At 49.8% G+C, this 144,179-nt stretch overlaps 1 protein-coding gene across 1 annotated transcript; it reads left to right on the top strand.

Moving 5' to 3' along the window:
* The first annotated feature begins 14,702 nt into the window (after positions 1 to 14,702).
* fam110d (family with sequence similarity 110 member D) lies at positions 14,703 to 109,380 on the top strand. The gene is made up of 2 exons (XM_072501052.1): positions 14,703 to 14,856; positions 96,843 to 109,380. The coding sequence occupies exon 2, from the start codon at positions 97,132 to 97,134 to the stop codon at positions 98,245 to 98,247; it is 1,116 nt and encodes a 371-aa protein (XP_072357153.1). The 5' UTR covers positions 14,703 to 14,856; positions 96,843 to 97,131; the 3' UTR covers positions 98,248 to 109,380.
* The last annotated feature ends 34,799 nt before the right edge of the window (positions 109,381 to 144,179 follow it).

Genomic DNA, 144,179 nt, shown 5'->3' on the forward strand with positions numbered 1-144,179 from the left:
CGGGGTGGAGGTTGGGGGGGGTCCGTGCCGGGGAGGGGGATGGGGGGTCCGTGCCGGGGAGGGGGATGCGAGGGCAAGTGAGTTGGTCCACCTGGCCAGGTGCCAGCCTCCAACAGTTGGACCCATGCGGTCCATGCCACCTGGCTGGGGGGAAGGAGGGGATATGGGCAATGATGACATGTCGTCGTTCCCCTCCCCCCCACCAGGCCGTCATGTTTTCAGATCATCCAGCGATGTTGGCCGCCATGGCGGCAGCCGCTCATGTCTATGTTGCCCTGGATGAGGAGGAGGAGGAGCGTGCCAGAGAGGCGGCGCAGGCTGCCGCAGAGGGACAGGCGGCAGCCGCCCAGGCTGGAGGGACACCTGACCGACAGGACGAGGAGGGGGGGGAGGACGTCGCGGCCCCACGGCAACGGAGGCACCCGAGGGCGCCCCGTGTGTACCGGCCCCGGCAGTCATACCAGGACCTCACGGACCGGGAATGCAGGTGGAGACTCCGGATGAGGCGGGAAACCGTGGCACACATCTGCCACCTGCTGGCACACCTGTCACCGCGTGGCACTGGCGGGGGACACCCTCTCCCCGTGTCCGTCAAGGTTACGGTGGCCCTGAACTTTTATGCAACGGGGTCATTCCAGGCACCGAGTGGGGACCTGTCCGGCATATCGCAGACATCGGTGCATCGGTGCATCCGGGCAGTGACAGATGCCCTATATGCCATGGCGCACCGCTACATCCGCTTCCCCGTGGACCGGGCCAGCCAAGATGCCCGGGCCGTGGGCTTCTCTGCCGTGGCCGGGTTCCCCATGGTCCAGGGCGCGATCGATGGGATGCACGTCGCCGTGCGGCCACCTGCAGATAACAGGGCCGTGATCACCAATAGGAAGGGGACCTATTCGATGAACATACAGGTGGTCTGCGACCACCGCATGATGATCCTGAACGTCTGCGCCCGTTACCCAGGCAGTGTACACGACTCATACGTGTTGTCGCGGTCATCCATCCCCGGCATGTACGAGGGACGCCATCCCCGGCTGAGGGGCTGGTTGCTGGGCGACAGGGGCTACCCATTGCGATCGTGGCCGATGACGCCTATACGGAGGCCACGCAATGAGGCGGAGAACCGCTACAATGATGCCCATGTAGCGACAAAGGGAGTGATAGAGAGGTGCTTTGGCGTGCTGAAGATGTGTTTCAGGTGCCTGGACCTCTCTGGGGGCGCCCTCCAGTATCGGTCAGATAGGGTCGGCCGCATCATTGTGGTGTGCTGCGTCCTGCACAACATAGCCCAGCAGAGGGGCGATGTGCCGCAGGCAGAGGAGGGCGGAGTGGAGGAGCAGCAGGAAGAGGCGCAGTCCTCCCCAGATGAGGGGGATGGGGGTAATGGTCAGGGCAGACGGGGTAGACACAGGCGGGTGGCTGTCCACCGTTACCGGCTGGCCCAGCGGGAACGGGACAGACTGATAGCCGCCCGCTTCACTGACTAGATGGGCATGGGAATCGGGTAGTATGGCCACAGACCGCACACCATGGCAACAGCCGACCATCCACACCCCCACCCATCCACCCACCCAGCACCCTCACCCCCCTCCCAACCCCACCCACCCCACCCGCATGCACACCACCACCCCCCCCCATTGCCGCTCCACCTGCGGCACAACGGGCCGGGCTCACACAGTTGCGGGTGGACACGTGTCTATTGCAGGCCATGGAGGATGATGACAACCCGCCCTGCGGTGAGCTCCTGGCTCTATATAGTTGGACTATGTCTGACCCATGGCCACAGTACCACCATCCACCCGGACCATCCCTGCATGCGGCTGTGACACTGCAGCGCACGGTCCCGTCCTCTGCCCGGGGGATGTTGATGGCGGACCAGGGGGAAGGGGGCAGACTCACCTGGGGCTGAGGTAAGACCACCCCTCACACACACACTTGCGCTCAACGTACATGACACCCCCGCACGCTTTGGACAGAGCACAAAGGCAGCTTCTGTAGGTGTAACATTGACTTTAAAAACCAAAGGAGTTCTTGCACGTACCCTAGCCCCTAAAACTCATCTGTGCCCTGCACCCGTGCCAACTTACTCAGTGTCTAATTGTTTGGCCTTACGGGCCCTTTGACTACGTCTACGTGGTTCCCCAGACGGTACAGCAGAACTGGAGGTGGACTCCTGTGATTCCTGCCCTCTGACACTGGATCCCTTTGGCGGCCGTTTCCTGGGGCATCCTGGCCTAGATGGGCCAGGCTGCGGCCCAGGCGACTGGGATGGCGAGCTGCCAGCCTGTCCTGCCCATTGCCCACCCGATGCACCTGGGACGAAAGGGGGGGAGTCCGAGGTGTCGCGGTGTACCGGGACCTACCCTACAGGGGGAGCCGGGACGGACCACACCACCTGCTCCTGCCTCGGGGTGCCCGATGGCCCCCAGGCCTCTACATGGGTGGGGGATGCGAACGGACTGGCCATCCGACGCCCCCCCGACATCTGGCGCTGCCAGTCCTGGAGGCCCATGCTGGTATCGACAGGGGTCTGCAGGTTTGCAGCCATGGAGCACAGGGGGTTGGCAAACCCTGTCTGTGACAGTGCGACGCCGGCTCGCACATGGCCACTGGCACCGATGCCCTCAGCGATGGCCTGCAGAGACTGGGCCATGGCCTGCTGAGACTGGGCCATGGCCTGCAGAGACTGGGCTATGGCGTTGAGCGCCTCTGCCATCTGGCGCTGGCACTGGCTCATGGCCTCCTGTGAGATGGCAGCCATTTCCTGGGCCACAGACGCCGCCTGCACGGAAAGCCCCAGGCCTCGCAAACCGTTCCCCATGTCTGACACCGTCGCACCCATTGCCTCCACCGCGGACGCCACCCATGCGGTGTCAGCTTGGGTGGCACGCATGACCGGCACCACTCCCAGCTCCTGGATGCGGGTGGACTCCTCCACCTGCGACTGCAGCCGCCGCAAGCCGCCCGTCACCCTCTTCGCTCGACTCCGGGTCGGTGGTTGCATCGGATCTATGTGTGGGTGTGGTAACTCCAGGAACCCGGGATCCATCTGGGCGGCAGATGTTCGCTTGGGCTGGGCTGCCCTCCGACCGCCCGGCCCCTCTGCTGCTCCTACCTCCACCTGCTGTACCGGGACGGCTGTGTTGTGCGCACCAGTGAGTGTACCAGACGCCTCATCACTAAAGTGCCCAACCGAGGTGAGTGTTTCTGCGATGGTGGAGGGTGTTGGTGACAGCAGTGGCGTTGTGTCGTGCTCTTCGTCCCACTCTGAGTCCATGGCACTTTGGGGTGGGGGTTCGTCTCCACCCATCCACTCTGAGTCACTGTCCGGTATTTCGTCTTCCTGGTTAGTGCTGTCCCGGGTAGGGGTGTCCTGGGCAGTGCTGTCCCGGGTAGTGGTGTCCCGGGTAGTGGTGTCCCGGGTAGTGGTGTCCTGGGTAGTGGTGTCCTGGGTGGTGGTGTCCTGGGTAGTGGTGTCCTGGCTCGGATGTGACGGGGGCCTGTGGCTGCCCCCCTCGTCGCTGGGTGGTCGCTCCCGCACGTGACGGGCGTGTCGTCTCCCTGTTGCTCCAGGTCTCTCCGTCTCCCGTGGCCTCCGAGGGGCATCCTGCGGGCGTCGCATGCTGGAGGGTGCGGGTCTCTCCATCTCCCGTGGTGTGCGAGGGGCATCCTGCGGGCGTCGCATGCTGGAGGGTGCGGGTCTCTCCGTCTCCCGTGGTGTGCGAGGGGCATCCTGCGGGCGTCGCATGCTGGAGGGTGCGGGTCTCTCCGTCTCCCGTGGTGTGCGAGGGGCATCCTGCGGGCGTCGCATGCTGGAGGGTTTGTGTCTCTCCGTCTCCCGTGGCCTCCGAGGGGCATCCTGCGGGCGGTCTGCATCTGCGGGGATGGGTGCCTGGACGTTTGGTCCTGCGATACACAATGAAGCATGCATGGTTAGACATCAGGCAGTGATCAGGTGATATTGGGGAGGGGGATATAGGGGAGGGGGGATATGGGGACGGGCTGTCGGTGGCTCACTTGCTACTACGCCCCCGACCTCTGCATCAGCAACCTCCCGGTCGTCAGGTCCGCCAGCCAGTTCCAGGGCCCTTTCCTCGTGTTCGGTCAGTGGCCTCTCATCAGCGGGGCCTCCTCCAGTCCTCACATGCTCCCTATTGTTGTGTGCACGCTTATCCTGTGGGGGGGGGGGGGGGTGGGGGGGTGGCAGGGGTAAAAGGCAACACTGTTAGGCAGGTATATGAATGCACGCCATCGGTTGCGCGTGCATTGCAGAGGTTAAGGTTAGGGCTGGATTCACTTGGGGATATGGGGGAGGGGGGGATATGGGGGAGGGGGGATATGGGGGAGGGGGGATATGGGGGAGTGGGGATATGGGGGATATGGGGGAGGGGGATATGGGGGAGGGGGATATGGGGGAGGGGGGATATGGGGGAGGGGGATATGGGGGAGGGGGGGATATGGGGAGGGGGATATGGGGGAGGGAGGATATGGGGGATGAGGGGGGATATGGGGGATGAGGGGGGATATGGGGGAGGGGGGATATGGGGGAGGGGGGATATGGGGGAGGGGCGATATGGGGGATATGGGGGAAGGGGGGGATTATGGGGGATATGGGGAGGGGGGATATGGGGGAGGGGGGGATATGGGGGAGGGGGGGATATGGGGAGGCTCACCCTGCCTGCTCTGACGAGGTCGTTCACCTTCTTGTGGCACTGGGTGCCTGTCCGTGGTGTCAGGGCCGCAGCGGTGACGGCCTCTGCCACTTCCCTCCACAGACGCCGGCTGTGGCGTGGGGCAACTCTGCGGCCGTGCCTGGGGTACAGGGCGTCCCTCCTCTGCTCCACCGCGTCCAGGAGCGCCTCCACATCGCGTGACTCGAACCTCGGGGCTGAGCGGCGGCCAGCCATCCAGTCGAGTGTTGCGGTCGGGTGTTCCGGTCGGGTGGGGGGGAGCAGCGCGGCCTTATGAGCCGTCACGCCGTGTGGCGCGTATGACACTGCACGGCGTGAACCATTTTGGGCCGGAGACTTTCGACCCATTTTTCCGACGTGACGCAAGTCGGATTTGCGCCGTTTCTTGCGCCGATCGGCGGACTTTCCGCCGATAACGGAGAATTTCGCCCATGATATCGGGAGGTCAAGAGAGGCACTATAGAAATGCATCTTTTGGTGTACCTATACTAATTGGAGTTTAGAAAGATGAGAGGTAATCTTAGTGAAATCTTAGAGGGGGCTGGACAAGTTAGATGCTGAGGGGATATTTCCTCTCATGAGGGAATCGAAAACAAGGGGACACAGTTTAAAATAAGGAGTCCTCCATTTAAGAGGGATGGGGAGGAATTTATTTTCTTAAAGAGCTGTTAGCCAATGGAATTCTCTTCCACAGTAGTGGGGGCTGGGTCACTGAATATATACAGGGCTGAGTTCAAGAGATTTTTGATCGACCTGGGAGTCAAGGGACAGACAAAGTGGCATTAAGGCCGCCGCAATCAGATCAGCTATGATCTTATCGATTAGTGGAAGCTCAATAGGCTTATGATGTTATGGTGGTTAAATCTCTGGTACGAGACTTTAATGCACAACATTCTGGCCCAGAGGCAAGAGGACTGCACACTGAACCATATTTGTTTGTTATTTATTCTTTCATGGGATGTGTCCATGGCTGGCAACACCAGCATTTGTTGCCCATCTCTAATTGCCCTCGAGCTCCGTGGCATTTTAAGAGTTTTAAGAGTCTACCACATTGCTGTGGGGGTCTGGAGGCACATGTAGGTCAGACCAGGTAAGGTAAGATTTCCTTCCCTAAAGGACATTAGTGAACCAGATGTTTTTTTACGACAATCGGCAATGATTTCAAAGTCATCATTAGATTTTTAATTCCAGAGCTTTTATTGAATTCAAATTTCACCATGTGCCATGGTGGGATTTGAACCCGGGTCCCCAGAGTATTGGGCAGCACGGTAGCATTGTGGATAGCACAATTGCTTCACAGCTCCAGGGTCCCAGGTTCGATTCCCGGCTTGGGTCACTGTCTGTGCGGAGTCTGCACATCCTCCCTGTGTGTGCGTGGGTTTCCTCCGGGTGCTCCGGTTTCCTCCCACAGTCCAAAGATGTGCAGGTTAGGTGGATTGGCCATGCTAAATTGCCCTTAGTGTCCAAAATTACCCTTAGTGTTGGGTGGGGTTGCTGGGTTATGGGGATAGGGTGGAGGTGTTGACCTTGGGTGGGTGCTCTTTCCAGGAGCCAGTGCGGACTCGATGGGCCGAATGGCCTCCTTCTGCACTGTAAATTCTATGATAATTCTATGATTACCCTGGGTGTCGGGATTACTAGTCCAGTGACAATACCACTACGCCACTGCCTCCACTGTAATGACGCCTAAGAGCTAAGAGGGGAATTAGAAATATTTTTTTAAGAAAAATTATTATCATTATTGAAAAATTTGTGGAAGAGATGTAAATATTTATTTGAAATACAGACCAGGCTGATGCAGCCAAAGGGTCAGGAACAATTTCTATTAATAAATGACCTGCCCACTTCTTGAAAACAGGTCAGTTCCTCTCAGAAAATGGCCATATATAACCTTATCCTCAAGTCAGGTCATAAATCTTTCCTATCTGTTGACCCTCGACTGGTCTACCCCATCAATATGACACAGACCCCCTTGACACAGGAAATGTCTCGAGGCTTGGACTGAAGTACAGATCGTATCAATCAGTTTAGTCTTCGGTCTCTGCAGGGTCTGGATCCTGTTATAGGTGAAGAGGTCCATCAACAGATGGGTTGCAATTGGAGAAGTGGAAAGGTCACTTGCAGAAACAACCAATAATTCTTTTTTGAGATCTACAGCAGCAGAAATCCATTACATGAAATTCAACTTATTTTTTTTTTACAAGAACATAAATGATCTTTGTCTGTTGCTTGAATTTTAACAGAATATATCTTTTAAAAGGTTTGTTTCCAACTTCCCGCAATGAATTTTAATCTGAGCAAGTTAATGCTGGGAAGGCAGTCAGTGACTACATCAGGACAGTTGCTCTGTCAATATATCTCAGCACCAATCAATGAGATATTTTTCCATGTCCCACATATCACCTTTCTCATTGAGATTAATAGGATGGCATTGAACCAGGAGACAGCTTTGTACTGTGTGTGGACACACTCACTAGGAAACAGGACAAAAATACTCAAAATGTATCCAATTAGATCAGTTGCAACCACTGAACAAAGTTTGCACTTTGGGCTTCATTCAGTTTCAGTTCCAAGGTGTGAATGATTAATGCTCCAGCCCTCTCCATTCCCTTGAGAATATGCATCTTTAAAGATTAGTGCATCAGTGTTTGATTTAGGATTGGCCTCACAAGTGGAGAGAGACAAATCATTCACACTATTGACTATGACATCTTTTATTCATAGCACTTGTAACAGGGGTCTTTGACCAGAAGGGAAATAATCCTGATGAGCAATTTTATGGCTGGAATCTCAGTTTATTATTTTGTCTTCCCCAGTGTTCCTTGTAACCTCCTAGTTGGTTCTCACTGACACATTTTTTGCTGTCTCCCTGTTACAAATTAATGTCCAGCGCACAAAGAGTTTGGTGCAAATGATTGATTATTAACTGCCGAGGGAGTTGCAGTTTGTTTGGAGCTGATAATTCCCCCGGTGCACAGTAGGTAGGGTATTTCCAACAAGCCTCAAATAATACTGGCTCCACCAGTTCAATTTCTAATTTGAACACAGGAAGCTGAGGACAAGGAGGCCACTTAAACAAGAAGTGATAAAGGATAATTGATCTGCATGTGTCAATGGTGGCTTTAGCTTGAACAACGTACAGATTAAGGTCTGGCTCACGTACATCACTCCTGCCCTCCAATCAAAAGAAGTGCTAAATGTGAAAGCTGTTACTTCGTATTTGGAGAGCAGAACCATAGATCTTGCTGTCACCAATCTTTGAATAAGCGGTGAAAATCACCCGGCACTATTTGAGGAGGAGCAGGGGACTTTCCCCCAGTGCCCTGGCAATTTGTCCCTCAGCATCCGGGAATATCTACGTCAACATAAAGTGAGGACAGAATTAGAATTAATTCTGAAGCCTACTGCATCGAATAGTCAGCCAGCACTCATTGCACAATCTCACACTTGAGGAAAATACTGGAGGATGTTAACTCCCAATGGTACCCATTTCCTGGGGCAAAGTATATGGTCTGGAGAAGGAAGGGTCGATTTTGCTACTGCCCCATCCACAGCTCAGCTTTATCATATCTTTTCAGAGGGATTCTTAAACCACACAATCTAGGGCCAGAAGGAACATTGTTATGTGACCTCACCGACACTTCATCCTTCATAATTCCTCCACATCTAGCCTCGTGAGCACCCCCAATTTTAGTCACTCCATATTGGTGGCCATGCCTTCAGCTGTCTAGCCCCCTATGCTCTGGAATTCCCTGCTCTGCTTCTCTCTCAATCTTTTTGTAAAAATTTTAAATTTTTAAATAAATTTAGAGTAACCGATTCATTTTTCCCAATTAAGGGGGCAATTTAGCGTGTTCAATCCACCTACCTTGCACATCTTTGGGTTGTGGTGGCGAAACCCACGCAAACACGGGGAGAATGTGCAAACTCCACACGGACAGTGTCCCAGAGCCTGGGACCTCGCCGCCGTGAGACTGCAGTGCTACCACTGTGCCACCGTGCTGCCCTTCTCTCAATCTTGAAGTCACTCATTAAAACTCTGTTTTCACAAACCTTTTGACCACCTTTGCTCATTATGTGGCTTGATGTCAATTGTTTGATAATGATCCTGTGAAACATCTTACCATGTTTTAACTGTGTTAAAGCAAGTTGCTTGATGCCTACATGTGGACCTGATGGGATCAGTTTCTGGGCTCAAAACAACTTTACACCATCACAATTAATGTCCACATTATAATCGATGATTGCGAGTTGTGACATCGGACCAGCTGAACGGTAGCTTTGTGCTTGAAGGTTAAAATAAAGGTTCCCAGGGAGTCCATCAAATGGTTTAACATGAAATGGACTGTTCCTAGTTGAAATGTGAGTTCAATCCTCCAGTGATGAGCAACAATTTTCAGGCTTATTAAAGTGTGTAATGTGTAGCAGATGTGAGCTGGTAGAAGTGAAGAGAGAGAAAATGAAAGAGAGAGAGGGAATTTAAAAAACATACATTAATTCAGGCCTCAATGGAAGGCACGTTTACAAAAAAATGCTTTCTCCCCATCTCAGTTTTGCATTAAGCGAGTATAGTAGCTTTCACTGTCTTTCTCTATTGTTGTCTGCTCACCTTTTATTTAGAATCATAGAGTCCTGAGTGCAGAAGGAGGCTATTCGGCCCATCGACTGCACCGACCCTTCGAGAGAGCACTCGATCTAGATACCGCCCTATTCATGCACATCTTTGGACTGTGGTAGGAAACCGGAGTACCCGGAGGAAGCCCACGCAGACACAGGGAGAACGTGCAAACTCCGCACAGTCACCCAAGGTCGGAATCGAACCCGGGTCCCTGGCACTGTGAGACAGCAAATACTAACCACTGTGTCACTGTGCCATCCAGAAAGATAAAATTAATTCCATTTGTAACATCCTTTGGCAATCTACCTAACTTTTCTCTAAATTAAAGTTTCATGTATATCCATCATCTTGCAGGGGTCACGTCACAAAGTGTTGAAAGAATAATTTTTAAAAATAATGACAACCCATCATTTCCTGATGGTTTGATTATGACCCTTTCTATCAGGCCTGGAGCTTGGGATTTACAAACATCATCAGTCAACCTAGAGCAATTTGCATCAGTCATTAGCCTCCGATTGACTTGAGTGATCACCCAGTTAGATGGCTTCCTCAAAGGTTGCACGTGAATCGTAGACTTGAAGCCAAGTTAGCAGCTAACCTTTGCAATGATGCTACAAAACCCATGAGCAATGCTTTGGGAGACGTACAAATGAGGAAAGGACACCATCTAAGGTTGTTCAGCCATACTGAACCTAAGGGCTGGAAACTGGGTAAAATCCTCTCATGCTGTATGTGTGACATGTAATGGATCTTGTGAGTGGCATGCGCTATTGGAAGATGAAAGCAAATTACTGCAGATGCTCGAATCTGAAACAAAAACAGAAAATATTGGACAAATACTGGAGAGAAAGGGAAGCTAGGGCGGGATTCTCCGCCGGCGGGAGTCTCCGTTTTACCGGCGCCCGGGGGTTTCCCGACGGCGTGGGGCTGCCCCACAATGGGAAACCCCATTGACCGGCCGGTGTAACGGAGCATCCCGCCGGCGGGTCGGGGCAGAAATGTGGCGGGGCGGGATGGAGAATTTCGCTCCTAATGTTTCTCGTCTGGGTGACTCTTTGTCAAAGCCAGAGAGAACTAGAAATGGGGTCAGATTTATACTGTAGTGAGGGGGGGCGAGGAGCAGTGGGGCTGGATAGGGGGCTGGCGCTAGGTGGAGATTGACAAAGATGTCAAGGACAGAAGAGAAAAGAGTGATTAAGGCTAAGAAGGGTGCTGATAGCGGCACATAAAGAGATTAGAATGTGTGAATGAACTATTGGATGAAACTGATTTGGTTGCATCTTACGTAATACTAATTTTGAACGGTCGTGTAATGTACTTTATAAATTGTATGAAGAAAGTATCTTTTTGGGGAAAAAAACAGATTTAGTTCTCATTGTACTGGCAATATCTACTACCTCTCAGGTAATCCCGTGACACTCCTTTGAGGAGCAAGTAATTCTCCCCACTGTTCACACCAGTGCTTATCCCTCAACTAACATCCCTAAAACAAATGGGGTGGAATTCTCTGATAATGGGGCTATGTCCCCCCGCCCGCAAGAAAACTGGCGCAAATCACTCTGGACATACCTGAAGAAAGTCCAGAGTGATTCTCTGTTTTGCAAGGGGCTAGCAGGGCCCCGGAGTGCTCCTCGCAGCTCTGGCTGCCGACACGGGGCCCTGTACATCCGGCCGGAGGTCCGCGCATGCGCACGGCGGGCCTGCGGTTTCAGCCCCACCCAGCATGGCGGACCCAAACCGCGGACAGGCCCCGAGAATATAGGCCCCCCCCCCCCCGTGATCGCACGCGCTCGCCAGTCGGTAGCCCCCGTTCGCGAGCCTGGCCGTCCTGGAGGAGGCCCCTCCCGGTGACGGATCCCCCGCCCCCATCAGGGCGGCCACGGACTGAGTTTGCAGCTGCCACTCCAGGTGCCCGCCGGGTGGATCCATGAGTGAACCACGGCGGCCGGAACCCGGCCAGTTGCTGGTGGAGAATCAGCGCGAGGGCCTCTTTCAATGGCCCCCGACCGGCACTGCGTCGACCACGCGTGCGCGATTGGCGGCGATTCTCGAGAGGCATCGGACCCGATCATGGGTCTGACGCCCAATCCTCCGCCCCGACGCCGAGCGTGATTGTGGCGCGGAGGCTCGGTGAATCCCGGCCATGATCTGGTTATTATCATAATGCTGTTTGTGGGAACTTGCAGTACGCAGATTGGCCACTGCAATTCCTACATTGCAACACTTTGAAAAGTACTTCACTGGCTGTAAAAGAGTTTGAGGCCAAATGGAAGTGGTGAAAGGCACTAAATAAATGCAAGTTTTACTGCCTTCTTTCTTTCATAATTACTCCTGGCTCTTATTCTGCCAAAGATGTCCCAGCTCATGTCTCGCAATGTGCAGTTGGTGGAAAAGTCTCTGTCTGTCTGCCCCTGGATTGTTCCTGATATACAGAGAAAGCACAGTGCAAGCACATTATTTGACTCGTCGAGGGCAGAATGAACAGCTGGGCTCTTCAATACAAAGCGCAGAGAGAGGGTTCCTTGCAGCACCGATCACAGAGTCCGAACTCCAGTAGCCACTCAATTTAATCCACAGAATCGTACAGCAAAGAAGGAGGCCATTCAGCCCACTGTGCCTGTGACAGCCCTCTGAAAAAGCAACCAAATATACCCACTCCCTCGCACTTTCCCCCTAGCCTTGCCAACATTCCCTTTTCAACTATTTATCCAATTCCCTATTGAAAGTTACTATTCGATCTGCTTCCAGCGGCCTGTCAACCAGTGGATTCCAGATCAACTTGCATTTATTTGGAACCTTTAATGTTGTAAAACATCCCTAGACGCTTCACAGGAGCATTAGAAAAGTTTAATACCGATTAAGCCACATGAGATTTTAAACCAGATGACCAAAAGCTTGGTGAAAAAGGTAGGTTTTAAGAAGCATCTTCATGGAGGAAAGAGTTGGATAGAAGTGGAGAGGTTTTGGGGTGGAATTCCACAGATTAGAGCATTGACGCCGAATGGTCACCAGTGGTGAAATGGTGAATATCCGGGACACACGAGAGGTCAGACTTGGAGGAGCACAGCGATCTCAAAGGGCTGTATTGAATAATTTTCCCTCGTCTACTCTCAGGTTCTTGTGTCAATTACTGTAAATCTGTGTCCTCTGGTTACCAGGCTTCCTGCCTGTGGATACAGTTTCTCACAATTAACTGTATCAATATCCCTTCATGATTTTGAAAGCATCCATTAAAATTATGGTTTAATCTCCTCTGTTTAAGGAGATTAATCCCAACTTTCCAGTACCTTTATGGAACTGAATCCCTGGTACCATTTTTTTTATTCACCTCTTCATGAAATTCCACCATCTCAATACTGATTCTATAGTGTGGTACCCAGAATGAGACACAATGGGCGCGATTTAACTACAAAAAAAAGAGTCTGTTCTGGGCGGAAAGCGAGGGGTCGTTCCCGGCACTTGTAGCGTTGGAAACAACCCCGCTATCTAACAGCACTCTGTGGGTCTTTTCAGCCTCTGGCTGGGAACACCCCACCGAGGCCGCACTTAGCTGCATTTCCGGCACTGTGTGCAGAGAGAGATCGGGGCGCCACCAATCTCTCGACCACCGCTACATGGCCCCAGACTCCCCCAATATCCCAGCTCACCTGTTGGGGGGGTCTTCGAGCCCTCTTGCCCCCACCACATACAGGCAGGACACCCCCAGGCCTGATGTCTGCACGGTCAAAATGCCAGCCTAGCACCTTGGCACTGCCAGCCTGGCACCCTGGCACTGCCCCTACCAGCTTGCCAGTGCCATTTGGGCACTCTGGAAGTGCCAGGCTGGCACCTGGGTGGCAGTGCCAGGGTGCCCATGTGGCACCGCCAGTGGGGCAGGCTGGCATGTCAATGTGCCCCAGTGGCACCAGCAGTGACAGGGTGCCAGCCTGGCCAGAGGCTGACCACCCAGGGGCTTCCAATCGCCTGGGAGACCCCTCCCCCAAAGTGCCGGTACACCTGGATCTCCCGGTTGTGGGGACCAGTACTAATTGCCGCCAGGCTGAGTTCTCTTCAGCGAGGCCGGTAGATGCCGGGTGGCCGATCGATCCAGTAAAGGCAGATTTAAGTGGGCTGTGGGCAGGATCCAGAAGACTATTGGGAATCCGGAGGGATGCCTCTTCCGGGATCTACCAGCCGCATCCTGACCTGATTCCTGAGCAGGACGTGGCAGGTAGATCGCACTCAATATTCCAGCTGAGGCCTAGCCAGTGATTGAATAGATGTTCACGTGAGGTGATATAAAATAAGTAGTGTGGCTCACATCTCAAAGCAATCCCATGTCAACATTTGACACAATGAGAATTTATGCCCACTACCCAAATCTCTATTTATAATATCCAGCAAATCATACTTTTCCACCTGCAGAAATTCAGAAGTGTCTTACCAAGGTCAGCCAACAGGAGGAGTGCTGCACACACTTCTCAACACAAGGCAGGAGTCGAGTCGCAGCCTTTAGCATTGTATCTACATTAGAACACAGCTTCTTAAAAGAAAGTCCTTGCATTTCTGTTGCGCCACTATGACTTCAGAAGTCCCAAAGCCAACAAAGTCCCACCAACAAAGTACTTTTTTTGAAGTATCGGCACTGTTGTAATGTAGGAAACAGAACAGCCAATTTGCACACAGAAAGCTCCCACAAGCAGCAATATGGAATGACTGTTTTAGTGATGAGGGGTAAATATTAGCCAAGACACTGAAGAGAACTGCCCTGCTCTTAAATATATTTGTGGAGGTTTACTTACATGGCCTATTAATTCCAGATTCCTACCATTGGTCACACGACATGCCAATCGTCTCAGAGTCCCGCCTCTCCACGGTCAATTAAAAATCAAACAATCTTCTCCCCGTGTCTGCGTTTCACCCCCACAACCCAAAGATGTGCAGGTTAGGTGGATTGGCTATGCTAAATTGCCCCTTAATTGGAAAAAAATAATTGGGTACTCTAAATTTCAAAACAAAATCAAACAATCTTCATTGCACCCTAATTGAATGATTCTCCCATGTCCCAAATTTTTTATGGCTGATAAACAAGAGAGAATGAAAATAAACACAATTTATTTAACATTTTTTTTCTCCCTGGGTTTTGCTGGCAGGGAATCGTGGATATTAATGTTTAATTCCTGGAGACCCGAGGGCAGACCTGGAGGGTTGGCAAGGCTAACACTGTGAGATGGTATCCACTCGTCACAGAACAGGAGGAGTTTCAAGCCAACTCTTTCTCTATGGCATCAGGTTTGTAGCCACCCCTCTGAAGAATTAGTAAGTGGAGCATTCCTGTTGGTGGGAGGGGGGGCAGTGGTGGTAGGCGGGGAAGGAAGGGTGAAGCTGGTGGTTCAGTCCTAATTCTGCAATGACACAGCCAACAGTTAGTTCATAGCAGTGCTTGTCTCTGGAGTGTATCCTGCAGGAGTGCCTTTAACACAATGTTGACCAGAGAGGCGGCACCGAGAGGAAGCTTTCTGCTGGAAATTCCCAGTGATGGTCACAGTCACAGCCTGTTTTGTGGTGGTCAGTGTGTCATTTCATTTCAAATTACTAGTAATATGACCATAATGCGAGGCTTGAATGTGAGATTGCCTGCGTTCAATTACACGTGTGTTGTTCACTTAACCAGCTCACTTTGTGTAAAACTCTGCTTACCAGGTGACTGGTCTTTTATGATGTCTTGCGTGTCGTGTAGCTGTTGTGTTAAACAGGCTAAGTGCTTCACCATATGTCTGGGTGTATCCACAATAAATGAATCCGGTTCCTTTGGGCAGCTACTGTTTAACTTTATGCTGCTGCTGCTCCACAGGTTTCAAATATATCAGGATAAAGATAACAGCAAAAGTTCAATAAATATTTAATTGTGTAATTGTAGTTCGACAGGATCCTGTTAATCCTACAGGGAAAATTCTTGACTCTAGGATGCTTTCCCTCCTGACTATTCCAGCTGGATGCGAAAGAAAGACTTACATGAGTAAAGCAGGATGTTCCTAAGTGCCAAAAAGCTGGGAAGTACTTTTTGAAAGTTGCGAAGCACAAAGCATAGCAGTCAATTTACACACAGCAAACTTCCACAAACAGCAGTTTGACAATAACCAGATACCTGTTTAGTGGTTGGTTACGGTATAAATATTGGTCAGGCAATAAATAGGGAAAATTCCCCTGCTCATCGATGTAACGCCATGGGATAGCTTATGTCCATCTGAGACAGGCGACGAGGCCTTCGCTTAATGTCTTATCCAAAAGACGACACCTCCGATGGTGCAGCACTCCCTCGGTACTGCACTGGGAAGAGTCAGCCTGAATTATATGCTCAAGTCTCTGGAGTGGGACTGGCAGCAAAAGCCTCATGATTTGGAAGCAAGAGGGCTTGCTAGACACTTCCTGCGTTTTTGTCCCTTCTCTCTTGGAGGATCCGTCACCTACAAACAGGGGCCGGGATTCTCTCTTCTGGGGACTAAGTCCCCACGGCGGCGGGAAAACAGGCGCCAACCACTCCAGCGTCACCAGCCCCCGAAAGTGCGGAATTCTCCGCATTTACGGGGGCTAGGTGGCCGCCGGAGGGGTTGGCGGCGCTCCAGCTGCCGCCAAAGGGACGGCGGCAGTTTGCGCATGCGCCGAAATGCCGGCGTGATTCCGCGCATGCGCAGACCGGCCGGCGTATTTTGGCGCATGCGCGGGGGGTTCTCTTCTCCGCGCCGGCCATGGCGGAGTCCTACAGGGGCCGGCGCGGAAGAAAGAAGTGCCTCCACAGAACAAGCCCGCCCGATGATCGGTGGGCCCCGACCGCGGGCCAGGCCACCGTGGGGGCCCCCCCCGGGGTCCGATCTCCCCTCGCCCACCCGAGGACCGCCCACACATACTTACCTGCCAGGTCCCGCCGCTGCATGAGTTGAGTGATTCACGCTGGCGGGACTGGCCAGAAATCAATGGCCGCTCAGTCCATTGGGGCCCGGAGAATCGCCGGGGGCGGGGCGCTGCCAATGGCTCCCAACCGACGTGGCGGGAATCTTGCACCCGCCCGAAAAACGGCGCTGGAGAATATGGCAGCCGGCGGCGGGGCGGGATTCGCTCCGCCACCCCCCCCCCCCGGGATTCTCCGACCCGGCAGGAGGTCGGAGAATCACGCCTCACTGGTGCCTCATATAATTGACCCTTCATCGCGTAGGCAGTGAGACTGCTCGGCTATTCGACTGTGTGGTGCATTACAACTGACGGCTACACTTTTCAGCTGTGCTCAGCCGAGGGCCTCTAGGAGCAGGAACCATGGGCGGGATTCTTCGGAAACCGGCGGGGTGGGCAACTCCGGCGTGAAGGAGTGGCGGGAACCACTCCGGCGTCAGGCCGCCCCGAGGGGCTAGGCCGGCGGCGGAGTGGTTTGTGCCGTGCCGGCCAGCGCGGAAGGGGCTCCGGCAGCCAGCGAGAGTTGCCGCATGCACGGGAGCACCAGCATGAGCTGGCGTAATCCCAGTGCATGCGCAGGGGGGTTCATCTCCACGCCGGCCATTATGGGCCATTACACCAGCCAGCGTGGAGGAATAGAGTGCCCCCACGGCACAGGCCCGCCCACGGATCGGTGGGCTCCGATCACGGGCCAGGCCACCATGGGGGCACCCCCCGGGGCCAGAACACCCCCGCGCCCCCCCCGAGGACCCCGAAGGCCGCTCGCGGAACCAGGTCCCGCCGGCAAATACCTGTCGTAACATACGCCGGCGGGACCCACCAAAAACGGGCGGCCACTCGGCCCATCGCGGGCCGGAGAATCGCCGGGGGGGGCCGATGCTCGCGGCCACCGCCCGGTGCAGCGCGATTCCCGCCCCCGCCAAATCCCCGGCGACGGAGAATTCGGCAGCCGGCGGGGGCAGGATTCACGCCGCCCCCCCCGGCGATTCTCCGACCCGTCTCATTGTATTTTTGTGACCCCTCTCTATAATCTACATGGTACAGAAGTCAGTTGGAACCTATCTACCAGATGCTGTATTGACAACCCGGCATGTTTTGGAGGAACAGGCGACGTTGGAACGATAACCTCCAAAGCTATGCTCAACTACTTTGTCTTATATTTTGGTCTATTGCAGCCGAATCATAGCGATCGATTGTTTTGATTGGTCATTAAAGTGGTTATCAGGTGATTACCAGGACAGTAGAAGTGATGGTCCTGGACCTTTTGATTCGAGCCATTCCTATATTCTTGTATCAGGTAGCTCCTTGTGGACAGGGGTTCCCTTCAGGGACATTCCAGTTCTGTTCAGTAGAGCACGCATCATGCTTTATATAATCTGGAGACTTTTGATTCAAGACTCCAGTTTGTGGGTAGAAGATTAATAAGAAATGAAAATGGGGTTTAAAAAAATGTTTAGTTGCACATTCTCCCCGTGTTTGCGTGGGTTTCGCCCCCACAACCCAAAGATATGCAGGGTAGGTGGATTGGCCATGCTAAATTGCCCCTTAATTGGAAAAAATGAATTGGGTACTCTAAATTTAAAAAAAAAATGTTTAGACTAACTTCAAGCTTCTCAGTTTCAGACCTTCCTCTCTCAGTAATACATATACTAAGAGCACTGTTTCTTTCCTAATAGCACTCTGGGTGTACCTACACCACATGGACAGCTGCAATTTATGAATTGGCAGCTCACCTTCTCAAGGGAAATTATGGATGGGAAATAAATGCTGCCCCAGCCAATGATGTCCACATCCCCAGAGCTAATAAATACTTTTAAGAATTGGTAATTATCCCTCTGGGATCTCTGTGCTCTTCCAATTCTGGCATTTTGAGCATCCCTGAGTTTAATTACTTTGCCGTTGGCAGCTGTGCCTTCGGTTGGCTAGACCCTTAGCACTGGGATCCTCACCCTAAACCGCTCTGTCCCTCTCTCCTCCTTCTCAAATAACACTAACTCATTGCCCATGCTTTGGTCCTAACATGCGCTCATGGGGTTCGGTGTCAAGCTTTGTCTGTTAAAGCTCACGTGAAGCAGCTTAGGAGATGCACTGGAGGCCAGAATTGGAGGAGTGCTGAGATGCGGGAACATTATAGGACAAGAGTAGATTACAGACGGAGGGAGGGGACAGTCATTGGTGGGATTTGCAAACTAGTGCGAGAATTGTAAAATTGAGACAATGCCAGTCTGGATGTCTACGCCGGTCAGTGAACTGCTGCGAGTCTGGATGAAAGTCTGGCTTTACCATGTTTACACATTCAGTGCATTGGTTGCAGACATAGCGCATGCAGCTCAGCCATGCACTGTTTCTTCAAATAGACACAATTATGACTTAAAGTCTCGAGCTGCAAACCTTCCCATGCTTCAGTGGGAAGAGGGTAGCACATGAAAAGGTGCACATCGGCAAGAAAAGTTCAGTTAACCACCAGCGCATTTCCTCTCCTACTCTGCAACCACTATCCCAATCTGTATTGGGTTATCTGTGCGGTAACACGAGTGTTTGCTGCTGGCGGTAATTTGCCTCTCAAGGTTCCATGGAGACCTGCAAAAGGGAAGGGACGGGGGTAGGTGGATGGCAGAGGCATTAGCCCCTCAGAGGGCTGCCTTAATGACAGAGCCTGAGTGCGATTTGGGCACCACGGGGGCGATTCTCCGAGTCCCGCGCCGGGCTGGAGAATCGCCGCAACCGCGCCACGACGCCGACGCGCGATTCTCCGAGATGCCATTTGCGCCGGCGCATTTGACGCTGCCGCAGGCCACTGGAATCGGCGGGGCTGCCGATTCTCCAGCCCAAATGGGCTGAGCGGCCGCGTGGATACGACAGAGTCCCGCCTGCGCCGTTCACCCCTGGTCTATGCCGGCGGGAACGCTGCGTGAAGGGTCGGGGGGCGGCCTGTACAATAATAACTATTAACTTCTGGCTGTGGTTCGTACTTCACCAGTTAACCTGTGGACCCAGCCCTATCACTATCTTAGTGAGGCACTCAGCACGTGGTGTAGGTCTGAGTGGCACGCTGTGAGCTCTGTGCTCTGAGCTATCTCCTGGTAGAATGAGCAGGAACTGTGGTGTTCCCTGTTTTATAGTGTGTGTGCTCTCACTGGTGATTGGCTGTGATGTTGTGTGTGTGTTGGTTGGTCCATCTACCTGTCCATCAGTGTGTGTGTGATTGCACCATGATATGGTAATATGGATATCATGACACCCTCCACCACTAGTAGGACATGAGCAGCAAGGACATGGGAACACCACCACCTCCAAATTCCCTCTAAACCGCACACTGTCCTTTTTTTTATTACTTTATCAGAGTTACAAAGCCAGAGCTCAGAGTGTGGACTCCTTGCCTGCTCCAAAAACCATTTCAAATTCAAATTGAATTCAATTCATGGTCCCCACAAGAGAGACATACCAGATCCAGGCATTACACCTGACCTCACGCTCATCTTAGCCAAAAGGCCAAGAAGCGATGACCGCACACTATCCTGATTTTGAACTATAACATGTTCCTTCATCACCATCAGGTCAAAACCCTCATACGTAACAGCATTCATAGAACCCCACACAGCAGAAGGTGGCTTTTCAGCCCATTGAGCCTGCACTGGCCCCGAAAGAGAGCACCTTACTTAAGCACACGTCTCTACCCTATCCCTGAAACCCAGTAAGGCTACCTAATCTTTTGGACACCAAGTGGCAATTGATCACAGCCAATCCACCTAACCTGCACATCTTTATACTGTGGGAGGAAACCGGAGCACCCGGAGGAAGCCCACGCAGACATGGGGGAAAAGTGCAAACTCCACACAGACAGTCATCCGAGGCCGGAATTGAACCCTGGTTCCTGTTGCTGTCAGTCAGCAATGCTAACCACTGTGCCACTGTGCCGCCCGATTGTGGGTGTACCTACACTACGCAGACTGTAGCGAATCAAGAATGTCTTCTCGAGGGCAATTCATGATGGGCAACAAATGCCTGTTTTGCCAGTGATTTCCATATCTGAGAATGAATTTTAAAAAGTAAAACGTAGTATGCAGCAAGTCATTTAATTTGTTCCATTATTTTTGCCTGGCTCTGTATTTGCTTAAAAGCTACTAATCTCTTATGATCTTCCAGTTCTGATGCAATATGATCGACCTGAAATGTTAACCCTTGTTTCACCCTCTACAACTGTTACCTGGCCTTTTTTTTAATACACTCTCCAGATGTGTGTATCATTGGTCTGTCCTAGCCCGCGATGACCTTGAGAAGGTGGCAGTGAGTCAGCTTCCTGAACCACTGCGATCCGTTTGGTGAAGGCACACCCACTGTGCTGTTAGGTAGGGAGCGACCTGCTGTACTCGGTTCAGCTTGCCAGCATCGGCAGGGTTTTACCTGGTGTTTTTATCTGTTAACCAGCTGTGTTTATTGGGGAAAGTTCTGTAAAGTGTCTCACCTGAATATCTCTGCTCTTACACCAGCACGTCCAATCGAAAGGTTATGGGAAATACTGTAAAACTTGGGTGTGCCATGGGATTGTGTCAAATGCTGTTTTTAAAACTACATAGTGTTAACGTTGATTAATGTTAGCAAGATCAGTTTATTTTGAAACAAAAGAAAATTAATTCCTAATGAAACGTTAGACAGAGGCTGGGATTGTTTTCATTGGAACAGAGGAGACTGAGGTGTACAAATTTGACTGAGGTGTACAAGGTTGTTGAGGGATCTGGATAGAGTGGATGGAAAGGACCTATTTCCCTTAGCAGAGAGGTCAGTGACTGGGTGGCATAATGCGCTTGGTAGAAGGATTAAAGTTAGATAAAGAAAACTTTTTCACCCAGAGGATGGTCTGGAACTCACTGCTTGAAAGGATAGGAGAGGCAGAATGCCTCAATTCCTTTAAAAGATGTCTGGATATGCACCTGAAGTCCTGTAACCTCCAGGGCTACAGTCCAAGTGCCAGAAAATGGGATTAGGCTAGGAAATGTTTTTGGACCGACAAAGGCACAATGGGCAGTGTGGCCTCCTTCTGGTCCATTCAATTTTCTACATTTAAAGGATGCTTGTGCAGGGATGTGGGGAGAAGGCACGGGAGTGGCAAAAGGTGAATTGCTCCTTAAGAGAGCCAGCATCAACATGATGGGCTGAGTGGCCTTCTGTACTTTTACGATTCTATGAAAGTTACATCAAGGGCCCGATCTAACCATTTTTTTCTTTCTTTTTATAAATTTAGAGTATCCAATAATTTTTTTTCCAATTAAGTGGCAATTTAGTGTGGCCAACCCACCTACCCTGCACATCTTTTAGTTGTAGGGGTGAGACCCACACAGAATCGGGGAGAATGTTCAAACTCCACAAGGACATTGACCCGGGGCCGGGATCAAATCTTTCACAATCTCAGGATGTCCCAAAACATTTTGTGGCCAATAAAAGTGCAGTAACCATTGTAATTTGGAGAAATGTGGTGGCCAGTTTGTGTACAGCAACATCCCACAGACAGTAATGGGATAATGATGGGGCAATCCATGTTATCTGCTAGTTGAGGGATTAAATATTAAGCAGGACACTCGGGAGCATCCCCATGTTCTTCTTTGAAATAGATTTTTCACATCCACTTGATAGGGCCGACTAGACCTCCATCCAAAGCCTCATCCAAAATACCTTCGACTGTGTAGCATTCCCTCAGGAAACTTACGCAATCAGCGGAGAAAGGTGCAGACTCCACACAGACAGTGACTCAAGGCTGGAATTGAACCCGAGTCCCTGACGCTGTGAGGCAGCAGTGCTAATCACCATGCCACCGTGCAGCCCATTAGCCTCATAGAAATCAGTCCGTGGAAGTGTGACACTCTCAAATGCTGAAGGCTAAGAACTTTTAATTGTTGGGGCTGACACAATTATTACGGCAGTTTGGATATTTTTGAAGGGCTTTGGTGCATTGTGTGGGAGCAAGGCTGCAGTTTCTGTCTTCAGATCTATAGAATAAAATCTCTGTTTCTCAAAAGAAAACAAAATGCACTGTCATCCCCGTAAAGGCATCTAGCCAACAAGTCATAACTGAGTCTGGTTGATGGGTGGGAGTGTCATGCACAGTATGGTTCGGGAAGGTCACAAGTGGTCATATTCAGAAGATAAACACAGAGTAGACCGATTGAAAGGAGAAAGGCTCAATTTCTTTTCTTTGTGACTAGATAACTCTTCAGTTCTAAATATTTGCTAAGGCCGGCAGGCAGGGCCTCAGTTTAATATCACATCTGAAAGATGGTCCCTCCAACAATACAGCACTCCATCGCACTAAAGGCAGAGAGGTAAGATATAGCCTAATACAGCCGATCACTACCATGGTTGTTACTGCCTGTTCAGCTGGGCCCACTCTATCCAATGGGGTTTGTGCTTGCAGGTAAGTAGCAATTAAGAATACCAGGGAAGGTCTAGTGGGGTTGGTTCCATTGGTGAGCCCAAATATTTTAAAGCTCAACTTTAAAAAAAAAATTTTTATTAAGGCATTTATAATTTTAACAATTTTAACAACAAGATATCAAAAGAACAAAACGAACAACACACACCCAGCCAACATGGCTTACATAAACAACTCCCCAATCCTAATTTCCCACTAACCTTTCCCCACCTTACTCAACCCCCCATGCCTCCCCTTTTTTAACCCCTCTCCCGCCCCCAACTGCTGACAGCTTAATTTTTCCCAAAGAAGTCGATAAACGGCTGCCGCCTCCAGGCAAACCCTAACATCGATCCCCTCAGGGTGAACTTAACCTTCTCGAGCCAGAGAAACCCAGCCATGTCACTGACCACATCCCCGACTTTGGGGGCTCCGAGTCCCTCTATGCCAATAAATTCCGCCTTCGGGCTACCAGGGAGGCAAAGGCCAAGACATTGGCCTTTCTTTCCCCCTGGACTCCCGGGTCTCTGACACACCAAAAATCACCACCTCTGGAACCCGGAACCACACTTACCTTCAGTACCTCCGACATAACGTCAGCAAACCCCTGCCAAAATCCCTTAGGTTTCGGACATGCCCAAAACATATGAGCATGATTCGCAGGCCCACCCATACACCGCTCACACCTATCCTCCACCCCTTCAAAGAACCTGCTCATCCGGGCGACAGACTGATGCGCCCTGTGGACCACCTTAAATTGTATCAGGCTAAGCCTGGCACATGACGAGGACGCATTGACTCTCCTCAGGGTGTCCCCCCACAACCCAGCCTCCAGCTCCCCAACCAGCTCTTCCTCCCATTTAAGGTTCAACTAATTAAACTAAATCAGAGGGTGGCTTGGTGATGCACTGCTGCCTCACAGTGCCGAGGGCCCGGATTCGATCCCAGCCCCGGGTCATTGTCCGTGTTCTCCCTGTGTCTGCATGGGTCTCACCTCCACAAGCCAACGATGTGCAGGGTAGGTGAATTGGCCGTGTTAAATTGCCCCTTAATGCCGAGGTCCCAGGTTTGATCCCGGCTCTGGGTCACTGTCCGTGTGGAGTTTGCACATTCTCCCCGTGTTTGCATGGGTTTCGCCCCCACAACACAAAGATGTACAGGGTAGATGGATTGAACACGCAAAATTGCCCCTTAATTGGAAAAAAATTAATTGGATACTTTAAATTTATTTTTAAACAATCAACAAACTGAGGGACAAAATACTGCCCTTAATAAAAACAAAGAGTAAACTAAACCTAAAATCATCAAACCAAAAGGTGATTAAAAGGGTCATTAAAGCAACCTAAACCTTCGGGTGCCCACTGGGCATGGAAGTCCATTGGTGAGTCCAAGCTGGAGGTATCCGAACATTGAGAACTGACTTAATTCCCAATTTCCATTGTCAAACCTGTCAGCACCAAGGTCTATTACTTTCACACCTGTAACATGGTCTCTCTCCAACTCTGCCGCAGATCATCTGCTGGTGAAGCTCTCATCATCTCCTGACTCAGAAATTCCAATACTCTCCTGGCTGGTCTCCACCTTGTACCTTCTATAAACTTGAGTTCATCCAAAACTCTGCTGCCCACTTCCTATCTTGGACTAACACCCATTCACCCATCACCCCTGTGCTCGCTGATTCCAGTCAGGCTCCAACCTGACAATGCCACTGTTTTTAAAATTCCTTTTCTTGTTTATCAAATCCCTCCATTGTCTTATCTACCCTATCTCTGCATCCTCGGATCCCGTCCCTGGGTCACTGTCCGTGTGGAGTTTGCACATTCTCCCCGTGTCTGCCTGAGTTTCACCCCCACAACCCAAAGATGTGCAGATTAGGTGGATTGGCCACGCTAAATTGCCCCTTAATTGGAAAAAAATAGTTGGGTACTGTAAATTTATAAAATAAATCTCTGCATCCTCTTCCAGCCCCACAGCTTTCCAAGGCCCTTGTGCTTCTCTAGGTTTGTTCTCTTGTGCATCTCCAATTTTTAATTGCTCCACCATTATAGACTATAGAATCCCAACAGTGCAGAAGGGGGCCATTCGCCCATTGGATCTGCACCAACCCTCCGACAGAACACTTCACCCAGGCCCACTCCCCCATCCTATCCCTGTAACCCCATCTAATCTTTGAACACTAATGGGCAATTTAGCATGGCCAATCCACCTAACCTGAATACCTTTGGACTGTGGGAGGAAACCAGAGCACCCGGAGGAAACCCAAGCAGACACGGGGAGTAAGTGCAAACTCCACACAGTCACCAAAGGTCGGAATCAAACCCAGGTCCTCGCACTGTGAGGCAGCAGTGCTAACTGCTGTGCCACCGATCCGCTGTGCTTTCAGCTCCCCAGGTCCTTAGCTTGAGGATTCTTTCTCTAATCCTGTCCAATTCTCTACTTGAATCTCATCCTCAAAATCTACTTATTTGTACCAAGAGTTTGATCACCTGTCCTAATATTTGCTTATTTGACTGGTGTCAATTTTTGTCTTCATTGTATGTCAGCCGTTATTCAGTTGGTAGCACTCCTGCGCCTGAGTTGCAAAGTTCTGCATTCATTTGCCACTCCGGACCTTGAGCACTGAGGGAGTGCTGCACTGTTGAAAGTGCTGCCTTTCAGATGTGATTTAAACTAAGACCCTGCCTGCCCACTCTGATGGACATAAAATAACACGTTGGACTATTTTGAAGAGAAGGTAGCTTGACCAATATTTACCCCTCAATCAATATCACACAAACAGATTATCTCATCATGATTGCATTGATGTTTGTGAGACCTTGCTGGGCACAAACTGCTGCTTTGAGTCCTATATTATAGCACACATCAAAAAGTACTTTCTTGGGCGATAAGTGCTTTGAGATGTCTAGTGGTTGAAAAAAGTTATATAAGTGCAAATCTTTCTTTTTTTTCTTAATTTATGCTCCTGTGAAGCACTTTGATTACTTTAAAGATGGCATATAAATGCAAGCTGTTATACCAAAACAAGAACCTCAGTTAAAGTCCGCATAAACAAGAATTTGCTGTAAACATTTATTGTTCAGGGTGGGGCGGCACACTGACATAGTGGGGTGGCATGGTGGCACAGTGGTTAGCACTGCTGCCTCACAGCTCCAGGGTCCCGGCTTCAATTCCGGCCTCGGGTGACTGTGTGGAGTTTGCACATTCTCCCCGTGTCTGCGTGGGTTTCCTCCGGGTGCTCCGGTTTCCTCCCACAATCCAAAGATGTGCAGGTTAGGTGGATTGGCCAAGCTAAATTGCCCCTTAGTTTCCAGAAGGTTAGGTGGGGTTACTGGGATTACAGGGATAGGGTGGAGACGTGGGCTTCAGTAAGGTGCTCATTCCAAGGGCCGGTACAGACTTGATCGGCTGAATGGCCTCCTTCTGCACTGCAAATTCTATGATTCTATGGTTTTCAAAAGTACAAAATATAAACAAGTCCCACGAATAAAAAGAGAAACTGTGAATGCTGGAAAACTGAAATAAAGTGTCACTTGGACAAAGCACCTGAGAGAGAAAAGACACGTTTACATTTTCACTGGCAATGCTGCCGAAAACTATCTCCAGTCAGCCAACTTTTCTCTTTCTAATACTGACTGAGCTGGTGGATACTTTACTGGCTTTTAGTTCCTTTTTGTAAAATAAATTGAGAGTACCCAATTATTTTTTTTTTTCAATTAAGAGGCAATTTAGCTTGACCAATCCACCTAGCCTGCACATCTTTTGGGTTGTGGGGGTGAAACGCACGCAGACACGGGGAGAATGTGCAAACTCTACACAGACGGTGACCCACGGCCGGAACTCAAACCTGGGTCCTCAGCACCGTGGTCAGCAGTGCTAGCCACTGTGTCAAGTGCCGGCCCGGCTTTTGGTTCCGACACGTAGCATCACCGAAACAGATTTCATGATCATCAGCATATTACTGCTTGTGGGATCTTGCTGTGCATCAACTGGCTAACTGTTTTCTACACTTGAGCAGTGGCTACGCTTCAAATAATTTAACTGGCTGTAGATACTTTGGTCATGAAATATGTTATAAAATGTAAGTCTTTCTTTTTTTGCTTGATCTTTCACTCGCTCTCTTGCTTCTGCTCGCCCTCTTAGTTTAGCTCGCTCGCTCTCTCTTTTGCCCTCTCTCTCTCCCTCTCTTGCACTGTTCTGTGTGCTCTCTCTTGTGTGCCCTTCATTTGACTCTTGCAGTTTTGCTCTCCCCTGTCTCTCTCGCTCTCTCTCTCTCTCGCTCTCTCGCTCTCTCTCTCTCTCGCTCTCTCTCTCTCTCGCTCTCTCGCTCTCTCGCTCTCTCTCTCTCTCGCTCTCTCGCTCTCTCTCTCTCTCGCTCTCTCTCTCTCTCGCTCTCTCTCTCTCTCGCTCTCTCGCTCTCTCGCTCTTTTGTAAAACTCCTCACAACTTGCAGAATTTAAACAAAAATGTAAAGTGCCCAATTCTTTTTTTTCCAATTAAGGGGCAATTTAGCGTGACCAATCTACCTAGCCTACATATCTTTAGGTTCTGGCGCTGAGACCCACGCAGACACGGGGAGGATGTGCAAACTCCACACGGACAGTGACCCAGGACCGGGTTTGAACCCGAGTCCTCGGTGCCGTGAGGTAGCAGTGCTAACCACTGTGCCACCGTGCTGCCCCCTAACTTGCAGAGTTCTTGAAAACCCTTTTAATTCTGTCTTTGCCGGGTACTCAGTTCTTCCAATTTTATCCCTCCCTTTGCACTCTGCTCCTGCTCCAGCTCAGGCTTTCGCCCATCTTTGCTCCTTATCCTTGCACTTTACTGACCATCTAATGAAATCCAGGTGCCTGTGTGAAGCTGACTGCCGGAGCTGACATCTGTCAGCACTTGAGAAGCCCAGAGATGTTGTTGTCCCTTCCAGATTGGGTGGTATTGATATCCAGGGCTGTACAGGCCCCTGTGTTTCCAACTCTGAACAGTACACTCCCCAGGCTTCATCATTGAACTGCCTCCAAATGCCTCAACCAATCAAACAATTACGGTTCCACATTAAATATCTTTATAACTAATAGTCCAGGAAAATGAGAAACCCTTTGAACACACCAATGATATTTTTCATGGGTGTTGCTTGCAGCAGTGTCCAGGGAATTGAGTTCAATTCCTGGAGGCTCCAGGCCAATCAGGAAGAGTTGGCAACCCGAACTGCCTCAGCAACCTGTGGTTCTTTCTTTGTGAATAGTATATAACAGCTCGCTGCTCCTAAACAATGAGAGGCTCCCGACAGGGACCGCCGTCTTAATAAAGCACAGTGATATTTGATTTTAAAGCTTATTAACCGGCGTAAATCAAACCAGGTCCGTACCGGCGGGACCTGGCTCTGCGGGCGGCCTGCAGAGTCCTCAGGGGGGGGGGGCACGGGGGGTTCTGGCCCCATTGGGTGCCCCCATGGTGACCTGGCCCACGATCAGGGCCCACCGAACCGTGGACGGGCCTGTGCCGTGGGGCACTCTTTCCCTCCGCGCCGGCTGCTGCCAACCAATCCAGCGCGGATAAGAAGCCCCTGTGTATGCGCTGGGATGACGCCAGCACACGCTGGTGCTCCCGCGCTTGTGCCAACTCGCGCCGGCCGGTGGAGGCCCTTCGGCATCAGTTGGCGCGGTGCCAAGCTCTTCCATGCTGGTTGGCGCGAACCCCGCCGCTGCCAGCCTAGTCCCTGAAGGTGCTGAGGATTCCGCACCTTCCGGGCGGCCTGTCGCCAGAGTGGTTCACACCACTCCTCGGCGCCGGTATGGCCCGCCCTGCCGGGTAGAGGAGAATCCCGCCCCTGATCTCTTGGGCATCTCTAACTTCCTCACCATTAGTGGCTGTGCCTTCAGCTGCCTAGGTCTAAATTCTGGAATTTCCTCCCTGAACCTCTTAGCCTTCTACCCCTTTCTCTTCCTTTAAAATTCTCCTTTATGGGCAGCACAGTGGCGTAGTGGTTAGCACTGCTGCCTCACAGCGCTGAGGTCCCAGGTTCGATCCCGGCTCTGGGTCACTGTCTGTGTGGAGTTTGCACATTCTCCCTCTGCTTGCGTGGGTCTCACCCCCCGAACCCAAAGATGTGCAGAGTAGGTGAATTGGCCACGCTAAATTGCCCCTTAATTGGAAAGAATTAACAGGCCACTCTAAATTTATAAAAAAATAATAAAATGCTCCATTACACCAATGTTTAAAGAAGGCTTTGGATTCTGAGACCTCTTTACGCAGTGAGTTGTTACGATATAGAATGCACTGCCTAAAAGGATGATGGAAAAGATTAAATCGTGACTCATCAAAAGGCAATTGGATAAATATTTGGATTGGAAATGTTTGCCGTGTTCGGAGGAAAGAGCTGGGGTGTGGGACAAATTGGATAGGTAAAGAGCCAGCACAGTTGAATGGCCTCCTTCCATGCACTCTCATTCTATAATTCTATGTGGCTCAGTGTCACATTTTGTCTGATGACCACACCGGTGACATGCCTTGGAGTATTTTACTGCACTAAATGGGCTATCTAAATGCAAGTTAATTTTTTTCATGCAAATCTGTGGATGCAAAACAGTTCCACCCACACAAACCTGCTGCTTGTGTTGGCACCAATAATTTATTTATTTTCCTTTCATGGGATGTGTCCGTCGCTGGCAAGGCCAGCATTTGTTGCCCATCTCTAATTGCCCTGGAACTCAGTGACTTGCTGGGACATTTCAGAGGCCAGTTCAGACTCAACCACATTGCTGTGGATCTGGAGTCACCCATAGGCCAGACCAGGTAAGGATGACAGATTCCCTTCCCTCAAAGACATCAATGAATCATTTGGGGTTTTATAATAATTGATGATAGTTGTCATGGTCACCATTACTGAGTCATGCTTCATATTCCAGCATTGTTAATTGAATTCAAATTCTACCTGGGTCACTGTCCGTGTGGAGTTTGCACATTCTCCCCACGTTTGCGTGGGTTTCGCCCCCATAACCTAAAGCTGTGCAGGGTAGGTGGATTGGCCACGCTAAATTGCCCCTTGCTTGGTAAAAATGAATTGGATACTCTAACTTTAAAAAAAAAAATTCTACCTGCAGCAGAGCTGAGGATTGAAGCCTTGTTGCCCGACCATTCGCCTGGATTACTTCAGTTGGCTAGATGGCTAGCATGTAGTTCAGAGAGGTTTTCTGGCTCTTTCAGAGGGCAGTTCAGAGTCAACCACATTGTTCTGGTCTGGAGTCACATGTGGGAAAGATTGGGTAATGATAGCAGATTTCTATCTCTAAAGACATTGGTGAACCAGATGGGCTTTTATGACAATCAATGATAATTTTGTGGTCATCATTACTGAGGCATGATCCAACGGCCAAGCTGCACCCAAAACGCAGCTCGCCGTAGTGTAGTGTGACCGTTGAAAGCCGGGAGACCCCACCATCATGATCGACCTGGCTCGCAACGCCTCAATGCGATCTCCCGCGACGTTGCGATGTCAATCCCACCCACAATGGCGGGATCTCCTTTTGGCAAATCTGCACATTGAAGCAAGGCAGTAAGCCTCCCTCTAATGTGCAGATTCCCGAGGTCCCTGAGGCTTTGGGATTCAACCCCTTCGCATCAGAGACCTTGGGTGAGCGCCATTCGGCACTGGTCCCCACAAACCGGGACTAAACAAAACTGCACTCATCAGGGTCTCGCAGGGGATGGAAGGCCCCCAGCTGCATGTCTTTTGGACAGGATGGTGCCCTGGCATGGCTGGTGCCACCTGGGCACCTTGGCAGTGCCATCTGGGCACCCTGGTAGTGCCACCTGGGCCCAGGTGATACTGCCAGCTGGCATGGACACTGTCAGGGTGCCAGGTTTAGACTACCAAGGTGCCAAGCTGGCATTTTATGTGCACATGTGATCTGGCAGGAGGGTGGGGCGGGGGTTCCCGGCATTGGTGTTGGGTGGGCGTGTGGGGGGCTGGGATGCTCCCATATTGCATTTGGGCTGGGGGGGGAGATCGGGGATTGTTTCAGGGGTCTCGGAGATCGGGGCACCATTTACAAATGGTGTCCTGATCCCTTATCAATGGAGTTCCGGCGAGTGGAGCTCCCCACTCTACAAAACGGAACTATGTGTGGTTTCGTCTGCGAATTACCCATTCAGGCCTCTTATTCAACGTGAATCACATTGACTAGCCATGCGTTTCTTGCCACTGTGGGCGCCAGGATACGCGCACGAGGGAACTTTGTTCCCTTTTGGGAGAATCGGGCGCTAGTTTTCAATTCCAGATTTGTTTGGTCATTCTCTAAATTACAGCAGGAAATGGCTCGTGGTGAAGTTTTCGCTGCTCCACGTTACTTGGGATTTATCTGGTACAAAACAAGGCTCCCTTCACCCCCTTAGACACAGATGTTTTCTGAAGTTTGCGTTAAGAGCACAAAAAGTCAGCAGCTGCAGATTCCAGAGCAGATTTTCAATGTGGGGATTTCCTCACTAAAGCTCTTTAACCTGCGTCGCACATTTATAACAGATTATTTTTAGCAGAAGAGGGTAAAACAGCTCAAGCAGAAAATATTGGAAAGGAACAACAGGTGGCTCAGTCAGTACATGTAAAGAAAATGGCAGACCATCCTTAAAATCCCAGAGGTAAATTTTTGCCCTCCTGAGAGGACAGGCAGGGCTTCCTTTTAACGTCATATCCAAAGGGTGGCACAGAAACTTGGAATAATACAGCACATTTCCCATTTGGCCTCTGCTGTCTTTTTGAAAGAACAATGATATCAGAGCAGGAGTAGAATACGCTGCCCCCATGTTCAGTACGATCATGACTAATCTTCCGCCTCAACTCTACTTTCCCACCCATTGCCTAAATCCCTAATCTCTGCTTCCCATCCATTAAGTAATCCATCCATGTTAAAAATATTACCCCCAAAGCAGCGATCTGGGTTAGTGACATGGGGCGAGATTCTCCTACCCCCCGCCGGGTCGGAGAATCGCCGGGGGCTGGCGTGAATCCCGCCCCCGCCGGTTGCCGAATTCTCCGGCACCGGATATTCGGCGGGGGTGGGAATCGCGCCGCACCGGTTGGCGTCCCCCCACCCCCCCGTCGATTCTCCGGCCCGGATGGGCCGACGTCCCGCTGCTAAAATGCCTGTCCCGCCGGCGTAGATTAAACCACCTACCTTACCGGCGGGACAAGGCGGCGCGGGCGGGCTCCGGGGTCCTGGGGGGGGGCGCGGGGCGATCTGGCCCCAGGGGGTGCCCCCACGGTGGCCTGGCCCGCGATCGGGGCCCACCGATCCGTGGGCGGGCCTGTGCCGTGGGGGCACTCCTTTCCTTCCGCCTTCGCCACGGTCTCCACCGTGGCGGAGGCGGAAGAGACTCCCTCCACTGCGCATGCGCGGGAATGCCGTCAGCGGCCGCTAATGCTCCCGCGCATGCGCCGCCCGGAGATGTCATTTCCACACCAGCTGGCAGGGCACCAAAGGCCTTTTCCGCCAGCTGGCGGGGCGGAAATTCGTCCGGCGTGGGCCTAGCCCTTTAAGGTTGGGGCTCGGCCCCCCAAGATGCGGAGCATTCCGCACCTTTGGGGCGGCGCGATGCCCGACTGATTTGCGCCGTTTTGGGCGCCAGTCGGCGGACATCGCGCCGATACCGGAGAATTTCGCCCCATGGTGTGGTTTAAACTAAAATTCACCCTTAGAGGGTCAATGCTAGGGTTCGTTCGGAGGTAGTAGCCGTTTGCCGACTTCTTTGGAGAAACCTAACTGTCAGCAGAGGTGGGGGGGGGGGGGGGTGGTGGGGCGGAGTTAGATTATTGTTTAGAGGAGGTGGGACTTGTTAGGGAGAGAGACGGGTTGTTTATACTTGTATTTGTACTGTATACCATTATTATTATAAAATTATAAATGCTGAAATAAAATATTTTACAACACAAAATGTTACCCCCAACTCCACGCACCCTTATCTTGCATATTAATCTTTTATGTGGCACCTCAAGAGCCTTTTGGAAATCCAAGTACACTACACCTACATTCCTAAATTCTTGCTCCCCTTTATCTACCTAGTTACATCCTCAAAAAGCTCGAGTGAATTTGTCAAATCCCAAAGTAGTCTCAGCAATGGTAACAACAAAATAATCATTGATTGTCGTAAAAACCCATCTGATTCACCAATGTCCTTTTGAGGAGGAAATCTGGGGGCTGGATTCTCAGATTTGGAGACTATGTCCCCACGCCGGCGTGGGAACGGTGGCGTTTTGGAAAACTGCCGCAAAATTGCCACCGATTCACCGTTTTGCTGAGGGCTAGCAGGGAGGCAATGTAGAGCATCCGGATCTAGCTGCCAATACAGCCTGGAGAATTGCCAGGTCTGTGGCCACGCATGTGCACAGCGGCAGCCTGCAACGGCTGCGCCATGCTTCATGGCAATGCCACTTGTGGATCCGGCCCGCAAAATAGTTCCCCCCCCTTCAGCCGGCCCACGCGCAGAGTACGCCGCTTTTCAGCGGGTGGAGCATCGCAAAAGCGTTACTGCCCCGATTTCGGCGTCATTGGGGATTCTCCACCCCGTTGCCAAACGCGATTTTGGCGTCTGGGATCGGAGAATCCAACCCGTGGTATCCTCACCCAGCCTGGCTTACATTAGACCAAAATCTGTTTATCCCAGCCTTAAATACTTGAATGATTTTCAAAAAAAATAAGTTTAGAGCACCCAATTATTTATTTTCCAATTAAGGGGCAATTTTAGAGTGGCCAGTTCCCCTACCCTGCACATAAGAACATAAGAACATAAGAACTAGGAGCAGGAGTAGGCCATCTGGCCCCTCGAGCCGGCTCCACCATTCAATGAACTCATGGCTGATCTTTTGTGGACTCAGCTCCACTTTCCCGCCCGAACACCATAACCCTTAATCCCTTTATTCTTCAAAAAACGATCTATCTTTATCTTAAAAACATTTACTGAAGGAGCCTCAACTGCTTCACTGGGCAAGGAATTCCATAGATTCACAACCCTTTGGGTGAAGACGTTCCTCCTAAACTCAATCCTAAATCTACTTCCCCTTATTTTGAGGCTATGCCCCCTAGTTCTGCTTTCACCCGCCAGAGGAAACAACCTGCCCGCATCTATCCTATCTATTCCCTTCATAATTTTATATGTTTCTATAAGATCCCTCCTCATCCTTCTAAATTCCAACGAGTACAGTCCCAGTCTACTCAACCTCTCCTCATAATCCAACCCCATCAGCTCTGGGATTAACCTAGTGAATCTCCACTGAACACAATACTCCAGGTGTGGCCTCACTAACACCTTATACAATTGCAGCATTACCTCCCTAGTCTTAAACTCCATCCCTCTAGCAATGAAGGACAAAATTCCATTTGGGTGAAACCCACGCAGACACGGGGAGAATGTGCAAACTCCACACGGACAGTGGTCCAGGGCCTGGGTTCAAACCCGGGTCCTCAGCGCTTCAATATTTTCATGATGCAGCATTCATAACCCTCTGGGGTAGAGAATTCCAAAGGTTTACAACCTTTTGAGTGGAGAACTTGAAAATGAAAATTTTGAAAATGAAAATCGCTTATTGTCACGAGTAGGCTTCAATGAAGTTACCATCTCAGTTTTAAATGATCGATCCTTGTCCTGAGCCTAAATCCTCGTGTTTTAGATGCAGCCAGTGGAGACAACCTCTCAGTGTCTTAACCTATCAAGCTCTTTCAGAAACTTGTATGTTTCAATGAGGTTACCTCTCATTCTTGTAAACCCATCGAGTATAGTCCCAATTTACTCAGCCTCTCAGCATAGGACAAGCCTCTCATTCCGGGAATCAGTCTAGTTAACCTTCACTCTCCTGCCTCCAATGCAAATATATCCTTCCTTGAATATGGAGACGAAACGGCACAAGAGCATTCCAGGAATGGTCTCACCAAAATCCTGTACAATTGAAGCAAGACTTCCTTATTCCTGTACCCCAATATCTCTGCGATGGAGACTTCCGGTTGAGGCGATGCGGAGCTAAGCCGCACGTTTCGGCAGCTCCCGTGATTACGGACTTTCGGGCTCTCCAGAGGAGCCCCAACGGGAATCTTTTGAAGACGTCCCGTGTGGGAAGGTGAGAGCAAGGTCCCCCTTCACTTTATATGGAACGGACAAGAAGTGGAACGGCTAAAAAAGCGGCGTTGGAGCAGCGAGGGAAGCGAGGGAAGAAAACAAGATGGCGGCGGACGGAGATAAAGTGGAGTGCGGGCCGGAGCTGCAAGAGTTTATCAAGCGCTGTTTTGAGGAGCTGCGGAAAGAGATGCTGGCGCCTATGCTGTCGGCGATCGAAGGATTAGGGATGACCCAGAAGGCCCACGAGGTAAAGATCCAGGAGGTGCAGAAAAAAGTCGATAAGAACGAGGATGAGATCTTGGGCCTGGCGGTGAAGTTGGAGAGGCACGAGGCGCTGCACAAAAGGTGGGCGGAAAGATTCGAAGACCTGGAGAACAGGTCGAGGAGAAAGAATCTTCGGATCCTGGGTCTCCCTGAAGGAGTGGAGGGGGCCGATGCCGGGGCGTATGCGAGCACGATGCTCGAGTCGCTGATGGGTGCGGAGGCCCCTCCGAGGCCTCTGGAGCTGGATGGGGCACATCGGGATCTGGCGAGGAGGCCCAAAGCCAACGAGCCACCAAGGGCGATGGTGGTGAGGTTTCACCATTTCACGGACAGAGAGAGGGTCTTGAGATGGGCCAAGAAAGTGCGGAGCAGCAGCTGGGAGAACGCGGTGATCCGAATCTACCCGGACTGGAGCACGGAGGTGGCAAAGAAGAGAGCGGATTTCAACCGGGCCAAGGCGGTGCTGCATCGGAAGGGAGTGAGATTCGGAATGCTGCAGCCAGCGCGATTGTGGGTCACATTCCAGGATCAACATCACTACTTTGAAACGCCTGAGGAGGCTTGGACCTTTATCCAAACTGAAAAGTTGGACTCAAACTGAGGGTTTGTGGTGGTGGGGGGGATGTTGGATGTTTGTTGTACACAGGGTTTTAATCACGCGCAGGAAATGTTCCACGGGTTGGGTGGTGGATGGGGATGGGGAAAGGGATCGGGTGAGAAGACTGTGCGAGAAGGTGGGCGCCGGTGCTGGAGGGAGGGGAGGCTCGTGGGATGGGAGAAATGAGATAAGGCCGCGACAGGAGCTGCGCCAGAGGGGGCGGGGCAGGCTCAGGAAAGCGCAGGCTTTTTCCCGCACTAGGGAAGGACGGCGGGGGTGGGGGGAGTGGAGGAGCGCACACGGATTGTTGGGGAGGGGAGATTCCCACACGGGGGGGGTCAATGGGACGGCGGGGGAAGCCGGGGTCAGCAGGAATCAGCTGACTTACGGGAGTGTTATGGGGGAGCAAAAGAGCTAGACTCGGGTCTAGCAGGGGGGGGGGGGGGCGGAAATAGGGTTGCTGCTGCAATGGCCGAGGGGGAATTGGACACAGAAGAGGTGGTCGGGGCGGGGGTCCCCCATCTGGGGGACTGGAGGGTGAGGGCGGTGCGGGCATGGGACTGGCCTAGAAAAGGTGATGGCTAGTCAGCGGGGGGGGGGGGGGGGGGGGCCCAATCCGGCTGATAACGTGGAATGTGAGGGGCCTGAATGGGCCGGTTAATAGGGCCCGAGTGTTCACGCACTTAAAGGGACTGAAGACAGACGTGGTCATGCTCCAGATGGGGGGAGTGGATCCGTGGAGGTTTGCCAGGCCGCAGGCCAGGGAATTTTCTTTTTTCTCCCACGTGCACAAAGCCTACTCCCGGATAGATTTTTTTGTTCTGGGCAGGGCGCTGATCCTGAAAGTGGAGGGAACGGAGTATTTGGCCATAGCCATTTCAGATCATGCCCCGCACTGGGTAGAACTGGAGTTGGGAGAGGAGAGGGACCAACGCCCGCTGTGGCGGCTGGATGTGGGACTGCTGGCAGATGAGGAGGTGTGCGAGAGGGTGAGGGGGTGCATCGAAAGGTACTTGGAGGCCAACGACAACGGGGAGGTGCAGGTGGGGGTAGTATGGGAGGCGCTGAAGGCGGTGGTCAGGGGAGAGTTAATCTCCAACAGGGCTCATAGGGAGAAGAGAGAGGGCAGGGAAAGGGAGAGGTTAGTGGGGGAGATTTTAAGAGTGGACAGGAGATACGCAGAGGCCCCTGAAGAGGGACTACTTAGGGAAAGACAAAATCTCCAGACGGAGTTCTACCTGTTGACCACAGGGAAGGCAGAGGCACAGTGGAGGAAAGCGCAGAGGGCGACGTATGAGTATGGGGAGAAGGCGTGTCGGATGCTGGCGCACCATCTCCGTCAGAGGATGGCAGCGAGGGAGATAGGTGGAGTCAAGGATGGAAGGGGAGCTACGGTGCGGAGTGTGATGAAAGTAAACGAGGCATTCAAGGCCTTCTATGAGGAGCTGTACAGATCCCAGCCCCCAGCGGGGGAAGAGGGGATGCGACAATTCTTGGACCAACTGAGGTTCCCGAGGGTGGAGGAGCAGGAGGTGGCTGGTTTGGGGGCACCAATTGGGTTGGAGGAGCTGATTAAAGGTCTGGGGAGTATGCAGGCAGGGAAGGCCACGGGACCGGATGGGTTCCCGGTTGAGTTCTATCGGAAGTACGTAGACCTGTTAGCCCTGTTGCTGGTGAGGACTTTTAATGAGGCAAGGGAGGGAGGGACCCTGCCCCCGACAATGTCTGAGGCGATGATCTCTTTGATCCTGAAGCGGGCTAAGGACCCACTGCAATGTGGGTCGTACCGGCCGATCTCACTCCTCAACGTGGATGCTAAGTTGCTGGCAAAAGTGCTGGCTACGAGGATCGAGGACTGTGTCCCGGGGGTAATTCACGAGGACCAGATGGGATTTGTAAAGGGCAGGCAGCTAAACACCAATGTGGAGCAGCTCCTAAACGTGATAATGATGCCACTGGTGGAGGGAGAGGCGCAGATAGTGGCGGCTATGGACGCGGAGAAGGCCTTTGACCGAGTAGAGTGGGAGTACCTCTGGGAAGTGCTGCGGAGGTTTGGGTTCAGGGGAGGGCTTATTAGCTGGGTTAAGCTCCTATATAGAGCCCCGGTGGCGAGTGTGGTTACGAATCGGCGGAGGTCGGAGTATTTCCGGCTGTATCGAGGGGCGAGGCAGGGGTGTCCCCTGTCCCCCCTGTTGTTTGCATTAGCAATTGAACCCTTGGCCATGTCATTAAGGGAGTCTAGGAAATGGAGGGGGGTGGTCCGAGGGGAAGAGGAGCATCGAGTGTCGCTTTACGCAGACGACCTGTTGTTGTATGTGGCGGATCCAGTGGCGGGGATGGTGGAGGTCATGCAGACTCTAAGGGAGTTTGGGGATTTTTTGGGCTTTTAGCTCAATGCAGGGAAGAGTGAGCTCTTTGTAGTACAGTCAGGAGACCAGGAAAGGGGGATAGACGATCTACCGTTGAGGAGGGCGGAAAGGAGCTTTCGGTACTTGGGGATCCAAATAGCTAGGAGTTGGGGGGCCCTACATAAACTGAATTTGACGAGGCTGGTGGAGCAGATGGAGGAGGACTTCAAACGATGGGACATGTTGCCGCTCTCCATAGCGGGTAGAATGCAGTCGGTCAAAATGGTTGTCCTCCCGAGGTTTCTTTTTGTGTTCCAGTGCCTTCCAATCGTGATCACCAAGGCCTTTTTTAAAAGGGTAGGCAGGAGCATTATGGGGTTTGTGTGGGCGAATAAGACCCCGAGGGTAAGGAGGGGGTTTCTGGAGCGCAGTAGGGACAGAGGAGGGTTGGCGTTGCCGAATCTGGGAGGCTACCACTGGGCAGCCAGTGTGGCGATGATCCGTAAGTGGGTGATGGAGGGAGAGGGGGCGGCATGGAAGAGGTTGGAGATGGTGTCCTGCAAAGGAACGAGCCTGGTGGCGCTGGTGACGGCACCGCTGCCGCTCTCGCCGACAAGGTACACCACGAGTCCGGTGGTGGCGGCAACGCTAAAGATCTGGGGGCAGTGGAGACGACACAGGGGTGCGATGGGAGCCTCGGTGTGGTCCCCGATCAGGGGTAACCATCGGTTTGTCCCAGGAAGGATGGACGGGGGGTTTCAGAGCTGGTATCGGGCAGGGATTAGAAGAATGGGGGACCTGTTCATTGATGGGACATTTGCGAGCCTAGGGGCACTGGCGGAGAAGTTTGGGCTACCCCCGGGAAATGCTTTCAGGTACATGCAAGTGAGGGCGTTTGTGAGGTGACAGGTGAGGGAATTCCCGTTGCTCCCGGCACAGGAGATTCAAGATAGGGTGATTTTGGGTGTATGGGTCGGAGAGGGCAAGGTGTCGGCAATATACCAGGAGATGAAAGAAGAGGGGGAGGCTTTGGTAGAGGACCTGAAGGGTAAATGGGAGGAGGAGTTGGTGGAGGAGATTGAGTAGGGGCTATGGGCTGATGCCGTAAGTAGGGTTAATTCCTCTTCTTCGTGTGCCAGGCTTAGCCTGATACAATTTAAGGTGGTTCATAGAGCGCATATGACGGGGGCGAGGCTGAGTAGGTTCTTTGGGGTGGAGGACAGATGTGGGAGGTGCTCAGGACGTCTGGCAAACCATGTCCATATGTTTTGGTCATGCCCGGCACTGGAGGGGTTCTGGAGGGGAGTGGCGGGAACAGTATCGAAGGTGGTGAAAGTCCGGGTCAAGCCAAGCTGGGGGCTAGCACTATTTGGAGTAGTGGACGAGCCGGGAGTGCAGGAGGCGAAAGAGGCCGGCATTCTGGCCTTTGCGTCCCTTGTAGCCCGGCGAAGGATCTTGCTAATTCATAGAATTTACAGTGCAGAAGGAGGCCATTCGGCCCATCGAGTCTGCACCGGCTCTTGGAAAGAGCACCCTACCCAAGGTCAACACCACCACCCTATCCCCATAACCCAGTAACCCCACCCAACACTAAGGGCAATTTTGGACACTAAGGGCAATTTATCATGGCCAATCCACCTAACCTGCACATCTTTGGACTGTGGGAGGAAACCGGAGCACCCGGAGGAAACCCATGCACACACGGGGAGGATGTGCAGACTCCGCACAGACAGTGACCCAAGCTGGAATCGAACCTGGGACCCTGGAGCTGTGAAGCAATTGTGCTATCCACAAGGCTACCATGCTGCCCTAAATGTGCCCTAATGTGGAAGGAGGAGAAACCCCCCAGCGTGGAGGCCTGGATAAATGATATGGCAGGGTTTATCAAGTTGGAGAGGATAAAGTTTGCATTGAAAGGGTCTGCGCAGGGGTTCTGCAGGCGGTGGCAACCATTCCTAGACTATCTCGCGGAGCGTTACATGAAGGTCGGTCAGCAGCAGCAGCAACCCAGGGGGGGAGGGGGGGGCGGGGGGGTGGGGGGGATATCTTTCGTGGGAGGCGAGGGAGGGAGGGGAAAGGGGGGTTTATTTGGGGGGCATTCGAGCAAGAAAATACATGAATGAACCGGAAAACTGACATGTACGGGAGGAATCCAATGTACAAAGCTCTGTATCATATCGATTTACCATGTTCATGTCTTGCTATGTGAGCTTTCTTTCTTTTTGTTACGGGGGGGGGTTTGTTTGTAAGGGTGAAAAATGTTGTTAAAAAATTCTTAATAAATATATATTTTTAAAAAATATATCTCTGCGATAAAAAAACAATTTAGCATTTGCCTTAGTAATTACTTGCTGTACCTACATGCTGACTTTGGCATTCAATTGCACCCATGAGTCTCTGAACATCAACTTTTGCAAGTTTCACGCCTTTTAAAAAATATTCTGCTTTTCTGTTCTCACTAACAAAGTGCATAACTTCACACTTCGCACATTGTACTCCTTCTGCCACCTTGTTGCCCACTCTCTTAACCCGTCTTTATCTCTTTACAGCCTCTTTGTGTCTTCCTCAAATGTTGCATGACAATCTAGTTTTATATCACCAGCAAACTTGGGATGCATTGCTCTCTGCCTCTTTGTCTAGGTTATTAATATAGATTGTAACTGCCGTGTTATGTTCTCTGGGATAACACCTGCTGCAACTGGATGCAGCTTTAACCAAAAGATACTCCAGACCTTGAAGTTAGTTCAATCTGATTTATTGAACCAGTAGCACCGTTAGCACAGTTCTCTATGAGTTCGACTCTCTGCTAACCTAAGTGTGGTTACTCTGTCTGACTGAACCAGACTAGCTCTTAGCCACGTGCTGGAGGTGTGATATTGCAAATACACCCTGACTCACTCTGTAGATGTTCATCAGTGGAAAGAGGTGGAATGTGAGTGCCTCGTGCCTTTTTTCGTGAGATACCACTCCTGAGTGTCCTGCCTGCTCATTGGTCATGTCCTGTTCTCTGTGGTCATAGGCAGCCTGTCTGTGCCTATCTGTATATCATTACATTATCTGCATGTCTGCATATCAAGACATCTCCCCTTCTTTTGTTATGTTTTGTTGGCATATGGGAACGTACTTACATGTGGTGGCATATATTAACATATTTACAAGCGGTGGCATATGTGAATGTATTTACATGTGAAGACAGCTGTCTAATGTGAGAAAACAGAACATAGCAAACAAAACAAATGTTCATAAGTCCAGTCTCTGGGGCTTGCGTCTGATCCTTGTCGACCGCCGGAGACGTGGTGGTGGGGACGACGGCGCCTTGACAGGCGGGACAAAAGTCTTACTGGTGGTGCAGACCTGCACAAGGCTGCATAGTGTCCAGGCTTCCCGCAGTTTAAACATCACCTGCCTCTTGCAGGGCAGTGTTCCTTTACGTGGGCGTTGCCGCAGTTCCAGCACGTCATGACGTCGGTGTCCTGATGTTCCACGCGTCGTCGCACATGCGCAGTGCAGGTGTCGGCTGTTTCGTTATCCCGTTCGCATCGCGCATGCGTGGCGCCCGGGAAAAGTGCGCAAAATGGCCACTTTCATCAATGCTGAGGCGCTGCATCCGGGAGATGGCCTGCACAGTCTCTGTCGCATGGGAGGCAACTTTCTCATTTACAGCCGATTTGTACTGGCATAGCGATTTTTGGCGTGCTCATGCACTGTGCATGTTTCAGTCACGACTGGCAGGGTCATATGCTTGATTTTCAGTAGCTGCTCTCTGAGAGGATCAGAATGAACTCCAAAAACGATTTGGTCTCTGATCATGGAGTCAGCAATATCACCAAAGTTGCAGGACAGCGCTAGCAGGCGGAGTTTAGTTAAGAAGGAGTTGAAAGATTCATCTTTACCTTGCAATCACTGCTTGAATATGTAGCGCTCGGAGATTTCACTGGTGTCCACTTCACAGTGACTGTCAAACTTGTCCAGGTTGGTCTGAAACTTTGTCTTGTCCTGGCCTTCGGTGAAGTGAAAAGAGTTGAAGAGTTTGATGGCTTGATCACCCGCTGTTGAGAGGAGAAGCGCGATCTTCCTTGCATCAGCCGCACCCACGAGGTCTGAAGCTTCGATGTACAGCAGAAACATTTGCATGAAGGTCCGTCAGTTGGCACTGAGATTGCCAGAGGTCCTGAGCTGGTGAGGAGCCTAATTCTTCTCCATGGTGCCGGGATACATTCGCTGGTCGTCACGGAATGGACTGAGGTAAACCACCTAGATTAAGCAGTCTCCTGGTAGCATGTTGTGTTATGTACTCTGGGATAACACAGGCTGCAACTGGATGCAGCTTTAACCAAAAGATACTCCAGACCTTGAAGTTAGTTCAGTCTGATTTATTGAACCAGTAGCACAGTTAGCACAGTTCTCTATGAGTTTGACTCTCTGCTAACCTAAGTGTGGTTACTCTGTCTGACTGAACCAGACTAGCTCTTAGCCATGTGCTGGAGGTGTGATACTGTATATACACCCTGACTCACTCTGTAGATGTTCTCAGTGGAAAGAGGCGGAGTGTGAGTGCCTCGTGCCTTTTATAGTGAGATACCACCCCTGAGTGTCCTGCCTGCTCATTGGTCATGTCCTGTTCTCTGTGTTCATTAGCTACTTGTCTGTGCCTGTCTGTATATCATTATCTGCGTGTCTGCATATCATGCCTGTAACTAGCTGAAGCCCCAGCATTGACCCTTGCGACTCTCCAGTAGTTACAGTTTGCCAACTTGAAAATGTTCAGTTTATCCCTACATCCGCAGTAATTTGCTTTTATCCCTGATCTCTGTACATTAACCAATCCATCCTTGTTAAAAATATTACCCCCAACTCCTTGCAACCTTATCTAATATTAAGATTTTATGTGGCACCTCGAGACCCTTTTGGAAATCCAAGTATATACCTACCTAGTTACATCCTCAAAAAAACTAATGAAGTTGTCAGAGACGATTTTCGTTTTGTAAAAGCGCATTGACTCTGTTTGGGAAACAGCCCCACTGTCTCTGCTCTTTCCCCAGGACCCTGTGTTTTTTTCCATCCAGAGTTTACCCAATTCTTAACTGAATATTACAATTCAATCTGCATTGACCACCTGGCAGTGCATTCCTGAACACAATAATTCGCTGAGTTTAAAAAAAAGTCTCCTTATGTCACCTCTGGTTATTTTCTAATCACCTTAAACATGTGCCCTTTGGTTACTGATCCTTCTGCCATTGGTAACAGTTTCCCCTTAGTTACTCTGTAAAAATCTATTCACTCCCTCAATGATGCACAGGGATCTTGATTATATGTCCAAACCTTTAAGTGGGATTTGAACCCACAACTTGCTGCAGCAGGAAGGACTGCTTGTCTGCATGTGCCTGCACCGCTAAACAACATCCAGTTGACATGAAAACAAAAATAATGCTGCACACTGGGTCTCTTAGCACCTGTGCAAAATAACAGACCTGATTCCGAATGGGCGCCTTAACTAGTCGCGTCAACTATTTCTCTCCACTGATGCTGCCTGACCAGCTCGGTATTTCCAATTTCCAGTAGCCGCAATGTTTACATTTTGCTGACTGTGATTATTGAGCATTGTCCTCCTTTCCTCTTCCCCTCGGTATTTCCAGCTGTTGTTTGCCAATTGTTGTCCCAACTGGTTCACAATGGTGTAAAGTGCTTAAAACTGGTCCATTACATCATCAACAGAGCTCACTGGAGAGAGTCTCTGTTCACAGTGTGAGATGGAGACAGAGAAGTGCTGGCTAAAACAGTCACTTCACAGAGATTTTTAATGTTCTGAAAATAACCTTTCATTTGGCTTGACTGTGTGTTTCTAGCATTTACAGTTATTTGTTACTTTCCTTAATGCTCTCCTGGCTGACCCCCACCCCTCCATGTCCCTCAATAATAATAATCACTTATTGTCACAAGTAGGCTTCAATTAAGTTACTGTGAAAAGCCCCTAGTCACCACATTCCAGCACCTGTTCAGGGAGGCTGGTATGGGAATTGAACCCACACTGCTGGCTGTGTTCTGCATTACAAGCCAGCGATTTAGCCCACTGTACTAAACTTGAGCTTATGCAAAACTCTGCTGCCCAACTCTCAAGTCCTCTTCACCCAACATTCTTGTAATAATAATCGTCATTGTCACAAGTAAGCTTACATTAACATTGCAATGAAGTTATTATGAAAAGCCATCAGTTAGAAAATTCACCTGAGAAGCACGTCTTTCGGGACGCATGGGAGGAAACCGGAGCACCCGGAAAAAACCCACACCGGCACAGGGAGAACATGCAGACTCCGCGCAGACAATAACTCAAGCCAGGAATCAAACCTGGAACCCTGGTGCTGTGAATCAACAGTGCTAACCACTGTGCTACCGTGCTCCCGCTCTGGTCAGACCTCGATTTTTTTAATCCTCTGAATCGTCAGATCCCTTTATGGTCACAACCCTGCCTACCTGATCCAGTGCTGTAACCCACTGAGATTTGTGCTCTCAGTTCTGGCTGCATGTGCCCTGCTCCAAACTGGTGGCGATTCTTTCAGTGCCGAAGCCCTGAACTCTGGATTCCCCTCGATCTTTTAGGTTACTTCTTAAACCTACTGCTGACATTTTGATTTCCTGCCCTAATACATTAGAGAGGTGTTGGTGGTCACAGAGTACCTGATAACCCTGGTGTGAGAAGCCGCAAACCAGTGAAATGCAGCATCAGATTGCGTAAACATGTCTTAATTTAATAAAAGGCTTCTCGGCCTTTTGGTCTATCAGATCAGGTGTAATGCCTGTCCTTTTCAGCTCAGATTTAGTATGTGTCTCTTATGGGGACCATGAATTGGATTTAATTTGAATTTGAATTAGTTTTTGGAGCAAGCAAGGAGATGGATTAAGGACTCGCCCTGTCCACTCTACGCATTGGCTTTGTAACTTTAAGAAAGGAATAATGGGCGGGATTCTCCGACCCTCCTCACTGGAATCGCGCCCGGCGTGGGGGCAGAGAATAGCCGTTCACACCGGCAATCCAGCGAGACGATGTTTCTGCGATTCTCCGCGGACCCGCCAGTCACGCGGTCAACCTGGCACCAGTTGGGGGCCGTTGAAAGCGGCCCTTGCAGTGATTCTTCGCGCACGACGGGCCAAGTGTCCGCTGAGTTCCGCCGAGTCCCACTGGCGTGGTTCACATGTGGTCCCACCTGGTGGGACCTCAGCGTTCTGGCTGCGGGGGCTGTCCTGGCGGGGTGCGGGGGATCCGACTCGGTGGGGGCCTCCACGGTGGCCAGGCCCACGAACGCGGGCTACCGATCGGCGGACGCGCTCATTCCGGGGTGGGGCGTCCGCCATGTTGCGCGGGGCCGGCGCGGTGACGGCGATCGTGCGCATGCGCAGACCCGCGCCGACCGTGCAGGGTCACCTTTCGACTCCGGAGCAGCGTGCAGCTCTCTGGTGCCGTCCGAGCCCCCTGAACAGCGGTGAGTTGCTGGGCCAAGAGGCCCATTGACGCCGTCAAACACCACTCCGGTGTTCACGCCGGCGTCAACACCTGGCCGGGTTTCAGAGAATCCCGGCCAACATTTTTTTTAATGTCTTAATTCCACCTGCAGTTTGCTCTCTTCCCTGGGATGAAACTGCTTCTTGCTGAGGTACACTTCCACAGGTACTGGTTTCCTCTTGGTACTTTACCCAGAACTATCTCAGTTGTGGCTCTGTGAACAACAGTCTCATCTGACTCAGAGGTTTGTTGGTGTTCAGACATAAGCACAAAATCTTTATTTAGCACCCTTCACAATTACAGGAAGTCCCAAACAGTTTCACAGTCAGTGAAGTACTTTTGAAGCATAGGAAATGTGGCTGCCAATTTACTCACAATTAAACAAATCACCCAGGTCAGCTGTTTTAGTGATGTTGTTTGACTGATAAATATTGGCCAGGACACAGGGGAGAACTCCCTTCCGGTGCAGTTGGATCTTTTACATCCACCTGAGAGGGTATTTGGGGCCTCAGTTTTAACGTCTCGTCCAAAAGGAGGTGTCGTGTTGGGTGTTCCGATATACAAACGAACCAACACGGTTGTAGATGGTACAACTCTGTTTTATTATTCTGTACAATAATAACTATTAACTTCTGGCTGTGGTTCGTACTTTACCAGTTAACCTGTGGACCCAGCCCTAGCACGATCTTAGTGAGGCACTCAGCACATGGTGTATGGCTGAGTGGCACGCTGTGAGCTCTGTGCTCTGAGCTATCTCCTGGTGGAATGAGCGGGAACTGTGGTGTTCCCTGTTTTATAGTGCGTGTGCTCTCACTGGTGACTGGCTGTGATGTTGCGTGTGTGTTGATTGGTCCGTCGACCTGTCCATCAGTGTGTGTCTGTGATTGCACCATGATATGTTAATATGGATATCATGACATCCCCCCTTTTCACAAGGATATGTGCCTACATGGTAATAAATATTGGTGTGTAGTGAGTGCGGCTGAGTATGTGTGTGCAATATTTACAACATGAGGCTAAACTATATACATAGGAAGGTGTCAGGTGCAACATAGCAACGAGGTTGTATCACAAACAAAACAAGTGCAATCATCAAACATCGAAAGAGAACTCCTGGAACAACAAAAAAAGAAACACGTTAACATTGTTGCACAACAATTCAGTGAGTCCAATGTGCAAACAGGCCCATAAGTCCAGCCTAGTAGGTGGGCGACGAATTCGGGATGACCGCCTCAAGGGTGGGTCAGGATCCACCGGCTGAGGAATGGGCCTGGCCACGGGCGATAGAGGAATATGCAGAGTGGCAGGAAGCTCCACGAAGTCGACATCAGGGACAACAGGAGGGCGTGGCACCGGTGCATGATCATGTAGCGAGCGCGGAAGCAGCCGAAGGGCCCGCCGATTACACCGGCGAATGGAGCCATCAGGCATGCGAACCAGGAATGAGCGGGGAGCCATGCGATGGACAACCTCGGCAGTTGCCGACCAGCCACCCTCTGGTAGGTGTATGCGGACGTTGTCTCCAGGCGCCAGGGCAGGAAGATCAGTTGCCCGAGTGTCATGTGCCACCTTTTGCTGAACACGCTGCTGTCACATCCTTTGCAGAACTGGAGCATGGTCGGGTTTAGGAACATGAATGGATGGCACAGTGGTCCTGAGGGTGCGACCCATCAACAGCTGGACTGGTGAGAGGCCTGTGGACAGTGGGGCCGAGCGATAGGCCAGCAGGGCTAAACAGAAATCAGATCCGGCATCAGCAGCCTTGCAGAGGAGCCACTTCACGATATGGACTCCCTTTTCCGCCTTGCCATTCGACTGGGGATGCAGAGGGCTGTACGTCCCGTGTGTGAAGCCATATGAAGCAGCAAAAGAAGACCATTCTTGGCTCGCAATACAGGGCCCGTTGTCAGACATGACGGTAAGCGGAATGCCATGGCGAGCGAAGGTTTCTTTACATGCTCTGATGACAGCTGATGATGTCAAGTCGTGCAGGCGTATGACGTCCGGATAATTGGAAAAATAGTCAATTATGATGACGTAGTCCCTGCCGAGCGCATGAAAGAGGTCCACACCCACCTTCGCCCAGGGGGACGATACAAACTCATGGGACTGAAGTGTCTCAGGGGGTTGCGCCGGCTGAAACCTTAGGCAGGTGGGGCAGTTGAGCACCATGTTGGCGATGTCGTCGCTGATGCCCAGCCAGTACACAGCTTCTCGGGCCCTCCGCCTGCACTTTTCAACCCCGAGATGGCCTTCGTGCAATTGTTCGAGGACAAGCCGGTGCATGCTGTGTGGGATCACAATCCGGTCCAACTTTAGGAGGACACCATCAATGACGGCCAAATTGTCCCGGACATTGTAGAATTGTGGGCACTGCCCCTTGAGCCACCCTTCCGTCATGTGGCGCATCACACGTTGTAGAAGGGGGTCAGCCGCAGTCTCACGGCGAATGTGGGCCAGACTTGCATCACTAGCTGGCAGATTGGCCGATGTGAAGGCTACATGTGCGTCGACCTGACAGACGAACCCCCCCAATTCGGGCGATGTGCTCACTGCTCTGGACAGGGCATCCGAGATGTTGAGGTCCTTTCCCGGGGTGTAGACAAGTTGGAAGTCGTACCTCCGGAGCTTGAACAGAATGTGCTGGAGGCGAGGGGTCATCTCATTGAGGTCCTTTTGTATGATGGCGACCAGGGGGCGATGGTCGGTCTCCACGGTGAACTGAGGAAGACCATACACATAGTCGTGGAATTTATCTATGCCGGTTAACAAACCCAGGCGAGGCATAGGCAACCGGGGCCCATGATGCAGTGTCGTCCCATTGCAGGAGTACTGCCCCAATGCCGGACTGGCTGGCATCAGTCGAGATCTTTGTGATTTGAGTAGTGTCGAAGAACGCCAATACTGGGGCGGTGGTGAGCTTGATCTTGAGCTCCTCCCATTCCTTCTGGTGTGCGGGCAGCCACTGGAACTCCGTAGTCTTCTTTACCAGGTGGCGAAGAGCCGTTGTGTGGTAGGCAAGGTTGGGAATAAACCTCCCAGGAAGTTGACCATCCCGAGAATGCGTAGCACTGCCTTCTTGTCTGCCGGCTGCGGCATGGCTGTAATAGCTGTCACTTTCTCTGCATCCGGCCGCACCCCTGACCGGGATATGTGGTCCCCCAGAAACTTTAGCTCAGTTTGGCCAAAAGAACACTTGGCTCGGTTGAGGCGCAGGCCGTACTCTCGTATCCGAGCAAAGATGCGCTGGAGACGACTGATGTGCTCCTGTGGTGTGGTGGACCAGATGATGACGTCGTCAACATAGACGCGCACCCCTTCGATGCCCTCCATCATCTGTTCCATGATTCGATGAAACACCTCGGATGCCGAGATGATGCCAAACAGCAACCTATTGCAGCAGTATCTGCCAAAGGGAGTTTTGAACGTGCACAGCTCCCTGCTGGACTGATCCAGCTGAATCTGCCAAAAACCCTTTGAGGCATCAAGCTTGGTAAAAATTTTAGCCCGGGCCATTTCGCTCGTGATTTCTTCCCGTTTGGGTATGGGGTAGTGTTCCCTCATGATGCTATTGTTCAGGTCTTTCAGGTCGATGCAGATCCGGAGCTCACCAGAGGGCTTTTTTACGCACACCATGGAGCTGACCCATGGAGTAGGCTCTGTGACCCGGGAAAGCACTCCTTGGTCCTGCAGATCCTGCAGCTGCTGCTTGAGGTGGTCCTTGAGTGGTGCTGGGACTCTACGAGGTGCGTGAATGACCGGGGTGGCGTCCGGCGATACACTAAGCGTCAAGAACCACAAAGACATGTGAGACTTTAACCAAGGCTTTAATACATTACATAGGCAGCTTACCCGACACAGACGACCCCAGACAAAATGGGTCAGGTCTCAGAAGCGGGGTCTTATACCTAACTCCCGGGGGAGTGGCCAAGCGGAGCTCTCCGTGGCCAGGTCAGGTTACATACAGGTGACCAAACCTCTACAGAGCTACAGTACAATACACAGTACAATACACAGGATTACAGGGCCACGTTACACACAACTGTTATATAACTATGTACAATGCTAGGGAAGTACAGTGGTGTATCACCACACCCGGTTTGAGCCGTATTCTGTAAGTGTAGGGCAGTGTGCCCATGCCCTCGAAAACCTCCTGGTTGTGGGCGAGGAGCGAGTGGAGCTGTGCCCTAAAGTCTGCATCCGGCAAATCGGACGTGCCTTCTGGAGACAGAGTGTGTACCCGCTGAACGAGGTGGAGGATCTTGCACGCCTGTGCGCCCAGCAGGGAGTCCTTCGAGGATCCAACTATCTCAAAAGACAGTGTGGCTGTGTATTAATTGTGTGCAACCTCGAGCTGGCAGGACCCCATGGCCGGGATAACATTACCGTTGTAATCGACCAACTGACAGTGGGATGGCCGAATCGGTGGTTTGACCTTCAAGGTGTGGAAGGCTGACCATGCAATGAGATTGGCGGAGGCACCAGTGTCTAAGCGGAATGTGATTGGTGATCGGTTGACCGTTAGGGTGGCACACCATTCATCGCCCGGATTAACGCTGTGCACTGGCATCGGCTGGTGGGTCCTTCTTGGGGACATCCGATTTCTGTCTATTACCGCAACACGGAAGGGTTCCCGGTCGTCGGTATCACCGGTCTGTACGTCGTCAGGGTATGACTCGGTGTATGGGGGCTGAATGGCCTGCACGTCCCTGCGAGGCTGGCGGAATTGGGGAGCGTTGGCAGGTTGAGCTGCTCGACAGCAGGCAGCGTAGTGGCCCATCTTGCCACAGCGGAGACATTGTCGTGTTTTGGCTGGACATTGCCGCTTTAAGTGTGCGGATCCACAGTTGCCGCACGTCATGATGTCATGGCGTTCGTTGCGCCACCACGCATGCACGGTTTGGTCCTGCGTAGAGCGCGCTTGCGCGTCATGTCCCTCTGTGTCGACGTCCCCTCTTTTGGCACGTAAAAGCGCGGGAGGCCTCGGAATGCGCGCGAAATGGCCGCCCTCATCCGGCCGTGGGCCGGGAGGAACTCGATCGACTGGACCCGCTTGGCCTCGTAGGACCCCTGCCGTGCCGATTCGATCGCCTGGAATTGGGAGTACCGGCTGGTCGCGTTTTGGTGGAGGACACAGTTTTCGATGGCGGTGGCTAGAGTGAGGCGCTTTATTTTGAGGAGTTGCTGGCGTAGGGTGTCCGAGGTGACCATAAAAACTATCTGGTCCCGAATCATGGAATCGGAGGTGACCTCATAGCCGCAGGACTGCACGAGGATACGGAGGTGTGTCAAAAAAGATTGAAAAGGCTCATCCTTACCCTGCAGGCGCTGCTGGAAGAGGTACCTCTCGAAGCTCTCATTCACTTCTACGCTGAAGTGTTGCTCAAATTTTAGAAGGACCGTCTTGTACTTCGTCTTGTCCTCGCCTTCCGTGAATGCCAGGGAATTGTAGATGTGGATGGCGTGTTGCCCCGCCGTGGAGAGGAGGAGGGCGATCTTCCTGGTGTCCGATGCATTCTCCCTGTCTGTGGCTTCTAAGAAGAGCTGGAAGCGCTGTTTAAACAGCTTCCAGTTGATGCCGAGATTTCCAGCAATTTGGAGCGGCTGCATCGGGCTGATGGTGTCCATGGCGCAGGATGGCGGATCTCTGAAGAGGTGCAGGTAGGTCTCACAGTTGCTGGCGAGTTTCCAATCCTGGTATCATGTCGTGTTGGGTGTTCCGATATACAAACGAACCAACACGGTTGTAGATAGTACAACTCTGTTGTATTATTCTGTACAATAACAACTGTTAACTTCTGGCTGTTGTTCGTACTTCACCAGCTAACCTGTGGACCCAGCCCTAGCACTATCTTAGAGAGGCACTCAGCACATGGTGTATGTCTGAGTGGCGCGCTGTGAGCTCGGTGCTCTGAGCTATCTCCTGGTGGAATGAGCGGGAACTGTGGTGTTCCCTGTTTTATAGTGCATGTGCTCTCACTGGTGATTGGCTGTGATGTTGTGTGTGTGTTGATTGGTCCGTCTACCTATCCATCAGTGTGTGTGTGATTGCACCATGATATGTTAATATGGATATCATGACAGGAGGCATCTCTCAGAGCGCACAACTCCCTCAGTATTGTGCTAGGTGTGTCAGCCTCAGGGCAGCACGGTGGCGCAGTGGTTAGCGTTGCTGCCTCACGGCGCTGAGGTCCCAGGTTCAATCCCGGCTCTGGGTCACTGTCCGTGTGGAGTTTGCACATTCTCCGCGTGTTTGCGTGGGTGTCACCCCCACAATCCAAAGATGTACAGGGTAGGTGAGTTGGCCATGCTAAATTGCCCCTTAAGTGGAAAAAAAATGAATTGTGTACTCTAAATTTAAAAAACAGGTGTGTCAGCCTTGACTAAGCACCCACGGCTATTCAATGGGCTTTTTCTAGCTACCTAAAACCAACCTGTTGGGAGCTTGGGAGCTGCATAACACTCCTTGTGAAATAGAATGTACTTTTTTTTGTCTCGGGTTCTTCATCTAGGTAAAGTGGTCACACCAGTGTAGGACCAGTCACAGCTAGGTGATATGTACAAGATAGGTTCCATGCAGATTAACAGTCAGAGAGAAAATGCCAGCTCAGACTCACTGCTCTTTTGTGACAATTCACCATTGCTCCCGGTCAGTTTATACACTTTGACACCTTGCCCACAGATGAGAGAAGTGTCTCCCCAGATGATTGTATCTAGATGCTCCCGTAGAGCACCTTGGCATAGATCAAAGGCTTTAGGCCCAGTCTGTGGAGTTGTTTGGTAGTTTTGAGAAGGGTTAGGATGATTGATTGGTTGTCGTGTTCTTTGATGGACAGCCCGGTAGTTATGGAGTTTCCAATTACAGATTAGATTGGGCGGTGTACGTAATTCAAAAGGAGTTTACATCAGTCCTGACCTGCATCAGGGAGCTGTGCTTTTTGAAGTTTTATGTGAACCAGCTGAGGAGCTTGCCAGATTGAAGTTACAAGTCAACTTCTGTTTAAGGTCTCTGCTGGGAGAGGAAGCTATTGAACTCCCTTTATTATTTTTTGCATATCAAGGGTCGAGGAGTACTACTCTGTGATATGCTTTATGACATTCATTCATCCACCATTTGCTGTGTGAGCAAAACCACTTGTTAATCAGTCGAGTAATTGTGTACATTTACAGAGTGTGCTGGTAACACTCAGCAAGTCAAGCAGCATCTGAGAAAACGTGAACTGCTAGCCACTGTCATGATATTTAGATCAGCATATCATGGTGCAATCACACACACACTGATGGACAGGTAGTTGGACCAACCAACACACACACAACATCGCAGCCAATCACCAGTGAGAGCACACGCACTATAAAAACAGGGGACACTACAGGTCCCGCTCATTCCAGCAGCAGCCAGCTCAGGCACCGAGCTCAGAGCCTGCCACTCAGACATTCACCATGTGCTGAGTGCCTCACCCAGATAGTGATAGGACAGGGTTCACAGATTAGCTGGTAATGCACGTACCCAAGTTAGCAGTGTGCTGTTACATTTAACCAGTTAATAAAATTGAGTTACACCATCTCCAGCCGTGTTGGATCATTTGTACATCAGAACACCCAACACGATAGCCGCGTTGCGCTCGAGCGAGAATGCAATGCAGCCGGTAGATCCCAGGAAAGGCCTCCCGTGGGCTTCCCAGCAACCATTACACCTGACGGAATATACCCATGTCCCGCAGGGCATTAGAATCGGACTTCCGCACAAAGAGGGCGTGACCTAAAGCTGCCCGCTTAAATATGGTTTAAACCTACTTAAGTGAGCTCAGCCAGGATCCACTGGCCTCCCAGCGAAGCTGCAGCCAGGTGCCGTTTAGTACTGGTCCACACAAATGTGGACCAAGTGGAATGGCACCCGGGGGGGGGGGTCTCCCAGGCCATTGGAGGCCCCTGGGTGGTCAGGGTTAATTTGGGGTGTCTCCCTGGCCCTCTCCCCTGGAACGTGGGCACCTTGGCACTGTCCTGCTGTCACCTTGGCGCTGCCACCCTGGCCCTGCCAAGATGCCCAGGTGGCATTGCCAAGCTGACAGGAGCACCTTCAGGGTGTCAGGGTAGCAGTGCAAGAATGCCAGGTATAAGGGCAGCAGGGTGGCGCAAGTGGTTGGCACGGTTGCCTCACGGCACCGAGGTCCCAGGTCCCAGGCTCTGCGTCACTGTCCATGTGGAGTTTGCACATTCTCCCCGTGTTTGCGTGGATTTCGCTCCCACAATCCAAAAGTTGTGCAGGATAGGTGGATTGACCACGCTAAATTGCCCCTTAATTGGAAGTAAATAAAAATTGGATACTCTAAACTTTAAAAAAAAGAATGCCCAGGTACCATGGCGGCACTGCCAAGGGTCATGGCATGCCATAAAAGGAGGGAGGAGGGGGATTTTGAAGGGTGGATGGTACAGGGCAGGTAAGTAGGGGAGGTTGGGGGGTGATGGGTATGGTCCTAGAGAGAGGGTGCGGTAGGGGGTGTGGTGGGGCCTGAAGAGGTGGGGCCCCCAGGGACCCCATGGCAGGGTGTTCTCAGTGGGAGGGGTGTGGGGTAGTGCCCATGTCTGTGGGGGTGACATTGCCCATGTGTGGGGGGCGTGGGGGACCCAGAAACTCACTTGGAGATCGGGGCACCCTTTCAAAATAGCAGGCCGATCTCTGAGCTCAGTTCACCAGTGTGAAGAGAAAAAAATGTTTTAATTGCAAGTACTTAATTCTTTTTTTTCCCAATTAAGGTGTAATTTAGCATGGCCAATCCACCTACCCTGCACATCTTTGGGTTTGTGGGGTGAGACTCACACAAACACGGGGAGAATGTGCAAACTCCACACGGACAGTGATCTGGGGCCGGGATCAAACACGGGACCTCAGCGCCGTGAGGATCAGGGGTTATGGGGAGAAGGCAGAAGAATGGGGATGAGAAAATATCAACCATGATTGAATGGCGGAGCAGACTCAATGGGTCGAGTGGCCTAATTTTGCTCCTATGTCTTATGGCAGCAGTGCTAACCCCTGCGTCACTGTGCCGCCCCACCAAAAAAAGATTTTAAATGTGGGTTAAACTAGTGAAAAACTCCCCAGGACCCCAAAAAATGACTAATGGCGCGATTTAACTAAATGGGAACAAAGTCCCATAGCGAGCATGTTTAGCGCCGTGATTCCTGGCGCCGAGGCCTCACATAGAACCATCTTTACAATGAGGAGCTCCACTTGCCGGAACTCCTCAGTGTAGTGAGAGATCACAGGCCTCCCACACACACACTCCCCCAAAACCTACACAGGGCACCCTGGTGCAATCGCACCCATACACAAAATGTCAGCTAGACACCTTGTCAGTGCCAACCTGGCAGTGCCACTCAGGCATCTTGGCAGTGCCAGGTGCCACCCTGCTCAAAGGGCACACACCTGGAGGCCTCTTATCCCCACTTGTGGAGTTTTTTTTTGTTTTATTCAAAAAATATACTTTATTCATAAAATTTATCATAAGCATTACAGAGCATTTCTTGACTGTACATTTCCATCAGAGTTACACATTGCCTTGACTTTCTTCCATTCGATTCAATTTTGATAATATTATACACATATCACTCTTTACATTACAATTCCTTCTTAAATATTTACATTGTCATGTTTGTTTTATACATTGGAGTGTTGGTGGCCCAGACCGAGGGGGGTTTACACTGTTACCCACCCCTCGGTGTACATTTGCTGGAAAGACCTTACACAGTGGTCTTTCCCCATTGCGCCTTGGCGGCATCTGCCCCAAGCTTGAGTGCGTCCCTCAGCATGTAGTCCTGGACCTTGGAATGTGCCAGTCTACAACACCCGGTCGAGGACAATTCTTTGCACTTGTGGAGGCCACTATTGAACAGCCCTCACCCAAGGTCTCTGAGGTGACAGAAGGTTATCCCATGCATCAGGTAACTCAGGAATCTGCACATTAATGTGAGACTAGTCTATCTTTAATATGCAGATTTGCTAAAAAGTGATCCCGCCACAATGGGCAGGATTTACATCATTGAATCACAGAATCTGAAAATTTACAGTGCAGAAGGAGGCCATTCGGCCCATCAAGTCTGCAGCGGCCCTTGGAAAGAGCACCCTACTTAAGCCCACACCTCCACCCTATCCCTGTAACCCAGTAACCCCACTTAACCTTTTGGACACTACGGGGCAATTTAGCATGGCCAATCCACCTAACCTGCACATCTGCACAAAAACAAACCTGTTGGACTTTAACCTGGTGTTGTTAAGACTTCTTACTGTGCACACCTTTGGAACGTGGGAGGAAACCGGAGCACCCGGAGGAGAAAGTGCAAACTCCACACAGACAGTCACCCGAGGCCAGAATCGAACCCGGGACCCTGGAGCGGTGAGGCAGCAGTGCTAACCACTGTGCCACCGTGCCGCCCATAACACATCGTAACGTCGCGTAAGATTGCAATAGATCTCGCGAGGTGTTGCGAGCCAGTTGGATCCCAGGAGCAGGGTCTCCCGGCTTCTCATGGCCACACTGCGCTGCGGCGAGCTGCTTTTTGGGCGCTGCTTGGCCATTAAATCACACCAAGTGTCGTTTGATAGAGGTGGGGAACTCGCCGGCAGATATGACGGGAAACTCCCCGCAAATGAACTTCAAAATTTTTCCATTAAATTCCACCCATTTTTTCTTTCTTTCTCCCACTCTTACTCCTTTCCTCACTCACTGCTTCTTTTTCTTTCTCCCTCTCTTGCTCTTCCTCTAGCTCCCATTCTTGCTCTGTTTCCCTCACTATTGTTCTCTCTCCCTCCCCAACTGTGTGTCTGTCCCGCTTGTACTCCCTCTCTCCTTTGCTCACTCAAGCTTCTCTTTTACTTTCTCCTTCGCCCACTGACACTTTATTTTTCTTCCCTACTGCTTCCCTCCCCTACTCCTTCCCTTTCACTCACTCACATCTGTTCCTCTCTCTCCGTCTCTTCCTGTCTGCCTCTCTCTCTCTCTCTCGCTACCATCACTCCCTTTTCTCACTCGCTTCATTTTTCTACTTCTTGCCCCTCAATTTACTTTCTCTGTGTCCTTCATGCACCTACTCTGTATTTCTCTGTCTCTCTCCTATCCTCCTCTCATTTCCTCTGCTGTTCTCTTCTTGTTCATGAATACCCTCCCCTTCCCGCTCCTGTTTGAGTAATGCAGCCTGAGGACAGCTTGCCGTAATGGAGAGCAGCCACTGTTTGATGTGTAGGGGGCAGATCCCAGGAGCCTCAGTGCCGGCCCCTCATTCCTTGAAACTAATGACTTTATTCTGGCCGATTATGAGCTGCGGATAAATCCTGGACCTCCTGACCAAGCATGAGAGAGAGGCAGACAGCAGAGCAAACATGTGTTCACCTGATGTTTGAACTGCGGGGTATTATACGGCCACTCTCACAATTTGAAAGGCAAATTTCCCATGCATTTGCCATGTTTCTTTAGTGTGGTTTTCAGAAGTTGTAAGCTTTCGAGTCATCGAAACCAAACTTGACACTGACGGCAAATGAGAGCAGTTTTACTCATAGGAGATCTGTTGTCACTTTCCTGTTTTCCACATTCGGTCCTTTCCAGGTGTTCTGAGCTCTGTGATTGAAAACAATGCAATGTCTTGCATTGATATACACATTTAATGTATGATAAGGCATCTCTAGCGGCGGCATGTGGTGCAGTGGTTAGCACTGGGACTGCGGTGCTGGGGACCCGGATTCGAATCCCGGTCCTGGGTCACTGTCCGTGTGGAGTTTGCACATTCTCCCCGTGTCTGTGTAGGTTTCACCCCCACAACCCAAAGATGTGCAGGTTAGATAGATTGGACAAGGTAAATTGCCCCTTAATTGGAAAAAAAAAATAATTGGGTACTCTAAATTTAAAAAAAGGCTAAGGCATCCCAAGGTGCTTCACAGAATCAATACTTGACAGCGAGCCAAAGAACATTAGGAAGGACAACTGAAAATTTAGACAGAGAAGTGGCCTTTAAAGAACATCTTAAAGGAGGAATGTAGAGAGGTTCAGGGAGCGGATTCCAGCTGAATATAAGGGGGGCGATTCTCCGAGCCCCATGCTGGGCCAGAGAATCGCCACGACGCCGGCGCGTGATTCTCCAAGGTGCAGAGAATTTGCGCTGCCGCGTTTGACGCGGCGCCAGTTGTGGGCCGCTGGAATCGGCGGGGCCGCTGGAATCGGCGGGGCCGCTGGAATCGGCGGGGCCGCCGATTCTCCGGCCCAGATGTTCCGAGCAGCCGCGTGGATACAACAGAGTCCCACCGGTGCCGTTCACCCCTGGTCGCTGCCGGCGGGAACTCTGCGCAAAGGGTCGGGGGAGGGTGCGGAGGGGGGCTCCGTCCCCCTGGGGGGGCCTCCGATGGGTCTGGCCTGCAATCGGGGCCCATCGATTGGCAGGCCGGCCTCTACCCCCCGGGCCTACTTACCTGCGCGGCCGGCCCCTGAACACCGACGCCATGTTGAGTCGGGGCCGACGCACGTAAGAAGTCCCCCACACATGCGCATGCGCGGGTTGGCAAGGGAGGCTTCATGACGGCGCGAACACTTGGGCTCCATTTGGGAGAATCGCCCCCAAGGAAAGAGGAGCCCATTCGGCCCCTTCTGTATGGTTCACCATTTAATTGGGCCATGCCTGACCTGTACCGCAACTCTATTTACCCACACCCCATGTCTCCTTGATGCCCTTACCCAACCAAAACCTGACCAGTTGTCCCTCTGCACCCACAGCTTGCACATTCAAATCCCACACCAGGGACTAACTGCACCACCATGTAAGTCCAGTTCTCGGAGTGCGACACTGTCAGTCTTTCAGATGAAACATTAAGACTGAGGTCCAGGCTGCTCTCTTATGGGGTTGGAAAATATCTTGTGCATAATTTTGAAGAAAAGCAGGAGAATTCTCCATGGTGTCTTGAAACATATTTATCCCCCAACCAAACATCACTAAAACAGCTCATCTTCTTAAATACTTGAAGGAGAAGACATGGAGGGATATGGCTAAAAGAACTGGGGAGTGAGGCTTGTAGGATGTGTTCTTCAAAAGAGCCAGGCCAGACTCATAGAACTTAGAACATAGAATATTACAGCGCAGTACAGGCCCTTCGGCCCTCGATGTTGCGCCGACCTGTGAAACCACTATAAAGCCCATCTACACTATCCCCTTATCGTCCATATGTCTATCCAATGACCATTTGAATGTCCTTAGTGTTGGCGAGTCCACTACTGTTGCAGGCAGGGCATTCCACGCCCTTACTACTCTCTGAGTAAAGAACCTACCTCTGACATCTGTCCTATATCTATCTCCCCTCAATTTAAAGCTATGTCCCATCGTGCTAGACATCACCATCTAAGGAAAAAGGCTCTCACTGCCCACCCTATTCAATCCTCTGATCATCTTGTATGCCTCAATTAAGTCACCACTTAAACCTTCTTCTCTCCAACGAAAACAGCCTCAAGTCCCTCAGCCTTTCCTCATAAGGTCTTCCCTCCATACCAGGTAACATGGTAAATTTCCTCTGCACCCTTCCCAATGCTTCCACATCCTACCTATAATGCGGCGACCAGAATTGCACGTAATACTCCAAATGCAGCTGCACCAGAGTTTTGTACAGCTGCAACATGACCTCATGGCTCCGAAACTCAATCCCTCTTCCAATAAAAGCTAACGCACCGTACGCCTTCTTAACAACCATCTCAACCTGGGTGGCAACTTTCAGAGATCTATGTACATGGACACCGAGATCTCTCTGCTCATCCACATGCCAAGAATCTTACCATTAGCCCAGTACTCTTGTCTTCCTGTTATTCCTTCCAAAATGAATCACCTCACACTTTTCTGCATTAAACTCCATTTGCCACCTCTCAGCCCAGCGCTGCAGCTTATCTATGTCCCTCTGTAACTTGTAACATCCTTCCGCACTGTCCACAACTCCACCGACTTTAGTGTCATCTGCAAATTTACTCACCCATCCTTCTACGCCCTCCTCCAGGTCATTTCTAAAAATGACAAACAGCAGTGGCCCCAAAACAGATCCTTGTGATGCACCACTAGTAACTGGACTCCAGTCTGAACATTTCCCATCAACCACCCCCCTTTTTGCCTTCTTCCAGCTAGCCAATTTCTGATCCAAACTGCTAAATCACCCTGAATCCCATGCCACCGTATTTTCTGCAGTAGCCTACCATGGGGAACCTTATCAAACGCTTTACTGAAATCCATATACACCACATCAACTGCTTTACCCTCATCCACCTGTTTGGTCACTTTCTCAAAGAACTCAATAAGGTTTGTGAGGCACGACCTACCCTTCACAAAACCGTGTTGATTATCTCTAATCAAATTTTTCCTTTCCAGATGATTATACATCCTATCTCTTCTAAACCTTTCCAAGGTTTTGCCCACAACAGAAGTAAGGCTCACTGGTCTATAGTTACCGGGGTTGACTCTACTCCCCTTCTTGAACAAGGGGACAACATTTGCTATCCTCCAGTCTTCTGGCACTATTCCTGTTGACAAAGATGACTTAAAGATCACAGCCAAAGGCTCAGCAATCTCCTCCCTAGCTTCCCAGAGAATCCTAGGATAAATCTCATCCGGCCTAGGGGACTTATCTATTTCCACACTTTCCAGAATTGCTAACACCTCCTCCTTATGAACCTCAAGCCCTTCTAGTCTAGTAGCCTGAATCTCAGTATTCTCCTCGACAACATTGTCTTTTTCCTGTGTGAATACTGACGGAAAATATTCATTTAGCACCTCTCCTATCCCCTCGGACTCCCCGCACAACTTCCCACTACTGTCCTTGACTGGCTCTACTCTTACCCGAGTTATTCTTTTATTCCTGACATATCTATAGAAAGCTTTAGAGTTATCCTTGATCCTACCTGCCAAAGACTTCTCATGTCCCCTCCTGGCTCTTCTTAGCTCTCTCGTTAGGTCCTTCCTAGCTAACTTGTAACTCTCGAGCGCCCTAACTGAACCTTTATGTCTCATCTTTACATAAGCCTCCTTCTTCCTCTTGACAAGTGTTTTGACTGCTTTAGTAAACCACGGTTCCCTTGCTCGACCACTTCCTCCCTGCCTGACAGGTACATACTTATCAAGGACACGCAGTAGCTGTTCCTTGAACAAGCTCCACATTTCCATTGTGCCCATCCCCTACAGTTTTTCTCTCCATCCGATGCATTCTACGTCTTGCCTCATCGCATCATAATTGGCTTTCCCCCAGATATAACTCTTGCCCTGCGGTATATACCTATCCCTTTCCATCACTAAAGTAAATGTAATCGAATTGTGGTCACGATCCCAAAGTGCTCACCTACCTCCAAATCTAACACCTGTCCTGGTTCATCACCCAGTACCAAATCCAAAATGGCCTCGCTTCTCGTTGGCCAATCTACATACTGTGTCAGGAAACCCTCCTGCACACATTGGACAAAAATGGACCCATCTAAAGTACTCGAACTATAGCGTTTCCAGTCAATATTTGGAAAGTTAAAGTCCCCCATAACAACTACCCTGTTGCTTTTGCTCCTATCCAGAATCATCTTTGCAATCCTTTCCTCTACATCTTTGGAACTTTTCGGAGGCCTACAGAAAACCCCTAACAGGGTGACCTCTCATTTCCTGTTTCTAACCTCAGCCCATACTACCTCAGTAGACGAGTCCTCACAAACGTCCACCGTAATACTGTCCTTGACTAACAATGCCACCCCTCCCCCTCTTTTACCACCTTCCCTGAGCTTACTGAAATATTTAAACCCCGGCCCCTGCAACAACCATTCCTGTCCCTGCTCTATCCATGTCTCCGAAATGGCCACAACATCGAAGTCCCAGGTACCAACCCATGCCGCAAGTTCACCCACCTTATTCCGGATGCTCCTGGCATTGAAGAATACATGCTTTAAACCACCTTCCTGCCTGCCGGTTCACTGCTGCAACTTTGAAACCTTACTCATGACCTCACTACTCTCAACCTCCTGTATGCTGGAGCTACAATTCAGGTACCCAAGCCCCTGCTGAACTAGTTTAAACCCTCCCGAAGAGCATTAGCAAATTTCCCCCCCCCAGGATATTGGTACCCCTCTGGTCCAGGTTTAGACCATCCCGTTTGTAGAGATCCAACTGACCCCAGAATGAGCTTCAATTATCCAGAAATCTGAAACCCTCCCTCCTGCACCATCCCTGTAGCCACATGTTCAACTCCTCTCTCTCCCTATTCCTCGTCTCGCTAGCATGTGGCACGGGTAACAACCCAGAGATAATAACTCTGTTTGTCCTAGATCTACGTTTCCACCCTAGCTCCCTGACTCTATGGGACGAATGACCTCCTTCGGATCTGTGCTGTACTACACTATGGTTCTATGAACACTGACATTTCCTGGTGGGATGTTGGAGAGCAAGGCCAATCCAGACGCAAGAAGTGGAAGGCCAAGAGGTGACCTGATACAATTCTTTGTATTTATAAAGGGGTTCATAGGATAAACAAATTGCAGATGCTCCTACCAAAACCAGGAACCATCAATCTGAGATACGCAGCAACAAATCCAATCAGGAACTCAGGAGGAACATCTTTACCGAGAGCGTGGCGAAAATGTGGAATTTAATATCACGAGGCAGTGATTAAGATGAATAGTATAGATACATTTAATGGTAAATCAGATAAGCATTTCAGGTAGAATGGATAGAAGGATATGTTGGTGTGATAAATAAAATAGGGTGACAGGAGATTGTGTTGAGCATAAATGGCCAGTTCAGGTGCTTTACTATTAATATATATGTAGGTGGTGGTTGTTCTTGTTTCTGTGGTGTCGATCTATGTAAAAACATACCCTGGTGATGCTTTGTATGTGGCAGCCTTTAAATTCTGCCCCTTTGCTCGCACCACTGACGACTTAGTGTGGTCGAATTGAATCTTTGGGAAGGCTTGTGACAGTGAAGTGTTTAATAGATGACTTTAAAATGTCTGTACAGAACAGGAAGGCCTCAGGTTTCATACCCGCTCTGTGATAATTCGGCTGGGACATTGACAGGGCAACTTTGAGTTCCACCAAGTTAAGGATTGCCAACCACCCACCTTGCACCGTCTGTAAACTTGAGCATGTTCAAACCTCTGCTGCAGGTATCATAACACGCACCAAATTGAATCAATCATATAACACCATGCTCGCTGGCTTACATTAGCTCCTGGAAATGCCACAATTTTAAGATTCTCACCTGTGTTCAAATTCCTTCCTAGCCTTCGCCCTCTCTATTGCTGTAAGCTCCTCCAGCCCCACCCTTTGTATGATTTGCTCGACTCCATTTCTGGCCTCTTGATTCCTCTTAATTCTAGCCTCTCGATCACAGTATGGCGGCACAGTTGTTAGCACGCCTTTGATTCTGACCCTGGGTCACTGTCTGTGTGGAGTTTGCACTTTCCCCCTGTGTTTGCGTGGGTTTCCTTTGGGTACTCCGGTTTCCTCCCACAGTCCAAAAATGTGTAGGTTAGGTGGATTGGCCATTATCAATGTGCAGGGTTATGGGAATAGGGAGGGGGAGTGGGCCTAGGGTCTGGATTTGGATTTGTTTTTTTTTTAGAAAATATTTTATTGAGGCATTTATAATTTTAACACTTTTAAGCAGAAAAATCAAACAAGACAAAAAATCCACAATAACATAGCCACCCCCCCAAACACTGACCCCAACCAACATGGTCCATATAAACACTCCGCCTTACGGCCCTCCCTTCATTGGTTTTCCTACCCTTATTCATCACTTCCATGCCTCCCCACTTTTCCCCCCCACCCTCCCATTCCCTCCCACCTTTGCTGACAGACTAATTTTCTTTAAAGAAGTCATTGAACGGCTGCCACCTCCGAGCGGACCCCTGCAACAAACCCCTTAAGGCAAATTTGTTTTTCTCCAACCCGAGAAACCCCGCCATGTCGCTAACCCCCCCCCCACCCGACTTCGCCCCCCCCCCCCCCCCCTCCGCCCCCGGGCTCTCGGATCTTCCGACACTCTGAATATCGTAACCTCTGGACTCGGAGTCACACTCCCTTGCAGGACCTCAGACATGACGTCCGCAAATCCCTGCCAAAAGCCCCTCAACCTCGGACACACCCAGAACATGTGCACACGATTTGCAGGACATCCCCCAAAGTGTCCACATCTGTCCCCCAAAACACCTGCTCATCTGGGCCACAGTCATATGAGCCCTGTGGACCACCTTGAATTGGATCAGGCTGAGCCTGGCACACGACGAGGATGCTTTCACTCTCCGCAGGGCCTCCTCCCATAGAACAACCTCCAACTCCCCTCCCAACTTTTCTTGCCACTTCCTCTTCACCTCCCCAATGGAACGCCTTCCCACTCCATCAGCTCTTTATGTACGTCTGAGACCTCCCCCTCCCCAACTGCTGTTCTTGACATCACCTTGTTCTGTAGCCCCCTTTGTGGGAGGTGTGGAAAGCTCAAGATTTGCCTCCGAACAAAATCCCGTACCTGCAGGTACTGGAACCCCTTAACACCCGGCAAACTCAAACTCATCCTCCAGCTCCTCCAAACTTGGGAAGCCCTCCTCAATAAAAAGATCTCCAAATCTCTCGATCCCTGCCTGCTGCCACCTCCTAAAACTTCCATCCAGCCTCCCCGGAGCGAACCGATGGTTGTCACAGATCGGGGCCCACGCTGACGCCCCCTCCAACCCCGTGTGCTGCTTCCATTGTCCCCACATCCTCAGGACTGCCGCTACCACCGGGCTTGTGGAGTACCGAGCGGGCGAGAATGGCAGAAGAGCTGTCAACAAAGTCCTCAGGTTCGTGCCCTTACAAGATGCCGCCTCCACCCACTCCCACACCGAACCCTCCCCCACTACCCACCTCCTAACCATCGATATAGTAGCCACCCAGTAGTAATTGATAAAGTTAGGAAGAACCAGCCCCCCCTCGCCATGCCCCGCCCCAGCAGAACCTTCCTCACCTGCGGGGTTTTTCCGGCCCAAATAAAACCCGAGATCGCCACATTCACCTTCCTGAAAAACACCTTGGGATAAAAATTGGGAGACACTGAAATACAAACAGCAATCTCGGGAGGACTGTCATTTTCACAGTCTGTATCATCCCCGCCAGTGACAGTGGGAGCACGTCTCACCTTCGGAAGTCTCCTTTCATCTGTTCTATTAGTCTATCCAAATTCAATTTGTGAAGTTGACCCCATTCCTGAGCCACTTGAATACCCAGGTACCTAAAGCTCCCTCCCAACACCTTGAACGGCATCTCCCGCAAACTCTTCTCCTGCCCCCTGCCTGGATCAAAAAAACCTCGCTTTTGCCCATATTCAATTTATAACCTGAGAAGCAACCAAATTCCTCCAGTATCCCCATAATCCCTCCAATCCCCCCCAGCGGGTCTGCTATATATAGGAGCAAATCATCCGCATAAAGCAAGAACCTAAGTGGCAGTCTCTACAATCTGCGCGATGGCCCGATGCCGGCGTCAACAACGGCGCGAACCACTACGGCGTTGGGCCGTCTGGAAGTAGCGGAATTCTCCGCACTTCCGGGAGCTAGGTGGATGCCAGAGGGGTTGCCGCCGCGCCAGCCAACGCTGAAGGGACTGCGTGAGTCCGCGCATGCGCCAAAGGGCAGGCGTGATCCCGCGCATGCGTGGAACCGCCGGCGTATTCTGGCGCATGCGCAGGGGGGTGTCTTATCCGTGCCGGCCATGGCGGAGCTCTACAGGTTCCAGCGCGGAAGGAAGAAGTGCCCCCACGGCACAGGCCCGCCTGCAGATCGGTGGGCCCCAATCACGGGTCAGGCCACCGTGAGGGTCCCCCCTGGGGTCGGATCCCCCCGCGGACCGCACCAGCTGACTTACCTGGCAGGTCCCGCTGTGTGGGACCATGTCTAATCCATGCTGGCGGGACTGGCCAGAAACCGATGGCCGCTCGGCCCATCGGGGCCTGGAGAATTGTCTGGGGGGGCCGCTGTCAATGGCCCCTGACCGGCGTGGCGTGAACCCCACCCTGCCAGAAAACCGGCACCGGAGAATACGGCAGCCGGCACCGGGATGGGATTCGCACCGCCCTCCAGGGATTCTCCGACCCGGCAGGGGGTCGGGGAAACCCACCCCCTGTGTTCCACTCCCCCTCGCACTATCCCTTGCCAAATGTTTGATGCTTGCAGCGCCATTGCCAAATACTCTATGGCCAGGGCAAACAGTAGTGGGCAGAGTGGACACCCCTGCCTCGGACCCCGATGCAAGCTAAAATACTCCGACCTCACCCGATTCGTCCTTACACTTGCCACTGGTGCCCGATAGAGCAACCGCACCCAATCCACAAATCCCTGCCCGAACCCAAACCATCCCAGAACCTCCCACAAATATTTCCACTCCACCCGGTCAAAGGCCTTCTCTGCATCCATGGCCACCATCACCTCGACCTCATGCCCCTCCATCGGCATCATTATTACATTTAAGAGCCGCCTAACATTGGTTGCCAGGTGCCGCCTCTTAACAAACCCCGTCTGATCCTCCCCTATCACCCCTGGGATGCAGTCCTCGATCCATGTGGCCAGGATCTTTGCCAGCTGTTTAGCATTCACATTTAATAAGGTCTACATGTCCCACAGCTTTCCGGATCTTTGTCCCGTTTCAAGATGAGAGAAATCGATGGCTATGATAACGTCGGAGGGAGCATTCCCAAATCCTTTGACTCATCCCCCCCCCCCCCACCCCCAAATTGTCTCATCCCCTCCTCCCCGGCTGGGCGGTTCCGATTTATACAGCTTACTATAAAAATCTTGAAACACACCATTCACCCCGCTGGGACCAAAACCACCTTCCCACCTGCGTCCCTCACTTTCCCAATCTCTCTTGCCACCTCCTGCTTCCTCAACTGATGCGCCAGCATCCTGCTAGCTTTTTCCCCGTATTCATAGACCGCACCCCTTACCCTCCTCAGCTGCCCCACGGCCTTACCTGTGGACAGGAGCCCAAATTCCAGCTGCAGTCTCTTGCATTCTTTCAAAGGCCCATCCTCCGGAGTCTCCGCATACCTCCTGTCCACCTGTTAAGATTTCTCCTACCAAACCGTTCTGACTCCACCCGCTCTGCCTTCCCCTTGTGCGCCCGAATAGAAATAATTTCCCCTCTACTAATTTCCTTCAGTGTCACCCAGACCACCCCCGCCGACACCTCACCCGTATCATTGATCTTTACATATCCCCGGATGGCCTCCCTCACCCACTCACACACCTACTCCGCTAATAGCCACACATCCCACCTCCAATGCGGGCACTGGGCCTTTCCTTTACTCACTTGCAAGTCCACCCAGTGCGGGGCGTGGTCTGACACCACTATTGCTGAATATTCAGCATCTAACACTTCTGCGAGCAGCGTTTTGTCCATCACAAAGAAGTCTTTCTGGGAATACACCTTATGCACATGGGAGCAGAAAGAAAATTCCTTACTCCTCGGCCTCCCAAATCTCCACGGATCAACCACCCCAGGTGCTCCATAAACCCCCCGAGCTCCTTCGTCATAGCTGATACCTTCCCAAACCTATAACTCGACTGGTCCAACCTTGGATCAAGAACCGTGTTGAAATCTCCCCCCGTAATCAGTCAATGAGAATCTAGGTCTGGAATCTTCCCCAGCACCCGTCTCATAAATTCCATGTCATCCCAGTTCGGGGCATATATATTCACCAACACCATGGGCATTCCCTCCAATTTCCCACTAACCATAACATATCTCCCCCCCGGGTCCGCCTCTATATTCCCCACCTCGAACGCCACCCGCTTATTCACCAAAATCGCCGCCCCCTTCCTTTTAAAGTCTAACCCCAAATGAAACACTTGCCCAACCCATCCCTTCCTCAGCCTAATCTGATCCCCCACCTTCAAATGTGTCTTCTGCAGCATGGCTACATCCGCCTTCAGTTGCCTCAAGTGCGCGAACACACGGGCCCTTTTGACTGGCCCATTCAGTCCCCGAACGTTCCACCTGACCAGCCTGGTCGGGGGGCACCCTGCCCTGATCGCCCATAGGCTCTCCTAGGCTGTTTTTCGGCCCATGCCCCGCACCTCCCTTGGCCCGCCCTTGGGCGTCCACCGTCATCAACCATACTGCCCCCCCCCCCCCGGCTAGGTACCCCAACTCTCCCACCCCCTCCACTCCTCCCCAACTGACCTTCAGCTCACCCGCCACTGCTTCCGTGAACCAGCCTGCCCAGCAAGCCTGGCAGCCCTTGCCCCGGTGCCTAGCATCCTACCCCCGCTGATTCCCCTTCCCCCCCGTTCAAACAACCATGCAAACAATCAAAGGAAGAAAGAAAAGAAACAAACAACGCCTCCCCAAGCCTGAACACAGGAACCAACCCCCCAATCCCTTAACAAAGAACGATAAACAACCCTGAAGCAGAAAAAGAGAGACAAGTCCTCCTTCTCCTGCCAGTCCATTGTCTCTCAGGAACTCCACTACCTCTTCCGACGAGCCAAAATACAGCTCCCGGCCCCCACATGTCACCCGTAGGCGAGCCAGATACAGTAGTCCAAACTTTACGCCCTTCCTGTATAGGGCCGCCTTGACCTTGCTGAAGCTCGCCCTCCTCTTAGCCAGCTATGCACCCAGGTCCTGGTATACACGGATCTCGCCACCTTCCCAGGCGCAACGCCTCGTCTGCCTGGCCCACCTCATGATACGCTCCTTGGCGAGGAACCGATGCAATTGCACCACCATCGCCCTTGGCCGCTCTTCCCCCTGGGCCTTGCGCATAGCACCCTGTGGGTTCAATCCACCTCCAATGGTTGGTCAAATGCACCTTCCCCAAGAAGCTTCTCAAGCATCTTCCCCACGTATGCACCAACATCAGCTCCTTCGCACCCCTCCGGCAGACCCACGATCCGAATGTTCTGTCATGCTTGACCGGTTCTCCAGATCCTCCACCTTCTCCTGCAGTCATTTCTGCTGGTCCCTCATCAGTCCCATCTCCGCTACCATCGAGGCGAACTGATTTTCATGCTCCCCTGCAAGCTCCTCCAACTTCTGGATCGCCAGCCCCTGGGCTGCCAGTCGCGTCTCAACGCAGTCAACCACCGCCTTGACTGAGTCCACCGCCCGGGCCAGGTCCTCCAAACTTTCCTTCCGTTGTTGGATGAGCTTCTCGTTCAAGAAGCTCACCAGCTGCTCCGTCGACCACTGAGCCGGTAGGGCTGACCCCTGCCCTTCCATCATCTCTGCGTGCGTTGCCTGCACCACACCCGCTCCAACCAACTGATTTCCTCTTTTTCGAGTACTTCTGGTCAGCAGCTCCACAAACTAGGGGGTCAATCTCCTCTGCTCACACTCTTACACCTTTTTCCTTCACAATTCCAACTGCAAACCGGGGCAAAGGCCACAAAAAGACCACCACGAGTGGGAGCTACCACATGTGCGATAACTCACTCCATGGCCGCCACCGGAAGTGATTTGGATTTGTTTATTGTCACGTGTACGGAGGTACAGTGAAAAGTATTGTTCTGCATACAGTCCAGACAGGTCATTCCATACATGAAAAAACATAAGGCATACATAAATACACAATGGGCTGGATTCTCCATTATTGGGACTATGTCCCCACGCTGGCGTCAAAACGGTAGAATTTTACACCAGAAACACTGGGATCAAAGGACACGAATTCCCAGCCCTGCAGGGTCTAGCAGGGACCCGAAGTGGATCTTGCAGCTTTTGCTGCAGATACGGGCACCCGCACTTCCGGGCAGGAGGCCGCACATGCGGCCACGCTGTGCTCCATGGCGGACTTGGACCGTGGAGCTAAACCCAAACAATTTGATTACCCAATCGGCCGCACGCCCGACCCTCAAACCCCGTACAAGCATTCCCCGGCCGCCTATAAGGCCCATCTGGCCTCCGATTGGCCCGCCCCCCAACCAGGGCTACCGCGGTCTGAGTCCACAGCCACCATGCGAGTATCGCGACCGGGTGGAGCACATTGGTTCCACACCGTCAGGACTTCGGCCGTTCAGGGGCGGAGAATGGTTGAACGGGCCTCTGGCAATGGCCCCATGTAGGTCCCAGGCGGCGCAAATACGCCGCTTTTTGGGGCCCGCAGAATTAGTGAACCGGCGCTGGTCCCGATTTCTTGCGGGACCATGGATTCTCCGCCCCCGCGTCGGCCGCAATTTTGGCGCGAGGGTGCGGAGAATCCAGCCCAATGTAAATACAGGCATCGGGTGAAGCATACAGGAGTGCAGTACTACTCAGTAGAGAAGATGTGTGAAGAGATCAGATCAGTCCATAAGAGGGTCATTCAGGAGTCTGGTAACAGCGGGTAAGAAGTTGCTTTTGAATCTGTTATGCATGTTCTCAGATATTTGTATCTCCTGCCCGATGGAAGAAGTTGGAAGAGTGAATAGGCTGGTAGGAGGGGTCTTTGATTACGCTGCCCACTTTGCCAAGGCAGCAGGAGGTGTAGACAGTCTTTTTTTATAAATTTAGAGTACCCAATTAATTTTTCCAATTAAGGGCCAATTTAGTGTGGTCAATCCACCTACCCTGCACTTCTTTGGGTTATGGGGGTGAAACCCGCACAGACATGGGGAGAATGTGCAAACTCCACACGGACAGTGACCCAGAGCCGGGATTGAAAAAGGGACCTCGGCGCCATGAGGCAGCAGTGTTAACCTCTGTGCCACCGTGCTGCCCGGGTGAAGACAGATCAATAGATGGGAGGCGAGTTCGCGTGATGGACGGTGGAGTGCTCTTTCAGAGGGCCGGCATATACTCAATGGGCTGAATGGCCTCTTTCTGCACTATAGGGATTCTATGGATTCTAATATTTTTCATCCCACATTGGCCTTCTGCTGCCTGGGCCCAAATCTCTGGAATGACCTTTCTATACCTCACTGCTGTCTCCACCTGCCAATACTCCTTACCTCTTTGACCAAGCTTTTGGTTACCTGTTCCAACATATCTTTCTTTGGCTTAGTGTTGAATTTTTTTTGTCTGATTATAGTCCTGCGAACCTGGAGATGTTCAGCTATGTCAAAGGTGCTATATAAATACAAGGCGATTGTTGTTGTCTTATGAGTTGCCATGGAAACACAGAAAGGAACTAGTCATAAAAGGAGCATGGATTGGATGGAAGGTTACACTGACCCATGCATCCTGTCCCTGACAATGCGAGTTTGTTGACATTACCTTCTTCTCCCAGTGTGAATTCTCACCTCGAGAGAAGGGAATGAATATTTTAAAGTTCATTGTCTTTATGCACAGCGCCTTGAGGGAAGCAGGAAGGGGAGGAGACGCTCTCACTTTGTATTTGTGCCATGTGTGGAAAAATGGTGAATGCGTTCTTTAAAAAATGATTCAACTGGAGGAAATGTTCTCCCCGGGAATGGAAAATTCAGGAACCAATCTTTGCTTCTAGTTTTGAGAGGCTGTTTCCACAAAAAGCAGTCCACTGCACCTATTCAATGCTGATTATGGGATGTGTGACTTCAGGTAAATAGGAGCAGATTATACAGTAAGATTCCCACCACTCTGCGAGACTATTAATAGATTGAAAGGTTATGGACATCTGGCGGTGATGACGGCTTTTGAAAAGCCCCTGTGGTTGGGGGGGTGGGAGCGCCTATAAAACATTGCACCAGTCTCTCCAACAGGCTAATTAGAGAGGAACCACAACAGATTGCCTCAAGGTCATCGTAAACTGCAGCTCCCTCCGAAAGGTACTGGAAGAAAATGAAGATCTTTCTATCGCCCGCCCATCCTTTCCTTTTTGTCTGATCACTGAGTGGCCTTACTGACTCTGGAGTTGTTCGGAAGTCTGTAGGAGTTTGAAATTGTTCTCATCACCGTCCTGCCAATTAAACCATGATGTGGAGATGCCGGCGTTGGACTGGGGTGAGCACAGTAAGAAGTGTTACAACACCAGGTTAAAGTCCAACAAACCTGAAACAAACCTGTTGGACTTTAACCTGGTATTGTCAGACTTCTTACTGCCAATTAAGCCCAAGGGAAAAATCATGAAACAGTTTTGAAAAAACGTAAGCTTTTACTTTGAAAATGATTGGACATGGGGGTGGGGGGGGGGGGGGGGGGGGGGTAATCATCCAGTCACAGATAATAACAAGCCTACCCGCACTCTGAATCCCTGTGGGAAGGCAGAGCACCTGTCATTGTGGGCAGGACATCTGACAGGGGGGGGGGGTTCCTCTGATGAAACCACTAGTAATGCGCCCCACCAGAGTAGGCAACCATGAAGGCCTCCTACTCATTTGTTTGGAGCCACTTGCACGAGAGGATCAAGAAGCAAACGTTGGATTAGAGTTGCCCACGCGCTTGTGTTGCGGGGTAATGTCTGAGTATTGTTTTTGCTTCCCAGACTTCTTCAGCAAGATGGAGGCAATGAAAAACTTGGGAGACTGTGTCATAAAAAAGGAAAAATCCAGAGAAATGAAGACGGAAGAAATTGTTTTTCTAAAGAGAAGAGAAGAGCGAAACAGGGAACAGAAAAGAGAAATAACTTGCATTTCTATCTGCTTCTCCGAACCTCGGCTCATCTCAAAGTCAATGACGTACCCTGTTTGAATTGTAGTCACTGTGACTGTAGGAAATATGGCTGCCAATTTTATGCAGCAACGTCCCAGAGCATTGTGACATTGATGAGATAACCTGTTTTAGTGATGTTGGTTGAAGAATAAACCTCGATCCATAAGCTTTGCTCACACTCAGGATTGAAAGGGGAAGGGAGGAATTTTCAATATTTAATCGATCCCCCATCCCTCCCCTCGATAAACTTCAAATCACCTGAAACCTTACAGCCCATATACTATGCAGCACCATGACCCACTCACCTGTCACTCAAGGGGAGATGGTGGCATTGTGGTAATGCTGTTGGACTAGTAATCCAGAGGGTTGAAATCCCACCATAGCAACTGGTGGAATTTGAAATCAGTTAATAAATCTGGAATGTGAAGCTAGTCTCAGTGACCATGGAACCATCATATTTTGTCACAAAACTCACGATTCGCTTCAGTCCTTCAGGGAAGGAAATCTGCCATCCTTACCTGGTCGACAAGTGACTCCAGACCAACAGTAAGGTGGTTGATTCTTTAACTGTCCTCCGAAATGGCCTGGCAAGCCATTCAGTTCAAGGGCAGTGAGGAATGGGCAACAAATGCTGACCTTGCTAGTAATGCCCACATATCATGAAAGCCAATCCACCTACCCTGCACATCTTTTGGGTTGTGGGGGTGAGACCCACGCAAACACGGGGCGAATGTGCAAACTCCACAAAGACAGTGTCCCGGAACCGGGATCGAACCCGGATCCTCAGCGCCGTAGGCAGCAGTGATAACCACTGCGCCACCGTGCCGCCTATCACAAGCATTATCAAACAAATTTCGAAACTAAGCCACATGAGATTTTGGGTCACCGAATCCAATGCGGACCTACTGCCCGATATTGACACCGAGGATCCGAAGACACCTTTTCGAATCGGTCTCATTAGAAAAACAGGGTGTCCCCGAAGCAAAGAATCCAGCCTCTATCGGTATATAGCATCGATCCAGACGATGAGTGGTGTGCCACCCTTACAGTCAACCGGTCCCAAATACGATTCCGCCTGGACACTGGTGCCTCCAAAGCCTTTGTGTCAAACCAGCCATCCTTCCATCAGCCTGCCAGCTATTGGATTATAATGGCAATGCCATTGCTGCCAGCGGCTCATGCCAACTTGAAGTCACGCACAAGTCACGCAAAGCCATCCTTCCCTTTGAAATCGTGGGCTCCTCGAAAGCCTCCCTGCTTGGTGCGCAGGCATGCAAGCTGTTGAACCTAGTTCAGAGAGTTCACTCTCTCTCTCCTGCTGACACATCTGCCTTTCAGGACACCGACTTCAGGACGCAGCTCGATGCCATTATCAACCAGCACCACAACGTCTTCGAGGGCATGGGCACGCTCCCGTACACCTACAAGATTTTATTAAAACCGAATGCCACGCCTGTGGTGCACGCACCTCGCAGGGTCCCAGCACCCCTTAAGGACCGCCTCAAGCAGCAGCTGCAGGACCTCCAGAACCAAGGAGTGATTTAAAAGTCACAGAACCGACCGACTGGGTCAGTTCCATGGTATGTGTAAAAAAAGCCTTCCGGCGAATTGAGAATTTGCATTGATCCCAAGGATCTAAATAGCAATATCATGAGGGAGAATTATCCAATTCCCAAGCGCGAAGAGCTCACATGTGAGATGGCTCGCGCCAAGCTCTTCACCAAATGCGACACCTCAAAAGGATTCTGACAAATCCAGCTCGATAATTCCAGCAGGAAACTTTGCACATTTAATACCCCCTTTGGCAGATATTGTTACAACAGGATGCCATTCGGGATCATATCTGCATCAGAAGTGTTCCATAGGATTAGGAACAAATGATGGAAGGCATTGAAGGTGTTCGCGTCTATGTCGATGACATAATCATTTGGTCCACCACCCTGCAGCAGCATGTTAGTCGCCTCCAGTGCGTATTCAGACGTATACATGAGCATGGTCTCCGCTTCAACAGGGCCAAATGCTCTTTTGGTCAGACCGAACTCAAGTTCCTCGTGGACCACATCTCCCAATTGGGTATGCAGCCGGATGCGGACAAGGTAGCTGCCATCACAGCTATGAAAACACCAGAGGACAAGAAGGCGGTCCTCCGATTTCTGGGCATGGTCAATTTTTCAGGGAAATTTATCCCTAACCTCGCCTCTCATACCATGGCTCTCAGGAACCTGGTCAGGAAGACGACAGACTTCCAATGGCTCCCTGCCCACGAGCGCGAATGGAGAGAACTCAAAGCAAAACTGACCACGGCCCCGGTCTTAGCTTTCTTTGATCCAGCAAAGGAGACCAAAATTTTGACCGATGCCAGTCAATCCGGCATTGGGGCAGTGCTCCTTCAACGTGATGAGGCCTCATCATGGACCCCCGTTGCATATGCGTCACGTGCGATGACCCCCACGGAGCAGCGCTACACGCAGATAGAAAAGGAGTGCCTGGGCCTTCTGACAGGTGTGGTTAAATTTCATGATTATGTCTACGGACTTCCTCAATTCACCGTCGAGACCAACCATCACCCGCTGGTCAATATAATACAGAAAGACTTGAACGATATGACGCCTCGCCTCCAGCGTATTTTTCTCAAGTTCCGGCGTTATGACTTCCAGCTGGTATACACCCCAGGCAAAGACCTCATCATTGCTGATGCTCTCTCCAGGTCAGTCAACACTCCATGTGACCCAGCGGCATTTGTCTGCCAGGTTGACGCCCATGTGGCATTCGCGGCCTCCAATCTACCTGCCTCGGATGAACGCCTCGTCCAAATTCGCCGCGAAATGCCGGCTGACCCCTTGCTACAGCGTGTCATGCGCCACCTAACGGACGGGTGGCTCAAGGGCCAATGCCCTCAGTTCTATAATATCAGAGATGATCTGGCGGTAGTAGATCCGCATACAAAATGATTATGGGGCTGGATAGGGTGGACAGTGAGAGCCTTCTCCCGCGGATGGAAATGGCTGGCACGAGGGGACATAACTTTAAACTGAGGGGTAATAGATATAGGACAGAGGTCAGAGGTAGGTTCTTTACGCAAAGAGTAGTGAGGCCGTGGAATGCCCTACCTGCTACAGTAGTGAACTCGCCAACATTGAGGGCATTTAAAAGTTTATTGGATAAACATATGGATGATAATGGTATAGTGTAGGTTAGATGGCTTTTGTTTCGGTGCAACATCGTGGGCCGAAGGGCCTGTACTGCGCTGTATTGTTCTATGTTCTATGTTCTAGACGGGGTTCTTCTAAAACTGGACCGCATTGTCATCCCACATAGCATGCGTCAACTTGTCCTGGAACAACTACATGAGGGCCATCTTGGCGTGGAAAAGTGCCGCCGACGGGCCAGAGAGGCATTGTACTGGCCCGGCATTAATGAGGACATAGCCAACACAGTGCTCTTGTCAGCGCTTCCAGCCGGCCCAACCACGTGAGACCCTGCAGCCCCATGAGTTGGTCACGTCACCATGGACCAAGGTGGGCATCGACCTGTTCCATGCGCTGGGTAGAGACTATGTCCTGATTGTGGACTACTTTTTGAATTACCCGGAGGTGATACGGTTGCACGACATCACCTCGTCTGCCGTCTTTCGTGCATGTAAAGAAACATTTGCTCGACACGCATCCCGCTCACGGTGATGTCGGACAATGGCCCCTGCTTCGCCAGCCAGAAATGGTCCAACTTTGCCAGGCGGTACAATTTTGCCCATGTGACATCCAGTCCCCTGTACCCCCAATCCAACGGCAAAGCGGAGAAGGGAGTATATATAGTCAAACGGCTCCTATGCAAGGCTGCCGATGCTGGGTCCGATTTCCACCTTGCCTTGCTGGCCTAGCGCTCCGCCCCACTGTCCACTGTCCCGCCGACTAGCCATGGCCCCTCCTCGGCCAGCCACGCGCCCGCACCCCACACCCGGCCCGTTCCCCACAACGGCACCCCCCCATCTCGACATCCCCCCCCCACTCGCTCTAGCTCCTCCTTAACCTTAGCAACAGCAACTCGACCCCCCCCCCCGGCTAGGACCCATCCTAGCTGGTTTACTCCCCCATTGCACTTCCGCAAGTCAGCTGACCCCTGCTGACCCCGGCCATAATGAAAGTATGTTCAACAGTTTCTAACTTAATAAAATAGTGTTGCACTATTTTAAGTGTTGGTGGCCTGCATGTGTTCCACAGATCCAGAACACCCAACACATCAACACAGACTATTGTAAATATGTAAATAAATTAATCTTTGTTAACAACAGTTTCCGTAGGAGTGAGTTCTGCCGATCCACTGCTTCTTTGCACTGGGGCAGCGTTTCGGAGGAGTGCCAACACCTGGTGACTCCTAATTGTGATTGGCCACGCCCATCCCCTTGATGAAACAGCTGGGGTATGAGATAGCGGGAGGGACGGCTTGGGTGGGCTCCAGATGATCAGAGGCTCCATGAGCATTCAAAGGACACAGGCAGCACTTAGTCGAGTGAACAGCCAGGAGACTGTAAGGAGCACAAAAGGGGTACATTTAAAAGACAGACTGAATGGGTGGCGCAGTGGTTAGCAGTGCTGCCTCACAGCACGGAGGATCCGGGTTTGATCCCCGCAGCGGGTCACTGTCCGTGTGGAGTTTGCACAGTCTCCCCGTGTCTGCTTGGATCTCACCCCCACAACCCAAGGATGTGCGGGGTAGCTGGATTGGCCACGCTAAATTGCCCTTTAATTGTAAAAAAAATAATTGGGTACTCTAAATTTATAAAAAGTATATGAATAAAAGACAGACTGCAGCAATGGCGGTCTGAACCAGGCCATCCCAGTCCTGAGGGGGACACCCCAACTCCACGGACTTGGCATCAAGTTGTTCCCCGCTGCTGCCCCTGGCCCAGGCAGCCCCCCACTAGCAATCTTCACGGGTTTTTCAGTGTTTTTTTTAGCCTTCTACTCCCCCTCTGCAGCCATGGCTCCTTGTCAATACTTGCACTAATTCCAGCCTAAGAGGGGTAGAGCATGCAGAAGGGTGGGGCATACTGTGTCCAAGCCACTAGTGTTACTGAAATCAATGCAAATCTCGGTTTTGCATGGATCTGCGACGCACCAACATCGATACCGCCGCCAGCGAGGGACCAGAGTATGATTTCGGAATTGGCACCGGATGCAAACCTCGATTTTTGGATTACCTGCGATTCCCCGCCCGATCATGATTCACGTTTCCGGCATCGCAAAGTAGAGAATTCAGCCCTCTGTCTTCTTGATGAGATTTGAATGGTCATCCAATCTGCACCCCCAGATTGAAATAATAATAATGAAAATAATCTTCATTAGTGCCACAAGTAGGCATACATTAACACGGCAATGAAGTTACGGTGAAAATCCCCCAGTTGCCACACTCCGGCGCCTGTTCGGGTACACAGAGGGAGAATTCAGAATGTCCAATTCACCTAACAAGCACGTCTTTCGGGACTTGTGAGAGGAAACCCACACAGACACGGGGAGAACGTACGGACTCCGCACAGACAGTGACCCAAGTTGGGAATCAAACCTGGAACCCTGGTGCTGTGAAACAGCAGTGCTAACCACTGTGCTACCGTGCCGCCCATACTGATCCCAAGGCGTTATTTGGAAGAAAGTGGGGAGTTCTTCCCTGCTGTGTCCTGGCCAGGGAAGCAACATTACTTTTTTTTAAAACAGCTGGTCCACTTGTTAGAACATTGTTGTTTGTGGAACATTGCTGAGCACAAATTGGCTGTCATGTTCCCTATAATACGGGCAGCACGGTGGCCTCGTTGTGAGCACAGCTGCCTCACGGCGCTGAAGTCCCAGGTTCGATCCCGGCTCTGGGTCACTGTCCGTGTGGAGTTTGAACATTGTCTGCGTGGGTTTCGCCCCCACAACCCAACAATGTGCAGAGTAGGTGGATTGGCCACGCTAAATTGCCCCTTAATTGGAAAAAATAATTGGGTAATCTAAAAAAAATGTTTTAATGTTCCCAAAATACAATGATTTAACAAAAAAATTTAAAGTGCCCAATCCACCTACCCTGCACATCTTTGGGTTGTGGGGTGAGACCCACGCAGACACGGGGACAATGTGCAAACTCCACACGGACAGTGACCTGAGCCGGGATCGAACCCAGGTCCTCAGCAGCGGACGGACCTGAGTTCGATCCCGGCACCGGGTCACTGTTCGTGTGGAATTTGCACATTATCCCCATGTCTGCGTGGGTCTCACCCCCACAACCTAATATTGCAATGATGGCTACACTTCAGAAGTGCATCATTGGCTAAAAAACGCTTTGAGACATTCAAGATTTTGAAAGGCACTATATAAATGAAGTCTTTCTGTGTTTTTTTTAACCTCTGGGTATATTGCGCTGTGGTAAACCAGTGATTGTGAGTTAGGTTTAACCAAGACTTTCCCCTGGTATTATGTTCTGGTATAATAACATGTCAGTCAGGCCAGGATAACTGGGTGGACAGTTTGCAGGCATGACACACCGCTCTCTCTGGGCTGCTCCTAATGTATTCATGATTTATGTTTCGGTCTTTGAAAATGCCCTGGGTTATAAATTTGGAATGGAAAGTACAACTTACTGCACATGTTGTTCACTTTGCAGTTCCAGTTGATTACAGGCTCCCCACGTGGCCTTGTGGATAATGGCACCGCCCAGTGTTACAATAAGTCATGGAAATCAGGCAAGGCCCAGATTCAATCAATGGTTTGAAAGAAAGATTTACCTTTACATAGCACTTTTCACAACTACCAGACATCTCAAAGCACTTATATTTACAGCCATTGAGGTATTTTCCAAGTGCACTGTTGTAATGTAGGAAACAGGGCATCCAATTTCACCCAGCAAACTCTCACAAACAGCAATGTGATAAATGACCAGACAACAGTAGATCACACAGCATTCTCTAACAGTAGATCACACCACACTCTCTAACAGTAGATCACACCACACTCTCTAACAGATCAGTGCCACTCTTTAACAGATTTTCACACAGCACTGTCTAACAGTAGATCATGCGCCACTCTCTAACAGTAGATTGTGTGCCACTCTCTAACAGTTTTTCACACAGCACTGTCTAACAGTAGATCACACTGCATTCTCTAATAGTAGATCACATCACACTCTCTAACAGTAGATCACGTGCCACTCTTTGATAGTTTTTCACACAGCACTGTCTAACAGTAGATCACACGCCACTCTCTAGGTTCGACATTGTCAGCTTCAATTTTTATGTTCATGTCCTCGAGTGGGACTTGAACAGGAAAGCTTATGATTCCAAGAGGCGAGTACGACCAATGGAGCCATAGTTGACACTGCATGCTGCTAGCTAATCTCAATTTTCTGCAGTTGGTTTAATCACTAGCCCTGTGTTAGTGACAGGGAGCGAGGGTGGAAAATTGACCCAATTCCTGTTCCCAATTCTGTTATGTCTGTGGAGAGGACTGGGGGCATGACAATCCCTATGATTGGTCAGTTTGTCAATCCTCCCTAACTTGACTCAGGATGCGGAGCAAACACTTGGGCAAAGTGTTGAAGGGAAAATGGACAGCAAATTATATGGAGTGCTTCAACACAAAATAACTTGCATTAATGTAGCACCTTTTTAACATTGTAAAACAACCAAAGGCACTTCATAGAAGTGACTTCAAATCAAACCTGACACCAAGCCACATAAGGGCTTATGAGGACAGGTGACTAAAAGTTTGGTCAATGTGATATGTTTTTGAGGATCTGTTTTAATGTCTGAAAGAGTTTAAGAATTGAATTCTAGAGCTGAGGCCCTTAGCAGCTGCACAGCCACCAATTGTGAGGTGAATAGAGTGTGGGGTACAGAGGAAACCAGAGTTGGTGGAGCACTCCTGCAATCAAATTGTTTGAGGCATTTTTTAAAAATTCCTTTTCATTTTCTTTGAAGATTTTTATCATAAACATTTTGGAGATGTGGGAAGAGGCTGTATACCCAATAGCCAAGAATGATCCAATTGAGTAAGAGTCTATCCATTTGCTGGTTGCCTGTGGAAAGCAGGGCACTGCGAGAATAGATATACATAGTGACCAATGGCATGAGTATGGGGTTGGAGGCGGAATGACATGCGATGAAACCTCCTGGGACACCTCCAAGTCGGGTTGCTAACCCGAGTAGAGTTGCAAATGTGGTAATGAAACTGTCTGACGGTTTGTTCAGTCAGGTGAAGGGCCAAGACCCAGAATGCAGCACATACACCTTCACACATGTTTTGTTTCAGCTTTGTCTACTTTATTACATTTATGGTGTTTCCACCTCTGTTCATACAACTCTTACCCTAAATCATCTTTGCAAAGTTACCATTATTTTCCAGCTTCCATTTTTGAGATTTTTCAGTCAAGTGTCTCTTTTTTTTTGTTCACAAATTGCAGTCTTTAATCCTTGAAACGCGGATATCGTAAATCAGAACTTGAAATGCACCGAAGGATCTCATTGAGGTGTGATTTCAAGCAGTTTTTATTGGGGGCTGTAAAAGGCAGTGAACAGCTGGGGTCAATGAATCTCCCTTTTCCCGAGTCCTTTGGTCGCATGGGGTCACCAAGTCTGATTATTCCCTGGCCATTTGGCAATGTGGATGACAGGCCATTGAAAATGTGATTGAAAATCTTTACAGAAGTCTGTGGTTTTCAGCCAATGAAACTGAGGTCAAAGAGTCAGAGTCGATGAATAGCTGATTACTATTGCTAACACCACAAGCATTTAATTAGTCAAGAAAATGACAACTAGTAGAGAACTTGTACCAGAAAAGTCCTATACATTTAAATGTTTTGTTCATGACACTAGATATGCAGTTCCACAATTTGCATTTGTATAGTAAACAATCCTATGGTGTGGGATTATCAGACATAATTTGATCCCGAGTCAGATGAGGAAATATTAGGACATGGTTCAGGAGCTTGGTCAGAAATATAGATTTCAGAGCTTGTCGTGACTGAAGAGCGAGAGATGGAAAGAGTGAAGGAGGGAAATCCAGAGATTAGGATCATGGCAGCTGAGGACATGGTTAATGTTGGAGTGATGGGAGACTGGGATGTGTAAGAGATCAGGATTGGGGGAACACAGTGATCTCGTAGAGTTGTATGGTAGGAGAAAGTTACAATTATAGGGAGGGCCAAAGTCTTGGGATTTACCTCTGTTTTTTTAAAATAGGAGGAGCTTGATATTGGAAAAAAACTAAGAACATTTAGTCACACAGACCAGGGGAAGTCAGGTACAAACCATGGGCAGTGATAAACAAATTGATCTCAGCCTCGTTGGGATTGTTCTCCGATCCCTAGTTTAGGGAAAGGGCATGTGTTGATGATGGGTAAAGAGAAATTCAGTCTGCTTTGAGGCCCTCTACATCCAGATAGCGTGTTCACTCAATTCGAAGATCCATCTGATTCCACTGACAGACACTGCCTTCAGGAGAAGGGAAGAAAATTGAGAGGAAAATGGCTCTAGCGCAAAGTGTCAAACAAGCCATGTCAAATGAGAAGGTAACTCCAGGAGTACCAACTTCAAAATATCCAGGTGTAGACTTTTGAGTTCTGAAGTTCAAGAATGGTATATGCTCCCAGTTTCTCCACATCCATAGAGAGAAAATAAATATATTCTACTCGATTCCTGTGGGATTACAGTTGGTTTAAGCTTCTCGGGCCAAAGTGAATCTACATTTAGGAACTTCAATAGGGATGTGAGGCTCCTTAAGCGGATGCAGAGATTTCCCAACAGGTTCCAGGAATTAGGGAACTTGGCTTCAAAGCTATGTTGATGGAACTGAGGTTGGGACTGGAGGCTGAAGGAGGTTGGATAGAGCTGTACAAGATTATGAACAGTACAGATAAGGTATATAAAGAAAATTTATTCCTATTAGTTTATCGTACAAGGACCCTCCGACACAGATTTAAGACTTTGGGCAAAAGATGCAGAGGAATGTGAAGAATTTATTTTCTCTGTAGTGAGTGTTAATGACGTGGAATTCATTACCAATGAGGGTGGTGAAAACAGAAATGGTCAATGATTTTAACGGATAAGTACTTAAGTGAAAAAAATACTTGTAGAGCCATGGATATCAAATGGGAAAATGGATTACTCCAAAAGAGCCAGCATGGACTCAATGGGCTGAATGGCCTCCTTCTGTGTTGCATTGACCCCATGACATAAATGTTCATCGATCTAGGAGCTTTTCGGATCGTATGATGACCACATCTTTATAATTTTCAATCCCTCGTTGTGTTTTCTTGGATGTAAAACGCCTTTCAGTTGTGATTGACTTTTTGTAAGAGAATTTCAGTTGCCAGGTCACTGTTCTCTGTACTATTGTGTTTCAATGCTGCCTCATCACTACAGTAAGTGCTTGAGGGTGCAGGAAAGCATAAACCTGTTGTGTGCTACAAGTCAGTGATGCATCAAGAGGCTGAGGTGATGTCAAACCACCCGGGTAGCTTTATCAAAGTCATCTTGACCCCGAGGTCTTATTCTGCAGAACACCCTGTAACTTGTACTGTATTCTGAATAGGAAAACAGAATTAATTATTATTTTGCTGATTTCTGCTGAAGGCACTGACTCTGTGGTTTATGCATTGGGCACACTCTGTTACTTGAGAAACAGAAAATAGGAGCAGGAGGACCCCATTCGACCCTTCGGGCCTATTCCACCATTCACTATGATCATGGCTGATCATCCAACTCAACAGCCTGTTCCTGCCTTCCCCATATCCTTTGCTCCCTTTTGCCCCAAGAGCATTATGTCATTTCTTCTTCAAAACATACACTGCGGGATTCTCCGTCGGCAGGATCCTCTGCCCCGCTGGCAGCCCACCCACGCCCACGCGTTTCCTGGTGGCGTGGGGTGGCCCACAATGGAAAACTCCCTTGGCCAGCTGTGGGAACAGAGAATCCCGCTGCCCCACTGGAAAACGGGGCTGGCAGGAAGGCGAATCCCACCCAGAATTTTTTGCCCTCAGCTACTTTCTGTGGTAGCGAATTCCACAGACTGACCACTCTCTGGGAGAAGCAATTTCTCCTTATCTCAGTCCTAAATGTATCCTCAGACTGTGACCCCTGTCTCTGGACTCCCCCAATATCGGGGACATCCTTCCCGCATCTACACTGTCTCGTCCTGTTAGAATTTTAGAGGTTTCTATGAGATCCCCCTCATTCTTCTGAACTTTATCGAATCTAATCCTAATTGACTCAATCTGTCTTCATATGTCAGTCCTGTAATTCCAGGAATCAGTTTGGTAAACCTTCACTGCACTCCCTCTATAGTAAGAACAACCTTATTCAGACAAGGAGACCTAAACTGCACACAATATTCCAGGAGTGGACTCACTAAGGCCCTGTAATACTGCAGCAAGCCATCCCTGCTCCTGTGCTTGAATCCTCACGCTATGAAGGCCAACATACCATTTGCCTTCTTTACTGCCTGCTGTGCCTGCATGCTTACCTTCAGTGCCTGGTATACAAGGGCACACAGGTCTTGTTGCACATTCCCTTCTCTCAAACTATCGCCATTTAGATAATAATCTGCCTTCCTGCTTTTGCTACCAAAGTGGATAATCTCACATTTATTCATATTATACTGCATCTGTCACTCATTCAACTTGTCCAAATCACACTGGAGCATTTCTGCATCCTCCTCACAGCTCACCTTCCCACCCAGCTTTGTGCTGAAAGAGGGTTTAATGGTTTTCAAGGCTGCAGAGGGAAGACCTGCCACATGACCAGGTCCCGAGAAAGACCCCAAGTCTGCCTGACTCCCACCTCAGCTGAAGAACCCCGCACGGCACCCTGGAGATAAATGTAGAGGGGGTACTCACCCCCTCATCCCTTTGCTCAACCGCTGTGTCCCTGGTGCCCACTTTTAGGGGCTAGTAGTGATTTGCACATGGGTGATCGCTCGCTGCAGCGGGTGGGGGGAGGGAAGGGGTGGGGGCGGGGGTAGGGGGCGTGCATTGTACACCGGGAGGCATTCAACTTTAATCTCACTAATAAGATTAAAATGAATGCAAATGAGTTGTGATCAGATTCTTGCCCATTTTTCCAGCTGGAGCGGGCTGGGGGAATGGGAAACTAATTTGTGCCCGGCACAAATCCCTTTTCAGGGCTCTCCTACAATTCTCCGGACATAGGATGATTTGTGCCAGGCGGAATGTGGCCGAGAGTCGCCCCATTGAGTATTTAATATTTTGCTAGTGCCACAAATTAATGGCTAGAAGTGATCCAGTTCCCCCGTTTTCATTCCCCTTCCTCCTCCAATGGAATTCAAAACTTAATGCGTGATATTTTCCTATTGCAAATAGGAAAAACTTCAGATGCACGTTTGGAGAAAACACAGAAGGAAGATGCGTTCCTGTTGCGTTTTTCATGACTTCAGACCATCCCAAGTACTTTGCTTTGGTTCTTTTTGAAATGCAGTCACTGTTGTAATGTAAGCAATCAATCTGCACTCTGCACAAATAGTAATGTGATAATGATCAGGAGATCTAGTTTAGTAATGTTGGTTGAGAGATAAATATTGACCCAGAATACCAGGGAGATCTCCCCTATTCTCAAAATATCGTGATGTGGAGATGCCGGCGTTGGACTGGGGTGAGCACAGTATGAAGTCTTACAACACCAGGTTATAGTCCAACAGGTTTGTTTCGAGTCACGAGCTTTCGGAGCGCTGCTCCTTCCTCAGGTGAGGCAATTCCTCACCTGAGGAAGGACCTTCAAAATATCGGTGGTGGGATCTTTATATCCACATGAGAGGGTGAGTTCTTATCTGAAAGGTGGTGGACAACTGGTGTGGCACACCCCTGCCATCAGCAGGATTCTCCATCCTGGGGTTTCCCATTGTGGACAGCCCCATGCCGTCGGGAAATCCCCGGGTGTGGGTGCGCTGCCAGCGCAACGGAGAAACCTGCCAGCAGAGAATCTAGCCCGGTACCTCTGACAAAGGAATTTCCCGGATCTCTTCTATCAAATTGCCTTGGGTTTTGACTTGAATCCCCACCATACTGAATATTTTAAAGATTGGAAATGAAAAAAAAAAATTAAATGAAACCAGATTGTCTTGGAAATGTGGAGAAAAAGTCTGTCAGCAGGCCTATGAGTCAGAAAGGTGTCTGCTGAAGCCCCTTCCAGAGACCACAGCCTATAGTGTAGACTAGCACTCCATCGGAAAGCTATGTCCTAGAGCCTGCTCAGGTAACATGGGCTAAACGATCTTGTACTGTGTGGTATGATTCTCTGATACCCTACCTTCACCTTCCTTCCCTCTGAAATCATAGGACAAAGCAACACGGAAGGAGGCCATTCAAGCCATCATACCTGTGTCAGCTCTTTGAAAGAACTCTCCAAACAGTCCCACTTCGATGCTGTTTTCCCCATAGTCCTGTTGAGTATATATCCTGTTCTGATTCAGATGTTATTACTCAGTCTGCATCTGAAAATGAAATGAAAATCGCGTATTGTCACACGTAGGCTTCAAATGAAGTTACTGTGAAAAGCCCCTAGTCGCCACATTCCGGCACCTGTTCAGGGAGGGTGGTCCGGGAATTGAATCGTGCTGCTGGCCTGCCTTGGTCTGCTTTCAAAGCCAGCGATTTAGCCCTGTGCTAAACCAGCCCCACCACCCTTTCAGGCAGTGCAAACAGTACATTGGCTGGAATTCTCCAGCCGTTGAGATTCTCTGTTCCCGCCAGCAGTTCACCTCCGTCTGCGGGTTTCCCAGTGGTGTGGGGTGGCTTCAATGGAAAATCCCATTGACAAGAGGCGGGAGTAGAGAGTCCCGCTGCCTGTGAATGGCGCACCGTCGAGAAACACTTGGCTGGGGGACCGGATAATCCTGCACATTGTTTTTTAACCTCCCTGCTGCTGGTTCTTTTCCCAATTACCTTAAATCTGTGTCCTTTGGGGCAGCACGGTGGCACAGTGGTTAGCATTGCTGCCTCATGGTGCTGAGGTCCCAGGTTCGATCCTGGCTCTGGATCACTGTCCGTGTGGAGTTTGCACATTCTCCCCGTGTTTGCGTGAGTTTTGCCCCCACACCCAAAGATGTGCAGGGTAGGTGGATTGGCCACGCTAAATTGCCCCTTAATTGGAAAAAATTAATTGGGCACTCTAAATTTAAAAAAAAAATCTGTGTCCTCTTTTTTCTGGCCCTTCTGCCTGTGGAAAGTGTTTCCCCTTATTTTCACTGTACTCTTCATTGTTTTGACACAGCTCTATCAAATCTTCCCTCAACCTTCGGTGCTCGAGGTGAAGAAATAGGATGGGCGGACGCTCATAATCCAATTGAGCTGAATGATCCGTTTCTGTTCTGCTTATGCAATGTAGCTATATGTAAAGCATCAAAACTCTAATTAAAACTTATCCTCTGCTTTGATCTTTGTTCTGCCTTGCCCACATGGAGGGTGGAGTACAAAAAAATTAGGCTGCGCCTGTATATGTCTGTCACTATAAAAAGCAAGAGAAAATACTAAGATAGCACTAGCTGAAAGTGATTGTGGTCTAAAAGCCTGTGGTTTCATACTCTATAAACTGTTTCATTGTGACGTGCTGTTTTCAACAGACTTCCATTTAAAGTGAAACATCTCAGAGACAAAGATTAACAGGACAGGAAAAGAGAAGATGCTGGTCAGCAAACGTATGAGCTTAAATTTTGGTCTGAAGGCACAGCCAAAACAAATAAAGCAAAATGGAGGTGGCACAGATGGGAATTTGATTCAGAGCTTCATGTGACACCAGTGTCATATGGTGGAGGGTTGTCGGACTGGAGGAGGTTAGAGAAATAGAGAGGGGTGAGGTTGTGAAAGGGGTTCGCAAGCAAGGATAAGAAGTTTAAAATTGAGGCTCCGTCAGACAGTGAGCCATTCTACGTTGGCAAGGGGTGATAGAATGGATGGGATTGACCCGGGTTAGGATGTGAACAGTACAGTGTTGGATGTGCTCAAGTTTATAAGTTTGCTGTTCTTCATTGACTGGCAGCCTCATGAGGGAGACTTACATTTATGTCCGAGAATTGCTTTGCCCCTCAGCAGTGCACGATGCTGGTAATTCCCAGCACCTCCCTCAATGCAGAAGGAGGGTAGGCAGGACATCATTGCCGTCAAGGCTGCAGTTGTGGCGCAGTCCAGGCAATGGCTCACATTGTTGAAGAGTGTCTGCTAAGGCAGTCTCATAGAACGCCATCCAACCACAGACAAGCCATTACTTGGCTCTGTGACTATAAACATGCTAAATAAATAAAATTAATTGCCATGGTGACATAGTAATTCTAACATTCATTGTGATAGTGAAAGCTTTTGATTAAAACTGCAATTGTCTCAATAGTAAAATGTCATAAAAACATAGAAAATAGGAGCAGGAGTAGACAATTGGGCCCATCGAGACTGCTCTGCCATTCAATGTGGCCATCGTTGATCTTCAATCTCAACCCCATACTCCCGCTCTCTCCCCATATCCCTCAAACCCTTTAGTATCTAGAAATCTAACTATTTCTTTTTAAAATATGTTCAATGACTTGGCCTCCACAGCCTTATGTGGTAGAAGATTCCAGAGGTTCACAGTCTGTTCTCCTCATCTCAGTCCTAAATGGCTTACCGTGTATCTTGAGACTGTGTCCCTTTGTTCTAGACTCCCCCCACCACCCCCACCCCTGTAGCCAGTTAAAATGGCTAACTCCCGATTTAAATTGGCTAACTCCCGATTTAAAATGGCGAACGGCAAAGGCTGATGGGAAAGTCAGCCAACAGGACACAAATGAGCAGCTGCAGGTTGAGTGTGTATTTACCTCTGGAAAGGCCAGACAAGATCGATACCAGCAACCATCAGCATAACAAAACACCAGCCATCTGCATATTAATGAGCAATCCCCGGGAACAATGAGCAACATTTAGACACATAAAGCCAAACCAGACTCTTTGGCACCAGCAGAAGCCTACACAAAGGGAGGTGAACGACCACCTCAAGACCGCCCATCGATCAGGGAACCGCTCCAGCATTGGAGAAAATCGAACCAAGCGATTGGGACAAAGTCCAATCACTTGGAACCAGGTACAGGGTCCGCCCCGAAAGGCGGGAAGCCCCTGGGGACTATAAGAATTAAGCCCCAAGTTCAAATCGTTCTCCTTGACCGGGTCACTCAGCAACGCGAACCAACCCTTGACAGTGACCGGTTCAGCTGCCGCCGATATCCAGTAAGTATTACTTCAACGCTCGCTGCGAGATAGGTGCTCCTAGCTACCAATCTGTACCAACTTCGAACCCCGCAGGCTCAGAACCCGAATGAAAGGCCATTCGTTTCCCTGACCTGGTGGGCCAGTTCCACGTTAAGTATTGGCCTGTTAGCTGTAGAAGTAGCTTAGATGTAGAATTTGTACATGAGTAGTGATTACTGTGTATAATAAATGTGCTTTGATTTAAATCTTACTAAGCGGTGTATCGGATTATTGATCATTACTCGGACTTGAACCACGTGGCGGTATAAAGATACCTGGCGACTCAAGAGCAAAGGTGATAAAACAGAGCAATTAAACTAAGGCAAAAGTTAGCAACACCCCCAGCCAGAGGAAGCATCATCCCTGCATCCAGTCTGCACAGCCCTGTCAGAATTGTATACATTTCAAGTAGATCCCTCTCATTCTCCAGTGTTTTTCTGTTGCGGACGTCCCACCAATGTCTATGGCACTTTGCGTGGCATGTCCGTACCGCCCCATGGAACCCACAGTGCGGAAGATCCTGTTGGCAGGAAGGACTGCAAAATCCTGCCCAAGGGATGTTTGCTTTAGAAGTAAGTTCAAAAGCCAGGAAGTTGTACATAAATCATTGGTTCTAGGCTCCGCCGGTAGTATTGTGTACAACTATGGACAACACATATTACAAAGGATGTCAAGAACTTGGAGAGGTTGCAGGGGAGATTTACTAGAATAGTCCCATGAGATGATGGAGTTCAGTTATATCGCGAGATTAGAGGAGCAGGGATTGTTCTCTTTTGAATGAGAAGGTTCGGGGTAGACAAAAACAGAAAATGCTGGAAAAACTCAGCAGTTCTGGCGGTAACTCTGGAGAGAAGAAGCAGAGATAACAGGCGCGAATGAATGATCTGTTGCACCCGGTGTGCTGGGCGAGATCCAGATCTGATTATTTAAATGAGATAACGGCTAATTTCAAAACCCAGATGCTGGATTTACTCGGCGCCCGGGACTCAGTGGGCGTGCCTGTGAGACCTCGTCAGGGCATCATTTAGCCCTGGTCTAGACCAACGTGGGTAACGGCACCTGGAGGGGGGTCTTCCAGGCCATTGGGACTCCTGTGCGGTCGGGTACAGGGCAGGGTAGTACCCTGGCACCTAGACATCTTGGCACTGCTAGGATTCCAGACAGACAGTGCCAGGCTGTCCAGGTGCCAGGTTGCACTGCCAGGGGTCGGATCCGGGGGGGGGGGGGTTTCGCCAAGTAGAGTGGGGGTGAGGGGAGGGGGGGGGGGTTGCAGTGGCCTCCCCAAGGTTGGGAAAGTCAAAAAGGTGGGGGAGACCTGAAAGGACAGGGGTGGGGGGAAGATCAGGGCTGCTGGACAAAATCTGTGACGAGCCTTTCCTGCCGGTGAGATAAGCTCGCCAGCAGGAAATTCCTCTAAGTGCTGCTTCGGTGGCGAGAATCTCCCCAAAATAAACAGCAAAGTGTGTTGGATAGCGGGATGTTTCTTGGTGCTGCAGCTGCCGTGAGACACCCTGTTAAGCGTGCCGTTCAGCAGACTTTAACTTCAGTCCGCTGAATCGCACCCAACGTTTCGTGTGACTCCTTCAGATTGCAGAAGCAGATTCAATCATAACTTTCAAAAGGAATCTGGATGAAACTTGAAGGGAAAAAGGTAATGTTGTGAGGAGAGAGTAGGGGAGTGGGAGTAATTGGATACTTCTACCAAAGAACTGACACAGGCACATTGGATTGAAAGGCTTCCTCCTGTGCTGTGAATTACTCTAAGATTATATTGACCCTATCATAATCTTAAAAACCCCAATATGTCACCCCTCCGCCTTCCCTTTCCTAGAGAAATGAGCTCCAACATATTCATTCCTTCCTTTCATAAACATAACCTTTCAGTTCTGGTATCTTCCTCATAAATCTTTTTAGCTTCTATATCCTTAAAAGTGATGTTATCCGAATTGCCTGAATCGGTGTGGAACGTGCGTTTCTGGCAAAAAAAGGATTTCTAAGTTATTCTGCAGTGTTGCACAAGTGTGCCTTTGAGTGAAGCTGGTTTAGAAGGTTGAGGGATAATTGGCTGCGAGTGTGAAGGTATAACAATTTTAATAGGTTTTCAATATGAATGTCTTTTTTGAACGGTTCAGAAATCTGCTTCCTTTCAGTAACTAGTCACCACACAGCCTCACTCCAACAGGACAGAAGTGATCTCTTCCAGCTGCCCTTCTTCGTCTCCCCCATATACCCCACCCCCGTAACATGCACCCTTTCGTCCTCTGACCAGATTGCTCTTCGGTCTCGCTCTGCCCCTCTGTCAGCAATGGGTTGCCCTTCCCTCTGCTACCCTCACATATGTCTTCTTCCCTCCCTTTAAAAGTAGATTGTGCTTGTCCAGTTTATACAGCCAGGTTGTTGTTAAAGCTGCCAAGGTACTCTTTGAAGAAAAGCAGGGAGTTTTCACCAGCTTCCTGGGCCAACACCCACCAGTTAATTAACCTGATTAGGAGCAATGTAACTTGTTATTTTTCAGATGTTGCTGCGTGTAAAGTGTTTGCATTATTAACCCAAGTAACAATGGGCTGCAGTTTTTCTTAATTAAAAAGATCATTGGATGTGAAGCACTTTGGAACATCCTGAAGATGCGATCATAAATGCAAGTTTTTCTGTTATATTAATCGTTGGTTGATTGGGATATTGCTGTACATAAAACAGCAGTTGCAATTGCTTACACATCATGATAACCGGTTGGGTTAACACTTTTGTTAGGCATGTGATATAAACTCATTAACATGGTCATTATCAATATCACACCGTGCCATTTCACACCAAGGGTACTCTACCAAAGACAAGTCAAAAATTACTACCCTCATGGAATTAATCCCGAATGATGTTTCAAATGTTTTAAAAATAAAAGCAAATTACTGCGGATGCTGGAATCTGAAATGAAAGAGAAAATGCTGGAAAATCTCAGCAGATCTGGCAGCATCTGTAGGGAGAGAAAAGAGCTAACATTTCGACTCCAGTGACTCTTTGTCAAAGCTCAAATGTTTTGTCGGAAGATTTTCACAAACCAAGCAGTGAACTTCACCGAGCATACATCCAAACAAAAGAATACTACGCAGCAACAGAGAATAGAATAAAATCATAAAATTATTACGGCACAGAAGACGGCTATTCGGCCCATCAAGCCTGTGCTGACTCTCCTAAGTAGCAATTCACATACTATCACTCCTCTCCCACATCCCTGAACACAATGCTGATTGCAATTAAAGAAAACCCCCATAAAACCAGGGCGGGATTCTCCCATCTGACGGCAGAGTGTTGACGCAGTCGTAAAAACTGTAGAGTTTAACAACGGCGTCATCGGACCGCTAAGTGTAGCGATCCTCTGCCCTACAGGGGGCCAGCACGGCACTGCAGTGACCCACACTGCTCCAGCTGCCAATACCGGCATCAAATGGGCAGTGTGGGTCTGCGCATTCGCGCTTCGACCGCCGTGAATTTGTACAGGCGCACTGCGACCGGCACGAATGCACGGTAGCTTCCTTCTCCGTGCCGTCCCCGATGCAACATGGCGTAGGGCTACAGGGGCCGGCGCGGAGCAAAAGAGGCCCCCACCAGGAGAGGCCGGCCCGCCAATCAGTAGGCCCCGATTACGGGCCGGGCCATGGTGGAGGCGGCCCCCGGGGTCAGACCCCCCCACCTCCCTCCCCCCCCCCCACCAGGCTGCCCCCGACAGGATGGATGCCGAGGTCCCGCTGGGTAAGACCAGATATGAACGGCGCCGGCGGGACTCAGGCTTTTTTGGGCGGCCACTCTGCCCATCCCAGGCGGAGAATCGCCGGGGGGGGGGGGGGGGGGGGGGGGGGGGGGGGGGGGGGGGGGGACCGCGCCAGCGGCGCCGATTCTCCAGTGCCTGGAGAATCGACGGACCGGCGTCGGGCCGGCGTCACGCGAATCGCGCCCGGCTCGGCGATTCTCCGCCTGGGATGGGCTGAGAGAATCCCACCCCTCATCTCTCGCCATTGACTTTCATGATAAAAATTTATAATGGAACAAACTGATTACCATTCCATAATCCCCCCCCCCCCTTTCCATGTCCAGTGGCGGCAGAGGCAGTCCACCATTGGCTGGCAGCGTGGTCTTTTAGTTCTGCCGCTGTCAACATGTTTTCCCATTGTTTACAACCTCCACTGCCGGGGAACCCATAAAATGTCAGTGCGACTGGAAGATCCTTCAGGTGGGAGCGGCCGGAAAATCCCACCGCTGTTTTTTTTAAAGCTGTACCGAAGATTTGTCATTGTGTTGTGAAGTCCCTTGAACAACAACAACCTTCATTTATATCGTGCTTTAAGACATTTTCATAAACATTACCAGGCAATATGAGACACCAAACCAAAGAGGAAACATTTGGGCAGGTGACCAAATCCTTGGTCAAAGTGGTAGGCTCTAATGAGCATTTTATGAAAAGAGAGGCAGAGAGTTTTGGGGAAGAAATTCCAGAGCTTTGGGACCAATCAGCAGAAGACACAGCTGCCAATGGTGAGGTGAAGGAAGCGGGGGCTTCGGGAGTCCAGAATTGGCTCAACACAGATCACGGACTGGAAGGTGAGGAGACATTTCAGAGCCAGGAAGGGGAGAAACCAGGGAGGCATTTGAACATAGCATGGTAAAAAAAGCACAGTGGCTGGCACTGCTGCCTCACAGCGCCAGAGACCGGGGTTCACACATTCTTCCCGTGCCTGCGTGGGTTTCCTACGGGTGCACCGGTTTCTTCCCACATTCCAAAGATGTGCAGGTTAGGTGGGTTGGCCACGCTAAATTACTCCTAAGTGGGGTTCTGGGGATATGGTGGGGGATTGGGCCTGGATAGGGTGGGGGATTGGGCCTGGATAGGGTGCTCTTTCCAAGGGTCAGTGCAGACTCGTTGGGCCAAATGGCCTCCTTCTGCACTGGAGGGATTCTATGATCTAGTGCATTTCTATAGAAGGAAATTAATGTTTGGTTAATCAATACGCGGCAGTAGAATGAACAATAATTGAAATGTGATTGAAATGACTATTCAATTCAAATTATTTTGCCTTTGGAACATGACAGAAGGTTGTGAGTTCAAACCCTACTCCAGGACTCGAGTCAATAATCAACAAAAATAAGGCTTGCATTTATATAGCATGCTGTCCCAAAATGCTTCACAGCCAATGCAATACTTTTATAATCATTTGACCAAAATGTGCTGTGAGCATTACTGTATAATTAATGGGGCTGGTTGATACTAATGTGTAAATCATCCATAAATTTGTGCCAAGGATGAGAAACAAATTTTGAGTTGCAAATTGTTACACGTTTTTGGACAATTCATGCCATTCAAACATTAGCCTCTTGAAAATGGCCACTCATCCTGAAATCCCACCCCACCGCAATCAAGACATTACTGCATTTAACAATCAATTTCCACTAAATCCAAACAGGTCAGGTCTTGTAATTAATGGCCTAAGGATATTTTTGATGATGAAATCTATATTGCTGAAATATCATTCACCTTCTCAGGCTCAGAAAAGGAACAGTTGAAATTGCAATGTTTCCTCCTGCAGGTCGCATATTGTTGTCCAGAGGTTTTTTTTAATTTAAAGCATATTTATTTTTCTTTCATTTACTTGTCTCTCTAAGGCAATTAATCCAATCTTTCTTTCCTTCTATTTATTTCTCGGGATCTGATTTGACTCTGGTTTACTCTATTTCATTTACAGTTATTCATCTGTTGCTTTCTCAATCCTTAAATCTCATTGATTAAGGAAATAGGTTGCTGGCACAGCTGTTCACTCAGGGCCCATTGCCCTTGTTCTGCTGTAATCAGCTTGTACATCCAGCAAGTTATTGAACTCATTCAGCAAAGGTCAAAGCCATTTGGCCCATCATGCCCATACCGCCTCTTTGGAGAATGTACTGTAGGAAATGCAGCAACCAATTTATACACAGCAAGCTCCCACAAACAGCAGCTAGATAAAGGCAATCAGTTTTTGTGAATGGACTGACACTTCAGTGCAGTGCTGAGGCACTGTTCCATTGTCTACAGGAATAGTGCCAGAAGACTGGAGGATAGCAAATGTTGTCCCCTTGTTCAAGAAGGGGAGTAGAGATAACCCCGGTAACTATAGACCAGTGAGCCTTACTTCTGTTGTGGGAAAAATCCTGGAAAGGTTTATAAGAGATAGGATGTATAATCATCTGGAAAGGAATAATTTGATTAGAGATAGTCAACACGGTTTTGTGAAGGGTAGGTCGTGCCTCACAAACCTTATAGAGTTCTTTGAGAAGGTGACCAAACAGGTGGATGAGGGTAAAGCAGTTGATGTGGTGTATATGGATTTCAGTAAAGCGTTTGATAAGGTTCCCCATGGTAGGCTACTGCAGAAAATACGGAGGCATGGGATTCAGGGTGATTTAGCAGTTTGGATCAGAAATTGGCTAGCTGGAAGAAGACAAATGGTGGTGGTTGATGGGAAATGTTCAGACTGGAGTCCAGTTACTAGTGGTGTACCACAAGGATCGGTTTTGGGGCCACTGCTGTTTGTCATTTTTATAAATGACCTGGAGGAGGGCGCCGAAGGATGGGTGAGTAAATTTGCAGATGACGCTAAAGTCGGTGGAGTTGTGGACAGTGCGGAAGGATGTTACAAGTTACAGAGGGACATAGATAAGCTGCAGCGCTGGGCTGAGAGGTGGCAAATGGAGTTTAATGCAGAAAAGTGTGAGGTGATTCATTTTGGAAGGAATAACAGGGAGACAGAGTACTGGGCTAATGGTAAGATTCTTGGCAGTGTGGATGAGCAGAGAGATCTCTGTGTCCATGTACATAGATCCCTGAAAGTTGCCACCCAGGTTGAGAGGGTTATTAAGAAGGCATACGGTGTGTTAGCTTTTATTGGAAGAGGGATTGAGTTTACGAGCCATGAGGTCATGTTGCAGCTATACAACACTCTGGTGCGGCCGCATTTGGAGTATTGCGTGCAATTCTGGTCGCCGCATTATAGGAAGGATGTGGAAGCATTGGAAAGGGTGCAGAGGAGATTTACCAGAATGTTGCCTGGTATGGAGGGAAGATCTTATGAGGAAAGGCTAAGGGACTTGAGGCTGTTTTTGTTAGAGAGAAGAAGGTTAAGAGGTGACTTAATTGAGGCATACAAGATGATCAGAGGATTGGATAGGGTGGACAGTGAGAGCCTTTTTCCTCAGATGGTGATGTCTAGCACGAGGGGACATACCTTTAAATTGAGGGGAGATAGATATAAGACAGATGTCAGAGGTTCTTTACTCAGGGAGTAGTAAGGGCGTGGAATGCCCTGCCTGCTACAGTAGTGGACTCGCCAACACTAAGGACATTCAAATGGTCATTGTATAGACATATGGACAATAAGGGAATAGTGTAGATGGGCTTTAGAGTGGTTTCACAGGTTGGCGCAACATCGAGGGCCTGTACTGCGCTGTAATGTTTTATGTTCTATGTTCTATTGCCAGAGATGCCACCTAAGTGCCTATTTAATGGTCAGTCCACCTCAAAATAATTCATTGTAATTCAAACACAGCCATTTCTGACCAATGTGTTAAAAATTGTCAGACATATGCAAAGCTCTCTTTACATATACAGATATGGCAAACGGATTAAATGTGTCTCTGTGTTAGGGCAGCACAGTGGCGCAGTGGTTAGCACTGTTGCCTCACGGCACCGAGGTCCCAGGTTCGATCCCGGCTCTGGGTCATTGTCCGTGTGGAGTTTGCACATTCTCCCCATGTCTGCGTGGGTCTCACCCCCACAATCCAAAAAGATCTGCAGGGAGGTGAATTGTCCATGCCAAATTGCCCCTTAATTGGATACTCTAAATTTAAAAAAATGTGCCTCTGTGCTGCACTGAACTATCAGCATGACATTTCTTGATGACTAGTTTTGCCCTTTTCTCAGGATTGGTGGCTATGGTTCGCAGTCCTGCCTCTGAGTCAGAAGGTTGTGAGGGTTCAAGTCCTACTCCAGAGATTTGAGCACAGAATCCAGGCTGACAATCCAGTGCAGTGCTGAGGGAGGTGCTGCACTGTACGAGTGCCATGGTTTGGATTAAACCCATCTGCCCTCTCAAGCAGATATATAAAAAGAAAATCCCATGATATTGTGGGTGTAGTTCTTCCAGGTGTCCTGCTCAACATTTCTCCTTCGGTCAAGCTAAAGATAAATTATCTGCTCATTATCATGTTATGGGATATTGCTGTGTGCTGATAATGAGCAGATAATTTATCTTTAGCTTGGGTGGATGTGGTGAGGTCCTGAGGTCATGGAAGACGTGATATAATTGTACACTGTTTCTGTTGGTTGCAGAGAATTCATGTCATTGGGCTTTGTGTGTGTGCCTCTTGCTTGGAGACCGTCTCTCCCTGGTGCATTGTGAGTTTTGGTTGCCTTTAAGCTAAGCCAGCTGACCCTCTATGTCAGCTCAGTACTGGTGCTGGTGCTGGTGCGTTGGATCTGTCAGCACTGAGAGACAAAATAGCTTTTAGAGTGAAGTCCTGAGGCTTTGAACTGATCCACGGCATACTTTGATTTATTTTTCAGGAGACTGCATGAAGCTGAGAGGAAAGTTCGGTGAAGCGTTCCAGTTGAGGGTCGAGTACCTTAATAGAAGCATGCTGAAAGATTACTATCCTTTCGCTTGCTGTTTTCTGCAATAAAGAAATCATTGAGGAGTCTGCATTCTCAAACCCTACCAAAACAAAACTTACAAGGCTTTATTCAGGTAACCCGATTTCAGTGGCTTGGATATAGGAGATTTGGTCTGAATGCTGCTGTGGGGCTCAGCTCTGGGCTTGTCTTATTGCCCTGAACTGCTAGTGAAGTGAAGAGAATGAAGCCAGTCACTCCAGTCAGTTCCCCATCGCCTCTCAGGCTCCTGAACAAAGGCCCTGAGTATCTACGTAGGCAGATGGAAAGCGACAATAGGGGTCGGACGCTGAGTGCTGTTGAGAGGCTTGAAGCTGACAAGCCAAAGTATGTTAAAAGTCAGAAAGCGATGAACACTAAGCAAGAGCCCATCGTCAGTCCTTGTGTGACTCCGCAGTCTTCTGCTGTACCTTGGCTCAGATCAGGTGATGCGAGAGATCCATGCCCAAGCTTTGATACCAGAAAAGAGAATGCCAATATGGAACAGTTTAACAACGTCAGGAACATCTTGGTGGACAAGCCATCCCTCGACCCAGCGGTTACTAGGAGGACCACCTCCAAGAGAGTCTTGAGGCCTGACTCCTTAATCATTTATCGACAGAAACGTGACTGCAAGACAGGAAGCAACGACAATTCCAGGGGCTACAACTTCATCCGACGTCTGTTTCAGGGGTCCATGAGGGATAAACAAGTGACCTCCCTGGAGTTTCCAAAGATCATCCTGAAGGAAAACAGTAGGCCCTTTTCTGAAGGTAGCTCCCCACTGTCGCATATGTGTCACCTCAATGACAATGAAGCAACAAACGCCGAGAATCATTGCGTCAATCTCTTCATCCACAAAGAAATCGCAGGTTCAGTTTCTCCAAACCTTCACATAACTAGAACTCAAAACCTGCCAAGCGCCCCCTCTGAAGCAAATGGCCGAGCAGCTTTGAGAAGCAGGACTTTGCAACGCACAAACTCGGACCTACTCCTGCGTAACTCAGTTGCCTTGTCGGAGGAAGAAAGGTTTTTTAATTACTGCGGACTTGACCCGGATATGGCAGAGCATCTCGGGTTGGTGAACTTCTCTCCCACTGCCTCGGACTCCATCTCACCCCAAATTCAGAATGTCAGTATGACTGAGAGCGACGGCAGTGAATTATCTCATGGAAGCAGAGGTGGTGAAGGACTTTATGAAGAAGAAATTCATGAGCAGGTCTCATTGGGGATATCTGTCATTGAACGGAACGCACGGGTCATCAAGTGGTTGTATGGTTGCAAAAAGGCCAAAGAGGGTCCAAAGGAGTCAACAGTGTAAGGAGGAAAAGAGGAGAGTTTATGATTTACCCCAACACACTAAGAGGACATTTTCCCAAACTACACTACTGCTTCATTGATAAATTGGGGAATTGAAACAGAATCGGTCTTGAACTCAACCATTTGGCACATATATGAGAAGTTTTATTTTCTTAATTTAACTCCTAAACCTGATGTTCAGATTTGGTATGAAAGTTTTGGTTGAAGTAATTCAATGACACACGCACACAAACGCACACACACTTCAACAGCAAGACGCACGCACACTTCAGCAGCAAGAGACATGCACACTTCAGCAGCAAGACACACGCACACTTCAGCAGCAAGACACACACACACTTCAGCAGCAAGACACATGCACACACTTCAACAGCAAGACACGCACACACTTCAACAGCAAGACACACACACACTTCAGCAGCAAGACACACACACACTTCAACAGCAAGACACATGCACACTTCAGCAGCAAGACACACACACACTTCAACAGCAAGACACACACACACTTCAACAGCAAGACACACACACACTTCAGCAGCAAGACACACGCACACTTCAGCAGCAAGGCACGCACACACTTCAACAGCAAGACACATGCACACTTCAGCAGCAAGACACACACACACTTCAACAGCAAGACACACACACACTTCAGCAGTAAGACACACGCACACTTCAGCAGCAAGACACACACACACTTCAACAGCAAGACACACACACACTTCAACAGCAAGACACATGCACACACTTCAGCAGCAAGACACACACACACTTCAACAGCAAGACACACACACACTTCAGCAGCAAGACACACACACACTTCAACAGCAAGACACGCACACACTTCAGCAGCAAGACACACACACACTTCAACAGCAAGACACACACACACTTCAGCAGCAAGACACACACACACTTCAACAGCAAGACACGCACACACTTCAACAGCAAGACACACACACACTTCAGCAGCAAGACACACACACACTTCAGCAGCAAGACACACACACACTTCAGCAGCAAGACACACACACACTTCAGCAGCAAGACACACACACTGCAACAGCAAGACACACACACACTTCAGCAGCAAGACACACACACACTTCAACAGCAAGACACGCACACACTTCAGCAGCAAGACACACACACACTTCAGCAGCAAACACACACACACTTCAGCAGCAAGATACGCACACACTTCAGCAGCAAGACACACACACACTTCAACAGCAAGACACACACACACTTCAACAGCAAGACACACACACACTTCAGCAGCAAGACACGCACACACTTCAACAGCAAGACACACACACACTTCAGCAGCAAGACACACACACACTTCAGCAGCAAGACACGCACACACTTCAACAGCAAGACACACACACACTTCAGCAGCAAGACACGCACACACTTCAACAGCAAGACACACACACACTTCAACAGCAAGACACATGCACACTTCAGCAGCAAGACGCACACACACTTCAACAGCAAGACACACACACACTTCAGCAGCAAGACACATGCACACTTCAACAGCAAGACACACACACACTTCAACAGCAAGACACACACACACTTCAGCAGCAAGACACACGCACACTTCAGCAGCAAGACACACGCACACTTCAGCAGCAAGACATGCACACACTTCAGCAGCAAGACGCACACACACTTCAACAGCAAGACACACACACACTTCAGCAGCAAGACACATGCACACTTCAACAGCAAGACACACACACACTTCAACAGCAAGACACACACACACTTCAGCAGCAAGACACACGCACACTTCAGCAGCAAGACACACGCACACTTCAGCAGCAAGACACACACACACTTCAACAGCAAGACACACGCACACTTCAGCAGCAAGACACACACACGCTTCAACAGCAAGACACATGCACACTTCAACAGCAAGACACACACACACTTCAACAGCAAGACACACACACACTTCAGCAGCAAGACACACGCACACTTCAGCAGCAAGACACACGCACACTTCAGCAGCAAGACATGCACACACTTCAGCAGCAAGACGCACACACACTTCAACAGCAAGACACACACACACTTCAGCAGCAAGACACATGCACACTTCAACAGCAAGACACACACACACTTCAACAGCAAGACACACACACACTTCAGCAGCAAGACACACGCACACTTCAGCAGCAAGACACACGCACACTTCAGCAGCAAGACACACACACACTTCAACAGCAAGACACACGCACACTTCAGCAGCAAGACACACACACGCTTCAACAGCAAGACACATGCACACTTCAGCAGCAAGACACACACACTTCAACAGCAAGACACACACACACTTCAGCAGCAAGACACACACACACTTCAACAGCAAGACACACACACACTTCAGCAGCAAGACACACACACGCTTCAACAGCAAGACACATGCACACTTCAGCAGCAAGACACACACACACTTCAACAGCAAGACACATGCACACTTCAGCAGCAAGACACACGCACACTTCAGCAGCAAGACACACGCACACTTCAGCAGCAAGACACACACACACTTCAGCAGCAAGACACACACACACTTCAGCAGCAAGACACACACACACTTCAACAGCAAGACACATGCACACACTTCAGCAGCAAGATACGCACACACTTCAGCAGCAAGACACACACACACTTCAACAGCAAGACACACACACACTTCAACAGCAAGACACACACACTTCAGCAGCAAGACACACACACACTTCAGCAGCAAGACACACACACACTTCAGCAGCAAGATACGCACACACTTCAGCAGCAAGACACACACACTTCAACAGCAAGACACGCACACACTTCAGCAGCAAGACACACACACACTTCAGCAGCAAGACACACACACACTTCAGCAGCAAGACACACACACACTTCAACAGCAAGACACGCACACACTTCAGCAGCAAGACACGCGCACACTTCAGCAGCAAGACACACACACACTTCAACAGTAAGATACACACACACTTCAGCAGCAAGACACACACACACTTCAACAGTAAGATACGCACACACTTCAGCAGCAAGACACACACACACTTCAACAGTAAGATACGCACACACTTCAGCAGCAAGACACACACACACTTCAACAGCAAGACGCACACACACTTCAGCAGCAAGACACACACACACTTCAACAGCAAGACGCACACACACTTCAGCAGCAAGACACACACACACTTCAGCAGCAAGACACACACACACTTCAACAGCAAGACACACACACACTTCAGCAGCAAGACACATGCACACTTCAACAGCAAGACACACACACACTTCAACAGTAAGACACACACACACTTCAGCAGCAAGACACACGCACACTTCAGCAGCAAGACACACACACACTTCAACAGCAAGACACACACACTTCAGCAGCAAGACACACACACACTTCAACAGCAAGACACACACACACTTCAACAGCAAGACACGCACACACTTCAGCAGCAAGACACACACACACTTCAACAGCAAGACGCACACACACTTCAGCAGCAAGACACACACACACTTCAGCAGCAAGACACACACACACTTCAACAGCAAGACCTACACACACTTCAGCAGCAAGACACACACACACTTCAACAGCAAGACACACACACACTTCAACAGCAAGACACGCACACACTTCAGCAGCAAGACACACACACACTTCAACAGCAAGACGCACACACACTTCAGCAGCAAGACACACACACACTTCAACAGCAAGACACGCACACACTTCAGCAGCAAGACACACACACACTTCAACAGCAAGACACACACACACTTCAACAGCAAGACACGCACACACTTCAGCAGCAAGACACACACACACTTCAACAGCAAGACACATGCACACACTTCAGCAGCAAGACACACACACACTTCAACAGCAAGACACATGCACACACTTCAGCAGCAAGACACACACACACTTCAGCAGCAAGATACGCACACACTTCAGCAGCAAGACACACACACACTTCAACAGAAAGACACACACACGCTTCAACAGTAAGACACACACACACTTCAACAGCAAGACACACACACTTCAGCAGCAAGACACACACACACTTCAGCAGCAAGACACACACACACTTCAGCAGCAAGATACGCACACACTTCAGCAGCAAGACACACACACTTCAACAGCAAGACACGCACACACTTCAGCAGCAAGACACACACACACTTCAGCAGCAAGACACACACACACTTCAACAGCAAGACACGCACACACTTCAGCAGCAAGACACGCGCACACTTCAGCAGCAAGACACACACGCACTTCAACAGTAAGATATGCACACACTTCAGCAGCAAGACACACACACACTTCAACAGTAATATACGCACACACTTCAGCAGCAAGAGACACACACTTCAACAGTAAGATACGCACACACTTCAGCAGCAAGACACACACACACTTCAACAGCTAAACACACACACTTCAGCAGCAAGATATGCACACACTTCAGCAGCAAGACACACACACACTTCAACAGTAAGACACACACACACTTCAGCAGCAAGACACACACACACTTCAACAGCAAGACACACACACAATTCAGCAGCAAGACACACACACACTTCAGCAGCAAGACACACACACACTTCAACAGCAAGACACACACACACTTCAGCAGCAAGACACACACACACTTCAACAGTAAGACACACACACACTTCAACAGTAAGACACACACACACTTCAACAGCAAGACACACACACACTTCAGCAGCAAACACACACACACTTCAGCAGCAAGACACGCACACACTTCAGCAGCAAGACACGCACACACTTCAGCAGCAAGACACACACACACTTCAACAGCAAGACACACACACACTTCAACAGTAAGACACATGCACACTTCAACAGCAAGACACACACACACTTCAACAGTAAGACACACACACACTTCAGCAGCAAACGCACACACACTTCAGCAGCAAGACACGCACACACTTCAGCAGCAAGACACACACACACTTCAGCAGCAAGACACACACACACTTCAGCAGCAAGACACACACACACTTCAGCAGCAAGACGCACACACACTTCAACAGCAAGACACACACACACTTCAACAGCAAGACACACGCACACTTCAGCAGCAAGACACGCACACACTTCAGCAGCAAGACACACGCACACTTCAGCAGCAAGACGCACACACACTTCAACAGCAAGACACGCACACACTTCAGCAGCAAGACACACACACACTTCAGCAGCAAGACACATGCACACTTCAGCAGCAAGTCATACACACACTTCAACAGCAAACACACACACACTTCAACAGCAAGACGCACGCACACTTCAACAGCAAGACACGCACACACTTCAGCAGCAAGACACACACACACTTCAACAGCAAGACACACACACACTTCAGCAGCAAGACACACACACACTTCAACAGCAAGACACGCACACTTCAGCAGCAAGACACATGCACACTTCAGCAGCAAGACACACACACACTTCAACAGCAAGACACGCACACACTTCAGCAGCAAGACACACACACACTTCAACAGCAAGACACACACACACTTCAACAGCAAGACACGCACACACTTCAGCAGCAAGACACACACACACTTCAACAGAAAGACACACACACACTTCAACAGTAAGACACACACACACTTCAACAGCAAGACACACACACTTCAGCAGCAAGACACACACACACTTCAGCAGCAAGACACACACACACTTCAGCAGCAAGATACGCACACACTTCAGCAGCAAGACACACACACACTTCAGCAGCAAGACACACACACACTTCAGCAGCAAGACACACACACACTTCAGCAGCAAGACACGCGCACACTTCAGCAGCAAGACACACACACACTTCAACAGTAAGATACGCACACACTTCAGCAGCAAGACACACACACACTTCAACAGTAAGATACGCACACACTTCAGCAGCAAGACACACACACACTTCAACAGTAAGATACGCACACACTTCAGCAGCGAGACACACACACACTTCAACAGCTAAACACACACACTTCAGCAGCAAGATATGCACACACTTCAGCAGCAAGACACACGCACACTACAGCAGCAAGACGCACACACACTTCAACAGCAAGACACACACACACTTCAGCAGCAAGACACACACACACTTCAGCAGCAAGACGCACACACACTTCAACAGCAAGACACACACACACTTCAGCAGCAAGACACACACACACTTCAACAGCAAGACACACACACACTTCAGCAGCAAGACACACACACACTTCAACAGTAAGACACATGCACACTTCAACAGCAAGACACACACACACTTCAACAGTAAGACACACACACACTTCAGCAGCAAGACACACACACACTTCAACAGCAAGACACACACACAATTCAGCAGCAAGACACACACACACTTCAGCAGCAAGACACACACACACTTCAACAGCAAGACACACACACACTTCAACAGAAAGACACACACACACTTCAACAGTAAGACACACACACACTTCAACAGCAAGACACACACACTTCAGCAGCAAGACACACACACACTTCAGCAGCAAGACACACACACACTTCAGCAGCAAGATACGCACACACTTCAGCAGCAAGACACACACACTTCAACAGCAAGACACGCACACACTTCAGCAGCAAGACACACACACACTTCAGCAGCAAGACACACACACACTTCAACAGCAAGACACGCACACACTTCAGCAGCAAGACACGCGCACACTTCATCAGCAAGACACACACACACTTCAACAGTAAGATACGCACACACTTCAGCAGCAAGACACACACACACTTCAACAGTAAGATACGCACACACTTCAGCAGCAAGACACACACACACTTCAACAGTAAGATACGCACACACTTCAGCAGCAAGACACACACACACTTCAGCAGCAAGACGCACACACACTTCAACAGCAAGACACACACACACTTCAGCAGCAAGACGCACACACACTTCAACAGCAAGACACACACACACTTCAGCAGCAAGACGCACACACACTTCAACAGCAAGACACACACACACTTCAGCAGCAAGACACACACACACTTCAACAGCAAGACACACACACACTTCAGCAGCAAGACACACACACACTTCAACAGTAAGACACATGCACACTTCAACAGCAAGACACACACACACTTCAACAGTAAGACACACACACACTTCAGCAGCAAGACACACACACACTTCAACAGCACGACACACACACAATTCAGCAGCAAGACACACACACACTTCAGCAGCAAGACACACACACTTCAACAGCAAGACACACACACACTTCAACAGAAAGACACACACACACTTCAACAGTAAGACACACACACACTTCAACAGCAAGACACACACACTTCAGCAGCAAGACACACACACACTTCAGCAGCAAGACACACACACACTTCAGCAGCAAGATACGCACACACTTCAGCAGCAAGACACACACACACTTCAACAGCAAGACACGCACACACTTCAGCAGCAAGACACGCGCACACTTCAGCAGCAAGACACACACACACTTCAACAGTAAGATACGCACACACTTCAACAGCAAGACACACACACACTTCAACAGAAAGACACACACACACTTCAACAGTAAGACACACACACACTTCAACAGCAAGACACACACACTTCAGCAGCAAGACACACACTCACTTCAGCAGCAAGACACACACACACTTCAGCAGCAAGATACGCACACACTTCAGCAGCAAGACACACACACACTTCAACAGCAAGACACGCACACACTTCAGCAGCAAGACACGCGCACACTTCAGCAGCAAGACACACACACACTTCAACAGCGAGACACGCGCACACTTCAGCAGCAAGACACACACACACTTCAACAGTAAGATACGCACACACTTCAGCAGCAAGACACACACACACTTCAACAGTAAGATACACACACACTTCAGCAGCAAGACACACACACACTTCAACAGTAAGATACGCACACACTTCAGCAGCAAGACACACACACACTTCAACAGCTAAACACACACACTTCAGCAGCAAGATATGCACACACTTCAGCAGCAAGACACACACACACTTCAGCAGCAAGACGCACACACACTTCAACAGCAAGACACACACACACTTCAGCAGCAAGACACACACACACTTCAGCAGCAAGACGCACACACACTTCAACAGCAAGACACACACACACTTCAGCAGCAAGACACACACACACTTCAACAGCAAGACACACACACACTTCAGCAGCAAGACACACACACACTTCAACAGTAAGACACACACACACTTCAGCAGCAAGACACACACACACTTCAACAGCAAGACACACACACAATTCAGCAGCAAGACACACACACACTTCAGCAGCAAGACACACACACACTTCAACAGCAAGACACGCACACACTTCAACAGTAAGACACACACACACTTCAGCAGCAAGACACACACACACTTCAACAGCAAGACACACACACACTTCAACAGTAAGACACACACACACTTCAGCAGCAAGACACACACACACTTCAACAGCAAGACACACACACAATTCAGCAGCAAGACACACACACACTTCAGCAGCAAGACACACACACACTTCAACAGCAAGACACACACACACTTCAGCAGCAAGACACACACACACTTCAACAGTAAGACACACACACACTTCAACAGTAAGACACACACACACTTCAACAGCAAGACACACACACACTTCAGCAGCAAACACACACACACTTCAGCAGCAAGACACGCACACACTTCAGCAGCAAGACACGCACACACTTCAGCAGCAAGACACACACACACTTCAGCAGCAAGACACACACACACTTCAACAGCAAGACACACACACACTTCAACAGTAAGACACATGCACACTTCAACAGCAAGACACACACACACTTCAACAGTAAGACACATGCACACTTCAACAGCAAGACACGCACACACTTCAGCAGCAAGACACGCACACACTTCAACAGCAAGACACACACACACTTCAGCAGCAAACACACACACACTTCAGCAGCAAGACACGCACACACTTCAGCAGCAAGACACGCACACACTTCAGCAGCAAGACACACACACACTTCAGCAGCAAGACACACACACACTTCAGCAGCAAGACACGCACACACTTCAGCAGCAAGACACACACACACTTCAGCAGCAAACGCACACACACTTCAACAGCAAGACACGCACACACTTCAGCAGCAAGACACACACACACTTCATCAGCAAGACACACACACACTTCAACAGCAAACACACACACACTTCAACAGCAAGACACACACACACTTCATCAGCAAGACACACACACACTTCAACAGCAAACACACACACACTTCAACAGCAAGACACACACACACTTCAACAGCAAGACACACACACACTTCAACAGCAAGACACGCACACACTTCAGCAGCAAGACACACGCACACTTTAACAGCAAGACACGCACACACTTCAGCAGCAAGACACACACACACTTCATCAGCAAGACACACACACACTTCAACAGCAAACACACACACACTTCAACAGCAAGACACGCACACACTTCAACAGCAAACACACACACACTTCAACAGCAAGACACACACACACTTCATCAGCAAGACACACACACACTTCAGCAGCAAGACACACGCACACTTTAACAGCAAGACACGCACACACTTCAGCAGCAAGACACACGCACACTTTAACAGCAAGACACGCACACACTTCAGCAGCAAGACACACACACACTTCATCAGCAAGACACACACACACTTCAACAGCAAACACACACACACTTCAACAGCAAGACACGCACACACTTCAACAGCAAACACACACACACTTCAACAGCAAGACACACACACACTTCATCAGCAAGACACACACACACTTCAACAGCAAACACACACACACTTCAACAGCAAGACACACACACACTTCAACAGCAAGACACACGCACACTTTAACAGCAAACACATGCACACTTCAGCAGTAAGCAAACACACACTTCAACAGTAAACACACACACACACACACTTCAACAGCAAACACACTCACACACACTTCAACAGCAAACACATACACACTTCAACAGCAAATATGCCCAGATCAAATGCAGCATGAATTGAAAAGAAAGACTTCTTTCAGATGTCCTGAAGTGCTTTACAGCCAATGAAATACTGCAGAAGTGTAACTTGTTGCTGTTGTAATTTGGGAAATGTGATGACCCATTAGCACGCAGTAAGCTCCCAGAAAAGTAAATCTGACAATAACCACTTGTTTTGTGACTGATAGAAGGATTAATGTTGGTCAAACACTGGGAAGAACACCCCTGCTCTTTAGAAAATCTCCATGGGATCTTTTATACTCATCTAGAGGACAGAAAGGGCCTCCGTTTCAAGTTCTACCCAACAATTGACACCACAGCATTCCCTCAGTAGTGCATTTGGAGTGTCAGCCTCGATTTTGTTCTCGTATCTCAGGAGGGGGCCCTGAACCCACAACTTTCTGCCTCTAGGATGAGAGTGCTACTCACTGAGCAACAACAGGCACACCCAGTGCAAAATACAAATTAGAGGCAGAGTAAAGTTCTTCTACAGTTTCCTCAATATGTCTCGGACAAAACCTCACAAGAATATCCTTTACTGTACAAACATAACCATCTCCAAGTGAGATTGTCAAGTTAGAGACAGTCCTGTTGCCCATCAAACACACGACTGTGACTGCCCAAACTGATCTCTTGTGGGACAAGTAGGAAGAAGAGTGTTTTTTGTTTCTTGGGATGAATTTGAACCCAGGCCCTGGAACAATTCGGCAACTTTAAGGAAAATCCCAGTGTTGGACCAACACCGTTAAATATATTATAGAAAACATGCAGCAAAAGGTTAAATGAAGTGGAGATCCTGGAACGGAAACAACATCACATTGCTTCCCAAACACAACCCTGATAATTGATGTCAATCATATCTCAATCGAACCTAAAATTAAAAGGACTGTTTTTTTCAGAGGTGTTTTCAAGCTTTTTCTTTCAAAACTAAATTCTATTAAGGAAACTTTTTAAAAATGAAACCAGAATTTGATTTTGATCGATTTCTTGCTGAGGGAATAAAGATGTTGGGTGGGATTCTCCTGTCTCGTCTGTGGCGGGTCCCGTTGTGAGAAAGACTGGAAAATCTGGCACTCCAGCCAAAATTCCACTCGCTTTTAGCGACACAGTCGTGAACGAGGACAAAAAGGTTTGGTCGTTGTCTCAGCTTCTGATGCGGTCATTGCACCAAAGTGACTAGTTGGTTTGACCCATGAAAGAGAGGCTGAAGATTTCTCTTTCATTCCAATGTTTCCCCCTCTCCGCTCGGCACTGGCAATTCTATGGGCGCTGGTGACCCACCTGTGCGATGTGTGTGAGTACCATGACCGTGGGAGCCATTTCATTGCACCCTGACCTAGTTCATACCCAATATTCACACACATGAACTTTCCAGCTGGGGTCACTGGAGCTCTGCTGATACCCGCAGCCCCCCCCCCTCAAACTCACTCTTGCAGCCCAGCTTTCCTGGGTCTGACGTGGTGTCCCGGTTTCATGTCTTGGTGTGATTGCATAGAGTGTACAGCATAGAACCAGTCTGCTCGAACCATCTGGTTTATGCTGGCCTTTATTCCACACAAGCTCATCCCATTCTAATTACCCCCTTCCCATCCTGCACCGTCTTCCTCCTCCATTGAGCATCTATCACCCTCCCCTTTAATGCGCCACTGCTCTCTGCTCCAACCACCCCCATGTAACACACCACCCTGTGTAAGGAAATTCCTTGTTCTGTGGCTAGGACTTTTCCTGTGGTGGCACCCACTGCAGATGGGAATGGAGAATTTGGCCAGCCAACCATAAGGAGATTAACTTATCGGCGGCACCATAAAATTCCAGCCACGGGCAACTCCCGGAAAATCCCAGCCTTTATTTATTTTAGATTTGTTGGTGCTAACTACCTCTTACTTATGTCCCATCACTTGTCCTGGATTCACACACAAGTGGAATCAGTTTCTCTCCTGTCCTCTCGAAACCCTTCATAATTTTTAAAGATCTTTATTGGGTCACCCCTCAACCTTCAGTTTTCCAGTTTAAAAAAACCCAGCCTGCTCAATTTTTCTGGATAGTTGCATCCTTTCAATTCGGGTCGATCTTTCTTAAACTTACAGCAGAACCGTTTTATAAAATCATCTTTGTAATACCGAAAGCTGAGCTGCACAGGGTGTGGTATAACTAACTCAGCATAGTTCTGTCCATGGAACCAAGGTGATGGTTTTGCTCCATCTAATACAGGGAGATGAAGTTATGGTTTAAGTGGGTTGCACATTGAATCATTGGGGTAATTTTAACCCCCAAGAATGGTCCTGGTGGGGAGTTAACATTTAATCTATTAATTTATATTTTTAACCAGAAAGCACAAGTGAAAGAGAGGTGAGTTCATCAATTAAATTAATTTATGGCACTGGATGTGGGCCAGAAGAATCATAAAATCCCTACAGTGCAGAAGGAGGCCATTTGGCCCATTAAATCTTCACCGACCCTCTGAAAGAGCACCCTACGTAAACCCTGTAGCCCCACCTATCCCCGTAACCCCACTAACCTTTTGGACATTAAGTGGCAATTTTAGCATGGCAAATCCACCTAACCTGTACATCTTTGGACTATGGGAGGAAACCTGAGCACCCGGAGGAAACCCACGCAGACACGGGGAGAAAGTGCAAACTCCACACAGTCACCCAAGGCCGGCATTTAACCTGGGTCACCGGTGCTGTAAGGCTGCAGTGCTAACCATTGTGCCACAGTGCCAAGCTCTCATGGCTCATTCTTGGAATGTTCATCTTCAATAGGCACCCCAGCTCTGCAGCCTTGTTCCTTGATCGTGGTGCTAAATCTCACCCGTGGCGCCAACATCCTAACGCTCTGGCTACCATCCTGAATGAACCAAGATAAAGTAGCTTGGGGATATTTATACAAAACAACATTGGTTCAGTAACAGATAGTAGGACAATCGCTTGTCAGTCCTATGTTCAATCAATAGTCACACCCTGCAACAATAAGCAATTTGGAGACCTACTTCTCCATAATTCATGTTCGATGTCACCCAAGGGTCATCCTGTGATGTTGATACACATTGTTGGAAGCAAAGTAGAGGAACCTTTACTCTGCACCTACCTGGGCCCACTCATCAATGTCAGGTTCTTATAATTACATTTAGAATTACTGATATTAGAAACTGCCTCCATTGGAAGGAGGGTGGGTTGTGAGAGGAGTGATAATTGGCAAAATGTTTTTTTAAATTTGTTATGGGCCAGGTTTTAGAGAACCCCAAAGTGTATCATGGAGTTCACCTGACCCACAACTTTTACTAGATTGTGGTATGGGGAGCACACGGCCCACTCTACAGGTGTGGTACAGCAGAAATGGAAAAGTATTTTTTAAAAGCAAAACAATGTTTATTCTATGATCTCAAGTTAATCTTTTTAAAACATACAGTGAACATCTTAGCAACCATCAATTCAAATATAACCCACAAAGAAAACAACACTAAGTAATTCTTACTTTCCTTTTAACATCCATAAGACTTAAAACACCTTTTAACAGAAGCACATCAGGATAAAGTCACTACTGAGAGCAGTTATTAGTTTTAAAGCACCAGGATCGATTTACAGTCTTTAGGTTACAGAGAGAGACTCTAATACACCTTCTGGCTGTGACTGCAGCGATCCAGTTTTGAAAACTAAACTAAAACACACCCTGCAGCAAACAGCTAAAACAAAAGTAAAAAGCTGACAGACAGCCCAGCTCCACCCACTCTCTGACATCACTGCAGTAATAAACACCCATTTCTTAAAGGTACTCTCACTACAGATATTTTAATACACACCCATTTATAAACACCCATTTCTTAAAGGTACTCTCACATGACAAAATGCAGCAAGTTATGATCAGGGGCTGCCTGAACGGTTGGTGGGAGTAAAGTTTTTTAAAAATTTTCAAATGTCCAATTCATTTCTTCCAATTAAGGAGCAATTTTTTTTTCAGCGTGGCCAATCCACCTACCCTGCCCACCTTTGGGTTGTGGGGGCTAAACCCATGCAAACACGGGGAGAATGTGCAAACTCCCCACGGATAGTGACCCAGAGCCGGGATCGAACTGGGACCTCGGTGCAGTGAGGCAGCATGCTAACCACTGTGCCACCGTGCTGCCCTTGCTGGGAGTAAAGTTAATAGTAACTTTCATGCGAATAGGATAAATACCAAATAAAGGAAAAATATTGCAATGGTATGGGGGAAGAGCAGAAAGGCCAATGGGCCAAATGGCCTCCTTGTGTGCTGTGAGATTGTGGGCGGGAGTCTCTCAGCCCCGGGTCAGGCCGGAAAATCCCAGCGACTGGCGTGAATCGCGCCAGGCCGCCCCGCCGCCTGGTCGTGATTCTCCGCAGATTCTACGCGGCCCTCCCGCCGATTCTCGGCCCGGGATAGGCTGAGCGGCCACAGCAAAAAACCCGAGTCCCGTCAGCGCCATGCTAATCTGCTCTCAGCCGTCAGGACCTCGACATGGAAGGGTCCAGGGGCGGCCTTTGGGGGGGAGGGGGGATCAACCCTGGGGGGGCCTCCGTTGTGGCCTCGCCCGCGAGCGGGGCCCACCGATCAACAGGCCGGCTTCTCGGGCTGGGGGCCTCCTTTCTTCCGCGCCGGCCCCTGTAGCCCTACGCCATGTTGTGTCGGGGGTGGCGCGGAGAAGGGAGCCACTGCGCATGCACGTGTTGGCGCCAGTGCCACTGCGCATGCGCGGATCCCGCGGCGCCCAGGTAATTCACAGGATCAACAGCTGGAGCGGCGTGAACCGCTCCCGTGCCGTGCTGGCCCCCTGTATGGGCCAGAATTGCTGATCCTGAGGCCGTGTTGACGCCGTCGAGAAACGCAGAGAAAATCAGAGAATCCTGCCCCGTATGTTTTAATATTTTCAGGAACATGCGGGAGGAGATAGAGTTTGGGATGGGAAACTCGAAAGTACAGATTTGTTGCAACGCTTTTACATTTTTTTCTGTATGCCTTTCCTGCCCCACCAGCCAGCTTGATTTCCAACCTCATTAACAGGCTGCCTGCCTGTCAGAAATCCTGTAGCAGGAGGAGATGGTCGAGAAGCAGGAAGGGAGGCAGGGAGAGATCGCGGTTGTGAGAAGGGGATGTGCAGAGTTCAGCGCCGGCAATTATTGGTGGTGGCAGGGTCAGGTTTATGAGGTATAATTGTTGGCCTTGGACAACGTTCCTGCTCCTCACGCTGTCAAGCGTCTCCCTAATGCTTTGTCTATATATATTGGCCGGGATTCTCCGAGCCCGCGCCGGGTCGGAAATTCGCCAGGGGGGTGCGAGAACCCCGCCACGCCTCTCCAACGCCAGGCCGCCGATTCTCCGGTGACTGTAGAATCAGCGGCAATCACATCTGCGGGGTCGCCGCCGCGCTGGTCGGGGGCCACTGAAATAAGCCCCCGCGGTGATTCTCAGCGTTCGTTGGGCCGAGTGCCCGTCGAGTTCTGCTGAGTTCCGCCGGCGTGGTTTACATATGGTCGCACCCAGCGGGAACTCGGCTTTCTGGCTGCGGGGGCCGTCCTGGTGGGGGGAGGGCGGGGTGATCCGACTCCGGTGGGGGGCCTCCACGGTGGCCAGGCCCGCGATTGGGCGCTACCGATTGGCAGGCGCGCTCATTCCGGGGGGGGGGCCTATGTTCCTCCGTGCCGGGCCCCTGTAGGAGTCCGAAATGTTGCCCGGTGGCCGGTGCGAAGATGGCCGTGGCGCGCATGCGCGGACCCGCACTGGCCGTGTAGGGCCGGCTTTCGGTGCCGGAACAGTGCACAGCACTCCGACGCCGTTCTAGCCGCCGAGGAAGGGGAGAATGAGTGGGCCTGCTGGCCCGTTGACGCCGGCGTCAACACTTGGCCGGGATTTCAGAGAATCACAGACATTATATTTCTCTCTTCAAGTCTCCCCTGCTGTTCACTATGGTTCACTTTACCTGATTCTCTGTGACTCTTTGACAAGAGTGAACTTCATTCTAGAACTTTGAAAAGAAGAAACTAACTCAGGAGAATGTGGTACACTTCAAAACATGAACCGCACCTGGTACCTCTGATTAAGTAGTATTTTGATGGTGGTGGAGGGGGCTGATGGAAAAAACTAATGCAAGATATGTTTAGTGCAACATGTTGAGAGTTAAATCCAGATTGTGACTTGGGGCCTGACCTCAGTCTGGTCACTGGAACACTGTTTATACTCAGGCCTCTTACTTGGCCAGATGTTGTTTGGGCTCTGGAGTGGTACCAGTCTGTGAGGTGCTTTTTTCCATTCTTGTTAACAGCAGCTTGGGAGAGAGTTTATCTTAGAGCTGCCTCTTGACAACTGTACAGAGCCTGATAGATTAGAAATTCCTCCGAATTCTTCATTAATTCCGATAGACAGTTGAGCAAGTAAGCTTGCAACAGTTTAAGTGATTCAAAGTCTCCTTCAAGACCGGGTCACTTTTAAAAAAATATTTAGGCTTCTCATTTGCTCACCATCTAGTTCTCCAGTTCTTCCATCCCAAAATTCACTCTTTTAGTCAAGCTCCATCATTTACCTCATCGTTCCCTACTCTGTCCCCCCATTCATGGCTGAATGGCCGACTCCTTCTCCGCGTTCGCATGTTTGTATTGTCTTCTTCCACTGCTCCATCATTAGAGTTCGAGCCATCATCCACCTTTACTGCGCTATATATTTCTCTTCATAATTATTTCTACTTAGTCACCTCTCTCAACACATTCAAAACTCTCCTCACTACTGAGCTTGGTAACGGTGTAATCTTTACTTCCAGTTTGCCAGCCTTCCCCGTCTTCTTTCCCATCTTGGGACATCATACGAAAGTTGTTGTACAGAAATGGGGCCTTTGTGTCCCTCAAACCTGTTCACATGTTCAATTAGATCATGGCTGATCTGTATTTTAACTCCAGTTACCATTCATGGTTCTGTAACATTTGAACCATTGATGAACAAAAGTCTCTGGCTGCGATTTTTCCACCCCCGCCCCGTATCGTTTTTCCCTGAGGCTCGCCATTGGCCGCCAGTATCTTCCATCCTGCAGATGTCTGTGGTATTTTGCATGGATCGCCCGTCCCGATGCCGGAGAACCCTCTGAGGGTGGTTGTCTTTGAGGGAGACCGGAAGATTCCACCGGCAGGAAGGGCTGGAAATGCCGCCCTAACAATCTTAGTTTTGACATTTTCAATTGCGACCTCCCTCTCCCAGCTTTCTGGGGGAAATGGTTTCCGCTACCCTTTGAAAAGAAGTCCTTCCTGACCTCAGTCCTGAACAGCTCAGCACTAACACTACGATTATGGCCATTTATTCCGGACTCGCCGACCAGAGAAAATAGTTTCCCTGGATCCACCTGATCAAGTCCTTTAGTCATCTTAAGCACCTCAGCAAGATCACTCCTAAGCTTCTATACCCGAAGGAATACAAGCATAACAGACAGGCTGCATATGGAGTGAATCTTTCCAGTTGTGGGAGAATACAATACTCAGGCCTTAAATGCAAGATAGTTGCTGATAAATGTAATGGGGGAATAAAGGAAAAGGTCTTTACTCAGAGATAGGTTTGAAATTTCTTAATTCAAAAGGAGACCAAATGAGTATGAGAGGAAACAGAATAAAAGATATGTCAAAAAGTTGAGGTGTGGTTGATAGACTGGGATGAGATTTATGCGGGCCAGGGTCTTCTGAACAGCGGTAATAACAGTTGGATTGCCACTCCACATGAAAGTTTCCCCCAATTCGATGTGGCTGCATGTTTCTTCCAGGGTCTTCCGATACTGGATTTGACAGAAATGTGCCGCGCTGCATCCCTTTGGGAACTCTGTCAGAGATAGACGGCGGGATTCTCTGCAATCGGCGCGATGTCCGCCGACTGGCGCCAAAAACGGCGCGAATCAGTCGGCATTGCGCCGCCCCAAAGGTACGGAATTCTCCGCACCTTGAGGGGCCGAGCCCTCACCTTGAGGGGCTAGGTCCATGCCGAACTGATTTCCGCCCCGCCGGCTGGCGGGAAAGGCCTTTGGCGCCCCGCCAGCTGGCGCGGAAATGACTTTGCCGTGCGACGCATGCGCGGGAGCGTCAGCGGTCGCTCGCTCACGGCATCCCCGCGCATGCGCAGTGCAGAGGGTCTCTTCCGCCTCCGCCATAGTGAAGACCATGGCGAAGGCGGAAGGAAAAGAGTGCCCCCACGGCACAGGCCCGCCCGCGGATCGGTGGGCCCCGATCGCAGGCCAGGCCACCATGGGGGCACCCCCCCCGGGGCCAGATCGCCCCGCGCCCCCCCCAAGGACCCCGGAGCCCGCCCACGCCGCCTTGTCCCGCTGTTCGAAAGGTGGTTCAATCCACGCCGGCTGGTGTGGGTTGACAGCGGCGGGACTTCGGCCCATCGCGGACCGGAGAATCGCCGGGGGTGGGCCCGCTGACCGGCGTGGCGCGATTCCCGCCCCCGCCAAATCTCTGGTGGCGGAGAATTCGGGACACGGCGGGGGCGGGATTCACGTCAGACCCCGGCGATTCTCCGACCCGGTGGGGGGTCGGAGAATCGCGCCCAGAGTTGGAAACAGACAGGACATGCCCCTTTATATGGCACTGGCTGCTGAAAGGTAACTTTATCTGTGGAACTCCCTGCCCAGTGAAGCAGCTACCACGTTGAATGTTTTTAAGGCAAAAATAGATCGATTTTGGACCTGTAAATTAAGGGAGATAGTGAGTAGGCGGGTAAGTGGAGCTGAGTCCACAAAACATCAGCCATGATCTTATTGAATGGCGGAGCAGCCTCGAGGGGCCAGATGGCCTACTCCTGCTCCTAGTTCTTATGTTCTTCTGTGTCAAAGTCTTTGAATGTTAGTGAATGAGTAAATGGGCAGGTGGATAGGGCATGTAGGTGGTGAGTGGGTAGGTTTTTATGTGGGAAAGGGAGTAGTTGGGTGGGTTGGGTAATCTGGTCAGAGGTTAGTCTGGTCAGGTCCTGAGGGGTATTAAGGTAGGAGGTTAGTCAAATCAGGTCGGGAGTGTAGTCAGGTGGATTGAGAGTAGTGCGGTGGTGAGGAAGGATAATCAAATCTGGTAGGAGGTTAACTAATTGGTTGGGAGGGTAGTCGGGTTGGGTTAGGTAGGATGGGCGTAGTCAAGTGTCGGCTGGAAGGGTGATCAGGAAGGGTAGCTAGTTTCGGAGGGTAGTCAGGTGGTTGGGAGGTATGGTCCGGTCAGGGGGTAGTCAGACAGTTGGGGGGGGTAGTCATTCTGGTTGGGAGGATAGTTAGGTGGTCGAGAAGGCTAGTCAGGCCAGGTGGGGTAGTCAGGTCTAGGTTGGGAGGTAGTTGGGTGGTCAAGTGATTAGTCAGGCGATTGGCGGTCAGCTGTAGAGTTGCCTAGGTGTTAGACTAAGTTTTGCTCTGTCTAACAATTCATGGGTCACTATCCAGGTAAATACCACAGAACTGCCTGGTGTTTCTGACTCCAGCTCAGAGTTGGGGACACTCACAGAGGGTCCTGGGGAGCAGGGAAGTTCCATGTTGAAAATTTAAACCTCCTGGCCAATTCCCACGTAGGAGCTTGCATCAAGGCCTCCGCAGGGCCGTGATGCTGATCTTGAGTCATATGTCTGCGTAATATTTGGCCCATGGGGTGTAAACAAAGTACAATCTAGTCGGGCTGAGTGGCTGTTTCTGTGCTGTATATACTGTGTAACTATTCATTCTCAGCATGTGGGTGTCATTAGCCAGGCCAGCATAGATTTTCCATCCCTATTTGCCCCTGAGAAGGCGGTGGTGGGCCTTCTTCTTGATCTCAACAAGGTACAGTGTGAGTAAACTGGCAGAGAGCTGGGGTATGGCAAACAATCTCTCAGTCAAACTCACTGACACCAGAACACTAGTTTCTGTTCTGAGTCATTGCTCAGTGAGAACTCTGGAATGAATACTTAGGATGAATTGACACTGTTCAGTCAGGTTCGACAGAGACTCTTGTGTATTCTCTGCCTCTGTAGGATGACGTCAGAACTTAATGCTTTGACAATGCTAAATCTTCTCTCTACGCAAACTCATACACAAACACACACACACACACACACACACACAGCCTTTATAGTGTTGAGAGATCCTAATCATTTTTAAGACAGTGCCAAGATTGGAACAAGTAGGAAAGAAGCCAAGCAGCTTTGGTTTTAAAAGACTCAAGGGTTTTTAAATGAAGGGAAGTCTGAGGAAGGTAAAGAGTTCCAGAGTTTGAAGGATCAATAAAAGAATCCTGCTTTCAGCAGTGCAAATATGGCTACATAGCACTCATAGTGAACATGATTGAAAGGAATGAGTGTGGGTAAACTGTGTTCAAAGGGCATGGCCTTGGGCACCATTCAACCAAAATTCAGCTTCACAGCTGAAGCCTATTTCAAATGAGGAATTAGCCTTGTTAGTTGTGATAGCACTTCACACTCCTCAATGCTCAAGTGCACACGTGAGGGCACATGTGCCATTTCTCAGAGAATGATATGTGCACTGCATGTCCAGCAAACTTTGAAGTCTGAACTCTGCCTGAAGTCCAGGAGCGTCTGCAGCATAAAGGCAGCCAAACACTTAAGAACAGGACTTCAGCACTGTGGATCTTCTCACGGAAGGGTAAGTGTGTAGTTGAGTGGAGGGCAGCTGAGCACGGTCTCTGTAATGTAATGGCAGAGGACTGGGGTCTATTTCACAATCTACAGCCCACAGGTGCCTCCGTGAGGTTACGGATGTTCTGTATGCCTGGGTATCCGACTGTATCAACTTCCAGCTTGACCAGGTGATGCGACCATCAATTCACTCGAAGACACGTGGATAAGTAAACCGTGGTTTTAATCAGCTTAGAACTGAGCATGCCTGTGACCGGTACAACACTGAAGGCGGCCCCGCAGGTCAGCAGCTCTTATACTTCCTGTAAAGGGGGTGGAGCCATGGGCAGAGCCTGTACATGCCCCAACATATCCCATGTGGGAGAAGCCACACAATGGCCCATAGGTAGAGCCCACAGGGTTAATAGCATAACACAGTGCACTGGTGAATTATCAGTAATTATACATTCACCACATTCAACCCCTGCTTAAAAATGGAGTCCGGCGGGGGTGATGGGCTCATAGATTCTGTCGGTCCGGTGCCTGGATCGCACGTTGCGACCGCCGAAGCACTGGTGTTGCAGCCGCTTCGGGTGGCTGTGGAAGTGGGTCCGGAGAAGGCACAGGCGTGGACTCCGGGAGCGGCTCTTCCGGAGCTTTATTCCTGTGGACCGGTGCGGCGGGTGGGAGGGAGCGCGGGAACCATAAGGGGTGGGGGCGCTGAACATGGGAGGTTGGACGGGACATATTGTGGGGGAGGGAGACGGTATCTTGCCGGCCATCGGGGTGTTCGACGTACGCATAGTTTGGGTTGGAGTGCAGGAGCTGGACCCTCTCTACCAGGGCGTTGGTCTTATGGCTCCGAACGTGTTTTCTGAGGAGGACTGGTCCCGGTGTCTTCAGCCAGGACGGAAGCGAGGCCCCTGAGGTAGCTCCCCTAGGGAAAACAAACAAACGGTCATGAGGAGTCTGGTTTGTGGCCGTGCAAAGGAGGGACCTAATAGAGTGGAGTGCATCGGGGAGGACCTCCTGCCAGTGAGAAACTGGGAGATTCCTGGACTGCAGGGTCAGTAGGATGGTCTTCCAGACTGTCGCGTTCTCCCTCTCCACCTGCACGTTTTTGGGGTTATAGCTGGTAGTCCTGCTCGAGGCGATACCCTTACTGAGCAGGTACTGACGCAGTTCGCCGCTCATGAACGACGAGCCCCTGTCGCTGTGGACATAACTGGGGAAACCAAACAGGGTGAAGACACTATGCAGGGCTTTAATGACCGTGGGGGTGGTCATATCAGGGCAGGGGATGGCAAACAGGAAGCGGGAGAACTCATCTATGATGTTAAGGAAGTACGTGTTGCGGTTATTGGAGGGGAGGAGCCCTTTGAAATTGATACTGAGGTGTTCAGAGGGCCGGGATGCCTTTACCAGGTGGGCCTTATCCGGTCGATAGAAGTGCGGTTTACACTCCGCACAGATTTGGCAGTCTCTGGTTATAGCTCTGACCTCCTCGGTGGAGTAGGGCAGGTTGCGGGCCTTGATGTATTGGGCGAGCCGGGTGACCCCCGGGTGGCCGAGGTCATCGTGGATAGCCCGTCGTCGGTCATCTTGCGCGCTGGCGCATCTGGGGGCTCGTTGAGCTTCCCAGGATGATATACTATATCGTAGTTATAGGTGGAGAGTTCGATTCTCCACCTCAAGATCTTATCATTCTTGATCTTGCCCCGCTGCGTATTGTCAAACATGAAGGCAACCGATCGTTGGTCGGTGACGAGGGTAAACCTCCTACCAGCGAGGTAGTACCTCCAGTGCCGCACGGCTTCCACGATGGCTTGGGCTTCTTTTTCGATCGAGGAGTGTCGAATTTCGGAGGTGGTGAGGGTGCGTGAAAAAAACGCTACGGGTCTGCCTGCTTGGTTGAGGGTGGCGGAGAGAGCGACCTCTGAGGCGTCGATCTCCACCTGGAAGGGGACGGACTCATCCACCGCGCGCATCGCAGCTTTGGCGATGTCCGCCTTGATGCAGTTGAAGGCCTGGCGAGCCTCGGCTGCCAGTGGAAAGAGGGTGGCCTTAAATAGTGGGCGGGCTTTGTCCGCATACTGGGGGACCCACTGGGCGTAATAGGGGAAAAATCCAAGGCACCTCTTCAGGGCCTTGGGACAGTGAGGGAGAGGGAATTGTAGGAGGGGGGCGCATACGGTCAGGGTCGGGCCCTAGGACCTCGTTTTCCACGACGTAGCCGAGGATGGCTAGCCTGGTTGTACGGAAAACACATTTCTCCTTGTTGTAGGTGAGGTTGAGTTTTTGGGTGGTTTGGAGAAATCGGTGGAGGTTGGCATCATGGTCCTGCTTATCATGGCCGCAGATGGTGACATTGTCCAAGTACGAAATCGTGGCCCAATTTGGGGATGGCGGCCCCCAAAATGGAAAAGGCGGCCGTCTGCCTCAAACGTCGTGTAGTGGCGGTCCTCCCGGCGAATTGGGAGCTGGTGGTATGCAGACTTCAGATCCACCGTGGAGAACACGCGGTAGTGCGCGATCTGATTTACCATGTCTGCAATCCGGGGAAGGGGGTACGCATCGAGTTGCGTAAACCGGTTAATGGTCTGGCTGTAATCAACCACCATCCGGAACTTTTCCCCGGTCTTGACGACCACCACCTGAGCTCTCCAGGGGCTATTGCCGGCCTCTATGACCCCCTCCCGCAAGAGACACTGGAACTCGGACCTAATGAATGTCCTGTCCTGCATGCTATACCGTCTGCTTTTGGTGGCTACTGGCTTGCAATCGGCGGTGAGGTTTGCGAAGAGGTGGGGGGTCGATTTTTAGGGTCGCGAGGCTGCATATGGTGAGTGGGGGCAGGGGCCCCCGAACTTAAGAGTTAGGCTCCTGAGGTTGCACTGGAAGTCGAGTCCCAAAAGGAGAGGAGCGCAGAGGTCTGGGAGCACATATAGTTGAAAATTAGCGTACTCAGCGCCCTGTATCGCTCGGGTTGCAGTAGTGCATCTTTGGATTTGCACCGAGTGCGACCCAGAAGTGAGGGATATGGTTTCTTGCGTCGGGAATATTGGGAACGAACAGCGTCTTACCATGTCTGGGTGAATGAAGCTCTCTGTGCTCCCGGAGTCAAAAAGGCAAGGTGCCTCGTACCCGTTAACCCGGACGGCCATCATGGAGCTCCGGATGTGCTTAGGTCGCAACTGGTCCAGGGTGACCGCGCTGAGGTGTGGGTAGCCAGCGGCGTGATCGGAGGTGCTGGGGCGGCCCCGCGATGGCTGTCCGTGTAGGTCGTACGAGTCGAGCGGCGTAGCAGATGGCGGCCAAGATGGCGGCCCCCGTTGGTCGAGCGTGGCAGGTGGTGAGGAAGATGGGGGTACCCAATGGTCTGGGAGGATCCCCCCAGGTGCCACTGAGACTGGTCCATGTTTGTGGAAACCAGCATTAAACGGCGCCTTGGTGAGTTCTCACAGGCACAACCGTTAGATCCCAGGTGGTGGGAAAATATTTAAATGAATTAACTATGCTGATCTGGATCATGCCCAGAGGCCCCTAGTGAGATTCAACAGCTCATCCCGACACCAAGTTGGGCATGACAAGGCCATTAAATCATAGAGTGAAGGGCGACATGGTGGAGCACTGGTTAGCATTACCGCTTCACGTCTCCGAGGACCCGGGTTTGATCCCAGCCCAGGTTCATTGCCTGTGTAAGTTCACTGCCTGTTAAAGTTCTGAAGTGATTTGCCATTGCCTTCTGCAATGCGGCTCACCAGGAAATGCTCCTACTCTTACTGCCTGCCATTAGGCATACTGGGAGAATTTGCAGGTTAATAATCAACCTGCTGTAGCCACTTAAAATGGCCAACTCCCGATTCAAAATGGCGAACGGCAAATGCTGATGGGAAAGTCAGCCAACAGGACAAAAATGAGCAGCTGCAGGTTGGCTGTGTATTTACCTCTGGAAAGGCCAGACACTATCGATACCAGCAACCATCAGCATAACAAAACACCAGCCATCTGCATACTAATGAGCAATCCCCGGGAACAATAAGCAACATTTAGACACACAAAGCAAAACCAGACTCTTCGGCACCAGCAGGAGCCTACACAAAAGGAGGTGAACGAGCACCTCAAGACCGCCCATTGATCAGGGAACCGCTCCAGCATTGGAGAAAATCGAACCAAGCGATTGGGACAAAGTCCAATCACTTGGGACCAGGTACAGGGTCCGCCCCAAAAGGCGGGAAGCCCCTGGGGACTATAAGAATTGAGCCCCAAGTTCAAATCGCGCTCTTCTCTTCCTCTCCACCTCTTCGAGCTCTTCGTCCTGCCCGGGTCACCCAGCAACAACGAAAACAACATTGACCGTGACCGGAGCAGTGAAGATCGAATCGTAAGTTTAATACAACGCTCGCTACGAGATAGGCGCTCCTAGCTACCAATCCGTACCAACTTCGAATCCCACAGGCTCAGAACCCGAACGAAAGGCCATTTGTTTCCCTGACCTGGTGGGCCAGTTCCAAGTTAAGTATAGGCCTGTTAGTTGTAGAAGTAGCTTAGACGTGGAATTTGTGCATGAGTAGTAATTACTGTGTATAATAAATGTGCTTTGATTTAAACCTTACTAATCGGTGTATTGGATTATTGATCATTACTCGGACTTGAACCTCGTGGCGGTATCATAAAGATACCTGGCGACTCAAGAGCAAAGGTAATAAAACAGAGCAATTGAACTAAGGCAAAGTTAGCAACACTGCTTGGCCACGCTATGAATCCATGATCATCAAGTCTTGAAGTGGGACTTAAACCCAGATCTTCTGGTGCAGAAGTAGAGATGCTACCAAGTAGAGATGCTATCACAGACCTCTCACTTGATACTCTTTCACCTGACAAAAAATAATTGACCTCAGCCTTGAAATTTCAATTGGCTCCCAGCATCTGCAGCCTAGTGGGGGAGATACTGAGTTTTCCAACACTATAAGATCGGCCATCTTGTGACACTGCCATCTTGCATCAGTTGGAACGCAAAAAGACTGATTACCCAATTGGATGATGCTTGACTGTCAACCAAGCAGCCTTTTTCCCCCCATTTTCAATATTTTTACATCTTGTAAAGAGAAATATTCAAAGAATTGTTTTTTAAATCTATCATTTTTTTAAAATTTAGAGTACCCAATTATTTCTTTTCCCAATTAAGGGGCAATTTAGCATGGCCAGTTCACCTAACCTGCACATCTTTGGGTTGTGGGGGTGAAACCCATGCAGACACGGGGAGAATGTGCAAACTCCACACATGCAATGACCCGGGGCCGGGATCGAACCCAGTTCCTCAGTGCTGTAGGCAGCAGCGCTAATCACTGCCCCATCATGCCGCCTCAAAAGATCTTTCTTTTTTAATTTCCCGATGACTATTCTCCAGGGTCGCACACAGCAGTCTCCCGGAGATTGATCTTCAATTCCTGGAGACGCCAGGCAGAATCTTACAAAAACAGCAAAGTGTCAGGATGTGGTAAACCACTGTGTTCCTCTAGCAAGGGTTGTACGATAGAACCTGCACTACAGGTTCACCTGGGCCCCGGCATGCTAGCTCCGCCCAGGAGCCGGGTTATAAATATGCGTGGCCTTCAGCTAGCAGCCATTTCATCAGCTGCTGTAGGAGGCCACATTTCAGATACTAATAAAGCCTCAGTTTGAATTCAACTTCGTCTCCAGCCAAATTGATCGTACCTCACAGGATCACACAGAAAACTGGCATGGCAGTCTCCAGTTCCACAGATCAGTTTTCTCACGGAGCCCTGAGGCACTTTGACAAAACAAGTGAGTGGGCGTGTTTACGCTGCCACTGTGGCGGGCAGGGGCCCTTAGAGCTGGGAACCCGTTCCTAAGAGACTAGGGGAGCATCTTTAAAGGGCACCCCAACCAGCGTTACATAGTCATGGCCCCAGCGCATATAACACAGGATGGGGGACTGTCTCCTCCCAGCCCCACAACATTAATTCCCCCCACAGCTTCACCTCTCCCCACACGCCCCCCCGCCCCCACATTAATCGCCGGCAATACAATCCCCCTCAATGTCCGGTTTCCACGCAGCACCCCCCCAACACACGTAGATGCATCCCCCCCCCCCCCCCCCCCTGTCCATGGGGCTCCCATTATGGCCGGTTCTGGCACTCCCCCCAGCACAGGTTGACAATGCCAGGTTGGTAGCACTGCCAGGCACTGTCCCTCTTCTCCTCGAGGGCTATACTTACCTTTGCACCTCAGGAGAGCTCCCCTCGACTGCCTCAGGCTGGCCGAATCTGTTGTAAGCCTCGCAACGGGGGATCTCGGGAGGGGTTGATCATTTGGCGGAGGAGGCAATAATGATGTTAAAATGAATGGAAATTGATGGAAATGAGGCTCACGTCCTTTTGTGACACCTCCGGCAAGGGGTACGGGAAAAAGGAAACCCTGGGGCGTCATTCTCCGCCGGCGGGAGTCTCCGTTTTGCCGGCGCCCGGGGGGTTCCCGACAGCGTGGGGCTGCCCCACAATGGGAAACCCCATTGACCGGCCGGTGTTACGGAGACTCCCGCCGGCCGGTCGGGGCAGAAATGTGGCGGGCGGGTAGGAGAATTTCGCCCCAGATCTCTCTCGCAAGAATTGCATTTCCCGATTCTCGTGTGGTTTTCCACCCTTGCCACCAATCCTATTTGCAAGGACAGAACCTCGTATTTGCTTCAATCACTCTCTAAGGAACTAGTTCCACATTCTTACCACTCTTTGGGTAAAGTGGTTTCTTTTGATTTACTTCTTGGTTTATTAGTCATTATTTCATATTCATGTAAAACAAAAGCATAATTTTGTCAAGGTTCTGGGAGTGTGGAGTAGTTGCTTATGTTTGTGGTTCCTTTGGAGGGGCAGCCAAGCATGTTGCAGTGACGGAACAGGAAGGCTGGTACTCATGTGATTTATTAGACAGGTCAACCACCATGCCGTGCGTTGTGAGGAGAACAAATCTTGCTCAGAGCCTTTTATCAGGCATTATGTAAACATTTAAAAACTCTCTGCAAGATATGCAAATTGTTGCAACAACACAACCACAGATGCAGGCTCTTGCTATGAAAGGAGGATTTATTTTCGAATTTCTGTAACATTGCAGAAAGATGTCAGGTAACTTCACCAGAAACTAATTCACTTGTAGGATATATAGAATTCCTACAGTGCAGAAGGAAGCCAATCCCCACATTCTATCCTCATCACCTAACCTTTGGACACTATGGAGCAATTTGGCATGGTCAATCCACCTAACCTGCACACCTTTGGACTATGGGAGGCAACCGGAGCACCCGGAGGAAACCCACGCAGACATGGGGAGAATGTGCAAACTCCACACAGACAGTCATCCGAGGTCAGAATTGAACGCGGGTCCCTGGCGCTGCGAGGCAGCAGTGCTAACCACTGCACCACCATGTTGCCCCTTACAGTTTCACAGTCATCATTAGACTTTTAATTTCAGAATTTTATTGAATGCAAATTTCACCATCTGCCGAAGTGGGATTTGAATCTTGGTCCCCAGACATTGCCCTAGGTCTCTGCATTACTAGGCCAGTTACAATACCAATAAACCACCACCTCCGCCTCATGCTGTTGAAACCATCATCCATGCCTTCGTTACCTCCAGACTCGACGATTCCAATGCTCTGCTTGTCAACCTCGACCTTCGACCCTTCAGTTCATCCAAAACACTGTTCATTTCCGAGCTCAATTTAAATGAGAATGACAGAAACCCTACAGTGAAAAAGGGGGCCATTTGGCCCATCAAGTCTGCACCGACACTCTGAAAGAGCACCTTACCTAGGCCCCCACCTCCACCCTATCCCCGTAACCCTGTAACCCCACCTATCCTTTTGCACTCAAAAGGGCAATTTAGCATGGCCAATCCACCTAACCTGCACATCTTTGGACCCTGGGAGGAAACCAGGGTACCTGGAGGAAACCTAACTAACACAGGGAGAATGTATAAACTCCACACAGATAGTTATCCAAGGCCAGAATTGAACCCGGGTCCCTGGGGCTGTGAGGCGGTAGTTTGGCCACCCAATCCCATCCACTCATCACACATGTGCTCATTGACATGCATTGGTCCCCAGACCTTCCACGCCTTGATTTTAAATTCTAAATCTTTTTATCAAATCCTCCATGACCTTGCTCTCCCTATCTATGTAATCTCCTCCAGCGCTGCAACCCTCCCAGGCTTCTGTGGTCCTCCAATTCCAGCATCTTGCACATCTCTAATTTTCATCGCCCCAGGATTGGTGTCAGTGCCTTTTAGCTACCTTGGTCCTAAACTCTGGAATTCTCCCCCAAATCTTTCCACAGTCAGCTCTTCCTTCAAGGCATTCCGTAAGACCTACCACTTTGCCCAAGTAATAGGTCACCTCTCCTAATATCTCTTTACGTAGCCCAGTGTTAATTTAAGTTTGATAATGCTCCTGTGAAGTGCCTTGGAATGTTTTAGTACCTTAATGCACAAAATAAAGTTGTTGTCGAGCCAGAGGTGAAGGTTTTGTGCCCAAATTCAGGTATTCCTGGGTTGGTCCCCAGTTATGGCTGACATTCAGTCGGGTACCAATGACCGGAGTGACCACTGACTCAGAAGGTGGACTTTGAGATACAATCCAGACAGTCCCAGCAAACAGAAGCTGACTTTGAACATTGGGTAGATATTCAATGGAGATAATCTACTCCCAAGGGCTGAAATACACCTTACCGCCATTGTGAAGGTTAGTTAGGACTCTTCAACCTTGGTTGCAGCCCACGCTGGGAGAAAGTACTGTGAAGTTACAAATTGTGTGGAACATAATGGGAAGCCAGCTCAGCTGCTTCTCTCTAGTATATGGCTCAAAACTCTCATGTACTTGAGACTCCGTAAACTTGAGGTCATCCAAATTTCAGCTGCCCTGATGTTAACACTCAGCAAGTCCTATTCCTCTATCACCTTTATGCTCACTGACTTACAACGGCTCCCTGCCAATCAACATCCTGACTTTAAAATTCTCATTTTTGTTTTCAAATCCCTCCATGGTTTTGTCCCTCCCTATCTTGGGAATCTCCTCTCTGGCCCGTCGAACATCCGAGATATCTGCGCTCATCTAATTCTTTTTCTTTTTCTTTTTTAAAAATAAATTTAGAGTACCCAATTCATTTTTCCCAATTAAGGGGCAATTTAGCATGTTCACTCCACCTACCTTGCACTTCTTTGGGTTGTGGGGGCGAAACCCATGCAAACACAGGGAGAATGTGCAAACTCCACACAGACAGTGACCCAGAGCCGGGATTGAACCTGGGACCTCGGCGCCGTGAGACTGCAGTGCTAACCACTGCGCCACCGTGCTGCCCTGCGCTCATCTAATTCTGACCTCTTGTGCATTCTCTTTTTTTTTTTCTTTTTTTAAAAATATGTTTTATTGAAATTTTTTTCCCAAACAACAATTTTTCCCCTCTTACAAAGCAAACGCAACAATAACAATACAGAAATTTTTAACAATACACAAGTAACAAAACCCCTTTATCTTTGACCTAAACTAAACTAACCCCCCCCCCCCCCCCCTTCCCCCTGGGTTGCTGCTGCTGGTCATCTGTCTTCCCTCTCTTGTGCATTCTCAATCATAAATCTTCCACCATTGGTGGCCTTGCCTTCAGTTTTCCCAGCCCCCAGGCTCAGGAATTCCCGCCCGATGCCACTCCCCCTTTCTATCTCGCTTTCCTCCTTTAAGACATTCTTTAAAACCTAAAAAAAGAATCTTTGACTAAGATTTTGGTCATCTGTCCTATTATCTCGTTCTTGGGCATGTTGTATTATGATGTTCCTGTGAAGCTCATTGAGAGGTTTCATTATGAGAAAGGCTTTGTATTAGAAACGTAGAAAACTGGAACAGGAGGAGGCCATTCGGCCCTTCAAGCCTGCTCTGCCATTAATTATGATTATGGCTGATCATCCAACTTAGTAACTTGCTCCTGCATTCCCCTATACCCTTTGATCCCTTTGGTCCTAAGAGCTATACCTAACTCCTTCTTGAAAATAAATGTTTTGGTCTCAACTGCATTCTGTGGTAGCGAATTATACAGGCTCACCACTATCTGAGTGAAGGAATTTCACCTCATCTCAGTCTGAAATGGTTTATCCTGTATCCTTAGACTCTGACATCTGGTTCTGACCTCCCCTGCCATCGGCACCATCAATGCTGAACCTACCCCAGCTAGTCCTGTTAGAATTTTATAGGTTCCTATAAGACCTCTCCTCATACGTCAGTCCCACCATCCCAGGAATCAGTCTGGTAAACCTTTGTTGCACCCCCTCTAGCAAGAACATCCTTCCTCAGATAAGGAGACCAATACTGCACACAATATTCCAGGAGTGGTCTCACCAAGGCCCTGTATAATTGTAGCAAGGCATCCCTGCTCCTGTACTCGAATCCTCTCACAATGAAGGCCAACATACCATTTCCCTTCTTTATTGCCTGCTGTACCTGCATGCTTACTTTCAGCAACTGGTATACAAGAATACCCAGCTCTCATTGAACATTCTGCTCCCTCAATCGAGAGCCATTTGGATAATAATCTGCATTCCTGAGTTTGCTACAGAAGTGGATAACCTCACATTTATCCACATTATACTGCATCTGTCACCCAACTTGTCCACATCACACTGAAGCATCTTTGCATCCTCCTCACAGCTCACCCTCCCACCCAGCTTTGTATCATCTGTAAATTTGGAGATATTACATTTAGTACCATCATCTAAGTCATTAATATATTTTGTGAATAGCTAGGGTCCTAGCACTGATCCCTTCAGTACCCCCTTAGTCACTGCCTGCCGCTTGGAAAAAGGCTCTTTAATCAGGGCACGGGGAGTCCACACTGAGAGAAATAACAAACTTTGATTCATTGTTTATCGTTTATTGAAATAACAAACTTTGATTTAGTTACAAATACGTAACCTACCGGGTCTCTCTCTGTGGTCAGTGCCTCACTGGCTGACCTTTTATCCAATGCTAAATGGAGTTCCCCACCTCTCAGCGGGGAAGCTCATACTCCTTGAGAACCACGGGGGGAGATAATCACTCCCCTCCCCCCCATAAGTCCCATGTGGGATATTACAGATCCGTTTATTCCTCCTCTTTGTTTCCTGTCTGACAACCAGTTTTCCATCCATCTTGATCCACTACCCCCAATCCCATGCATTTTAATTTTACATCTCTTATGTGGGACTTTGTTGAAAGCCTTCTGCAAGTCCAAATAAATCACATCCACTGCCCCCCCCCCTCATCAACTCTACTAGTTACATTCCCAAAGAATTCCAGTAGATTTGTCAAAAAATGATTTCCCTTTCATTTTTTTTAAAATAAATATTTTATTGAAAATTTTTGGTCAACCAACACAGTACATTGTGCATCCTTTACACAATATTATAACAACACAAATAACAATGACCTATTTTATAAACAAAAAATGAATAAATAATAAATAACAAAAATGAAAACTAACCCTAATTGGCAACTGCCTTATCACAAGTAACACTCTCCAAAAATATAATTTAACAGTCCAATATATAATTATCTGTCGCAACAACCTATACATATTATACAGTATATATTAACAACCCTGAGAGTCCTTCTGGTTCCTCCTCCCCCCCCCTCCCCAACCCCCCCCCCCCCTCCCCCCCCCCCCCCCCCCCCCCCCGATCCTGGGCTGCTGCTGCTGCCTTCTTTTTTCCATTCCATCTATCTTTCTGCGAGGTATTCGACGAACGGTTGCCACCGCCTTGTGAACCCTTGAGCCGACCCCCTTAGAACGAACTTAATCCGCTCTAGCTTTATAAACCCTGCCATGTCATTTATCCAGGTCTCCACCCCCGGGGACTTGGCTTCTTTCCACATTAACAATATCCTGCGCCGGGCTACTAGGGACGCAAAGGCCAAAACATCGGCCTCTCTCGCCTCCTGCACTCCCGGCTCTTGTGCAACCCCAAATATAGCCAACCCCCAGCTTGGTTCGACCCGGACCCCCACTACTTTTGAAAGCACCTTTGTCACCCCCATCCAAAACCCCTGTAGTGCCGGGCATGACCAAAACATATGGGTATGATTCGCTGGGCTTCTCGAGCACCTCGCACACCTATCCTCCACCCCAAAAAATTTACTGAGCCGTGCTCCAGTCATATGCGCCCTGTGTAATACCTTAAACTGAATCAGGCTTAGCCTGGCACACGAGGACGACGAGTTTACCCTGCTTAGGGCATCTGCCCACAGCCCCTCCTCGATCTCCTCCCCCAGCTCTTCTTCCCATTTCCCTTTTAGTTCATCTACCATAGTCTCCCCTTCGTCCCTCATTTCCCTATATATATCTGACACCTTACCATCCCCCACCCATGTCTTTGAGATCACTCTGTCCTGCACCTCTTGTGTCGGGAGCTGCGGGAATTCCCTCACCTGTTGCCTCGCAAAAGCCCTCAGTTGCATATACCTGAATGCATTCCCTTGGGGCAACCCATATTTCTCGGTCAGCGCTCCCAGACTCGCGAACTTCCCATCCACAAACAGATCTTTCAGTTGCGTTATTCCTGCTCTTTGCCACATTCCATATCCCCCATCCATTCCCCCGGGGCAAACCTATGGTTGTTTCTTATCGGGGACCCCCCCAAGGCTCCAGTCTTTCCCCTATGCCATCTCCACTGTCCCCAAATCTTCAGTGTAGCCACCACCACCGGGCTTGTGGTGTAGTTCCTCGGTGAGAACGGCAATGGTCCTGTCACCATAGCCTGTAGGCTAGTCCCCCTACAGGACGCCCTCTCTAATCTCTTCCACGCCGCTCCCTCCTCCTCTCCCATCCACTTACTTACCATTGAAATATTAGCGGCCCAATAATACTCACTTAGGCTCGGTAGTGCCAGCGCCCCCCCCTATCCCTGCTACGCTGTAAGAATCCCTTCCTCACTCTCGGGGTCTTCCCGGCCCACACAAAACCCATGATGCTCTTTTCAATCCTTTTTAAAAAAGCCTTCGTGATCACCACCGGGAGGCACTGAAACACAAAGAGGAATCTCGGGAGGACCACCATCTTAACCGCCTGCACCCTCCCTGCCAGTGACAGGGATACCATATCCCATCTCTTGAAATCCTCCTCCATTTGTTCCACCAACCGCGTTAAATTTAACCTATGCAATGTGCCCCAATTCTTGGCTATCTGGATCCCCAGGTAACGAAAGTCCCTTGTTACCTTCCTCAACGGTAGGTCCTCTATTTCTCTACTCTGCTCCCCTGGATGCACCACAAACAACTCACTTTTCCCCATGTTCAATTTATACCCTGAAAAATCCCCAAACTCCCCAAGTATCCGCATTATTTCCGGCATCCCCTCCACCGGGTCTGCCACGTATAGTAGCAAATCGTCCGCATACAAAGATACCCGGTGTTCTTCTCCTCCTCTAAGTACTCCCCTCCACTTCTTGGAACCCCTCAACGCTATCGCCAGGGGCTCAATCGCCAGTGCAAACAATAATGGGGACAGAGGGCATCCCTGCCTTGTCCCTCTATGGAGCCGAAAATATGCAGATCCCCGTCCATTCGTGACCACGCTCGCCATCGGGGCCATATACAACAGCTGCACCCATCTAACATACCCCTCTCCAAAACCAAATCTCCTCAACACCTCCCACAAATAATCCCACTCCACTCTATCAAATGCTTTCTCGGCATCCATCGCCACTACTATCTCCGTTTCCCCCTCTGATGGGGGCATCATCATTACCCCTAACAGCCTCCGTATATTCGTGTTCAGCTGTCTCCCCTTCACAAACCCAGTTTGGTCCTCGTGGACCACCCCTGGGACACATTCCTCTATTCTCATTGCCATTACCTTGGCCAGGATCTTGGCATCTACATTTAGGAGGGAAATAGGTCTATAGGACCCGCATTGTAGCGGGTCCTTTTCCTTCTTTAAGAGAAGCGATATCGTTGCTTCAGACATAGTCGGGGGCAGTTGTCCCCTTTCCTTTGCCTCATTAAAGGTCCTCGTCAATACCGGGGCGAGCAAGTCCACATATTTTCTATAGAATTCGGCTGGGAATCCATCCGGTCCTGGGGCCTTTCCCGCCTGCATGCTCCTAATTCCTTTCACCACTTCTTCTACCTCGATCTGTGCTCCCAGTCCCACCCTTTCCTGCTCTTCCACCTTGGGAAATTCCAGCCGATCCAAGAAGCCCATCATTTTCTCCCTCCCATCCGGGGGTTGAGCTTCATATAATTTTTTATAAAATGTCTTGAACACTCCATTCACTCTCTCCGCTCCCTGCTCCGTCTCTCCTTCCTCATCCCTCACTCCCCCTATTTCCCTCGCTGCTCCCCTTTTCCTCAATTGGTGTGCCAGCAACCTGCTCGCCTTCTCCCCATATTCGTACTGTACACCCTGTGCCTTCCTCCATTGTGCCTCTGCAGTGCCCTTAGTCAGCAAGTCAAATTCTACATGTAGCCTTTGCCTTTCCCTGTACAGTCCCTCCTCCGGTGCTTCCGCATATTGTCTGTCCACCCTCAAATGTTCTTGCAGCAACCGCTCCCGTTCCTTATTCTCCTGCTTCCCTTTATGTGCCCTTATTGATATCAGCTCCCCTCTAACCACCGCCTTCAGCGCCTCCCAGGCCACTCCCACCTGGACCTCCCCATTATCATTGAGTTCCAAGTACTTTTCAATGCACCCCCTCACCCTTAGACACACACCCTCATCTGCCATTAGTCCCATGTCCATTCTCCAGGGTGGGCACCCTCCTGTTTCCTCCCCTATCTCCAAGTCTACCCAGTGTGGAGCGTGATCCGAAATGGCTATAGCCGTATACTCCGTTCCCCTCACCTTCGGGATCAACGCCCTTCCCAGCACAAAAAAGTCTATTCGCGAGTAGACTTTATGGACATAGGAGAAAAACGAGAACTCCTTACTCCTAGGTCTGCTAAATCTCCACGGGTCTACACCTCCCATCTGCTCCATAAAATCTTTAAGTACCTTGGCTGCTGCCGGCCTCCTTCCAGTCCTGGACTTCGACCTATCCAGCCCTGGTTCCAACACCGTATTAAAATCTCCCCCCATTATCAGCTTTCCCATCTCTAGGTCCGGAATGCGTCCTAGCATCTGCCTCATAAAATTGGCATCATCCCAGTTCGGGGCATATACGTTTACCAAAACCACCGTCTCCCCCTGTAGTTTGCCACTCACCATCACGTATCTGCCCCCGTTATCCGCCACTATAGTCTTTGCCTCGAACATTACCCACTTCCCCACTAATATAGCCACCCCCCTGTTTTTCGCATCTAGCCCCGAATGGAACACCTGCCCCACCCATCCTTTGCGTAGCCTAACCTGGTCTATCAGTTTCAGGTGCGTTTCCTGTAACATAACCACATCTGCCTTAAGTTTCTTAAGGTGTGCGAGTACCCGTGCCCTCTTTATCGGCCCGTTCAGCCCTCTCACGTTCCACGTGATCAGCCGGGTTGGGGGGCTTCCTAACCCCCCCCCCCTTGTCGATTAGCCATCCCCTTTTTCCAGCTCCTCACCCGGTTCCCACGCAGCTGTATCTCCCCCAGGCGGTGCCCCCCCCGCCCATCCCCTCCCATACCAGCTCCCCCCTCTCCCCAGCAGCAGCAACCCAGTAATTCCCCCCTCCCACCCCCCCCCCCGCTAGATCCCCCGCTAGCGTAATTACTCCCCCCATGTTGCTCCCAGAAGTCAGCAAACTCTGGCCGACCTCGGCTTCCCCCCGTGACCTCGGCTCGCACCGTGCGACGCCCCCTCCTTCCTGCTTCTCTATTCCCGCCATGATTATCATAGCGCGGGAACCAAGCCCGCGCTTCTCCCTTGGCCCCGCCCCCAATGGCCAACGCCCCATCTCCTCCACCTCCCCTCCTCCCCCCATCACCACCTGTGGAAGAGAGAAAAGTTACCACATCGCAGGATTAGTACATAAAACTCCTCTTTCCCCCCTTTTTAATCCCCCTCTTCGCCCCCCACATTCGCCCCACCACTTTGTTCAAATGCTCTTTTTAATAACCCGCTCATTCCAGTTTTTCTTCCACAATAAAAGTCCACGCTTCATCTGCCGTCTCAAAGTAGTGGTGCCTCCCTCGATATGTGACCCACAGTCTTGCCGGTTGCAGCATTCCAAATTTTATCTTCTTTTTATGAAGCACCGCTTTGGCCCGATTAAAGCTCGCCCTCCTTCTCGCCACCTCCGCACTCCAGTCTTGATAAACGCGGATCACCGCGTTCTCCCATTTACTGCTCCGAGTTTTCTTTGCCCATCTAAGGACCATTTCTCTATCCTTAAAACGGAGGAATCTCACCACTATGGCTCTGGGAATTTCTCCTGCTCTCGGTCCTCGCGCCATCACTCGGTATGCTCCCTCCACCTCCAACGGACCCGCCGGGGCCTCCGCTCCCATTAACAAGTGCAGCATCGTGCTCACATATGCCCCGACGTCCACTCCCTCCGCACCTTCAGGAAGACCAAGAATCCTCAGGTTGTTCCTCCTTGCGTTGTTCTCCAGTGCCTCCAACCTTTCCACACATCGTTTCTGATGTGCCTCATGCGTCTCCGTCTTCACCACCAGGCCCTGTATGTCGTCCTCATTCTCGGCTGCCTTTGCCTTCACGACCCGAAGCTCCCGCTCCTGGGTCTTTTGTTCCTCCTTTAGCCCTTCGATCGCCTGTAGTATCGGGGCCAACAGCTCTTTCTTCATTTCCTTTTTGAGTTCTTCCACACAGCATTTCAAGAACTCTTGTTGTTCAGGGCCCCATGTTAAACTGCCACCTTCCGACGCCATCTTGGTTTTTGCTTGCCTTCCTTGCCGCTGTTCTAAAGGATCCACTGCAATCCGGCCACTTTCTCCTCCTTTTTTCATCCGTATCCAGGGGGGATTCCCTTCTGGTTTACCGCACAGTGTTTTTAGCCGTCAAAATTGCCGTTGGGGCTCCTATCAAGAGCCCCAAAGTCCGTTTCACCGGGAGCTGCCGAAACGTGCGACTCAGCTGGTCATCGCCGCACCCGGAAGTGATGATTTCCCTTTCATAAACCCTTGGTGACTCTGTCCGAACCTGCCACCGTTCTCCAGGATAATTTGTTTCCCGGCCTCTGATGGCTATCCTGTCCAGTCATTCAATAGAAACCTTGGGCACATTGTTGGAATTCCCTGTGCCCCTCTCCTGCTGTCAGGCTGGAGGGGGAGGGTGCCTATGGGTTCTAGGGTTTGGGTGGCCTCGGCACTCTCCCCCAGGATAAGGGCTGCGTGGCTGGACTGCACCTTTAATCTTGGGAAACCCAAAGATCACTCTTGGCACAGAAGCACAGTGGTTAGCACAGTTGCTTCACAGCTCCAGAGTCCCAGGTTCGACTCCCGGCTTGGGTCACTGTCTGTGCGGAGTCTGCACGTTCTCCCTATGTCTGTGTGGGTTTCCTCTGGGTGCTCTGGTTTCCTCCCACAGTCCAAAGATGTGCAGGTTAGGTGGTTGGCCATGATAAATTGCCCATGGTGTCCAAAACGTTTAGGTGGGGTTACAGGGTAGGGTGGAGGCATGGGCTTAAGCAGGGTGCTCTTTCCAAGGGCCGGGACAGACTCGATGGGCTGAATGGCCTCCTTCTGCACTGTGCATTCTAAGATCACAGGCCCAGGCCCATTCCCATTACTCTGTGGTGTAGCATTGTTGACATAAGCTCTTGGTTGTGATTCACACCTCTGTGTACCCTTCCCTAGTGCTTCATCAAAGAGCTCTCAAACTCCCAAAGTTGCAGAAGCTGGAAGTGATAGTAATCGTGCAATCTAACAGCACAGGAGGACAACAGTCCAATGTTGTCTCTTAGAACGAGATATCCAATTAGCCCTCCCCTCCTCCAGCTCTTTTCCCATCGCTTTGTCAATGTTTATTTCTGAAGCAAATCTCCAATTCCCTTTCGAAAGTTACTGCGTCCACCAGCTCCAGGTCTTAAACAACTTGCCGTGTAACAGCAATTTTTCCTCATCTCCCCCTCTCTAATACAAAAATAAAAAATGCTGGCGGCACCGGGGGACTGGTCAGATGAGTTAACATTTCCAGGGTTGGACTCTCACCCTGTATGGGGGGGCAATGATGGTGCCATATGCCTTCAATGAGAAAGCCATTCGTCGACCATCAACACAGTGTAAAGGCTCTCTTTCTTCTTTGGAACAAGTGCCAAGTTCTAATCTGCATTGTTGATGGACAAGAATGGCTGAGTGGAGAGATCATTGAGCAGGATATCCGGTTACTGGGAATGCGGGAATTATTTTGCAATCCCACCTGATTGAGTTGAGCAGGCAATGATCACAGGGAATCAACATGAATGCAAGGAGATATTGTCTGGCAAATAGCAATTACATTTACCAAGGAGAAAGTTGTTCTTTACAAGGATACCATGATATTAATATAATGTAAAATAAAAACAGAAAATGCTGGAAAATCTCAGCAATGTCAGCGTCTGTGGAGAGAGAGTGATAACGTTTCGAGTTCAAGTGACTTCTTCAGAGCAGAAATTATATTAGTTGCAGGACTATGGAGGAAGGGTAGGGGAGTGGGGTTGATTGGAAAGCTCCAACAAAGAACTGGCAAAGCCACGATGAGCTGAATGGCCTCTTTCTGTGCTATATTCTATTGTTCGATGGTTCTGTGAGGTCTGGCTCTGTGATAGGTGAGGTCAGACTTTTTTTGGATGGCCAACTTTGACTGGATATATTCCTGAAGGTTTCAATGGATGGACATTCACTTCCAACCATCTTGCCCTCACACGCCAGCCATTGTTCACCTGGCATAGGCATCCTCGCGGTATCCCCTTTGCCATGACCAATTGGGAAAGACTCTTCATTACTCTGATTGGATGATTCTTTGCCCTCAGTCAGTCATTTTTGCACCTCTTCCCCTACCTTGCAGTCAATATTTTCTAACCTATTAAAACAAATGTAAAGAACACACCTTGAGAGACATCAATTCAGACGAGACGCTGAGAAGCAGTGAACCAATGCTTTAATAAACTAAATATGTGCCGACCTGTAGCTCCTCCCGCACTGCAGGGCTGACCCAGGTCAACAGACTTTATACCTCCACAGCTGGGCGGAGCCACAGGCGGAGCCAACAGCAGCACCAATAATAACATTCCAACAGTACAACAGCAACAACCAATAACAGAACAGCAATAACAATAAGTATATACAACAGTGGAGATAACAATACTAATAGAACAGTAGAACATATATACAACAGCCTTACGTAGCCATACGTGGCTCACCACACGACTGTTATTTCTCAAATATTTATCAAAGTTTCTTTTGAAAGGGGATATTGAATCTGCTTCTACCATCTTTTCCGTAAGTGGGCCGGATTCTTCAGCCCCGCCCACTGCAAGATTGCCACATCAGGACACGGATTATGTAAAGGTCCATTGGCCTCGGACGGGAATTTCTGGTCGGCAGGCAGCGTGGCCGAAGAATCCCGCCCAGCGTGTTCCAACTCATCTGCCTGCATTAAAAAAAAAATGTTTTCTCCCCTGCCCTCTGATTCTTGTGCCAGTCTCAATTTTTTTTATAGAACATAGAACATACTGTGCAGAAGGAAGCCATTCGGCCCATCGAGTCTGTACCGACCCACTTAAGCCCTCACTTCCACCCTATCCCCGTAACCCAATAACCCCTCCTAACCTTTTTTGGTCACTAACGGCAATTTATCATGGCCAATCCACCTAACCTGCACGCCTTTGGACTGTGGGAGGAAACCGGAGCACCCGGAGGAAACCCACACGCAGACACGGGTAGAGCATGCAGACTCCGCACAGTCAGTGACCCAGCGGGGAATCGAACCTGGGACCCTGGCGCTGTGAAGCCACAGTGCTATCCACTTGTGCTACCGTTTTGTGTCCTCTGGTTGCTGACCCTTCACGATTTAATTTGACAAAACCATTCATGGTTTTATATTCTCCACTGAATCTTCCCTCAAACTTTTTTGATCTTTAAAAAAAATTAATTTAGAGTACCCAATCATTTTTTCCAATTCAGGGGCAATTTAGCATGGTCAATCCACCTACCCTGCACATCTTTGGGTTGTGGGGGAGAATGTGCAAGCTCCACACGGACAATGCCCCAGAGCCGGGATCTAACCTGGGACCTCGGCATCATGAGGCAGCTTTTCTCAGTTTCTCCACATTATTGAAAGTCCCTTATCCCTGGTACCATTCTGATAAATCTCTCTTGCACCCCTTCAGTTCCCAACAAATCCCACTACTATTACTTGGTGATTTGGGATGTAATCTGGGATCCGTCACATGACAGTGGGCAGAATCTTACCAAAGAAATAGAAATGTGTCGGCGGGATTTCTCACGGAGAATTTAAAACAAAGTGAGTGGGCATGTTTTACCCCATCACTCTGGCAAAGCGGGGAGGGGACTCTTGGAGCCGAGAATCCTCTCCAAACAGATGGGGGCGTCATCTTTAAAGAGCGCCCCGACCAGTGCTGCAGCCTAACGGCCCCAGCCCACATCACGCAGGTCTTGGATGCTCTCCTCCCCACCCCCCGACATTCATCGCTGGCATCATCCCGCCCCGCCACTGAGATACATCATTGGCAGCCAATTTAGAAGTCACATAGGGCACCACCCGGCTTACTCACTCTTCCAACTTCTTCCATCGAGCAAGAGATATAGAAGTCTGAGAATAAGCACGAACAGACTCAAAAACAGCTTCTTCCCCACTGTCACCAGACTCCTAAATGATCCTCTTATGGCCTGACCTCATTAACACTACACCTTGTATGCTTCACCCGATGCCGGTGCTTATGTAGTTTATATTGTGGACCTTGTGCTGCCCTATTATGTATTTTCTTTTATTTCCTTTTCTTTTCATGTACTTAATGATCTGTTGAGCTGCTCGCAGAAAAATACTTTTCACTGTACCTCGGTACATGTGACAATAAACAATTCCAATCCAATCCAATCCAATGCCTGAAGGAGCTTGTCATAATATACACCAGTATATCATGGTGCAGATACACACACTGATAGACACACAGCGGGACCAATCAACACACACAACACTGCAGCCAATCACCAGTTAGAGCACACTCACTATAAAGACAGGGGCCATCAGAGTTCCCGCTCATTCGAGATGCAGCCTCCTAGTAGGACAGAGCTTACAGCTTGCAGCACAGATCTTCACCATGTGCTGAGTGCATAGACTGGTTAGGACAAGGCATAGGTCTTTAGTTCAATCTAATATCGTGTTAACCCACAGTGAAAGTATGTTCAACAGTTTCTGACTTAATAAAATAGTGTTGTACTATTTTAAGTGTTGGTGGCCTGTATGTGTTCCACGGATCCAGAGCACCCAACACATCAGAGCTGAGGACAATTACTGAACAGCCATTCCCACTCCATCTGGGGTTGGTTAACTGAGGTTCAGACCAGTTACCGACTGAGGGACCTTCCTGATCTGTATAACTCAGTTCTATAATATATGTTCAGCAAGCCTAAGTTCTTTCGAACACTTCAGTCAAACCCGTTTCAAAAGAGGCGCTGGTTTGATTTACTTCTCCCATTAACTATAAGTGGGAAGAACACCTGAATTGTGTCGGACCCTTCACAGCACTGAAAGAATGCACCCAGCACCTGGCCCAGCAACACGGCTTCACCACGGCCCTTTGTAAAGATGATGATCTCATTTCCTCTCAGACATTACTGCCGGGCCCTGTGAGAAACAGCCTGCAGGTGTTGACTGGTTGACTTTTGGACAGGTTTTACAGCCTCAGTTACTGAAAGGAACAAAGCACACTTTGCAAATAAAGCGGTCGCTAAAAAGCAAAAAAGGTTTTACCAGCCTCAGCCCAAAGCGGTTAAAAGCAGTTTTGATGAATGGTCACAGTTGTAATGCAAGAAACACGGTGCACAGCCGACCCCCACAAACAGCAATGAGATGTTGACCATGGAGTCTGTTTTAGTGATGTTGATTGAGTGATATATATTGATCACAGGATCCCTGTGAGAACTCCTCTGCTTCTTCATTAGTGCCATGGGATCCACCTGGGAGGGCAGATATGCCCTGGCTTCAGTATCTCACCCAAAAGATCCTCTGGCAGTGTGGCATTCTCTCTGCACTGCAATGGAAATGTCAGCCTAGATTTTGTTCTTAGGTCCCTGCGGTGGGAGGTGAACTCATAACCAGAGCAGTTCAGGAAGACATTCTTTGCTTGCATTCTTGAAATACTGACTGAGAAGTAAGAGTGTTACCATGGCCACAGGTAGGACTAACTGGGGGATGCAAGATAAAGTGTTCCTGGTACAGGGACTAATTTCAAAGCAGTCCAATAGTTCATTAGCTATGAAATGCTTTAGAATAGCCTGGGGTTGTGAAAGGTGCTTTAGAAATGCAAGTTCTTTCTTTCTTCTTTATTTTAGTACCTCGATTACTTGACCAGCCTTTGTTAATTGGATGAGGGAATGAGAAAAGCTTGTTGCAGTTTAGTTTGAAGGCGTCTAGGGTTAAAATCTATCTCAGCTCAGTGAAGGAAAGAGCCCGTCTCAATATTAAATATGATAGCGGTAGGGGGCACTTTAACGGACAAATAGGTCTACAGAAATTTAACTATCAGTAGTCTTGACTCCACTTCAGACTCTTCTCAATTACGCGCATGTCCTGGGGTTAAGTGACCGATTCCAATCGCAGCTAGCCGAGACGACTGTGCCACTGAATAAGAGACGCTCTGGAGAGCTGAAATGAAATCTTTCATGGAGCCAGACTTATGGCCCTGTAACAGGAACCAGCTTGAAAATGTCCACCATCAGAAAGAAACCCTATCCATAAATCCCGGGCTGCTGATTTTTCCAGGCTCACCTTTGCCCTTTCACCCTGAGGCCACCGTCCTACATAATCATCCTCGGCCTGTTATCTCTGATTAGTTGCAGTCTTTAGCTGCAGTGAGTCGCCCTGAGTTAATAAGAGCTATGGGGAGGGAGACACTTTACAACAAATAGCCTGTGAACTAACCCCCCCCCCCCTCCCCCCCCCCCCCCCCCCCGCCTCCACTGCCCCAGCAGATTTAACTGTTTTCTACATGTTCTCATTCCCTTGACAGTTTGAGGTTATATAATGAACACATCTCCTATTTTCTGTTGTGTAAACACTCCATTTATGTTAACTCTGAACCATCTATCCTACAACTGACCTGCTCCACGCTTTGACATTTTGGTCTTTGTTTCCGCCCTATTAAAGTTGCAGGATTGGAATCGCACATAAACTAGTCTGGCTAAGTGAGGCAGGTTTCAGTTCCTGAAGGTCATTTATGACCCAGTTCCATTACATAGAATACATAGCACAGAAACACAACATTTAACACAACTGGTATTTGCGTTGGTGTTCATATTCCACACAAGCCTCCTCCCACCCCACTTCTGTTGACACATCCTTCTATTCCTTTCTCCCTCATCGAACTTCACCCCAAACTCATCTGTGCTATTTTACTCAACCACACAAATGTGGTGGCCTGCTCCACAGGATTCTCCTGAATTTGTGAATGGATTTATGATTGACTATCTCATAGCTGTGATCACTAACTAGTTCTGGACTTTCCCAAAAATATCGAGCTGAATTTTCCCAGTTAGTTGTAATCCTGACTTTGGCATCAATTCCAGAACGGGAACCTGGAAGTGGCCCCGATGAGAAGGCGATCACGACCTTCCCAGAGACAGCCAATTTAGAAGTCACATAGGGCAGCACGGTGGCGCAGTGGATAGCACTGCTGCCTCACGGCACCGAGGTCCCAGGTTCGATCCCGGCTCTGGGTCACTGTCTGTGTGGAGTTTGCACATTCTCCCCGTGTTTGCGTGGGTTTTGCCCCCACAACCCAAAGATGTGCAGTGTAGGTGAATTGGCCATGCTAAATTGCCCCTTAATTGGAAAAAAATAAAAGATAAAAAATATTTAGAAGTCACATTCGGAAGCCCAGGCCAATTAAGGATGGGGGGGGGGACCAGCGAAGCAGGAGGGCTTAAAGTAGGACCTTCAGTGACGTGAGCTGGGCTGCCCCACTGAGAGAAGCGGACACTGCTGAGGCAGGAGACTGTGAAGGCACCTCAAAATGGAAGAGCTCTCTGCGCTATTGGGAAAATGAAGAAAACAGCATAGTTACAGCTGTTATGCCATCAGTGTGGAGGAGGAATCCGTCCATTGGATGGCCTGCGGCCATGGCTGTGGCTACAGCATCCTAAGCAGGTCCTTACTCGGGTAATTGACAAGAGTTTAATGCTAGCCTCTGTCATCCGGAAATTCCTGGCAGCTCCATCAACGTTTCCCCCCCTTGTCCATTGGTCTTAATTTTTTTTAAATTTAAAAAAAAAAATTTTGAGTACCCAATTCATTTTTCCAAATAAGGGGCAATTTAGCGTGGCCAATTCACCTACCCTGCACATCTTTTGGGTTGCGGGGGCGAAACCTCTCGGTTTCATTCATGATCCAAATGTTTATACCTCCCACAGCATAGCACTGGAGTGTTAGCCCAGGTCATGTTCTCAAGTCTGTGGGGCAAACCTGAACCTTATGCTATGGAGGCATGGAGCCAACAGTGAACAATAGACAGTTTTTCACCCAAAGGGTGTGAGATTGGACTGACCCAGGAAGCCGTCAATACATAATCAATTGAGCTGTGTAAAAGGTAGATGAAAAATTATTTGGCAAGGAAGAGTTCCAAGGATTAGGGAGAACAGGCAATAAAATGGTATCGCTAGCAAGGTGGGGAGGGTGGAGATAATGTTTGGAGTGGGCTGCATGAGTGGGTCTGTTCCTGGATCTCCCATGACATTTTCTCTTAAGAATGAATTACTTTCTCCACAGGATAATGGAGATGAATGAGAGAGCCACAGCAGTTAGCGCTGCATCAATTAAATATTTAAAACAAAGATGTCATGGCCAGCAATGGACAGAAATAATCACTCTATAGTCAAAGGGCTGCTGGGACTGTGGGCACATCATCTTTGGAATGTAATCAGTCAGGGCTGATTAAAGTTAGCTTCAGATATTAGATTGAGCCACACTGGGTTGCCTCGGGGAATAAGAACAG

Source organism: Scyliorhinus torazame, chromosome 1, assembly GCF_047496885.1.
Source record: "Scyliorhinus torazame isolate Kashiwa2021f chromosome 1, sScyTor2.1, whole genome shotgun sequence".
NCBI lineage: Eukaryota > Metazoa > Chordata > Chondrichthyes > Carcharhiniformes > Scyliorhinidae > Scyliorhinus > Scyliorhinus torazame.

Bases quoted from the DNA above. Each gene is read 5' to 3' on its own strand.
- fam110d (XM_072501052.1), top strand. From the start codon at position 97,132: ATGAAGCCAGTCACTCCAGTCAGTTCCCCATCGCCTCTCAGGCTCCTG.